Here is a 144,179-nt window from a genome sequence, read left to right as displayed (position 1 = left end):
TATCACCAACTTTGGTTCACAAGACCCAGAGACATATGCCCCTCCCCCAAATCACGGAAAGGCCAGGTAGTCAGTTTCAAATTAATTCCCTATTGTATTCCTTCAGGTTCTCGAGGGTTTGTGTAAAGGGCGTTGGACGGCCCAGTTCCCTTCTTGGCTTCCTGGACCTTGCCCTTGTAGCGTTTTCTGCTTCACCCGGACATGTTTGTACGCCCACCCTGTGCTCGCTCGCCTTTCTGGGGTGATCGCGGCCAGCCCCTCCCTGGGGTTCGAGGGCTGTGACCCAGGAGGCTTCAGCGCCAGTTGGGGCGCCCGCAGAAGCCAGACGCATGGGTAGAGAAGACGCTAACCGAGGGCTCCAAAGTTCAAAGACCCACAAGCAAACTGTGCTCCTTCAATTCAGCAGCAAGTGGTCCGGGCCGCCACAGACAGAGGGCCGATTATGCAAGCCCCCATAATCTCCCTGCAGATCTGTGAGGGCACAGATGTGTCTGGTTTCTTTTACAAATAGACTTAAGTTCTTGGCCAAGAGAAAAAAAAAGATCGTTCCCTTCTGCAGGAAATCCAGAGACACTGAACGGAGCGAAGACATCCTACCCCTAGGGCCTTTCTTAAAGTTTAACAAGAGTCACACATTGAAAAGGAATCCGTATTTTCGTAGGAAGGGGGCGGCAGATCAGGACGAATTTCTCAACATCCTGGTTGTAAACGGGAAGAGGTCTTTCTGCCTGCGTGTTTGACAAAGGTGCCCTGAGGCCACAAGTCCCCTTTCCCACTTTATCAGAAGTGCCCATCTCTGGAAGGGGCGGAGAACCTCCCGTGTGTGTGTGTGTGTGTGTGTGTGTGTGTGGCCGCTCCTGGGAGAGGAAGGGTGGAGGATGAGGGCTGTGGTCTGGACTCTGCCAGAGCAGGGGATGCTAATATTAGCAGGATTATTAATGTGCTGGTGGGAAGAGATCAAACCCGACAAGCAAAACCCCACCAGGGAGACCTCATCCCTCCCTCTCACCACCCGAGCTCACTAACCTCCTAAACCCTCCACCTAAGTTTCAAGACAGCCAAAAAAGGAGGAGGTAGGGAGGATGGGGGTAAATTTTAGGCACTTACAGAGAGAGAGAGAGAAAAAAAAAGAATTCGTTCCAATAACGTGAAGCCTCAGCAACCCTCCTTCACCTTTAAACGGCTTTTTGTTTTTTGGCAATGCCTCGGATAAACCGCGAGGCTCTCGGTGCTCTCCTCCGCGGGCGGATTCCAGCTCCCCAGCCCCCCCCACCCCACCTCGAGCGTTTCCGGACTCCGACGGGACACTGGCTCGCGTCTGCACGCAGACTGATCCCGACGGAGCCTTTGAGGCAGCCTTCCACTCCCACTCGCACCAACCAAGCACGCTTACCAAAAATTCCGACAACTAGCCTCCCCTTAATTACGCAAACGCCACTAGGGCTTCTAGATTCTTTCTTCTCTCCACCCCTGCCCCCTTTTCCAGCCTAGCTGGCTTCCTGACCAGGCAAATTGGGAATCTGGAGACAGAGCCCCCCAGCCCCACAGTCCCCCACCCCCAAAATGCTGGAGGGAAGAGACGCTGATCCGAACTCCCCGAAGGCTGCTCCTACTAAGAAGTCTTGAAGTGCTGGCCCGGGAACCTCTCCTGGGTGTAGAGTCCAGGCCTCCACTCCCTTCTGCCAGATGTACCCCCGTTGCAGTGGATGCGGGGCCCCAAATCTCCCACCCCACCTCGCCGCTCCAGAACCCCGGCTCCCCCTGCATCCGGCTTCCACCCTGGTACCTGGCTGGCTGGTCGCGTTCGGGACGCGGTTGTAGGCTCCGCCGTACTGGTGGTAGGGGCTGGCGTAGCTGTAGTCGGTGTAAGCTTTGGCGGGGTAACTGCCGGCAGAGCCGTTCACGCCATGGTACTGGTACTGGTAGGGGTTGAGCGCTTTGCCATAGGAAGCCGAGGTAGGAGAGCAGTAGCCGTGAGGGGCTGCCCCCGTGGGGCTGTAGTAGTCGGAATCGGTGGCCGAGGACTCGGGCAAAGTTGGCGATTCCTGAGACGGATGGTGCATGGCTGCGGACGTCTGGAAAGGAGCTTGGAAGTCGCCGGATCGGATGCTGGGAACCCTTCTGTCAAACACTCCTGTCATCGCTCCCAGGCGGCGGCGGCTGTCCTTGCTCTTGTGGCGGCGACTGCTGCCCGAGTTGGCTGTGGAGCTGCTCTGGTCTAAGCAGACATGGCTGTGGGAGCGAGGGAGGAGGAGGAGGAAGAGGAGGAGGAGGAGAGAAGGAGGAGGCGGCGGCGGCGGCGGCGGCGAGGAGGAGGCTGGGAGTCTTGGAGGCTCGGTCTCCGGCAGGCTGACTGCTGACTGAGGCGCAGCACAGCCTTGGTTAAATCCTTAATTGCGCGCTTACGCACAGCGGGGTGGATCGGGTTCCATTGGCCAGGGCCTCCAGAGCAGCAGCAACACCCTAACTCGTCCAACTAGTTTTAACACAACAAAGCATTGCTTTAAAAAAAAAAAAAAGAGGGAGAAAAAAATGGAGGGAGGGGAAGTGTGTGTGTGTGTGTGTGTGTGTGTGTGTGTACGCGCGCGTGTGTGTTGTTCCTTGTTGGGGAAGACGGGGGAGGTCCAAGTTAGTCTGTTTTCAGCGAATACCGAAGAAAACGCAGAAGCCCCAACACCAGCTTTGCAATGTTTAGAGACAATGTGTTCCAATCAGCAGCCTTGGAAAGTGCACACGTTTTGGGAGGTGAGGTCGGCGACGGTCTTTCCGTGCTCCCCACCTCCCCGCCCCTGTGGGCTTCAGCAGGGGCGAATGTGGAATTGAACAGCGATATTGAAACGCGGAATCAGGAATGTGGACTGATGGCGAGAAGGGACTGAGAACACTATTTTTATTGGGGTGCTGGGAATCAAGTTATAATTTACATGTGTTGAAAATCTGCAATTTGGGGAAAGAGACAAATTTGCCACAAGCACTTCCTTTGTATGAGATGAATATTTCTCAGAAAAGGGCTGGGTTAAGAATGCCCCAGAATGCATGCTGTTCATTCAGCGGTTGATGGCAAAGAGAGTCCCTGCAACCTTGAATCCTTACAATGAATTTTAAATATTACTGTATCAAGCACAAATAACTTAATGACACCCAAATTGCTGGCCCCAAAGAAGAGTGAGTGGGCAGTGTTCTAATCTCTTTGGATGCCATTGGAATGGAGGGTCTGTAGCTGTGTTCAGTAGCCAAAGACTTCAGCAAAAGTGAGTGGTTCGCGTATGACCTGTGACTCCAACAGACTGAATGGGAGTCCCAAGAAGACAGGGAAGCATACAGGGATAAAAGCCCTTTGGGAAGTTGGGTGAAGCCCATGGATTTCCCCCTCCCAGCTTTATGGACATGGCACGCCAGGGCCTGCCTTTCCATTTCTCAGGTCTGGGTTCCTGTACCTTACGTCCTTTTATTTCCTGCCTTGAGGACATCTTAGCTCCCATGCAAAGGGACAAAATGTTCAGGAACCAGACAGTGGGTGTTCATGGTCCAGAGCCTGCTTTCATGATGCGTCACTCTTGCTCTAGTGGTGATCCAGTTGGGAGTGTAGAAATTTAGCATCAGTCAAGCTACTGCTCCCCATTTCCACTCTCCTAAAATCAGCAGCTCCAGGAGCTGGGTCTTGATTCCGACCTCTTCAGCATCTTCTTCCAGAGTGCCTGAGACCGGGAATCTGGGAGCTCCACCAAACATCCTGGCTAGGACTGTCTGGCCTCTCCTCATTCCCTCCACTCCAACTGAAAAAGGAGGAGTCTCCATTAGTTGTGTCTAGGGTTAGGTTAGCCTTACTTTGGCTATGGAGCTACTGTGGCCCAAAATAGGCTGGCAGGGAGAGCTGGGGATCTGGCACATGCGGCAGGGTGCCAGCCTTGCTCCAGAACATCAAAGCCTCTAGACAGCAGCCACATGTGCATCAGCTCCCTGTCTCTGCTGTCTGGGCTCTGTAAAACCACAGCTATTGTTGCATTGCCTTTGGGAACAACTTCAGCACGGATGCACACAAAGCAAGGAAGGGGTATGTCACACTTGAGGTCTCTCAGTGCCCTCCCCTGCCTGACAGAGTCTCTGCTTGAGGCCTGAGTGGCCCTTGACTTCTCTGAGACTGAGCCAGGGAAAACCTCAGCTGCCATCCTTAACTTCATGCTGTCGATTTTGACACTGCTGTTCACCCCCTCTAGATAGAGCTACAGGGCGTGGGGAAACACTGCCAACCCCTTCGGGCTTGCAGTCCTGGCTTCTGCTCTGGCCAAGTTTTCAGGGCCCATAGAGTCGCCTTAAGCACATCCTGCTGTTTAATTACACCAATCGCACCCCAAAGCAATGCCAGGGAGGGTTCAAAGCAGCTACTGTCAAAGGCCAGTGGCAAGGGAAACTGGGTGGCTTTCCACTGGTCCCTTCAGTCCCTGCACTTTTTATTTCTTACAGATTTAAGTGACTACATGAAGGGAAATAAGGTCAATAAGGTGATGTTAACAAGGGAGTTCTAGCAATGGTTTTAGACCTTGCCGAGAAGGCAGATTCCAACCAGGGTGGAATTGGAAGCTGCAGACTTTGGGCAAAATTCAGAAGTTTGGGGTCTGGCGGAGAACACAGTGTGACAACGTTCAGTTAGTCCCGACTTTGCTAAATTTCACTTTTCCCCCTGTCAGAAAAAGATAATCTCTCTCTCCCACGTTTTGCACAGGACAAAAAGGAGTGGGGCAGAAGGGAAGGATTTGGTCTGTTTCTTTGTTTCAGTTCTTAGTGTTGGCCCTCAAGCCAGACTCCAGCCCCGCGTGCGAAGGCCGTTTGCTGCTGGGTGAAACTTCCCAATCTGGGTGTGTCTCTGAAGGTCCAGAGCCTCGACTTTTTCCACTTTGTTTGCTTCTTTACTAAGTCGACCCCACTTTCCCCGGCCGTTTCCTTAAAGGAGACTGCTAAGTTTAAAGGAGCTGGAGTCTTATCACTATACAGTCCCACTTCATCTCACGTTATAGTCACTGGGGCTCTACCCACTGCCGCAGTCAGGCCCGGCCGCCGCTGCGGTCCCCCGCTCTAGGCGCACGCGCGCTGGGTTCCGGCTCTCAAGGTAGTAAATTTTGCTGATACTGTGGGTGGTTCTGACACCAAGGCCTGGAACTTTATCTTAAGGCCTGTGACCGAAGCTGCTGCCCCTTTCAAAACCCACCGACGGGCTCAGCCGGGGAACTGTCCCACGACATCAAACTTCTCCAGAAGTGTGCTCCCCACTACGACACGTAGGAAGAATGTGAGCAATGTCTTCTAGTAGCCGAAATTTGCAAGGGCTGGGGGTAGGGTGTGTGGTGGGAGGTGGTGCAAGAAAAAAAAAAAAAAAAAAAACAAACCTGACCGTAAAAGCAGTGCAAGTGTTTACCACGAGCGCCACCCAGTGTCCTAGAGGAACAGCGCGCAAACGGCAAACGTTTCTCAAGCTCAGAGTTACAGGTCAGACGACGCTGGCTGGCCCTCGGGGTGTGAGTCCACTATTGCGTGGCTTTCCTTCTCTCTTCTTTCTGCAGATACTTCACTCCACTCCAATCCCATGCCATTTTCTTCCTTTCGTTTACTCCTTACATATTTATAATCTTCCTTCCCCCTCCCAGGAGATCACCTCTTTCTGGGTCTCAGCAGAAATCTGGCGATTTGGGGAAATAACTCACTCTGTTCCATCTCTGTGTTGACTGGAAACAGTAGAGGGTGACCCTGGTTTCCTAGCGAGGTCTAAGGAAGCTGACTCCCGCCCCCAGAAAGATGAGGTGCTGGAAAGAGGTTGCAGGGGAGTCACTACTCATATAAATTGTAAAGACTGTGTCACCTGACTTCCCAGGGAAAGTGCCTTGGGAAGTAGGGAGGAGAGATCATTTTAGTAACTGCATTAGCTCAGTATTCTCCCTCTGACCCCACCTGGAAACCTATGTACTTATAGGTGTGCCAAAAGTAGAACAACCTTCCCTTTGGGCTTGAAGCTCAGACAAATCAGTGCACCTGAAAATATTTAATTTATGAACTTAAGATCTTTTTGCTATGGAAACTACTGTTTTGTTTATTTAAAGCATTGTAACACATCAATCGTATGCACATAAGTCAGAAAGATAAAGGATCTCAGAACATCATCCTACCATTGTATATGCAAACTTGATATAAATAATGCTTCTTGGCTTTAGAAGCTTTATCAGTGGTCTACCTTTAAAAAAAAAAGTCCTGTTCTTGGGCTGTAAAAGTCCTTTACTTTTTATTTGCAATGCTTTATCCATTTCTTTACCCCTCCAGTGTGTGTGGGGGGGGAGGGGTATGCTCTTAGAGCAGTTCACTGTTATTATGTCCTTATTGACCAGGATCCGTCTAAAAGCACTTTTTATCTCAGATCTCAGACACAGAGCTGGTTTCATCGGACACTGTGTGGGTATAGATCTGAGTAATCATTTTATTTACAATGGGGCTTCATTGTTCTTTGAGCTAAGGCACTAAGGCCATTTAATAACCTAAGGTAACAGCCCTGAAATATTCAATTTGATGTTTGTCTAAAAGAGACACATTTTCTTGAATTGGGATGAGATGAAAAGACGGGAGTGAGGATCACAAAAGTGGTGAAGGCTTTCAAAAATATCGCAAATTATTGGTTTTGGCAACTCAGCTGGATGGCCTTTGTATCTTCCAACAGAGAACAAGGTTGGAAGTGCACTTCCAGAGCACTAGCTTGGAACTGACATTCAGAGGTGCTTCATTTTCTGAGTTAGCAAAGCTCTTTAACTCCCCACCTAGGTTTAAAGGTCTTCCTATGCACTTGAGGCTGGACTAACTTAGGCCCAAGCCCAGTGCTTCAGAGCCTGTATAAACTGACCATGAGTCCACCCAGGGAGGGAGGAAAGGGAGAGGATAAGAAGAAAGAAAAATTCCTTCCATGTTGAAATGAATAACAGTACCCCCGTGTCCTCAAGAAAAATGTGTTTGGAGTTAAAGAACTCCTCCAATAAAGTAATCTCAAAAGATTCACTAGCAGGCAATTATATAAATATTCTGAATAAATTAAAAATCCCCAGAGGAGGAAACTATTTTCCACTTAATTCTAACCTAATAGGATTTTTCAGTTTATTTCCAAATGATAGTGCAGATCACAGATTTCTGCATGTTTTGTTTTCATAATTAAGACATTAAAATGTGTTTATTGACTTAACTTAAACATAACTGGCTAGGAAAAGGCTTTAAGTATCCACTCAAATCTATTCTCTATGAGATGAGTTTAGTATACCACAGCTGAAAACACTTCAGTTCATCTAAGTAGGAAGTAAATGGGATTATGTTATTATATGTCTTTGCAAACTGAAATTGAGGCGTATTCTTCATCCCAAACTCAGATTTCATCTTCTTGAAAGGAAGGTTTGGCTGTGATACTATTTACAAAACCTTATTCTCCTTAAAGATGTATAAATATTCCAATTTAAAAAAATACCCCCTGTGGAGTTAAAAGAAAAGTAATCGGCAGACAGGAATTCAGAGCAATGATCCAACTCTGGCCAGGAAATAGCAAGAGTGAAGCTTAAATCATCTTTAATAACATCCTAATTACAAGATCAATTTAAAATTTTAAAGTTCATTGATCCTAAGCCACTGTATTTTTATGATCTGACAGCACTGTATGCAAAGATGTAAAACACCACTTCTAAAGTCAAACCCATTCAGGTTATTCAAACACTGGGGGCCGAGTGAAACTCGGCCCACAACATACACATGTACATGGGCAGTTAGTGTACTTTTATAGACATGTTTTGCACTCTGCCTTAATCATATCATTTGAATAGATTAAAACAAACAACAAGAAAATATAAAACCTTTTCTACAGCTGTGTTTATTACCTTACACCTTTCATAAAGAAAAAGATTCTTAAACAGGCAACTGCAGCCTGAGATAAGAGTCTTCCCCGCTGTGTCACACCGTGTAATCAGTCAAAGGCACAGTGCCCACCTGGACCTGTGTCCCTCTGTGCTCCCGCAGGAGAAAATTAAGGCAACAGAAAAGAAAAGTCGATAGCTTTCCAAGTGAAGTATAGCTCACATGGCAATGTAGTGACTTTTTAAAATTGTGGGCAGAAAAGATTCATCACCCTCTGCTTGCACCCAGGTCTCAGTATTAGACAACTTATATAGCCCATACACGGGCAGTTACGACAAATACCGCTTTTGCAACATGAAGTCTTCCATTTTATTTCACGGTCTCAACATAGGAGGCTCCTGGATGGTGCATTTAACAAAGAATTATGAACATTTAAATTTATATAATTTACTACTGCATCCTGGTTTACAGTTTTGGGTATTGACTCCATGTCCCTAATGGTTTGGGTACATTTTCACAGTGTTACCCCCAACTGATGTACACATTTTGATTGGTTACTTAGGATATCAGGAAACACTAATCGCCGTTGGAACTTTTCGGCAGACCTCCCTTAGCAAGCCGGATGTCTACATGCACTGATGTTAATCTAAAATCAGGTCTGGGGGTGTGGGTGTGGGTAAAATGGTGAAGGGGATCAAAAGGTACAAAGTTCCAGTTTTTAAAAAAAGTAAGTTATGGGGATCTACTATACAGGGTGCAGCAGAAGTAACGCCTGCTCAGGTATGGCTGGTAGGGCAATAATATGGGTATAGTAAGTTATAGTTTTAATTTGAACATTTCACCTAAAATGTCATTTGGTGTGCTTGAGTGTGATATTATTATGTTACTGAACTACAAGCTTATAATTTGGTAATAAAAGATTTTGTAATAAAAAGGGGCATTATTTGTGCTGCACCCTGTACAGCATGGTGACTATAGTTAATAATGCTGTATTTCATATTTAAAAGTTGCTAAGAGGGTAGATCTTAAAAGTTCTCATGACAAGAAAAAAATCTGTAGCTCCTAGTGGCAATGGGTGTTAGACTTGTGGTGGGTTAACTAGACTTGTGGTGAATGGTCATTGTGCCCTGCATACAAATATCAAATCATTATGTTGTACACATGAAACTAATATAATGCTGTATATCAATTATACCTCAATAGAAAAAAATCAAATAAAATGGGGTTTGTGGATATCTGGAATTTTTCTTACAAGTTTTAGGAATCTTGTAAGAAAAGATACTCGTCTTCATGAAACTCTGGCCTGCAGCTAGCCACAAAATATATACAGACATTGCATTAAATCCTCCAAAGGGAAAAAAAAAAGCAAAAGTGGAAATCAACAAACTAAATAAATAACAGATAGAGGTGAGAGTAGTTGTATTCGTACATGGAAAAATTCAGAATGTGCTATGGGTGTACTATCCTTTCCCTACACTTCTCCATTGCCTCTTTTGTTACTTGAGTCTCTCGCTGCTTCAGGGGTGCACTGTTTTACAACTTTTTCACACTTGTGGTTTAAGACCTTCAGACATTTTCAGAGTCATATTACAGAGTAACTGCTAGGTCGCTGGTAGTTAACCTGCATAGTAAACTTGGGGTTGGAGGGCTAGGGGAATTTTTTTAGCATTGGGAAAAATACGAACCAAAAAGATCCCTTTTGCTACAATGCTAATATTTGTAATAGAATTATTTCTGAAGTCAGTCAATTAGGTGTAGAACTTGGGAGGAAAATTATTTAGTAATTAAAGTCACCTGGTAATTTTCCCCTAACTTATAAGAACAATGAAGAAGACTAGAAGAGAAACAGAAGAATGGAAAGCAAAAAGAAACATCCAGGCATTAGTAGCCACCCTGCTCTCTCGGCTTTAGAATAATCATGGCATGGCAGTTAGGAAAAAGCACCTGCCCACCAAGGATTGTCTTTCTGGGAGCACTTCCCAGAGAAGTTGGAACGAATGGAGTACAAGGTGCTAATGACAGTTCTCTTTGCAACCATCTTTACTAGGGTCATTAAAATCCGACATGGCCCTAAATATCACAGTTTAGGAAAAAAGGTTCTCTAAGTTTTTCCAATACGTTGTTGGACTCTATTCCACTTCATAGTCTCATGGAGAACATTTGGCATGTCTTTTGCAAATTTTATAGACCTTTAAATGGTTTTTCCCAAAGGGATTTCATATATAATTCCCTTCTACTTTCACAGTAGCCTTGAGAAGTAGCTATGTCAGGCTGTCACGGGTGGTCTTCAACTTTTATATATTTGCCTTTCATTTAACTTGAACTTGTTCATATTCCATATTGGCAATCCTACCCTATCCGCTCTTGGAGGGTGTGAGCCGTTATGGGTTGGCACTGCCTGCCAGCCTCTGCTGTTGGGAGTCGACCACCTCGTCTTTGAGCGCTGGTGTGAACGGTGCCCCGTGAGTGCCCCTTTCACCCTGCACTACGCCTAGGAATATCCAGGCGTGGAATTGCTGGCTGTGGTGGGGCTGCCACCTCCTCTAACCTGGCTGGCTCTCTCTCCCCTACAGACATTCTCACAACCCTTACCCTCTCCGTGGGCATGGAAGGCTGACCACTGGACTTGCCTAAGCCTCTGTCCAAGTCCCTGCAGGTGAGTGGGCACCTGAGAAAGGGAGATGCCTGGCTCCGCTCTCCCACGCCCATGGAGACCAGCTGCCACCTCCTCTGCACTCCGGGTGGTTGGACCGGAGGGAGGTAGCAAAGGTAGGAAGCACAGCTAGTGATTTTGTTTCCACCTTTAGAAATACTATCCACTTGCAAATACATTTGTTTTGAATAAAAGCTACTCCTTGAGTGCCTATAAACTGAGGCCCAGAGAGTCCATTTCCATAATAATATTTGAGTCTGCTTAGAGTTTTAAACTTTTTAAAAAATCCCAAAGGGTCCTCACATAACTTAATACTTACCCTAGAAATATTCTTGAGGTGTAGGTATGAGAACCCTGACTTCTTACCTTCCTATTGGACACATACTGCACCAAACAGCACTGTTACCTAAGATCCGTCAAAATTTCCCATGGTTAGAATGCTATCTGTGTGCACCCACACCAAATTTGGTCAAGGACTGAAGCAAATTTCTACTCTTTTAAGGTAAAAACAATAACAACATTTATTAGGCATTTACTACGTGCTAATTGTTTTATGTATATGACTTCATTTCATCTTTACAACAGCCTGTAAGGAGGTGCCATGGTTATCCCACTTACACAGAGGAATGTGAGAACCTTAATTGTGCTCCCGTGGCTAGCAGGTTTATCGCATGGGGATTCTCCGAAACTGGAAATCCTATACTCTGTGGAAAATGAAAGCAAAGAATTGTGGCTCTGCAGATACCAGAATAACATTTCTTTTTTATTTATTTATTTTTTAAATTTATTTTTATTGTTGTTCCAGTACAGTTTTCTGCCTTTCCCCCCCGCCCCTCCCCACTACCCCAGCCCTCCCCCAGAATAACCTCTCTTCCTCCTCTAGTTTTCTTTGTATTCAGAGACCCGAGGACACGTGCAATAAACCTTTTAGTGGTAAGGTTTGTTTACATCAGCAACCTCCTTTCACTGTAATTAATCTTACTTTTCTTTGGGATCCAGTTGCTGGGTATTAGCATCCACAACTCAGGAAAGTGAATTGAGATATGACGTATATCTAGTGGATCCTTAGCATCAGAGCCAAAAAAAATTCAAAAGAAGTTTCTCTAATGAAAAGCTTAATTTCATAACTGATGTTAAATGTCAAAGAGCAATTGGTCCCTGGAACTAATGACCAACCCACATAAAACTGAACCAGAGATGCTATTCTGCCATTTGCCTCCATTCCCCTCACCACTCACACCACCCCACCTGCTTTCACATTCACATATGTATCTCATACATCTATCTATAGGCCTTTCTGGCAACATTTTCAGTTCCTTTCCAAAGGTATGTGTAAGATGACTATATATTGTATATTTCAAACCAGGACAGTTTTGAAAGTGAATGTTAATAGTTACCCTAGGACAGTAGGCAGAAGCGGGAACAGTCCTAGCCAAACCATGATTTTATTATGTATTTCCAACCTAGGTATTTGCTCTGACTGGGAATTGAACCCATAATCTTTTGGTGCAAGGGCTGACGCTCCAACCATCTGAGCCACCTTGCCAGGGCCCTCATTCCATTTTGATTATTATCTTTTAAATAGGCTCGGCAGAAGTCACACCTCTATATTTTTAAAATCATTTAATTCAAATTCCCCGTATAATAGAAAACTTTAGAGAACTGATACCTGAGGGTCCCAAGTGCACAAAAGTATGCTGAGAGGTTTGTTTTCTTTGTGGCTTGGACCTTCTAAGACTTTGCAAAATCTGGTATGAAGAGGACAAATGCTTGTGCCTAAACTAACCATGCATTAAATAAAGGGATGTATTTCTTTTCTTTTTCTTTCTTTGATTCTTCATATTCTTTGCACCATATTTATTTGTGTTGGTTGATAACACCTACAACCATAAGAGAGACACGAGAGAAAGTGAGAAGAAGATATGAGCAAACAATATTCGGGTGTTTATTACGTACCAGGCACATTACATATGGCCTTCCACTTAATCCTCACAACTTGATGAAATTGTTTCATTAATACTCCCATCTTATTGATGAAGTAACTGAGGCTCAGACAAAGTTGTCTAAGATTACCCAGCAGTAAGTGGTGGAACTAGACACAGACATCCAAATGCACAAAGCCACACACTCTGGCAACATTGCCATTGGTTAAAGTGCTTCTGACTGCTTTTTTCAGAACGTATTCAGAATCCAAAAATATTTAATAATGGTAAAACTTCATTCTCTATTGATAAGTATGACCCCATGAAGCAAACAAAAGTCACTCAAAGTCGTAAGGTCTGTGATGATCCCAGAGGATCGCTGACTTTGGGAACAAAGCTGCTGGTGTGACGATCACGTCATGTGACCAGTTTGCTCTGGTGAGTCACAGCCCACGTGGAAAGACTCTACTCTCCAGACTCCAGGCGAGAAGTAACTTGGAAGAGTGAAGCAGAGCGCTGGACTGGGAGAAGGCTGTATTCCTTTCCTTCCATAAGATATGCCACGCATAACAAAGATATCACTCTAACTGCCAAGGTTTCTTCCAAGAGTGGAACATTGAGGACTATTACTTTTCACAAAACTTTAAAAGGTATTCCCCTCCCTTGCGAAAGAAATGAGTATTGGGCACAATTAATGTTGGACCATAGACCCGAAGAACAATGAACATTTCAAAGACAAATTGCTTTTGAGGATCATAGTCCTATTCTGGGCTTGAAGACATTCAAGTAGGATATTAACAGAGAATTTTAATAAAAAGCCTCTGGATAAAGAAAATTAGGTGAGCAATGCCAGTTTGTCTTTTAAGTTGCTTGAGCACATCTGTCATAACAGACATTGCCCCGGATTGTGGAACCCTTTCCTTCTAACATCTTTTAATGGTAGTAGAACTTACAATGCCATCATTTCCTTTCATTTTTGACAGTGTTATACTATCTTTATAGACTTACACTGACAGCATTTCATCTCGACATCATTAGATCATCTCACCTGACTTTTGCATGGTGCACATCATTACATTACAATGATGGTGCTATACAATTACCAGTGAAATGAATAGGGTATTAACATGAGTACTGGAAAAGAAAGTTAGCATATACAGATATAGCCTTCTGCATTTGAAAGCATTTTATAGCTATTAATTAGTCTGCCCAAGACTCCTGGGACCCAGTGAAACTTAGTAGTTTTTTTTTTTTTTTTTTTTTTTAAAGATTTTATTTATTTATTTTTAGAGAGAGAAGGGAGGGAGGGGGAGAGAGAGAGAGAGAGCGAGAGAGAGAGAGAGAGAGAAACATTAATGTGCGGTTGCTGGGGGTTATGGCCCGCAACCCAGGAATGTACCCTGGCTGGGAATCGAACCTGGGACACTTTGGTTCCTAGCCCGTGCTCAATCCACTGAGCTACGCCAGCCAGGGGCAGTAGTCTTTTTTTTACCAAGTAGGATAATAAAAGAGTAACTTAGACAATGTTATAGGACCAGGCAATGGCTGAAATTTTCTTAAGTTCTTTGACTTTTTTGGGCTTAAAAAATTGGATATAAAGATTAATAGTAACTAATCACTGTTTTGAAAGGCCAGACATATAAGAAAATTCCAATTCATTTAGAAATTCTACTTTTTCTCCTCTCCATTTACACACACACACACACACACACATATTAGCAATTAATAAGAATCATTTCTTCTAGGTTTTTGTGAATGTTGGCTGATACATAATCTGGAGTTATTGAAAGATTTCCTCTTTAGAAAAATGGAATTGATTTGGTCTGAGGATAATTACCTAATTTTTAATCAGGAAATCATGTAATCAAAGGATGATAATTGAAGAGCTTCGATATTTTCCCCATATATTTTTCTAAAATATCTCACAAAGATAATGCCTTACCAATGACATCCCTATCTTGGAAGATTCCCTGCTGTCTGGGTAGGAGAGGATGAGCTGGTTGTCTTCCCGTAAATCTCATACTTGACCCTGACTTCCAGTTTTAAGGGAGGAAATTAATTGGTTGTATGAATAGGTCAAAATTTTTGTAAGCTTTCTGAGCCTCAGTTTCCTCATTTGTGTAATTATGAAGAAAACATTGGTTATAAAGATGATCACAACAGTAAAATGAGATGACAGACATACTATCTTGGCTCAGTGCTCGGGCATAAAAGACACTCGGCAGAGAGGGACGATGCCTAGAACTTGAGAGATGTCGACAGGCCTGGGAACTAGGGCAGGAACTGCGGTGGCTTGGGAGCGGGACTTCTCAGGGGACATTTCTTCACTCTTGGCCTTCCTTCTGTTAGGTCTGCACTGCCAGGATAGGGCAGCATTCCAGAATCTCAGGGATTAATATTTTACTTGGACACTGTCAGCAGTGATTCAGCGGTGAGAGGGAGCAGTGTCAGCAGACAGAGACTGGATGGATCAAAACCAGTTTGTCTAACTTTGACTAATATTATTTTACCCGATCTTCCCCTACCCGCCTATGAGAGGAAGAAACCAAAGGAGAATACCGATTTTTATTTTCATTGAATAAAGTCATAAGTCGTAGAATTATATTTCATGTTCATGTATATTGACCTATTTTCAGCCATACCTGTTTTGTGACAAAGTAGTACTTTTTTTAAAACAATCTCTCTTTTTTTAGATTTTATTGATTTATTTTTAGAGAGGGAAGGGAGGGAGAAAGAGAGAGAGAGAGAAACATCAATGTGCTGTTCCTAGGGGCCGTGGCCTGCAACACAAGCGCATGCTCTGACTGGGAATCGAACCTGCGATGCTTTGGTTCGCAGCCCGCGCTCAATCCACTGAGCTACGCCAGCCAGTGCAACAAAGTAGTACTTTTAATCAAATGAGCTTTGGAGGTCAGGAATATCACATTTTTTATATCTGACAACTCTCAATCTTTCCTCATATCTTTGTATTTAATATTTCCTTCTCACCCACAGCCTCTCTACCTTACCCGAGGCCCTCCCCACTGGAAGCCCTCTAGTCAGTCTTCCTATTTCCAGTCTCCCCATCAGCCTCACCCTGCTCTGCCTCACCAGTGAGGAGGTCAGTCTGAACTCCACACTGCGTGAAAGGCTTCCAGAATCTGTCTCTGGCCCACCAATCCAGTCCATTTCCATCTTTTTGAGCTCCCAAAATAATCCCATTTCTTCAGTCAAGCTAAATCCCTCTTCTTTCCCTGATCATACCAACACTTTTCCACCTCTGCAGCTTTGACCATTCTGCCCTCAGTTTGGGGTTCAGTGTAGAAAGCAGAAGTCATTCTAGATGTATTAGACAGCAAGGGATTTAATCCAGGCAATTGGGTGTTTACAATAGTGTCAGAAGGGCTGAATGAAGCATCTAGGCTGGACCTCCAAGGACAACTCCTAGGGTACCATGGAGGCTGTCACCAGATAGGTTTAATTCAAAAACATATTGCAGCAACCCAGGGATCAGAAGCTGCTGCCATCAGTAATGCTGCAATTAATTGCCTTTCAACCAAAGAAGCTGGAGGAAAAACACTAGAACATGACTGTGGGGGGAGCCCCCAAATCACTTCCATATCCTGTAGCTAGCAGTAAAGAACCAAAGAGGGTATAAAAATGGCCATTCCTTCACGTCTGATTTCTGCATGGAACACAGCGGATGTCATTGCAGTCAGAATCCCAGTGGAAAGACCTCTCGGTGTCCATGAAGACAAGTAGGAAGAAGGCGAATGGAGGCTGAGAGAGCCAGTCCACAGCTTTAACACCAGTCCTTGCTCACCTCCCCATACATATGATGATATATATGTGGTATAACACCACAATCTGCCCTCTTCCTCTTTACCAAAATTTGCCCATTTCAAGGCTCAAAACATTTCAGTTCAAATGTTTTCTCCTCCAGGAAATAGCGAGCAATGTCAGTGGTAAATTTTTATACTTCGTAGTCATCCATACCCCACACTGCAGAGATGGTACCTAGCCACATCCTGCCTCCTTACACCCCTGCAGTCGTACGTGGATGGGGATATTGAAACACAAGATTTAGTTAGCCTGGGATTGGCCTCAGGATCCTTCTTATCACAGTACTCCAGGCAGCAGCCTCAATCAGCTGACAGTGACAACCAGTGATAGACAATGCTGCTTCCAGGGAACCCTGTTTGCTATCCCTAGTGTCCATGCTGCAGGCATCTGGACAGCCTTTGATTATATTGGACTGCAATTCTGACTTGATTGTTGCCTAATCTCAGAGTAGCATGGTCTGCAATAAGGTCCCTCTGGACGTGTTGGGAAAAGTAACAGCCTCCGAGTCAGAGCTTTTTGGCCTGGGAAAGGGCTTCAAGAAATATCCGGGTATAGCTCTTTGTCTGTGAGGAGGGAAGGTATTATAGTTTTTAATAATGAGTAAACTGAGGCCCAGAGAAATGAAGTTTCTAAGATTACACAGATAAATTATATAGTTTATGTGGTAACAAAATGTCGTGCTTCAATATGGAATTTAAATTAATCACTACTCCTAATTTTTGTACATTTTATTATTTATAATTAACCACTATATATGAAATATAACCTTAGTAACTGAAGTAACACAGTTTATTTCACAGCTCTGTAGGGTACAAGTCTGGTATCACTTCCATCAGACTAGAATTAAGGGGACTGAAGACTGAGTTCTTTCTGGGAGGCTCTAGGGAGGAATTTGCTGCCTGCTTGTGGGGTTGGTTGTTGCTTGGCCAACAAACAGTTTCTGGTAACTGAAGGGCTGAGGTCCAAGGCTTCCTGCTGACTATCAGTTGAAAGCTGGTCTCAGCTTCTAGAGACCACTGTGTTCCTCAGCTTATTTCTCTTTCTTTTTCATTGTTGTTGAAGTACAATGGTCTCCACTTTCCCCCTACAACTCCCCCCCACCCCACCCACCCCACCCTTGATCCTACCCCTTTTTGGTTTTGTCCACGTTCCTGACAACCCTTTCCTCTCCCCCCCGCCCATTATCTCCTTTTACCTCCCCTCTGGTTGCTGTCAGATTGTTCTTAATTTCCCTGTCTCTGATTGTATTTTGCTTGCCTGTTTGTTTTTTTTTTTAATTAGGCTCTACTTACAGGTGAGATTATATGGTATTTGTCTTTCACCACCTGGCTTATTTCACTTAGCATAATGCTCTCCAGTGCCATCCATGCTGTTGCAAAGGGTAGGAGCTCTGTCTTTCTTTCTGCTGTGTAGCATTCCATTGTGTAAATGTACCACAGTTTTTTGATCCATTCATTTACTGATGGGCATCTAGGTTGCTTCTAGCATCTAGCTATTGTAAATTGTGCTGCTATGAGCACTGGGGTGCATAGCATCTTTTGAATTGGAGTTTTGGTGTTCTTAGGGTGAGAAAAGATGCTTAGCATCACTAGCTATCAGAGAGATGCAAATTAAAACCACAGTGAGATACAACTTTACACCAGTGAGAATGGCCATCATTAACAAATCAACAAAGAACAAGTGTTGGAGAGGATGTGGAGAAAAGGAACCTTAGTGCACTGTTGGTGGGAATGCAGACTGGTACAGCCACTGTGGAAAACAGTATGGAATTCCCTCAGAAAACTAAAAAGGGAACCGCCTTTTGACCCAGCAATTCCACTGTTGGGACTATACCCTAGGAACCCTGAAACTCCTCAGCTTATTTCTTAGCCCCATCTGCTAAACCAGCCACGGCAAATGGAGTCCGTCTCATGTCGAATCTCTCTGACCCACTCTTCTGCTCTTAAGGGCTTATGTGATTAGATTGTGCTCCCTCAGGTAACCCAGGGTAATCTCTGCATCTCTGATCTGTAACCTTAGTCTCCTTTCCCACACGAGGTAACATGTTTACAGGTTCCAGGGACTGAGACACAGGCATCTTCGGGTGGCCATTGTCCTGTCTGCCACACTTGGCTTTCCTGGCACTACCCTATCCTGGTCCAGTCTTTCCTCTTTCTTTTTTGCCTTCCTTCCTTGTTTCCATTAATTCTCTCTTCTAAAGACAGTATTGAGTGTCTACTTCAATGGTAGGTACTGATATGCATTGGTGAAACAATGTTACATTTTGGTGGTTCCTCTCTTACTCTTCTGATTGCTTCTTTTTTTAAAAAAAAAGATTTTATTTTTTTATTTTTAGTCAGAGGGGAAGGGTGGGAGGAAGAGAGGGATAGAAACATCCATATATGCTTGCCTCTTGAGTGCCCCCTACTGGGGACCTGGCTGGCAACCTAGGCATGGGCCCTAGATTTGAAATTGAAACAGTGACCCTTTGGTTTGCAGTCCCGCGCTCAATCCATGAGCCACACCAGCCAGGGATGATTGCTCCTTTTTAAAGATCACCTCTCTGACCTCCCCACACACGAAGCCTGTCAGTGTCCTATTCCTGGGACATCTCATTCAGCTGAATTTTTGGTGTATGAGCTTATTAATGCACATGAGCCTTGAGTCTACTTCTCCTTTCAGACCTCTCCCCTGAATTCCAGTTATACACCTTCATGTAGGCATTTCAAAGGATTTAATGATTATTTCCAACTCAGGCATGAAGGACTCCAAAGTTATCCCAGTCACAAAGGTGGAAAACTTTGCAATCACCCTTGATTACCCCTTTTTTCTTATTTTTTTATGTTTTCTTTAAGGGGGAGCACATTAAACTGGTGTATTTTTTATTCCTGGCCATGCCTAATTTCTAGTTGCCCTATAGCTTTTATATCCAAGTTTGGCCAACTTATACACAGACTTTTCTCCACAGTGTAAGGAAGATTTATCTTCTGCCTGTGATGGGTAAGCTTTGAAATTCTTCCCTAGGTAAAAAAGAAATATAATATAGAAGAGTTTGAACTGAGAGAAAGGGGAAAGTCCTTTTTAAGGGCAGAATAAAATTCCATTTTTATACACATATATACCTACTTATATATATACATATATGTGTGTATATATGTGTCTATATATATTTTTTCCTTTACTTTTCTGTCAATGAACATTTAGGTCATTTTTGCATCCTGACCCCAAGTCTTTTCCACCCCATTGCCATGATGTTCCCTGGGCCTTGCTAACAATGAGATGCCATCTTGGGGAGGAACAAGGGGAGAGAGAAAATTTGACTGATAGAGCAGCTTTCAAAAGGAGACTAAGCTCTGACTCGCATGGCTCAGTGGGTTGGGCACCATTCCACAAACCAAAAGGTTGCTGGTTCAATCCCCCATCGGGACACATGCCTGGATGGCAGGCCAGGTCCCTGGTCAGGGGCATGCAGGAGGCAGCTGGTGACAGTTTCTATCTCACACTGATGTTTCCTTCCCTCTTATTCTCCCTCCCTCCCACTCTCTCTAAAAATAAATAAATCTTAAAAAAAAAAAACTCACACAAAAAGAGACTGAGTTACTGCAAAGTGACTTTAAAACAGGGAGACTAAGACACTTGAAGTTTAAGTTTTCTTAACCCAAGATTTATACTTAGAGCAAAAGTCTCATGGGGAAGATAAGCTTGGTCATAAAAAAAATGAAGAAAGAGGATTTTTTTCTTGTACATATAATTTGCAAATTTGAAGCCTTACTATTCAATAAATTTTTTCCTTCTATGGATAATAGCTTGCAAAGATGGCTCAGTTTTCCCATCCCTCTCTGTATTCACTTCCTTTGTAACAAAAAGTTGCAGCCCCTTCCATCAGGATTTTGAGTGTGTTTTTTGAATCTGGGCTGGACTTGTGACTTTCTTTGTCCAAGAGAACATGGCAGAAATCGTGACATGTCAGTTTCAAGCCTAGGCCTCGAGAAGTGTTCCATTGCTTGTGTCCACTCTCCCAGACCTCCACCTTCGCCATGAGAAGAGCCCCGACTGGCTTCCTGGGGAGGAAAACCACACGTAGACTCAAGTCCTCTCAGGAGATGTCATCCTACACCGGCCAGTCCCCAGCTAACACAACAGATGACTCATCAGTAAGCCCAGCGGAGATCAGCCAAGCCTGGCCCAGCTGAGCAGAATCCTCTGGGCAGCTCACAGATTCACAAGAAATAATATATTGCTATTTTATGCCACTAAATGTTGGGTTAGTTTTCTGTGCAGCAGTAGTTATCTGATATACCCATAGAAGTAATCTTATGTCCTATTTCCTCTTTTCTTTCTGTCGCCATGTCACAATAATCACCGTATCCTCTTATCTTTTAGCTTTTTTTCTAACCCATCTTGTAAGTCTGAGTTGGATCAAGCCTTTGGCATGCTTCCTTTTTCCCCCCTGAGTCCTGGGTGTCAAAATAACAGTTGCATTTGACCGGGACACTCCCTGGTTTTATTCCCAGGGATACAGTTTCTTCTCCTTGGCTAAATCCCCAGCACTGCCCGGCCTCCCTCAGTCACTGTGGTAGCTGCCGCCCTGCAGCTCTCCTGGGAGGGCCTCCCCATCTGAAGCCAGGGATGCAGGTTGCTGGTCTGCATGCTCTGTGAGCTCGGCTCTGCAGCGCTCTCCCCCTCTGAAGCAGAGTTTCCTTTATTTTTCTTTTTTAAAGACTTTATTTATTTTTTTTTAGAGAGATAGGCAGGGAGGGAAAATGAAAGCGAGAGAAACATCGACGTGAGAGAGAAACACTGATCGTTTGCTTCTCATACATGCCCCGACCAGGACCAAACTCAACCCAGGCCTGTGCCCTGACAAGGGAGCAAACTGGTGACCTTTTGCTTTGCAGGATGATGACACCGAACCAACTGAGCCACACCAGTCAGGGATGAAGGGGTGTTTTCTTGAGAGCCTTTATACTTACCCTTGTTTAGAGGGTCTTCTCAGTGATGATAGGTCAACCTGGAGTAACCTGGCCTCCCCGAGACTGTAGTGTTGTATAGAATTTGAGAGGATGCCTGCACTTTCAGTCTCCCAGTGTCAGTTATCAAGAGTAGGAACAGGAAGGAAGGGTGTGATACAATGGGGTATTATTCAGCCTTAAGAAGCAATGGATTTCTGACACAAGCTACCACTTGGATGAACCTTGAAGACTATACTGAATGAAATAAGCTAGACACAAAAGGATAAATGTATGATTCCACTTATACGAAGTACCTAAAAAATCACATACATAGAGACAATGAAGAACAGTGGTTAGCAGCGATTGGGCAAAGAGATAAGTTACTTAATGCAAAGAGAGTTACGGCGTGGGATGGTGAGAAAGTTCTGGAAATTGATGAGTCTGATGGTGGTACGTATGGAATGCCACTGAACTGTACACTTAAAAATGATTAAAATGGTAAATTTTATATTATATATATTTTACTTAATAAAAATGTAAAGTTAAAAAAATACAAGATGCCACTTCACGTGCACTAAGATTGCTACAGTGAAAAATTTTTTAATGGAAAAGAAAGAGAAGAAGAAGGTCCCAGTGCAATCATCAAACTGCCCAAAATTTGGCTCAGGTCTCTAAGCTCTCTCCTCAATCCTTTGAGACTTTATTTTCCTTCTGGGCTTGAAAGTCTTACTCTGTGTTCTGATGCAAGTCCCCAAAGCTACTTTCTTTTTTTCTTTTTAAAGACTTTATTTATTTATTTTAGGTAGGAGGAAGGGATGGAAAAAGAGGAGAGAAATATCAATGTGTGGTTGCTTCTCGAGTGCCCCCTACTGGGCGACCTGGCTCGAAACCCAGGCATGTGCCTCCTGACTGGGACTAGAACTGGTAACACTTTGGTTTGCAAGCCAGCGTTTAGTCCACCGGACCACACCAGCCAGGGCACAAAGCTACTTTCTTGAATGGGTATTTTTTCCATCTCTTCTCTATTGAGTCAAACCCCTGCTCTTTTTTAGGGTCCAGTTCAAATCCCATTTGCTGTATGAAACCCTCCCTGATCACCACCCTAATCTTTCTTGCCTTTGAACTACCCTTGACCTTACTGTTGTACAATTATTTACCCCTTTTCATAAATTGTTTCACACTATTAAAATACAGGGTAGAGCAAAGGTAGGTTTACAGTTGTGAGCACAAAAAACACTGAGTTTATTCTTCTGTTCTTATTTATTAACTATTGTATCATTTTCTGTAGGAATAACTGTAAGCCTACTTTTGCCCCACCCTATATTTTAAATAGTTTTATACACTCAGATGTTGCTATCGATATCAGCAACTATTTATCCTGTGTTACATTCTCTTTATCCAACTAATCTATACACATACTAATACTTTAAAAAAAGGGAAGCACATTTTGTATCTCTTTGGCTCTCTTCATGGTACCCCCCTTCCCCCACGAGACTTTGGAAACAACTTTTCCTGATCTCTTTCCCCATCAAATTTCAGTACTACCATCAGCAGAATATCCTTTCATGGAATATCTGTTATATATAATTTTTTTCTGCCCCCAACAACCAATCTTTGCCTGCTTGGGGGCAATGACACTTCCATTGAGAATACGCCCCTTAGCCCAGACAGGAGATGGACTTCCAGGGTTCTGTAGCGAGGTGGAGAAGATGTTCACTGGGTGGTATTCAGGCATTTCAGGTTCCTCAAGGCACAGCTTCATGAAGTTTTTCTACCCCAGCCCCTGAGTAGCACTTAAAAAGCCTGGCTCTCTCTGGCCTCTGTGGTTACTAGCCACCTACACTCACAGTTGAGGACAGAACCTGAAAGTATCCTCTCTAAAATGTACTGATTTCTGTAAATCTCAAGAGTTGTTTAGTAACTAGCTTACTCACTTATTTACAAAGTTATTATTTAATAAGTTATTAACTTATTTTGCTAAATGTGTGATTTGCTGAGGAGTAGGGGATAAATTGTTGGGGTTTACGGAAGGGAAGACTGGTATACAATGTTGCCTCTTCTCTTGTGGTGCATGGGTTGAATTAGAGGGAAGGGAGAAAGGACTGGGCACAGTGTAAATGACGGAAGGCTGCCGCCAGCATGTATGGTTGCCTTGTTTGAACTGGAGCAAGGAGCCCCTTCCTTCAGGTCCCACAGCCCGGGCCAGAGCTCAGCCTACTCACACCTGAGCACCCTGGTCTGGGTATCTTTATGGAGGGAACCACCTGCACACCCTCCAACAGTAACACCTGAAAGGATAAACAGATGTAAATGTAGCAGTTAATATATTTAAAATTTGTTTTAAATGCCGTGAAACAGTTTATGAGATGTGCTTTGTGCAGCCACAAGCTCCGTCCCCCCTCTTATTGACCGTGCAGAGTTTGGATTTGGGAAAGCCAAGTCAAGCTCTGGATTCCACATCCCTCCTCTGTGCTCGGATGTGGTGTGCAACTGGCAGGGGGCCCACGTGGAGTGTGGGAGCATCCGGACAGAGAGCGTTTCCAAAGAGAACTCCAGACAAGTTGCCATGTAGAGCACATGTCTCCTGGGACGCCTTGCATACAGCTTTAATGGCTTTGTTCCCTCTAATCTGGGCTCTCCATCTGAACTATTAAATTTTAGTTTAGAGTAAGACATTCCATCAACTTCACTACCAATAATGAATTGTTAATTTGCAAAGATACTTTCATATAGCTAAATGCAAAGTTTTGGTTGTTTTTTTTTTCAAGATACCAGTGATCAAAAAGTTCTTCTGTTTCTTTAAGCTTAAAACCTGGGATTTCTGCCAAATGTCTAATTTTCTATTGTTACCACATTTTGACCTCAAGTGGAAATAACCATCTACATTAGAAATATCACTGCATCATATAAACTAGGAAAACTTTGCATGGCTTGTGATAGAATGGGGGACTACAAGTAGTTTCTTTCGTGGCTCTGAAGCAGCCTACAATGGAATCAACAAACTCCTGAAAATATTATTAATGGAAAATATGTAAACTCTCTTTGTGGGTCAACATTGTACCTCATAAAATACAGACTCCACAATATCAGTGGGTAAACAGTCTACTTTATAAAATGGAGACTCCATAATATCAGTGGGTAGATACTTTACTTTTTAAAATATGGATCCCACAATACCAGTTTTTTCAGATTGCTTAAGGCTTCTGGTTTGTTGCTACAGAAGAAATGATGATGATAACTGAGTGATTATAAACTTGTTTTGAGATTTATAAACATTTGATTTATATATAATTCATGGCAAACAGAACCCCATTTTTGTTCTGTATCAAAAGTATTTTTAAGTTATTTATATTGTTTCAAAGTCTCATTTTATTTTGCCAATATAAATATTTCTTTCTTTTTGTATCTTCATTTTTATTTACAAAAAGGAATATACTCATTCTTTTAAATTAAATCAGTGTATAAAATCTAAATATAAAAATCAACACAAAAACTCATCACATTGTACTAGGAGGGACCTAAGAAAAAAAACGGAATTATCTTCTGGAGGGCAGGTCCCTTGTAGTACAGGCTTCCCCCACTAGGTGAGTGTTCTAGGAACCCATCTGTATCAGTGTACCAGCTGGCGTTGTTGTGAGAGGCTGTGTTTAGCTTCAGTGAATTTTTCTGAAGACTTTTTCAATGCATTTGCCCATTTTGTGATGGGTGATTTATGGGCACACCTGCCCACACCACACTGTGTTCAGCAGTTTTTGACCCCCATACCCCACCCTCCCTATTCCCCTGATCTTGCCCAAGAGACTTTTGTTTCCCCGGAATTTTTGAGGAAAAAAAAATTCCTCAAAGGGAAACATTTTGCTGATGTGGAAGAAGGGAAACAAAAAGCGACAGGAGCACCAAAAGGCAAAATCAATGAGTTCCAAAACTGTTTTGAGCAGTAGCAAAAAGTTCTCTGTATCGCATCAAATGGAGAGTACTTTGAAGGTGACTAAAATTTAAACATGTAAGCATAACTACACAATTTTTATAAATAAATTCTGGGTATTTGGGTCTCCCCTCATATATGTAGTATTTCAGAGAAGTAAGTTCCTGTAGGGCATTTAAAATATAGACTGATGTACTTTTTCACACCGTCTTCACACACCAGAGAGAGGTCAGCTTTTCTGGTCATTCAGCCCCATGTTGCACGGAGAGCATTCAAGGAATTTGTCAGCCTATATCTGCCCTCATGGTGAGTTAGGCTAAATGGAAAGAAATGAAAGTCCTCGGAGGGCAGAGGCAGGGAGAAAGAACAGCTTTCTCTCATGCATCCCAGTGCCCTCCAAGAGCTGGCTGCTTGCACAGTCTGGGCCGGCTCGTCACATCTGGGGCCTCGAAGGTCTTCGCCCTTGGAATCCTCTGAATTCTCGGCATTGCCCTGAGCCTGGAATGTCTGGCGGGCTGAAATCACAGTGCGAGATGAATTAGAACACGCTGTGAGATGAGCCTCTCATTTTGTGCAATTAGGGGTCCAGCTGAGGAGGTGACCAAGTAGCTCTCCAGGGATGCACACACCTGGAAAAAAAGACAGTATTTTCTAGAAGGCACAGAGACCTGGCTCCATATGCCTCCCAATGTTCCCGTAAAACAATACTCAGGCTTGGAAGCATCAAAAAACAAAGAAACAAACAAAAAAAAACCAACACAACAACTTTCTGATAAAAAAAAATGTACACCCATTCTTATGAATTTGAAGAACAAATACATCTTCATCTTTAATCGCTTTAATTCAGTGAAACTATTTTATGATATTCCAACTTTGGCTGTTTTACGGAATTATAATCAGCAATAGGAACAAGAGCTGAGTCACCCATATCTGTTACCCCCACGAAAACAGGAGACGGCAAAACAGCCAGACACGGAAGATGGCATCCACTCCAGTGTGCGGCTGGCTTCCCAGCACCTTGATTTAAATAGTATCGTTGAAGAGTAGAAAAAGGTCCCAAGAATTTGGGTTAAAAACAATTTGGTTGCCATAGGGCATGGTCATTAAATAGTTCATAAGGTATTTAATAGAGTGTCTATTTACAAAAAAATGCATGCAGTGCTACTTGAGAGCCTTTACTGGACACACAAAACATGTTGTTGTATGATGTTATGTTCAGAACATAGGCTATAGCCTAAACATGTAGAACAATTTAAATATCCGAAATATCATTAAAGCTCAGCAATGAGGACTGTGTAAACCATGAGCAAGTGTGCTCTGAGCTTCCAAACTGCCTGCCGTATTAAATAAATATACCTTGTGAAATGGGAACGCAGAGAACTCTGGGATTCTGTAGCAATGGACCTGGGACACGTGCGACGAAATCGAGCACTCCACGCCGGATACTAAGTGATTAAATTTTAAAAAATCTCTTGAAAAAGCACTAACCCACTAAATCAATATGACTGGATATGCTGCTTGAAGAGTGACAGCCCAGCCCTGCACACAGCCTGCGCAGTGCCCGGTGCTCAGGAAGGAAGCTGGACTGAAAGCAAGACTGCAACAACCACAGCCAGCCTACTTTAGAAATTACAATATGCCCTCAGATGGATAACCTGAATGTGCCTTTTGGGCAGAGATTTGATGTGGGGGAGAGCTGGGTTGGGGAGTATTTTGTCTGTAAATACTATGGATTTTAAAATCTTCTCTTGCACTGAAAACTCAGTTTATTTTAAGCCCACTGAGGTAGCCTAGCAAGAGTGACATCTAGTGGTCACCTCTCTCTTCCCCCACCGCATCCCACTCTTCAGGCCCTTTTCTCTCTCTCTCTCTCCTCCTCACCCCAGCCCCTTTCCTCTCTCTTTCCAAAGAAAGAGTGTTATCAGATTTAAGCATTTAAAGTTGAATCTCTATTAATATCCACAATTAAATGGTCTTTCTGGGTCTCTAAGCTGCTTCAAATACATGTGTTGATGGATTAAGACTGAAATGTTTAGCTGACTATTTTTCTGACTTGAATGGAAGTCACCTAGCTGTATAGCAAAGGGAGAATAATTGGGCTCAAATATTTAAAAGGACAAGTTTGACAGCCCAAAGCACTTGGTGATGGATAGAATGCTCACAGGTGCTCCCTTTGCTTTAGCACAGCGCCCCCCCGCCCGCCCCCTTCTTTCCATCCATACGGGAGGCTGCCACCAGACTGATGTTCCCGAATAGTAACTCTCATCAATCCTTCAGTTGCCCCCAGTTGTCCGCCACATTGAATTTAAATGCCCATCAGATTGGCCCACTTTCCTCGTTTCTCACAGCTCCCCAACTCACGTCTTTATGCCAGTCAAGTCAGTTTCCTCTCTGTCCTCTGGAGACCCATCATGTTATTTTCTCCTCGCCTGCCCTTGTTTCTCCTTTTCTCTCTCGCTTTCTTTTCTGCTGCCTGTTTCCTGAGGCTCCCTGTCAGCCCATCTCTTCTATAAAGCCATCTCTCTCTTCTTTATTCTGTCCTCTGAACCATTATTTTATTTATACTTAGCCCCACACCGTGAAGCATTAAACTGCTTTTCTGGTAGAGTCGTGCCTCGGTGTGCGTTGGCTTCAGACCTCGTCAAACCTGGTACTTGTCACGTTTGGATGAGAAAAGAATGTTTCAGCACTCAGCACTTGCCGGGGGCCTGTCGCACTTGCTAGAACCTGTATGAGTCATGACGCTGCCCTGCAGGAGAACATTTCTTTTTTACGGGGCGATGCATTCAGTACTGGTCGGTTTCAGCACTCCTGACGAGTTCTGGAACAAATTCACCACGAGTACTGAAGTACCACCGTATTTCGTGCTTCTTTATCTTGTCTCATCTGCTAGAGGGCAGACCCTGCAAAAGCAAAGGTTGATGCTTTCTATGTCTTTTTGTATGTCCCTTAGGTTTGGGGGAGTGGGGGTTTACTAAATTACTTAATTTGAAGGAATAGCACAAATGAAAGGACTGAAGTAGATTATTTTGGTACAACCTTAGCTTTTTAATGGTGTAAAAATGTAAAACCTATCTTCTTCTAAATGGTTCCTTAATCTTGTCTCATGTTTGGGTGGAAAAGCCCTGTCTCCTTTTGTCCAGCCAGTGGATGGGCTACGGTTTTTGGTAACTACTAGTGTAATGTGAAGTTGTGATGCAAATCAACAAAATAAGCCTTAGATCAAGCTGGGTTTGTGTGAAAGTTTGCTGACTCCCAGGAGATTCTCAAAGCAGTGTAAACATAGAATACAGTCTTTTACAAACATTCGAGCCTACACAGCAGAGCAGAATGACAGAATTTTGTGGAAACCTTCCTCAGTATTTGAAAAGCTCTATTTATTTTTCTTCAGGAAGCTCACCTACTCTAAAAATATTCTTGTATCTCTAATTCAAGTTTTGTTCACTATTGTTTGATATCTCACAGTGTCTCATATATTGTGGTTTCCTATCGTGCAGCTTAAAGAACACAGAGTGTTAAATTAAAATTTCTATTTCTTTAAGTAAAGGGAAATTTCATACTAGAATTTGGATAAATAATATTTCAGATTCTATTACACATTCATGAAGCCTTGGTCAGGTTAATATCACATCAGTTAAGATTCGAATGAAGGACTGAATTCTCTCCTGGCCACCACCTTTTGAAAGAGACAGACAAATTGGAGAGAGTTCAGAGGGGAAGAACAAAAATGATCAAAGGTTTGCAAAATCAGCCCTGGGAGGAGAGGTTAAGAGAATCAGGCCTGTTCTGCCTGGAGAAGAGAGGGCTGAAAAGGGCCATAATAACTCTCCCAAATACATAAAAGGATGTTTTCAGGAGGAAAGGGACCAATTATCCTCATTAGTCAACAAGGACAGGACCAGGAGTAATGGGACTTAAGCTACAGCAAAGGAAGAAAAAAAGATTAAATATTATGAAAACCTTCATTTCAAGGCTAGCCCTAATGCCTTTTCTGAGTTAGGGATGAAGAAATCAGTGCTGCTGTGACGGTAGGGGGAATATTAGAAAATTGCTGGAGAAACCTTGACAACTCAATAATGGGGGGAGGGAATTTTGATGTTACTTTTTACATTTATATAATGTCCAACAGAGCAGCCCAATGAGGGAGTTATTTTCCCTCAAAAGTCATACAAACATACATATACACACAAAGATGTATAGAAACATAAATCGCAAAAGAGAACAATTTATTGCCCATTCTTTTACCTTTTTGGTTCATTCTCTCACAGAATTAACACATAAAAATAGGTTCTATCTTAAAATAATATATTTCAATGCCCTTTGTTCTGGGGTATTGTTCCTGTATTATATATTATAATGACTGATAGTACAGATAAGTCACGCATGAATACAATGATAATAGATTGAAAGGAAACATAATAGATCTGAAAAGAACCCAAAGTTGTTTGTATATGAGCTGTTTTTATTGTTTGCCATTCACTCCCTGTGCTCTGAACCCCCTACTTCCCTGAGCAGGGAAGGGCTCCCAGCTTGCGTGCTTTATATACGTTCCTCTCCACTCAGCACGGACCTGCCTTTCCTTTCTAAACAACTCTGCTTCTAAATCCCTATTTCTTCACCTCCCTTCTTTCAACACATAGGTATCATATCTGCTTTAAAGGAACTAAGAACTAGGATAGTGCTTTCACCCAGTGTCATTCCATCAACTCAATCATTTATTCAACAAATGCTTATTGAATGCCTTCCATGTCCTGGGCACTATGCTAACTACTCTGGCTATAGCCCAGGGTGAGTCATATTTTGTCCCTGCCCTCACAGACTGTACAATCTAGGCATAAACACAAATGTGTGATGTGCAGTGAGTGCTGAGAAGGAGAAGGAAAGGTAGCTGTGAGAGCACAGAGCAGGAGAACCTAAGTTGGTCTGGGAAAGACTGCCTTCCAGAGAAAGCGAGACCTGAAATACAGCTCAAGTCAGCACGGAAAGGTGGGGGGAAGAGACCAGGCAAGTGTTCCAGGTGAAAGGAATAGAATATGCAGAATTTTAGAAAGAGGAGGGAGAGCAGGAATGTTTATGAGTTTATGTCTTTTATGGAACTACCTTAACAAGCTTTTTCAGTAAGTGGGATTGGAAGTACCTGCTTCTACACAACTTGTTACCATTTGTAAGAGCTGCCCCACAGATACCTTCCGACAGAAAAAACCTCCTCTGTACATTTCACCCACAAGTGGTATTTGCTTGTCTTTAAAAAACTTTTTATCATTGTATTACATTGATAAATGTAGAAAGATTAGCATTATGAAGTTATTAACTAGCTTCGATGATTACCAACACATGCCAATCCCCTCCATCTGTGCACCCCACTTACCCCCAACTCCCCTCAGCCATGCCATAATTGTTCTGAAGTACATATATGGCTTTATATTCTAATATGAAATAATATTGCGAATCCGTTCTGGAGTGGACGTTATTCTGCATAACATACCTTAGAAATACTGAGTTTCCTCCAGCAACTAGAAAGAGAGGTTCTAAGGTGCGTTCCCAGACCTGAACGAGGAGGAACGTGGGAAAAGATGTATGCATCAAGGAGAGACAGATCCTCCAAAATATCATGGGAAGTGCAGCCCAGGGAGAAAACTGCCATTGAGACACTCCCTAGGGCTGGGATGGATAAGAATAATTAATATTTATAAAATTCTGTTTAATGTTACTTACCATTTTGTGCTGGCCTGTAATGTGTCCCTGTTTTCCTCATATTCCAGTAGAAGTGTGAATTTCCATGCAGTTTTGTGTTCATGATGCTTGGGAAATGAAGACAGTGCCAAAGTACCTGAAGAAGTTCAGAAACACAAGGTGAAATGATGAGCGTGGGTCAAAAAGGGCCGTAGCTAAGTGTCCACTGACAGATGAGTGGATACAGAAGATGCGGCACTGTCTACAATGGGTAAAACAGAACCACTCATGACAGTGTGGATGGACCTGGAGGGTTTTCTGCTAAGGGAAATAAGTCATAGAAAGACAAATACCATATGATTTTACTTACATATGGATTCTAAAAAACAAAACAAACTCACAGATACAGAGGACGAATTGGTGCTCCCCAGATAGGCGGGGAGTTGGGTGAAAAAAGGTGAGATGGATTAAGAAGTACAAACTGCCAGTTATAAAATAGTCACAGAGATGTGAAGTACTGCATAGGGACTATAGTCAATAATATTGTAAAAAACGATGCATGGAGTCAGATGGGCACTAGATTTAATCAGCATAATTGCTTCATAAGGTATATAAATGTTTAATCAGTATGTTGTGCACCTGAAACAAAGATAATATTATGTGCCAACTGTAATTGAAAAGTATATTTTTAAAAATAGCTGGAGCAGCTCTTTGGACCAAAAGATGATGATAGGGCTCTAAGAAATCCTTGGGGATGAGTGTGGATGCTGCAGACATGGGACAGAAATTTGAGACACTTGAATTGGATATTAATAGTGAGGAATATTAAAGTAGGATGAAATCCTTGGGGACATTGGGATTCTCTATAATATTTTTTATTTCTCAGATACTAATAATTATATGATGAACCATTATTTTAATAATACCTGTTTAGAAATAAAAGATGCCACACTAAAATGGGAAAAAAATGTGTCTTGAACATATTTGTGTTTGATTTTACAAAATGAGATCCTACTATACACATTGTTCAGCAACATTGACTATTATTTAGAAAATGACCATATTTTCATTCTTTGGGGATAAACTTGATTTTTCAGACACAAAATAATAGTCATTTGGCACTATGTATTGTGATGGTCAAAAAAATAATGAGACTAACTCTAACACAGGTTTTACAAAAATATTTTTTGCTCTATTCACAAATTGGATAGCATCTTAAAATATCTACTTTAAATAATATTCTTTTGGATCTATACATTTGCCATTGTTTGCTTTCCAAAGTCTCATTATTTTATGGTTAAAGTTTGATATTACAAATATACTAGAAAATGAAATATTTACTTGAAAGTCTCCAGTGAAACTAGAGGAATTTTGTCTCTCAGAAGATCAATCATGAAATGAAAAGAGAATTGATTGGATAGCAACTGAGCTAAAAATGGCCACTGTCTTATTAACCCCAAGTCTCCCCTGCCCCCCTCCATCTGGAGGCCATGGGGTAACTTGGCAGAAGGCACTCAGACCTTCACTTATGGTAAGAGTTGTAAGAAGAAATCCTAGCACAGAGTACCCAAGTGCTTGCTCCCTGTGTTTGTTCCAAGAATCTTCAGTTGTAGATACTCTTAACATCAATGAGAAATATGTGTTTGAGCTGCATCGCTTTAGACTAATAGCAAGTTCAAAGGCTATTCAAATGGTGTGTATGTGTATGTATTCGAAAAAAACTTGGGGTAGTCTAAGCACCATCTTCTATCTAAACTACACAATCTTATTAGCCAGCGTCACCACACAATACATTTAATAAAATTTTAAAAAACAAAAAGATATACAAAGAAAGGAATGACCAAGACTGCATATGTTACAGATTTTCTCCTTTTTAATTATATTATTTTACAACTTTGTTGTGAAATTAAGGTTACAGTACTCTTTAGGGTTTTTTTAAAGGTAAATTAGCTTAGTATTGAGACTAAAAAGTGTGACAACTGTATTAAGTAGAGTTCTATTTCCTTCACAAAATTAAGAAAGTTTTTTCATTATCTATTTTCAAATAAGTTTTCAATTTCTTGCTTTTCCTCTTCTCCTTCTGGCACCCCTATGATTCAGATATTGGTATGTTTAAAGATGTCCCAGAGGTTCCTAAGCCTCTCCTCATTTTCTTTTTAAATTCTTTTTTCTTCCTGCTGTTCTGAATGAATGCTTTTCCATCCTTGTGTTCCAAATCGCTGATTTGATTCTTGGTTTCATTCCTCCACTATTGGTTCTCTAGATTTTTCTTTATTTCACTTAATGTAACCTTCATGTCTGCCTGGGTCTTTTTTATGCCATTGAAGTACCCAATGAGTTCCTGGAGCATCCTGATAACCAGTGTTTTGAACTCTGTATCTAATAGGTTGCTTATCTCCATTTCATTTAGTTCTTTTTTGGGAGTTTTGTTCTGTTCTTTCGTGTGGGCCATATTTCTTTGTCTCCTCATTTTGGCAGCCTCCCTGTGTTTGTTTCTGTGTATTGGGTAGAGCTGCTTTAACTCCCTGTCTTAGTGCATCTGTTAAGTTTTATGGGGCACAGCCTTAGGTTATTGCCAGGGCAGGGCAACCCATGCCATTGCTCTGATGCTCTGTGTGGGGCAGGGCTTGCAGAGGGGACAATACCACTGCCTGGCCTGTGGAGTTTTGCCCAGGAGGATGCTGTCTCCCCACTTGCACTTCACTTTCTTCCCATATGCCACTGGTGCTGTTCCAGCTGTTGCCCTCATGCTGAATCCTGGTGTGTGTGGGAGGTCTGTGTGAGTCCTAAGTCTGTTGCGGGACCTTTAAGAGGATGTAGCTTTTTCCACTGCCCTGACCCCTACTGATTTTTATAGCCAGAAGTTATGGGGACTTATCTTCCTTGCTCTGGGACCCTCAGCTGGGCAGTCTGGTCTGGGCCTGGGATCCCTCAAACCCAAGGTCTCTCTCCCATTATTTTAAAAGTATGTTTTATTAACTATGTTATTACAGTTGTCCCAAGTATTCCCCCTTTGCTACTCTCCACCTGGTACCCCCTTCCCTCCAGCAATCCCCCTCCTTAGTTCATGTCCATAGGCTGTGCATACAAGTTCTTTGGCTTCTCCATTTCCCATACTATTTTTAACATCACTCTGCCTATTTTGTACTTACCAGTTATGCTTTTTAATTCCTGAACTTTTCTCCCCATTCTTCCTTTTTCTCCTTCCAGCTGATAACCCTTCAAATGATCTCTATACCTATGATTCTGTTCCTGCTTAAGTTGTTTGCTTAGTTTGTTGGGGGTTTTTTTCTTTGTTTGTTTGTAGAATCAATTATTGATAGTTATGAATTTGCTTTTTTAATGTTCATAGTTTTGATCTTTTTTTCTCTTGCTACTTTTAAGATTCTCTTTTTATCTTTATCTTTAATTTTAGCATTTTAATTATAGTGTGTCTTAGTGTGGACCTCTTTGGGTCCAACTTGTTTGGGATTCTCTGTGCTTCTTGGACTTATATGTCTATTTACTTCACCAAATTAGGGAATGTAGGAGACCGTTCTGCATGGTGTGGGCCCAGCTCCCACTCAGAGATGTACAGGACCCACACCCATGGATAGGTTCTCCCGTGCGGAATCAGGCCTGCAATGTGCCTAGGCCGCTTTGAGTCTTGCTCTTGCTAAAAAAATCCCTCACCCAGAATTGAGGACATTTACTGCAAAGTAACTTCCTAAAATCTATGCTAAACCTTCCAAGGATGAGTGTAACCAGTTCAACCACTTTTACCTTTTCATTTGCAAATATCCCTCTTCTGTGATGTGATTAGCGGCATTAGCTCCTTTGTTTTCTGTGAAATGTAACCACCTAAAAGCAAACCTGTGCATAGTAAATGAGGACCATCATGTAATGTGCAGGGAAGAGAAATAAAGGCATGTCGTGGCGGGAGCCGCAGCTTCTGCTCCCCTTGAGTGAAAAGCCATGCTGTCCCTTTTCCTCCACCAAACTCAGTAGTCCGTGTGAATGTCTCATTTCATCCATAATGATGTGGACACTTTGGGCCAGTGTCTGCATCAAGGGAAGTTTTCTCTATTTTTTCACATAGGTTTTGGATTTCTTGTTCTTCCTTTTCTTCTTCTGGCATCCCTATGATTCAGATGTTGACATGTTTGGAGATGTGCAAGATTTCCTTATATTATCCTTGATTTTTTTAATTCTGTGCTGTTCTGGTTGAATGTTTATTTCTTCCTTATGCTCCAAATTATTGATTTGAATCCTGGCTTCCTTCCCTTCACTGTTGGTTCCTTGCAGATTTTCCTTTATTTCACTTAGTGTAACCTTTATTTCTTCTTTTATGTTGTTGCCGTACTCAATGAGTTCTTTGAGCATCCTGATCCCCAGTGTTTTGGACTCTGCATCTGAGAGGTTGGTTATCTCCATTTTGTTTAGTTCTTTTTCTGGGGTTTTGTTCTGGTTTTTCATTTGGGCCATATTTCTTTGTCTCCTCAATTTGGCAGCATCACTGTGTTTGTTTCTGTGTATTAGGTAGAGCTGCTTTGCCTCCCTGTCTTGGTAGTGTGGTCTATTGTTGAATAGGTACCTAAAAATTGTGTGGGGCAGACCCTTAAGTAATTGCCAAGGTGGGGGCAATCCACTTCATCACTTCGTGAATCCGTGTGTGGGGAGGACTCAGAGTGGGAACTGTGCTGCTGCCTGGCTTCTGGAGGTTCAGCTGGCACTTGCCCCATTTCCAGTCACTTCACCCACTCACCATATACAACTGGCACCTTTCCAGCTGTTGTCCTGGTGTTGAAATCCAGAGTGGGTGTGTTTGTGTCCATTTTAAGACTGTACAGGCCCTTTAAGTGGAGTTCCTGAAAATCTAGCAGTTTTTTCTGCTGCGCCACCCCCGCTGTTTTTTACAGCCTGAAGTTATTGGGATTTATCTTCCTGGTACTGGAACCCTGGGCCGTGTGGTCTGGCCTGGGGATGGGATTGCTTACTCCCAAGGTATCCCTCCCAGTTTTTACCCTCCACATGTGAATGTGGGACTGCCTCTCTGCACCACACCATGCCTCTCCGCCTGTCTCCACATCTCCACCCCTCCTGCCTGTCTGGATGAAAGTGGCTTCTTTAAATCCTCAGCTATCAGGCTTTCATGTAGTTTGATTTTCTGACAGTTCTGGGTGCTATTTATTTTGAGATTTATTTGTAATTCTTTTTGTGGTTGTGCAAAGAGGTGAAACATGTCTACTTACACCTCCATCTTGACCAGAAGTCCTTCCCTCCTGTTTTTTTATCCACCACACGTGGATGTGGGACCACGCATTCCCATCTCTGCATGTCTCTGTGCAGCTCTGTATCTCCATGCCTCTCCCTGTTTCTGTGACTCCACCCTGCCTATCCATCTGGATGAATGTGGCTTCCTAAATCCTTGGTTGTTGCACTTCCACACAGCTTGATTTTCTGACAATTCTGGGTGAATTTTTTTTGTGGTACAGTTGTATTTTTTGCTGTTGCTGTGCTCAGAGGTGAGGTGTATTTACCTGCTTATCCTTCTTGACCAGAAGTTGTATTAAGTAGAGTTCTCTGTTTGCAAGTAGCAAACTAAAATCAACTCTGGCTAATTTAAACAAAGAAGGAAATTAGTAGAAGGGTATTGTTGCCAGAATTCAAAAAGCCTGGTCTCCAAAGGATGGGAATTAGAGTAGCCCCACAGATATGGGTAGCAAGAATCAATGGACAGTTCTTAAGATCACTGCCATCAGGATGAATAAATTTGCTCAGGATTCAGATTCTAGGAAGAGAGCTTCTGATTGGTCTAGCCTGGATCTCATGTTCATTTCCTTGATTTAAGTCCTCTCAAGGGCATACCCAGTGGGTGAGGCTTGGTCCCCCAAAGAACAGCCAGTAGGGGCTAAGTGGGCAAAAACAATAAATGTATGCTTCTCAAAAGCATTTTCTCTTGCAAAAATATAAATTGCCACATAAGTTTCATTTCCATTGTATTGTGCGTAGTGATTCTTGAGCTTAAAATTTTGATTAAGATTTACAAATGAGCCCTGGCTGCTGGTGTGGCTCAGTGGATTGAGTGCAGCCTGCAAAGGTCACTGGTTTGGTTCCCAGTTGGGGCACAGGTCTGGGTTGCCAGCCAAGTCTCCAGTTGGGGGTGTGAGTGAGGCAACGGATCAAGGTATCTCTTGTACATCCATGTTTCTCTCCCTTTCTTTCACCCTCCTTTCCCCTCTAAATATAAATAAATAAAATCTTAAAAAAATTTTGAAACATTTTTTCAAAAAGATTTATGAATGAGAAAGTATGATCTTCATGGCTTTTTTTTTATCCATCAGAATGTAGTTCTGGGTTCTAGTTAATAAGGTCCAGAATTCAGACACCCAAACAGAGAGACACTTTTGTATCAAACGATATTCTTATACAAATGTAAGTCACATTCTTGCCTTTAAGGCCAGAAAAAAAAAGCAAACAGTGTTCCAGAGTCATATGTTAAAATCTTTTTAAAAGATAAAGCAGTTTTATTCAAATTACATATGGGGTTGCGAGAGGGAACCACAATCTTTTTGGGACTTGGAGCCAGCCTTAGCAAGAACAGGGGCAGAGATACAGCTGCGCTGAAACAGTCTTCATACGAGATCATGTCATTTTAGACTGGGGTAATAATGACAGAAATAAAAACAAATATGTAAATTCAAGAGATTTTATGGAAGTGGGATTTAGATGATTCTACATCGTAAATAATTTTAGAAGTGAGAATCTAAAATGTGAGTAATAATCCTAGTAAGTATTTGCTTTTAAAATCCTCCTTCCTGGTAACCATAAAATGTCCCTCTGAGTCTGACTAGCATTATTACTATTCCAACTCTGCAAATACAAGAAGACTACCTGCACATATTTCATAAGTCATCCAAGATGAAAAGCAAATCCTGTCACCTTGTTATTCTTAACGTGTTTTATATTGTATCATAACACAGGTGGCACCTAATTTTTCTGCGTTTTTCTTAACTATAGGTTTTCAAGGCACATCCAGGGACCCTGCTATCTTCAGAATCAAGCGACATGTGTTCATCCATCTGTCTAAAAGCCCCCGTTTTCCCACGTTGTTCATGTCGGAATGGACGACAACCGTATAAGCGTTTTAAATGAGGAAATGGACAGCCTATCACAGACATCAGGACCTTTTCAGAAACCTACTTGGAAATTCTACTCCTTTTTATCCATTTTGCTCATTGTGACAGTAGTTAAGATAATGACAATTTCCATGAAAAATGTTTGTTAGGGAAGAAAACAATCATGATTCCTTTTTACCACATCTATTCTGTGGAGACTGCAGTTGCAGAAAGACAGATGGCAAAAACCACGTCTGCTCCACTGAAAACATGAGGTTTCTTAGCATTTGTTTAATTAAATACGGCTGCTTCCACAGCTTCTGAACCGATGTTTTGGAGAAATAAACTCTCTTAAAAGAAAAACTTATTCATTTCATTTTATTTGCACAGTTGCTGCCAAGTTTTCCAACCAACTCTCTTTCCAGAGCTATAATAATATCCAAGAGAACTCAGGAAAATATGTGAAAAATGGATTGACTACAGAGTGTTCAGAGCAAGGAGTTGGGTTCAGCTCTGGGTGCTCACTAATTCATGTTTAGCCCTTGCTGGTGGCATTTACAGTTTGCCTGATCTCTAGCCATTGGAACGCACACTCTGAATATCCGATTGATGAGGGTTATGATGCTTCTTGGAGGGATTTAGTGGATTAGAGTAGAGGAAACAGGATTTGGGTTTCTGGCTCTGTTAGTAATTGTGTGACTTCAGAGAACTTAGCTTCTTTGTGCATCCCCTGTCCCCACAGGTTTTTTTTTTTTTTTCAGCAATGAAAGGGAACAGTGAAAAATGCAATATTCACATACACTTCAGGGCTGACACAAGTAAATATGAATTAATGTTTTATGACATGTAGTCTCTTTGTGATCAAAATATAAGTGGAAAGGAGTGTGATTAAGAAGACTGAATAACTAAGAAGGAGTCTTATGTAATGTGGTCCTTCTGTTTACACTTTCAGAGAAGGCTTTCAGTGTATACTTCTCTGCAGTGTTGAGCTTTAAGATTTCAAAATTCATTTCACTCAGCTTCTCATGGGTTATATCCATCTGAACCCCCTCATAAACTGAAAATACATCTCTTAAAAGAGATATTTTTCTATTATTATTATTTTAAAGACTTTAATATTTATTTATTTTAGAGAGGGGAAGGGAAGGAGAAAGAAAAGGAGAGAAACATCAATGTGTGGTTGCCTCTTGGGCGCCCCCTACCAGGGCCCTGGTCCACAACCCAGGCATGTGCCCTAGACTGGGAATCGAACCAGTGACCCCTTGGTTCACAGGGCAGCACTCAATCCACTGAGTCACACCAGCTAGGGCTCCATTATTATTTTTTACAAAGATTTTTATATTCTATTTCACTCACTCCAGACAAACTTCACCCAGAGGAAACGATCATGGTGACTGATTTGTCAAGAGAAGTTTTGTTTGGACATGTATTAAGGATATAACTTGATGTTTTCATAAAATATTGTGTACAATAGATCTTGTTCAATACTTGCTTTCAGCAGATGCTTAGTTCTAAAAGGGAGCATTAGTTTTTGTCTATGGAAAGTTAAGCACTTGATAACTGATCACTTGCAAGTATATTCTGCTTTTCACTTTGTGATAACTTGTTCCTCAATTCTCTGTAGTCTGGAAGCACACACTGAACTGAAGGTGTGGAAATACCTTATACTATATGTTGTGATGTCTATGGCTAGGCACTGTGTAGTTTTCCTTGGTCCAGGTCAGCAACTTGTACTGAACCATGATGTTTGTTGCTCCCAGCTCAATGGGGCTGACTCCATGTCCCAGTGTCACAGTTGGCACATGACCCAGGCCTCACGGATGGAGGTACAGCTCTATCCTTCACTTGTGGAGACTGGCTCAGAGTGTGTGTGTGATCCTACCCAGGCCACGTATAGTCGGTGTGGGACAGAGAGTTTCTTTGCTGGCACTGCTGTGCTGGTAGAATGTAAGCCCAGAGCTAATATTGCCCATCTCTGCCATCATCGCCTTTCCATTCTTGTAGAAGGACATAAAGACAGTCTCTTAAAAAGGTAAATTGTACTTTGATAATACTTTTTTACACAAGAAAAAAGGTATTAAACTTGACTAATAAATAATCAGTCTTATTAGTAATCAAAGCAATACAAATTAAAATGAGGTATGATTTCCTTTGAAATTGGAAAATGACTAATTAATTGACGCATTAGATGACAAATCTTAAGTGTTGGAAAGAATGCTGTAAAATGCTCAAGTTTATAGGGGTAGGAATTTCTGTCACATTTTTTGGAAAACTATTTGAAAATATTTATCAGTATTATCTTTTTTATCCCAATAATTGGGAATCTATTCTAAAGAAATATCTCTAAATCCAGAAGAGTTTTGGGCACAAAACCAGAAGCAACTAATCCAAAGAGAAGAAAATATCAAGCAAATTAGAGCAGATAGAGGTGACATTTTAAGGTCAAGTGAAGACAGCAGAATACAAAATTGTCAGCTCCTAGTTCCTTAATGCTATCTACATATAGCACCATTATAACTGATTTACTGTAGCAGGATTTGTCTCTATATTACTTTCCTTTAACGTATATTAACAATGACTATCATTCACTTCTAATGTCTTGCCCCCCAAGAATCAAGTGCTGCTGCGCTGTCTCAGCCAGTGAGACCTAGCGGAGGAGACCAGGCTGGGCTCTCCCGCAGTGCAGGCTCCGCATCGTGCGGTGGGGCTGTGTATCCTCCCAGTGGCTCCCCTCCTGCCTCTGAGTGTGTCCTTGCTGAGTGGTTTTGCCTCCCAATGACCGCCAATGTGCATGTAGTACTGGAGGGCTGTTTCCAAGCCTCTGATATTAAAAACTCAGGCTTTCTGAAAGTTTGAGGAGTCTTCAAGAAAATGGCAGAGGCAGTAATAAATAAAAATAAAGTTAAAAAGGGGGCAGAAGACTAGGGGTTGGGGGAAATCCTTTAACCTTCTGAAAGTAATATATAAATGTGATGAAAGTCAGTGAACTTTTTTAGGCTAGAATTTTCTCTTTGTGTTGGTGGGTAAGCAACTCTGTGAGTACACAATTGTAATACGTAATAAAAACAATAACACACCCTACATAATACATTTGTCATACAATACTCTAGTCTACATAATGAAAAACTCTGTCTGAGAGCATAATTTGTAAGGCCCAGTGCTAAGTAGAATGTGGAGGCTCGTTTGAAAAGCAGAGGGAAAGTGCCTTAAAGGTACACTGGAAACTTTTTCCTTTCTGCCATAGTCTTTCTCTCAGCCTTATCATAGGGCTTTTATTTGCTATTTAATGTCATCCTAAGTAAAGTAAAATTGAGATATTAAATATTTAGCATGAATTTTCCCACTTATTTTTATATTGTGCCATGCCAATTTTAAATGCAACTACCAGAGCACCTTGTAAAAATAAAGGGGAAGTTTCCTGCCTCCAGGGGATGAGAAGGGACAAATATAAACCCACTCAGGCAGGGTGGGAGGAGGAAGAGAGGATGCCCCCTACCTCCAACCACCCATGCCGGGCTCCCCCATCCTTGTGCACAGGGGCAGGTGCAGGGCAGGCCCTCCCAGATGCGTGGGGGCCTGCTGCGGGGGCCAGACGGGTACTGTTTCTGCTCCTTCCAGCCAGTGGGCCCAGACCCCCAAGGATCTTTAAACCTCAGGGCCAGAATATGCTCAGGATCTGACGGGGGCAGAGGAGAGGCTCTCCCCCCAACAACCCCCCTCCCCCCGAGAAGAATGCACCACAGGGCTGTCAGCCCTGGGCTAGGCAGTGGCCACCACTCATCCCTCCTCCCCCACACCAGTGCTGGGTCCAGGCTCAGGCCAGCAGGGGAGGGCAGCAGCCATCATGGGGCAGGGGAGGGGGAGACTGGCTGGTATGTGGGGAGCCCGAGAGTGGAGAAGCAGGCTGCTGACAACCCCACCTGGGGAGGTGGAGGGAGATGGAGGAAGACGGATGGGAGCTGAGGGCCAAGATCCTGGCACAGGTCCCATTGCCCCGCTACACTTCACTCACAGCATTTACATTCAAAGATAATATTACTAAGAATTTTAAGACAGCAACCACGGAGCATTAAACCCCAACTGGGGAGCCCTCTGAGCACCCGGCCCTGTGTGACCACACTGGTTTCACTGGCCCTGTCTGCTCGAGGGGGCGCCTGGGCTGGCTAAATTGTAGCTGTCTTCCAGTTTCAGGATATATGGTTCTGGTCTAGGTCACATCTCTCTCTCTCTCGGCATGCAGATGGAGTTTAAGATTATATAACCCAGTTTAGTGCTTATTTAAAAAAAACATTAACCAAAGAAAACCAACTGGACACTATTAGATCCTTAGCATGGAAGAGATTTGTGTGAACATCACTTATCTTATGAGGGGCCTGTCTCCCCTCCTGGTTTGTTAAAGCCTTCCACGTTCATGCTCTTTAATCCCATCTTCACCTTTCTATTGCCCAGCGTGTGACTGCAGTCTTCCATCTGTGATGGTGACAACATGGTATGTGAGGTCTGCTCCCTCCAAATGAGGGTGTCACCTTCTTTAGAACAATAAACATGGCGCTGATCTAAAAGTGTTTGTGAATTCATTAAGAAAGGAATTGAGTCACACGATTTTAAAGCTGGAATGAAGATGGGAATCAGCAGTGGGTTGCAGTACTGGTCCAGAGTCACACAGCTTATTATCAGGGCAGCCCAGGGCTGCACCATGCCTCCACACTCTCACTTCCAGTGCTCTTGATCATACGTGATACTCACTACTAAAATTTTAATTAGCACCTACTTTGAATCCTCACAAGCTCAGAGCTAGTTGTAATACACACAGTGGGGCGATGACTTAAGTTATAGCTGAGAAATAAAAACCAACTGTGCAAGTTCTACATGTTAGAATACCATTCATTAGGAACTTGAGATGGATGATAAAAAGAAAAGACTTATTCACATAATATAAATAATACTGCTATTTGTCTTTTCCTGTTAAGTCTGTATTGCTTCCATGTAGTCTATTCTTTGTGGAACAGACATGGAAAATGTAAATCCAGACCAGCTTCCCCCACCATTCTCCACCTGGCTGGCAGTCTCCCTCCACTGTCCATAATGTGAAGATTAACATCAATCTGCTGCTCCTCGAAAGGGAGACCAATTGCTTTTCCCCACTGATTCAGTGCATTTAACTCAACACCTTTTTTGCTGAAAATCTATATACTGTGTTAAACACTCCAGAGCATAGAAAGCTAATTGAATAAACAACAAAACAAAACAATCTCATTTTCAAGGAGCCCAGGAACAAGGAAAGGGGACACCAAGTTTATTTGCAATTTTGTTTAATCCAGGTCACTGCTGCCTCTTATTATGACTAATCAAAAGTTGGGGTGCAATAGACAAAACAAACACCAGATGGGGAAGCCGGAGACATGGAACCTAGTTCTTACTCAGCTTTTAATTAGCTGTATGACCTTGGGCAGGTCACTTAATCACACTAGATCTTCATTTTTTTTTTCATCTCTAAAATGAGAGGTTTAGATGGGAAATAATTTCAAAGCTCCCCTCAAAGTCCAAAATCCCAATTTATGATTACGATATATTTATGTGAACCAAGTAATCATGTAATTCATTCCAGATTATGCCAAAATTAACTTATAATTAACTGATGTTATCCTCACTTTAATTCAGAGCACTGAATAAAATTGAAATTGCAAATTGAAATAAAAATGAAACAAAGCTTTTCGTGTTGTTGGTGATGTTGGCAAGAAAGTCAGTAGTTAAGGTTCAAATGACTACTATAAATTGTTTCTGTTCAGCTCTTGCCTAATCCATAGTTGCTGAGTGCAAAGGCCCTACCATTTCCCGTCCTTTTATTCTGATTTAAGGTACAAAGCGCGTGCACGCATGCATGCAGGCACACAGGCCTGTGAGCACGCGCGCTCCCACACACGAATTCTATTTTTAGGATGGAGGAAGGTAAAAGAAGGTATTTTGACCCAGGGCTCACAATTCACCTATTCTTTGCACCAAACGAGGGTTTCCTCTTTCAGCTGTGGTTAGCCTCGGTCTCTGTGTGGCACGCTGGGCAGGCTGGTACGTGTGTGTATACAACTTTGCCACAGATCATGCCCAGAAGCCCCAAAGCTAAAACCTGTGCATTGGTGGTCCTGACCCTAAGAACCCGATTTGACAGGGTGCAGTACAGGAGAACTCACATTCTTGTAAGTGTCTTCCAGGTTGGGTTTTTTCCCCTCTTTTTTTTTTTAAACATTTCAGCATATCTTTGCTTTCCTTTGATTCTTCTGAGGTTTAAGGGTGGTCACTGGCAAAATTATACAAATAGAGTGTTCACAGCTCAGCAGTCCTTGAATCCACATTTGGAGTTCTACGTGGGTGGCACAGGAATAAATGCCAATAAGGAGCCAGGACAGATCTGTTAACAGAAATTAAATGACTTAGGATGCAGTTCTGAAAGCTTCCATTAAAAGGCTTGAAGCACTTAAAAATTATAATAGTAAAGTCAATTTCAAAATTGCTAATAGCTCAATTCTATTAATCTTTTCAAAAATATATCTTTTTATATGTCCAACAATTAGTGTTTTTAATACCTTTAAAATTAGAGGCAAGGTAGCCTTTAGAATTGCATTTCCTTTCATTAGATTTTTTAAAAATGAAGCCAGAAACAAAATTCCTTTGTGTTCCTACTCTGGCTTGGGGTTGTGGAAACAGATTGGAAGGTGAGGAAAATATTACCCAAAACATAGCCTATGAAATACCACCTATCCTTCTAAATCTCTATCTTTCTATGGGATGTTATCCCGATGCAATCAAAATTAATTTCACTGAATTCAACATATCGACTTAATTAAATTTCCAGAATCCTAATTAGTGCAGTATCAATGATCTGTGCCCATCTTTCTTTTGTCAAAAATATTGAGCTTGGTTAGCCTTATGATTAATGAACAGCTTCCTTGAGATTTTCACTCAAAACTTACAATGATTGAACAATGCACATTACATATATGTAAAAGTACAGACATAGTTCTTTTCAGAAAATAGTCTCAGTTTTAGCTTGTAGGATAGCAACTGTTTCAGGTTCTGCCTCTGTCTGGTTAGAGGAAGGTTAAATATCTGAATACATAGTAAATAATTAATTTTGAATATTTTCCTTTAGTCCTTGAATCTGAGAAGTAACCGAGGTTGAGAACCATCCTGCCTGGCTGTCAGGCCACCCATGCTGAGCAGCCACAGAACCTGATTTCTCTATCAAAGCAACATTTCTCTTCGGTTGTCGCCATGCCCTGCAAGGACTGGCATTAAATGGTGGCCTCAGACAAGGCTTTCCCGGGACACGGTTATGTGTTCTTTCCCGCCTCGTTGCTAGGGTGATTATTCCCCAGGGAAAAGCTATTTCCAGAGGGATTATAAAAGACTTGCTGGCTGCCAAAGGAGGAATTTTGAAAAGAGGTGTGGTGCTGGAAGAAATGATCCTGACCACATATGTTCCCTGAGATCTCACGGAGAGCAAAGCTCATAAAAGAGGCCCTTTGGAGGGAAGACGTTTTCTGCTGTTTCTGCTACTGAAAAGCAATGGGGCCTGTCCCCGTGAAGTTCCAGACTCTAGTTAAGATGGGAAGCAGCAGTCTCCTCTGCAAATCCTGGAAGGGGGAGGGCCTTTCATCTCTTCTTCAACAAGTCAGGAGGTAACTGACATTTAATGGGAATCAGTTGGCTTTATTCAATCTGTTTCACTAGAAGAAAGTCTACTCATCAAATTTTTATCCGTTTCAAGCAGCTTTGACTTTTTTTAAAGTCTTTCCTGAAGATGAGCTGGGCATGAGGCAATCAAACCACATTGTGACATTTTTTTTAACCTTCACTTGAGGATACATTTATTGATTTTAGAGCGAGAGGAAGAGGGAAGAGGAGAGAGAGGAGAGAGAGACAGAGAAAGAATGAGAGAAATATCGATGTGAGAGAGAAACATGGATTGGTTGCCTCCCATGCGCTCTGACCAGGGATCGAACCTGCAGCCTTTTGGTGTATAGGATGACACTTCAACCAACTGAGCAAGGCCAGGGCAAGCCACAGGTGACATTTACTGAATACTTTCCTTGAGAACTGCTTCTACTACATCCTGTTGACCCTCACAGTCTTCCTGAGAGCCACATGGGCTCTTTTAGTTGTGGAATCTGAAAAACTCAAGTGAATTGCATAAAGGCACCCCTCATAAGCAAGTTGGAGAAAGGGGTAAGTAAAGGCCAAGACTCTTAATTCCAGACCCTGTGGTCTATATGCTAAAATTCTCTGGCAGCAAGGCCTCTCTGGTCAGAAATTCCCCCTTTCCTCAGGGGCCCAGCAAAACTGAGTAGTCGGCTCTATATTTTTGGTAACCTTCCTAGTTATCTATTCTGTGTAATCAACTACCCCAGGGCTAAAGATAACATACAATATTTCATGGTTTCTATGAGGTAGAGATTCAAGAAAGGCTCAGCTGGGTAGTTCTGGCTCAGAATTTCTCATCTAGTTGTAGTCAGGCAATGATTGGCGCTGGAACAGTGGGTGGCAAAAACATCTGGAGGCTGACCACTCATCTCTGTCTATGTATAGTACTGGAGGCCTCTCCCCGTGGCCTCTGTGTGTGGGTTTAACCTGGGCTTCCTCACAGCACGGCCAGCTTCAGGGTGGGACATCGCAGGGCCCCAGCACAGGTGTTTCAGCAAACCAGGTAGAAGCTCTTTATGAGGCAGAGAAGTGAGAGAGAGGCAGCTCCCGGCTCCTCTGATTGGAGTGCTCTTGTTAGGACCCCAGTTCTTAGATGTAATGTTGTTCCGGGAGGACGTGTCATACAGTAGGCCTCTCGCACAAAATTGGTGCCTCGGACTGGTGGGACTTTGGTGAAAAACGTCCCATGTATGCGTTTCTGTATTATAAAGTGACATTTAAGGCTTTGTTGACAAGAGAAAGACAAAATGAAGGAAGGCCAAAATTGGGTGGTACTTATCCCAGAGAAACCATACTCTGTCACTCAAGGTTCCAGTTGGTGAAGGGGACACACCATGTATACTGTTATTGTGTCCTCAAGCAGCATCATACATTGAAATAAGTCCTGACAGAAGCCAGATCCTGTGCAAAAGCTTCTGAAAAGTAAAGTATATGGTACAATTAAGGGAGACGAGCTGCTCTCAACAAATCCTGTTTATTTGGAAAATATATTAATTAGCGTACAGGCTAAGTTACTCTAATAAAGAGACTTGAAAGTACCGTGGTTCACATGAGATAAAATTTTATGTTCTCCACATATATCAGCCCAGAATTCATTGGCAATTTAGTGTGTGTAGGTTGTTCTGCTTCATGAAGTAATTGAGGGACCCAGGCCTTCCATCTTGTTAGGCCTGGTGTTGTCATCTTCAAAACAGGAGCACCAGCTTTGTGCTGTGCATTTGAGCCTGGGCAAGGGAAAGAAAGATAGACTAGATACAAAGGAATTCCAGTAAATTCCTTTTTTAAAGGATTTGACTCAGAACTTGCACACGTCACTTTTGCTTACGTCCCACTGGCCGGAAGTTAGTCCTATGCCTCTGGCCAGATACAAGGAAGGCTAGACAATATGATATGATGTTAGCTTGGCAGCCACATGTTCAGTAAAAATGTGAGATTTCTGTTTCCAAAAAGGGCAAGTGAAGATAATATCATGGGACAATAAACAGTCTGTCACAAAGTTATCATGGAGTTCCAGAATCTTTTTAGAAATGCTATTAGGAGGGATAATGACCCTGAAGACATTATGCTCTCTTCACTCTCACTTTTCTCATCTGAGCCACTGCAATCAATCTAGCTTGAGTATCACTGGAGAATACCCAGACCAGAAAAGGGGTCCAGCTGAGGGTCCAAAGGGAAAGGAGCCAGATAGCCAGATTTATAAGGCACATTTTTACTTTGTGGCGTTTCTATTAGACAACTTTGTCATTGATAGTGTTGAATAAGAAATCAAGAAATGCATATCGGTTGACCACTTAACATAGGTAAAGTATTGCCTGGAGAGCTCTGAGAGATAAAAGGAACATAGAGATGATCCTTGCCTCCTAAGAGCACAAAGTTTGCTTGGTTGGACTCAGTGTTGATAAGTTAAAGAGCAATGAGATCATAAAGTAACAATTACACATTTCTTGGATTACCCATTCTGTGCTCTATAACACAGGAGGACTCTAGGACCCACTGAAGGTCCACCTAAGCTCTTTATTAGATGGGCTGCCTCATGCAGGCAAAAGACAGGAAAGCCAACGTCGTATTGAATGGTAACAAGCTGGAGAGAGAAGATGCTCTAAGAGTGTGTGGACAGGGACTGACAGCCCCACCCAATCCAAACCATCTTCCCCCTGAAACCCACTTCTGGCTTAATGATTTCTGCAGAAACAAGCATGTGAAGTCCAAGGATGCAAGGCATTCTTGGAGTTGAAGTCCTCTTATAGAGTTTCCTAAAGAAGTGTATGTCACTTCTCATTGGAGGATGGATAAAGTGGAGAAAAGAAAGGAGGGATTCAGGATAAAGAGACAAAAACAGGGAAGTGAGAGGCATATTCTAGAACTAGCTACTTAGGGCTATTGACTGGACTGAAAGGTTGTGCAGAAATAAGAGTGGGAAGCACAAGGGCTGGGGCCTGTACTGGAAGGACCTCAACTATGCAGTCAAGAAAGCTCTTTAATGTGCTGTCTATTGTGGAAAGGAGCAGGGTGGGCTTGGCAGCAGATGTTTCCAAATAACATGCTACACCTAGACAATGAAGGAGCACCACTTAGCTACATTAGAATTTCAATGATCACTGGAAGTTGATAATCTCGGTGGTTTCTTCTGGAAGCTGGGGTGTACACAAAAGCTCCATTTTGAAGACCTATATTTAACTAAAAAAGCTAAGCATCTTTTACAGACTGGTCTTTGAATATTTGATCAGTCTTTGTTTATTCCTTGTTCAGTCTTTGTTTGATGAGCCTGATCTCACACAGTTTTCTTTGGGGCTTCCTAAATATGAGTGTCTTCAAGGGGGGCTCACTGACACCTCCCCAGGCCTGCCCCTGCCTCAGAGGAGTGTGGGGACTGTTGTACCATTACCGGTTTTTAACACAAAGCCACAAAGAGATGGACACTAGGCCTGCATCTTTGTGTTTTGATGGCTGAAGGCAGTTATGCCTTGGCACCAGGTGGCATTACTGTTACTAAAGATGGAAAAAGTGATAAAAAGCTTGCGTAGAGTAATTCCACTCTCAGTGACATCAAAAAAAGGTGGAGAATAAGGAGAAATTTAGGAAAGGAGCAGAGATAACAAGGAGCCTGCATTTCCAGCACCTTCCATAGGTCAATGAAGAACATGTAGCTAGATATTTGTTTGATAAAAACATGTATGTATATTAGTGTACTACCAATGCCAAGCACAGGGCCTGGTGCATAGGAGATTCTTCATAAATTATACTGAATATTTGAGTTAAGTAACTTATGTAAAATAGTTGTGGAACACATATCAACAAGAAAAATTATTAATTACATATGCTCTTGCTTGTAGTATAATCTTCTTTGTTTGGTTTTGTTTTAAAAGGCTCAAGTTCTGAGGTGGAGGGAAAAGAAAAAATAAAAAGTAACCTCTAATTTCATTTTTCAGAATAATGACTTCTAACATTTAGGTATATTTCTTACAGTCTTTTTTCTAGGTATACCTTTGTTCATATATAAATTTTAATTTATTTAAACCAACTGTGTAACCTAGAGAACAGAAGCATAAAGTAAAGAAAACTACATGGACTCACTAAGCTTTATTCTCTGGTACACTCCTAAGAGACAAACACGGTATGCAGATGCATGCCTGTATCTGACACGAGTCTCCACCGGCTTAATCACACATACTTGGAGCCTGCTGTATCAGCACACACACTTCATATTATGCTTGTGCTGCTTTTTGCTATTGGTTTTTAGCACAATTTAATTAAGGTCTAATTAATATCAAACTAAAACAAAACAAGAAGGCAGGCAAAAACTCACAAGTTTTTTGTGGCCAGTCAGCTTTCTAATCTCAGTAACTATTCAGCATGTGCCCATCAATCAAACTTGGCCTTCCCCACTGAAGCTATAACGAGAGAGAGAAGTTAGAGGCTCGTGCGTTGATTGCCCCTGCGTTGCTTATTTTGCTAAGACATGATCCCAGCCTCTGAAACAGGCTTTTAGAGCAACCGCCAGTCCAGAGATCTATGGTGAAGATAGCACTTGGGCCAGCAAAATATTTTAATACATTGGCATCATATAACTGGACGCTATCCTTGTTTTCCATGAGCCTTGGAAGGCTGTCCACATACTTGAGGAGTTTTGAGTATCCCTCACTCTGTCAATAGGCTGGAAAAATAATGGGCTTTTCTTAAGCATGCTAAGAGGGGCTTCTATGAAGGGCACTTATTGTGCATTTCGGATATTTCTTTGTCCTTTTTCTTTCCTATCTCCTGCACAGGAGGTAGTACGATCAGGCGCCGGGAGGGGTGAGGGCGGCTGGTATGTGCCCTCCCAAACCCTCACCACAAGCTCGGCTGCCTAAGCTGAAGCAGCCACACAGAGAGCTAAGGAAACTTTAAAAACTTAATTAAGGGAGAAAAAAAAGCAAACAAAAATAATATTATAGTGGATTTACTGAGTGCTGCAGCCTTGCCAGGGAAACCGCAGAGTCTGCATGTATATGTTTCTTATATAAGACATATCTAATTAAAACAGGAGACGGGACTACAAGCTTTCTTCTAAGTTCATTTAAATACATGTTTATGTTGTGTTTAAATTCCCTGTGGGGTAATGTAATGCTGATCCAAAAGCATAGAAGCAACTTGATTAGGCAACTGTAGGCCCTTGTGAATACTTTTAGCCTTAAGTGCTTAAGACTTAACTCCCCACCACACACAACAGCTATCTACCGAGGCCAGGCAAGCCCCAGACCCGAGACAGTACTTCCCCCGATGGACTGATTCGCCTTCACTTGTGTAGTGTTCTTTCATACCTGGGCTCTTCATCTCAAAGTTTATTATACTCCAGCCTTATTTCTGCTCTTCTGTGCACTCAATAATTTATGTTATCTTTTCAGGTGTTATTTGGTAAAAGACTTTATTTATTTATTTTTAGAGAGAGGGGGAGGGAGGGAGAAAGAGAGGGAGAGAAACATCAGTGTGTGGTTGCCTCTCAAGTGGCCCCCACTGGGGACCTGGCCAGCAACCCAGATGTGTGCCCTGACTGGGAATCGAGCCTGCCACCCTTTGGTTTGCAGCCCGAGTTCAATCCTCTGAGTTATGCCAGCCAGGGCTCAGGTGTTATTTTTATTTAAAGAATAGTTATTCTCTTTTCACTTTTCATACCACTTCCTTTTGACAGTAATGAAAATATTTTAAATTAGACTTGAATTTGGAGAAATTTAAAATGTTTACAAGTTGCCCCAAATATCCACTTTATACATATCTGAATAAAAGTTTGGGGAAGGAAAATGTCATTCTGTTAGCTTATGATACAGATTGTGCTTTAGGACCTTGCTTCTTAAACTGTGCTCTGTGACCCGGCAGCCTCAGCATCACCTGGGAGCTCGTCAGAGATGCAGAAAGAAGCTCAGGGCCCTCGCCAGACAACCAGAATCAGAATCTGAATTTTAATAAGATACCCAGATAATGGGTGAGTACATCACAGTTTGAGAAGCACCAATTCAGGGTCAATTTGCTTTCTGGATAAATCATCCTTGGATCTGAGGCCCATCTCTCTTGAGGTGTTATACAGTTTCTCTGGTAGGAAGAACCCTTCCTTCGGCACCTTCGACAGCCTTTTATGGACTCCTTAGGAGCCTGCTACGTAGAATACAAATAAAGAATCACCACATAAGTTTTTAAGTCTCTCCTTTAGTTTGGTCTAAATTTAATTTATAATGATTCTGGACTATAACTAGATAGCTGAAAAATTGATTTATTTTACATTTATAAACATCTTGCAATTGAGTACTTGTAAACAAAAAAAAATGTCTTTAATGTCATACACCTATACATGGCCCAGTAGAGCCTCTGTAGAATGTTTATTCTGCCACAGTTCTTGAGAAAGTGTAGACTGGACTTATGTTACTCTTTTAAAAATATATATTGTTAATATAGATCTAATTTTACTTCACCTTGAAATGAATATTTCATTACTGGTTGCATTTGTTGTGACGTTGTTGAGAAAGGCTGTAATTCCATCATATATCCATTTTAAAATAATCTCATCTGTTTAACAACATTATTAGACTATCCAAAAGGCCATTCCAGGTTCAACTAAATAAAGTAATTAAAATAAATTTATGATTTGTTCTAAAACTTGAGCCTAATTCTAAGACTACTGTGATATTTGCTGTTATGTTTTTAAAGAAATACTAACCATTAATAAATATAACCATTTATTGCCAAAGTCTTATTTTATGAAGGAAGAACAAATGCTCCTTTGTTTAAACACTCTTAAGGCAACCTTGAAAATAATTTTTAAGAAGTTACTGACTCAGAATAATGTAGTTTCCAGAATTATCCAGGCTCCCCCACTCTTCATTCAGTAGATAAATGATCCTCCTTCCACATGGCCATGGTTATAGAATGGTAGGCAGAGACTAAACATTAATTTTTCACTTATTTATCAAAGTCATTCTCTGCCACTATGAGTAATAGCAATTCAAGTGATTTCACAACATAGTCCAAGACTAAAAAGTTATGTCCTATCATAGGTGTTGAGAGTCCAACAGACACTAGGATTTACCTTGACTCAGTAAACTCAGTCCAGACTGACGAGAGATTATCACTTCGAGGACAACTGCTCTGGCTGCCCAAGGAAAACCATCATGCTTGTTTGCATAGAGGCTCAGGTATAGACTCTGGTTAAATTTAGGTAGCCACAGTGTGATTGCCTTACATCATTTCAGTTCATTTAAGTTTCATACACCTAAGATTAATGGCCTATTTTAAAGTGGGAAAAAGTTTTAAAAAAATCTTAAAATAAGAAACGTGGTTTCTACCAGCTATCAATTTACTATATCATTGTCATCATCATTGCTAGCACTAATTAGCACATTAGCACTTCCTATTTGCTGCAGACTAACTAATCTGAATTTTTTAATATATTAAATCATTAAAATGAACAAGAATTTTTTAAAAGATTTTATTCATTTATTTTTACAGAGGAGAAGGGAAGAAGAAAGAGGGAGAGAAACATCAATGTGTAGCTGCCTCTTGTGCTCTCCCACAGGGTATCTGGCCTACAACCCAGGCATGTGCCCTGGCTGGGAATTGAACTGGTGACCCTTTGGTTCACAGGCCAGTACTCAACCACTGAGACATACCAGCCAGAGCTGAACAAGAACTTTTTGAGGTACATAATATTATTCTCATTTTAAGAAGAGGAAGCTTAAACCAGAGAGCTTAAACAACTAGTACAAGGTCATATAGTTGAAAAATAGCAGAGTTGGAATTTAGCTGAATATTAATATGATTTGGTCACCTTAAATTTGTGAGCATAAAGAACACATATTGTGACCTTATTCTAATTTGGGAGGGAAGAGGAATGACTTCCCTTATCAATTATTTATTTGCATTTGTTAACTTTTTTACCTCTCTTTTTTGACTCAAGTATAGACAGTTGAGTTTACTTTCTGTAGGTTAAAAGTATAATGGCATTATGAAGTTGAAATATGTGCCTGAATATATTTTTCAGAATTTTCCTTTCAATTGATAAAGTGCATAATATACAATGGTATATTATAATGAAAAATACTTTCATATATGTTTAATGTAATAAAAAGTGAGTTAATACTAGCTCAGCTGCAAGTTTTGCCTGTAGCTCTGATGTAATTTTTTAATCCAATTTTATATACTGGGGAAACAGACTTTACACTCGAGACAATGGGAAAGCTCTAGAAGGTTTTGAAGAAAGGGAATCCAGTTAGAAGACTATCGTAATCATTTAAATGAGGGAAATGAGTCTAGGCAAGTGGGTCAATGACATCAGAAAAAAATGATTGATTTACAAAAGAAGTCTCAATGGGGATTGCTCAATTACAAGATACATGAAAAGAGTGGAAGATGCTGTAAATGCCTCCTGAATTCTGAGTCCAGGTAAAGTGAAGAATGGTGGAGAGAGAAAGGTCTTTGGAGAAAAATGATGAGTTTAATGTGGACTATAGACTCTGAAGGGGTGAGACATCCAGTTTGAACTTACTCAGTGGTTAGATATGAGGAAGGCTGAAACTTTATAGAGAGGTCCGGAGCATGTGTGAGATTTGGCAAGATTCCTGGCCCTTCTCCAAGTAAAGGCCACTGAGGTGGTTAGAATGGGCTTGGCCAGGTGGGGGCAGCAGAGCATCACCAATTGCTGGGGACAGTGAGACAGCAAAGACGGAACGAGGGCTTTGAAGCTGAAGCTAGGTCTGAGCCTTTGGATGTATTAGCATTTGGTGGCGGGAAGAACTAAAGCCAGCTAAGGACAGAGAGGCAATGGGACCCTAGAGGTGAGATCACCTGCAGAGCACAAATGTATGAAAGCCAAAACATGGCAAGATTTCTAGGAGGTAAGAAGCAAGTGACTGGTGACTTTGAAGAAAGTGATTTTAGAGGAGTAGTGGGGACAATAATAGATTAAAAGAGACAAAGTGGGGAATGAAAATGGAAATAGGGAATTTTTTTCAAGTTGGCCAATGAAAGAAGTGTAGTGTCAGGATGGTAGTTTGAAGGGAGGCATGATAGATGGAGGATTTTTTTTTCACTGTGAATTGGTCTTGTAAATGTTCATGAGCTGAATGGAATAATCTCATGAGGAGGATAATTGGAGGTGCCAGTATAAGAAAATAGAGGATAATAACAAAGCCACCTCTCAGAAGAATTAGGATATAATCAAGTGTTCTGGTGGAAGGCTTGGGTTGGAAGAGGTCAGGGAGGAAGAAGATAAAGATAATAGAGATTTTATAAATTTTTAGTAAGTGCCTACTTTGTATAAGTAAGCTGTGTTCTGAATGAATGTTCATTGGTTATTTGGAAAGCTTAAGCCATTTCCTTAAAGGAACACGGTGCTACAGCGGATGCGACCTGTGGGAAGCGGGATGATTCAGGAGTGAGCTCTTCAGACAGCCCTCAAGTCTCGAGTCACCTCCCGCTTTACAAATGTGGATCTAACCCAGAGTTCTGTCATTCCTCTTTTCACTTTCCCATTCACTTCCTCAGAGATGATTTCTACTTTTATGGTTTAAAATATTGTTAGCTATATAGAAATCTTTATCCTCATGTTATAGGAACTCTTTAGAGTTGAAGTACTGGATATTTAGCAATCAGTTCCTAACACAGTGCCTTGATATCTTACGTACTTTTCCTGGAACCAAGGGCCTCCAAGTTGGAAATGTACTCAATTGGTTCTCAGTCTTGGCTGCACATTAGAATCAGTTGAAGGCACCTCTAAGCAATATTAATGCCTTGCCCCATTCTCAGAGATTTTGATTCAAGTGATTTGGAGTGGAGCCTGATTATCGGTATTTTTTTTTTTTAATTTACCCAGGTGACTGTAATACACAGCCCTGGTTGAGAACCCACTGACTTAGACAATGAGCAAATTATACTACTACTATTAGGAAACTTTAAATTCAACATTTAGTATAGCCTGTCCCTTTAAACTCAATGTGACTAAGGTAAAATGCATTTCCAAAAGCAGCTTTCTCTTCTGGCTTTTCTGTTTTTGTCAATTGCACCTCCATAAGCAAAAGCATGAGCCTTTTTTGATTTGGCATTTGCCCCATTTCCCTGTATCTGGTTAGTCTTTAAATCCAGTGTCCTTCAGGGTCTTATGCCTGTCCCCCACAGCTCTGCCCACCTCAAGGTCATCAACTTTAGGCAATCTCTTGCTCTCTTTTTTGACTCAAGTATAGACAGTTGAGTTAATCATATATTTTTGTGTGCATAGCACATTGTAGTTATGGTTTATCTTTTTTGCAAAATGAAGGAAATATTACATACGTTGTTTTCCCATTCCCCTTTTACACAAAAATTTGCCGATTTTGTCAGATCTTTTCCCATTAACTAAGATGCTGGCTTTTGTGTAAGGAATCCTGATTTCCATTTTGTTACTATTATTTTAAAATCAGTAATGGGTGATGAATTTGTCAAATGATTTTTCAGCATCTGTAGCAATGGTCAGTATTTTTCTCCTTAGAAAACAATTAATATCATTAGTACTTTAAATGATCAAACATAACAATATACCTGGACTTTGGCTGATTTTCCATTTTCATATATCAACAATAGTAAACATTTAAAACATTCCTTAGAGTTGGCTCTTTCCCTCAGATCTTATTTTCAGTTTATGGTTATTTTGACCACAAGAGGAAAACTGGTCAACTTAAATTGAAATGTCAATGGAAAATTTTGACAAAGAAACAGTTTTGTCTGGAAGACATAGCTCACTGTCCAGCCCATTGAAAAAAAAAAGGTCACTTGTTATTATTGTCCCCATTATTGCTTGATTTCTCACCTAACAGCTTAACCACACCACCAGGTCTTGGCTTCTCTCTCACCCGTCCTTTGCCATTTCTGAGCATCGATTGCGCTCCATGCACCTTCAGCTCTTTGGGGCTGAATTACTTCTTTTATTGTTACTTTTTAATTAATTCATTGGCAGAATGTTTTTTCCACATTTTTAGAAGAGCTTTGGTTCTAAAAGAAGTATTTATTATACATGTACTTTAACCCCAAAGGAAACCAGAGAAAAGTAAACTGGAATAAGAAATTAATTTTCAATTTACAGGGATGTGAAGAGATGAAGTCTGGTTAGAAAAAAAGTTCCTGAAGTAAATAACCACACTGGCATTCAATCCTTGCCATTAATGTGGTTTGTCATAACACCAAATTAAATTCATTTTAAAAAACATCCTGTGTTCTTTTAAATAAATATTTTTTCTAAATTTAAGCAAAATGAAAAAGCCCATTCAAAGTAGTAAATACTAGAGTGCTTACTTGTAAGGCATAGTGGTAGGCCCTGAATAGGGTAATAAAATGAGTAAGTCCCTGCCCTTGGTGCAGGGAAAGTGTCTTTGTCTTCTAGAAAGGTTGCATAGACAAGAGTCTGGTGTCTAGGAGGGAGCTTCACAAATTCCCACACTCTTGCCCCTTCTTGACCAACAGGTCATGAGTCACTTGACACCTTTAAAATCACAAAATCCCTGCCCTCATGGATTTTTATTCTAGGGTCATGGTTGTGGGGCAGAGGGTGGGGGCAGGTAATAAACAAATAAGTAAAATAAGCAAGTAAGTGTTACGGAGGAAAAGCCAAGGTTAGGGAGTTCTGGGCATAATGATGTTGCAATTTCAAACGCACTGGCCAGGTAGAGTCTCATTGGTGGGGGGCTGAAGGAAGGAGCTGACTGAAAGAAAGGTGTTAGCCAAGAAGACATGTATGGCAAATACCAAGGCCCTAGCTTGGGACTGTTCCTGGGCTGTTCAAACATGAACTAGGAAGTAGCAGCAGTAGGCCAGTGTGGCTAGAACTGGTCAACTAGGGACAAAGCACAAAGAGAAAATTTAGTGAGTTAAGAAGTGGAGAGATTTCGGGTTTTACTATGATGAGAGAAACCACTGGAGGATTTTGTTGAGTAGAGGAGGGACATCTGATTTACAGCTTAGGTGGATAATGACTGAAGTCAGTCATGGCCAGAAGCAGGAACACAAGAAGCCACCACAATAACCACGTAAAGAGAGGCAGTTGTAGTGAAGTGACAAGAAATGGTTGAATTCTGCATATATTTTGGTAGTGGAGCCAGAAGGATGTGCTGAAGGTGTGACGGGGAAGAACCAGGCCAAGTTGCTGTCAGCTTTGAAAACTGGTCAAAATACTCTCCTCATCGCCTTTGCAAAAGGTGGAGATTTGTACATGTCCAGATTCTACCTATTCATCTCAGTCTATTTAATCAAAATCTCCAGCATCATGGCCCTGGAAACCATACTTTTCAAATGCATCTTCATGATTTTTCTAATTTGACTTGGGCTAACAAAACTGGCTCAGGGCTCGCTTGAATTACGTGGAAGAGGCCATGCCTTCAGGAAACAAATGAGAAGCACATCACTGTGCAAAGTATGTGGGTTAGTAGGCTAATCCCACTCTGATCTCTCTCTCGCAGAACGTAGAACAGTATAAGAAGCCTTAAGGGGGTCGAGCTAAGCATGGGAAGCTTCCTGGAGGAGACTGATTTCTGCGAAGGATTTCTCAGGACTATCAGGAGCGAAGGGCGGGAAATGAAAGTCAAAGATGATGAGGTGTGACTGTGGGGTGGCAACCGGCTCATGCCAATCCTCTCGTTGGAGCCCTCTGTCACCCAGACGCAGTCCTCCAGCAGTCGCGGCTCTGACGCAGCGACTCCACTACAGCTCCGCCCAGGCAGTGACCGGCCCATTTTCCTCCTGTCGCTGCAGCTCTGGTTTCCGGATGGTCCTGATTTTAGAGCGGACCAAACCGGATGAAGGTCGCACGCCGTTTTCCGCTTTCGTGCAGGTTCACTGAAACCCGGCCTTGAGCTGGCACTAGTCGTCCCTTTGCGCAGGCGCCGTCTGCAGTCCACGCGCGGCACTATGCCGGCCGCGCACGCCTCGCGTGTCCGGGCCTTGTATCGCCGCATTTTACTGCTGCACCGCGTTCTGCCCCCAGACCTTAAAGCCCTTGGTGATCAGTACGTGAAGGACGAGTTTAGGAGACATAAGACGGTTGGTTCAGAAGAGGCCCGGCGTTTCTTGCAGGAATGGGAGGCAAGTGACTGCCCCGCCCCCCTTTCCCTGCCCTACATTCTTGGGGGTCCCTCAGAGGTGTCCCCGTTTGTCTCTATGAAAGACCGGCTGGTTTTTCCGGGTCCCACGCCAGCGGTAGCCTGTTCTATTTGAATTAAACAGCGCAAAGCTCTTCAAACAGTACTTCCCAAAGTTACAGCCAGAGCTCGTGGATTTCTCGCACGGGTTCCTCGCTGGAGCAGATCCCGTTCCATCAGCGTCTGCCCGTGCCAGGCGCTGGAGAGGTGAGGATGGGATAAATCACCGTCAGGTGCTCAAAGAGCTTATGTCCCCTCCAGTGCCTTGCACGGAGCAAGTGCCGATTAATAAAGTAATGGTTTTCTCCTTACCTCTAACTTTTCATACTTAGAGTCTTGTTTCCATAATTACTATTTTTAAGACTTAAGTGCTCTTTGTTGGGTCTTAATAATGTTCTTAGTTGACTGATACAGAAAGCAGTTAAGCCTGGGGGACTACAAGCGTTGAAAGAGAAAAATGCTGGTCAGTTTAAGTCAGGTGAAAGTTGGTTTCTCCTGAGTCTCAAGTCACGTTACTTTGTTACATCACCCCGCATTATTACCTTTAAAGCAGACACCTGCACTAGGGATTAGCCCTTTCTCTACCACCCACCCTCCGCCTTTGGGTGGAGGAAAAAGATATTCAGAATATTATATTTCGTGGGGTTGGGAGCCCTGTAGGATTACCTCTAGTTCTGATTTGTAAATATCAAGAAACAAATGCAATTGGAGATTAGAGTGAGATCTCAGGTATTTGAAAACTTGAAGCAGTGTTTGTATAAAAACAGGTAAGCAATCCGTCAACCTAAAATGTTAATGGCTGAAGAGATGACTGAAGTCTGTTGTTAAAGGTCATACAGATTAGAGTGAACACAAAACCTTGTCACTGAATCCCAGAATTCTTGATTGTAGAATTATTGAAGCTTGCAAAATGTTGCAAAAGGGACATTTAGGACAAGGGTGAAATTTAGAACTTTCCTAAATATATTATGTATTAGAGGTACTGGGTTGGCCAAAAAGTTCATATGTTTTATTTTTCCTGTAAAATAAGAGACACATTTTTCATTTTCACCAGTAACTACTGATTTGGGTATTTGAGTATGTCGGCTATCTCCCATGTGGTGTAACATTGATGTTCTCAATTAATGTCTCAATTTGATCGCTATCAACTTCAACTGGTCTGCCAACTATGGAGCATCGTCCAGTGAGAAATCTCCAGCACAAAACTTCACAAACTACTTTCGATACAGCATCTTCTCCATACAATAAACAATTTGTTGTGTGTTTCAGTTGTGTTTTTACCTTTCTTAAAATAATAAAGCATAATATTCTAAAAATGTTGCTTATTTTCTTCCATCTTCAATATTAAAATGGCTGCATAAAAATTCACTGATTTTGACTTTTTAAAAAATGCACGCCTATATGACAGCTATCACAATACAATTTAACAAAATTGTTTTGAATAAAGTTAAAAACAACTAAGCACTATTAGAGCTATCTTTCAGGGGGAAAAAAGGAACTTTTTGGCCAACCCAATTAATTAGCCTTCCTGGAGCTAGGGAATTTGAATATTTTAAAATGATGCCCTTGCTGGTGTAGCTCAGTAGATTGAGCACCTGCTTGAAAACCAGAGAGTTGGTTCACTTCCCAGTCAGGGCACATGCCTGGGTTGTGGGCCAGATTCCCCAGTAGGGGGCGTGTGAGAGGCAACCATTCATTAATGTGTCTCTCCCCCCTTCCCTTCTCTAAAAATAAATAAAAATCTTTAAAAAAATAAAATGAAAACTAGTACCTTTTAATATCGTAACTTGGTCTTGGAGTCAGAACTGGATTCAAATTCAGGTTTTGACATTTATAAAATGTCACATCACTTAATTTTTCTTGTTTTTTTAATCTGTGAAATAACAGTATTTACAATATGCACTTAAAGGTTTTTGTATGTAAATGTATTTAAAAGCACTTGGTAAATTAATTGCAATGAAACTATGTGATATCAAGGTGTTTAAGTGACATCTTTTAAGCCAGGTCAGTTTGTGGCAGGACAGGAGGGAGAGTCTAGCTGTGTGTTGGAAAGAAGTAAAGGCTCTTTGAGAGGTCCTGAAGTATAAGAACTTGGAAGCTTTTAAGGGAAAGAATAGGAACTCATAAATTGATAGTAGACTGGAGGAAAGAGAGGGCATTAAAAAAAAGATGTGAAAATAGTGTTTTGTTCAACCTAGAAGGCTTGGTATTAGGAATTCATCTTTTTTCCCCCCTTAACTCTCAAAATAATTTTAGACATACAGAAGTTAAAAAGACAATGCTGAGTTCCCATACATCCTACGCTCAGCTTCCCCTTATGTTAACATTTTGCATAACCAATTATCAAAAACTAGCAAATTAACATTGCTACAGTACTCTTAACTACAGCCTTTATTCACATTTTGCCTGTATTTCCAGTAATGTTCTTATGTGTCCCAGGGTCCTACATTGTACAATTTTTAGCCATCCTGTCTCCTTAATTTCCTCTGGTCTATGACACTTTCTCAATTTCTTATCTTTCATGTCTTTGACACTATTTTGCAGAGTATTAGTTATTTTGTAGATTGTCTCTCAGTTTGGGTTTGTCTGGTGTGTTCTCCTTATCGGACTGGTGTTAAGCATTTTAGGGAAGGATGCCACGAGGGTGATGTGCCCTTCTCCATACATCCTGTCAGAGGGCACAGGATATTACTGGTGATGTAAACCATGATCACTTGCTTAAGGTGATGTCTCCATTATGAAATTACTCTTTCCCTTTTTGAAATTCACACATATTTTGGGGGAGATACTCTGAGGCTATACAGATACCCTGTTTGTCCTTAAGCTTTTCCAACTAATTTTAGCATTCATTGATGGATCTTCCCTTTGTGTTACAATGCTGACTTTGTCTCCCTTATTCCTTCTGAATTTATTCGTTGGAAATGTTCTGTAGGCAAGCATTGTTTCTTCTTCCCTGCTATTGATCTAGCATTTTTACTTATTTTTTAAAAAAGATTTTATTTATTTATTTCCAGAGAGAGGGGAAGGGAGGGAGAAAGAGAGGAAGAGAAACATCAACGTGTGGTCACCTCTTGCATGCCCCCTAATGGGGAGCTGGCCTGCAACCCAGGCACGTGCCCTGACTGGGAATCGAACCAGTGACCCTTGGGTTTGCAGGCGGGCATTCAGTCCACTGATCCACACCAGCCAAGGCCTAGTTACTTTTTTGGAATGAAGAAAAGTGTGACCAATGAGGCTAGGGCCCTGTACTTAATAATCTGGCAATTGGGTTAAACCCAATGATCTGCTTGGTTAAAATAATAATTCTTGCCGTTGAAAAGCAGCGTAGTCTAAGCCTGGGAATTAGAAGAGGTAGGGTGGATTCTACCAAGAGAACCAGTTTCTTTTTTCCAAGGATGAGGGCTAGGGAAGACTCCAGTGACTAGGCAGGGAGAAAAACCTGGCTAGTGCAGTGATACCAGAGAGTGATATCCCTCATTTGGCCTTCTAAGTCATTTTTCTCCCATGTGTTCTTCAGAACATCTAATTGATGATTGTTATACTTGATGCTACTAGTTATGGCATGAATTTCCATTGTTTTTAGTTTAAAAGTTATTTATTTTAAATATATTGTATTGATTCTGCTATTACACTTGTCCCAACTTTTCTTCCTTCGCCCCTCTCCATCCAGTATCCTCCATTCACTCTGGCAATCCCACCTCGTTTAGTTCATGTCCATGGGTCATGCATATAAGTTCTTTTGACCACTCCATTTCCTATACTGTTCTTAACATGCCCCTGTCTATTCTGTATCTACTGATTTGTACTTCTTAATCTCTGTACCTTTTCCCCCATTCTTTCCCTTCCCCCTCCCAACTGATAGCCCTTCAAATGATCTCCATATCTATGATTCTGTTGCTGTTATGGTTGTTTGCTTAGTTTGTTTTTTAGATTCAATTGTTAATAGTTATAAATTTATTGTCATTTTAATATTCATAGTTTTGATTTTCTTAAATAAGACCCTTTAACAATTCATGTAATAGCTTGGTGATGATGAACTCCTTTAACTTTACCTTGTCTGGGAAGCACTTTATCTACCCACCAATTCTAAACAATAGCTTTGTTGGATAGAGTAATCTAGGTCGTAGGTCCTTCCTTTTCATCACTTTGAATACTTCTTGCCAGTCCCTTCTAGCCTGCAAAGTTTCTTTTGAGAAATCAATTGACAGTATCATGGGAACTCCTTTGTAGGTAACTCTGCTTTTTTCTTGCTGCTTTTAAGATTCTCTCTTTATCTTTAACCTTTAACATTTTAATCATGATGTGTCTTGGTACGGGCCTCTTTGTGTCCATCTTCTTTGGGATTCTCTGTGCTCTGTCCTGGACTTGTATGTCTATATCCTTCACCAAATTAGGGAAGTTTTCCTTCATTACTTTTTCAAATAAGTTTTTAATTTCTTGCTCTTTCTCTTCTCCTTCCGGCACTCCTATGATTCGAATGTTGGCACATTTGAAGTTGTCCCAGAAGCTCCTTAGCCTATTCTTTTTTTATTTGGATTCTTTTTCTTCTTGCTGTTCTGACTGAGTTTTTTTCCTTTCTTGTATTCCAGATCATTGATTTAATTCCAGTGTTGATTCCCTGTAAATTTTTCCTTATTTCACTTAGTGTAAACTTTGTTTTTGCCTGGATCTTTTTTATGCTGTTGAAGTACCCAATGAATTCCTGGAGCATCCTGATAACCAGTGTTTGAACTCCGCAGCTGATAGATTTCTTATCTCCATTTTGTTTGGTTCTTTTTCTGAAGTTTTCTGTTCTTTCATTTAGGCCATATTTCTTTGTCTTCTCATTTTGACAGCCTCCCTGTGTTTGTTTCTATGTATTAAGTAGAGCTGCTTTGACTCCCTGTCTTAGTAGCATGGCCTATTGTAGAAAAGTGCACCAGTAAGTTGGATGGGGTGGAGCCTTAGATAATTGCCAGGGTGGGGCAACCCATTTGAACCAGGTTGATAGAGCCTCAGATATGGTGTCACTGCTCTGTGGCTCTGTGTCGGGAGGGCTTAGAAAGGGGACAATGCTGCTGCCTGGCCTCTGGAGTTTTGTCCCAGAGGAAGTTGTCTCCTGGCTCTGGGACAACTGACTCTGAAGTGAGACACTTCAGTTTCTCCCCCATGCCAATGGCCCCTTTTCAGCTGCTGCCCTGGTGCTGGAGCCCAGAGGGAGTGGGTCTATGTAAGTCCTAAATCTGTTGTAGGCTATTTAAGAATTTAACAGGAGATGCCTGAGATCCCACAGTTTCTTTTGCTGCCCCAACCCCCACTAGTTTTTATAGCCAGAGGTTATGGGGACTTATCTTCCTGGCAGTGGGACTCTGGCCTGGGTGGTCTGGTATGAGGCTGGTGTGAGGCTGGGATCCCTCACTCCTGAGGTATCCCCTCCTGATATTTATCTACCACATGTGGGTATGAGATTCCTGGCTCTGGCGTCTCTACCCCTCCTACTTGTCTGGGTGAATATGACTTCTTTAACTTCTTTGTTGTTGGACTTCCATTCAGTTCTATTTTCTGATGATCTGGGTGATAGTTGTTTTGTATTTTAGTTGTAATTTTTGCTGTGGTTGTGCAAGGAGGTGATCCATGTTTACCTACAGCTCCATCTTGATGTTTATATTGTGCTAGTTGAGAGTGACACAATTGTGCACTTACTGTGCTTTGTGTAGTTTGGTCTCTGGGATTCTCTCACACACTTCTAAAACTACATATGGATTGAATGGATTCTGAATTTGTTTTACTTAATGGGCCAAGTTGGGTACCGCTGGAGAAAAATAAGAAGGAAAGACTGAGAATGTTAGAGGCCTCAGTATTAGGAGAGTTCTCTATTCCCTTCATTTGTGATCACAGATAACTGTGGCAAATATTACTGGGAATTCAGCTGGGAAAGTTTCTGTTCAAGGACCAGTTGGAGTAGATAGGTGGGAAGTATTTCATTTTATCTTTTGGATAAAAATGTAAATGAATATTTACAGAATAAATAGCGATTTTATGTAATTTCCTTACCATAGGAGAAAGATAGTAAATTCTGAATGAGATGTTGGGAATCTGTTAGGGAGAATGTCGGTAACTGGCGATAAAATATCCATTGCAGTCTTACTCTCAAATCTTTTAAGAGGCAACTATTAGAAGTGGAATTGGAGGGTGGTACTCAGGGGTGTTATGGAGGAGCTACCTAAAAGTTTAATAATGGCCATTTTTGAGGTATAGCTGATTTAAGTAGTTCTTTTCATTTTTCTTTCTGTGTCTACCTGTTGTGGAGAGAACTTCTCACTAGTTATTTTTTGGAAGTCAGAATAAGCACTGGAAGTTAAACAGCAAGTAAAACATATTTGTGATAGAATGTGAGATACAGAGTAAAAAACAGTGAGCTCCCAGGAGCTGCTCTGAAGATACTGTGTGTGTGTAATTTTCCTTTTTCTGCCCCACTTGTTTATGTCTATTGCTTTCTTAACTGGATTCTGGTATTTTTCTTAAGTAGCTGCTTTGCTGTATGTCTGTTGGGGGATGTTTATAGTGGAAGTTCTGGTTCTGGAAAAAGCAAAAGCCTTAAACATTCTATAGTTATGGATCACTTATTATTGCCAGGTAAAGTGCTAGGCATGTGGGACACAAAAGTAAATAATAACTGTGGTTTATTTTCATGGTGTCCAAAAAATAGTAGAATACAAATCCATAATTATAATGTAGTATGCAAAGGTGTCTGTTAAATGCTATGGGAACAAGGGGGAGTGGATGAAGTTGAAGTCCACATATGAAGTTGATGTCAGAGCTGAGTCTTGAGCAAGTCAAGGATACTTGAAAGTGTCATGAAAATGACTTTTTAGAAAGAGAATAACATGTGCAGAGGTATTAAAGTATAAGAAACAGTATGTTTTTTTCTAGAATCTGCAGTGATGTGTTTGGAACTTAGTGTATTGTGTGGGAGATTAGGAAAAGATAAAGCTAAAGAGGTATCAAGAGATAGGATATTCTACTAAGGATAAAATTTATATTTTGAATTGTTGAAAGATTTTAAGCAGTGGTGGAAATGATTCAAATTATATTCTAGAAAGATCACTTTAGCAGCAATATAAAGGAATGATTGAAAAATGAGCCAGACTGAAGGTGAGGAGAACTGTTAGGAGAGATGTAGTAATCCAAAATACCTTTGTATCTGAACCAAGACAGAGGGGTCGAGAATGGAGAGTATGGATTTATTTAGGTGTTATCCTTTTTAAGGTAAAATGAGACTTGACTTAGTGACTGATAAAGGATTAGTGAGGGGAGGAAATAGAATGGATAACTCTCAGGTTTTAGAACTTGATACCGATAACCAGAATAGGTATATAGGAGCAGCAGGTGGGGAATGAGTTCAGTGTGGTACATTTTATGTTAAAAATTCTGGTGCGGCAGTCAAGTGGAAATGTTCTGAGATATGTATTGATCTGATACTGAGGAGAAGATTGTGGCTGGAGATTTGGAATTCCTTATCTGTAGTTTGTGGTCCCAAGGTATGGATGGAAGTTCCAGGCTGGGTATAATACAGGAGAAGGTGGTGAAAGATAGCAGTAAACAAGATGCTGGAACTGTCCTGTTATCTTCTTCTGTATTTAGTTGTTCCCAACTACTTCTGCGAAGGAGCATACTTTTTTCCTTCTTGATTATGTTTAATTAGATTCGTGTGATAGTTTAGATCTCATAACAGTTGCCTCTTTGTTTTATTTTGTTGTATTTGTTTTAGAAAGGAGGAAGGGCTTCAGACATAATGTAACCATCTATTTGTAACTCACATGGGACATCTTTTTCTTATTTATCACTTTGAAGTGGATGATCAGATAAAAAAATGTATGATTAAGTTGCATGTCACCTATATTTAGAGTCTTTTTAAACTTGGTATAATTAGGGTTGAATGGGTATTTTGCAGTTCTTATAATTGTATGCCTCTCTTACCTAATTTGAAGACCTCATTTTGTTGCTTTTGAACATCCTGATTTGTAGTTTGTATTTTAGTTTGGGGCAGAAAAGGAATGAAGTACCTCTCTGTTCAGTAGAGGGACAGTGTGTGGGAGATATCTCTACCAAATATGAGTGAGTCATTTGGAGACCTCTCAGTTGTACTCTTTATTCTGAGTGTTAGTCAATGTAGTATTTCTTGTGGTGGTGTATTGAATGATGATGTGTCACACATGTATGTTTTTTACATTAACCTTTACCTTTAAAAAATTTTAGTAATATTGTGGTCTTTAACCAATGGTTGAAAAGGAATAAAGCAGAGGATATGAAATAGTGTATACTTGGAACATAAATTGTTTCTTTTTTTTCCCCCACTTCTGAAACATTTGTATTTTTAGTGAAGCTTTTAAGATGTTTTTATTTAGGAACATTTAACTTTTATTGGTGTCATGAGATGTGTTCTAATAATGATTATGTATAAAATAACTAAAGGATTTTTTAAAACCATCAATATTTGATCAATATTTCATATATTATTGACTTTATAACTATACTACTGGAACCTAGAGGTATGTTCCTTTTGTTTAAATGATTTAAAATTTATTGGATTTTACAGATTTAAAATAATGGATATAGCATAATAATATCAGTATGCTAGTGAATATGGTTCTAAAGCAGATCTGTATGTGTGTGACTGTGTATGTGTACGTAATATGTCTTAAAATTTTGAAGTAAGTTTTTACACATATTTTATGGTAAAGGGTTATATGTATGATGTTAATTTTATTGATTTTCCTTACTATTTTATGAACTAAATACATTTTATGGTTGCATAATAAGAACAACTGTCTGGATCTCCAAAATATATAAAGAACTCACACGACTCTACTTCAGGAAGACAAACAACTCAATTAAAAAATGGACAAAAGACTTGAACAGACATTTCTCTAAGGAGGACATACAGAGGGTCCGGAGGCATATGAAAAGATGCTCAGCATCACTAGCCATCAGAGAGATGGAAATTAAAACCACAATGGGATACCACTTCACACTGGTAAGAATGGTCATAATACACAAATTAATAAACAAGTGATGGAGAGAATGTGGAGAAAAGGGAACCCTGATGCACTGTTGGTGGCAATGCAGACTGGTGCAGCCACTGGAAAATAGTATGAAATTTATTCAGAAACTAAAAATGGAACTGCCTTTGACCCAGCAATTCCACTGCTGGGATTATACCCTAAGAACCCTGAAACACCAGTCCAAAAGAATCTCTGCACCCCAATGTTCATAGCAGCACAGATTTACAATAGCTAAGTGCTGGAAGCAACCCAAGTGCCCATCAGCAAATGAGTGGATCAAAAAACTGTGGTACATTTTACACAATGGGATACTATGCAGCAGAGAGAAAGAAGGAGCTCCTACCCTTTGCAACAGTATGGATGGAACTGGAGAGCATTATGCTAAGTGAAATAAGCCAGGCAGTGAGGGACAAATACCACATGATCTGACCTTTAACAGGAACATAATCAACAAAAGAAAAAAGCAAGCGAAATATAACCAGAGACATTGAAATTAAGAGCAATCTGACAGTAACCAGAGGGGAGGTGGAAGGGGATAAGAGGAGGGAAAGGTTTTCAGAAACAACTATAAAGGACACATGGACAAAACCAAGGAGAGGGGTGGAAGCAGGGGAGGAAGGTGGTTTGGCTGGGGTGGGAGGGAGTGGGGGGGGAATGCAGACAACTGTAATTGAACAACAATAAAATATTTTAAAAGAAATCTTTGAAAAAATTGTAAAAAATCTTATGCCTGTGGAGAAGACAATGCAGATGACTATTAGGATATTTTTTTTACATGCTTGGTTCATGTTTTTTTAAAAAGAGGTACATGATGGGGGGTTGGTTGGGTGGGGGAATGTGGTGGCGGGGGAATGGAGACAACTGTACTTGAACAACAATAAAAAAAATAGAAGTACATGAGAATTAGAATTGACTGAAAGGGAGCTTCACATTACTTTTAATGCACTTAAACTTTTTTTAAAAAGCAAAGTAATGTATGCATGTGGTTAAAAGTTAATTAGTATAGGAGAGCTTATGATAAAGAGCAATATACAAGGTCTGTCCAGAAGGTATCCAGCCATGTAATGTGAAAAGTAGAGACATTCATTGAAGAAGATACAAGATACGAGAAACATTGTACATAAGACAATGACGCCTCAGTCCCCTTCAAAGTAGGCACCTTGGGACCTCACATAACTCTCCCAGCACCCCTTCCACTGTTCAAAACACTCTGCAAAATCCTTTGCTGGAATTGCCATGAGCCACCTCCTAGTATTTTCCTGAATCTCATCAATGGTCTGAAATCTGTTCCCTTTCAAAGGTGATTTTAGTTTTGGGAAAAGCCAGAAATTGCAGGGCACCTAATCTGGGCTATATGGGGGCTGAGTCACCTGGGTGATTTGATGTTTCCCCCCAAAAACTGCACAAGACATGATGTATGAGCAGGTGTGTTGTTGTGATAAAGTGGCTGATCACCAGTTGCCCATAGCTGCAGCCTTCTTAATTATCCCAGTAGGTTCTGTGGAGGAATATTCAAGCTTAAAGCAAAATTTGATGCAGGTTCAATGCTCTACTTGCTCAGTCATTTTTGAATGTGACGGCCACACAGTGCACATGCTCACTCTGTAGTATCTACTGCCCTCCCTGACTAGTACAGTGAAGTCATCATTGTTCATGCATGTATATTCCAGTCCACTCTCCTTGGCTGCCAGGTTACATCAATGTTGTGTAAACCATTTTTGTTATGTTAACTATGGCTGGACTTTTCCTGGACAGATCTCACATTTTTATTTATTTAGAGAGGGGGAAGGGAAGGAGAGAAACATCTATGTGAGAGAGAAACATGTATTGGTTGCCTCTTGCACTCACCTCAACCAGGGACAGAACCCGCAACCCAAGCATGAGCTTTGACCAGGAATCTAACCAGCAATCTTTCGCTTTGTGGGATGATGCCCAACCAACCAAGCCACATCGGTCAGGACAAGAGCAATATATTCTTTATTTCTTAAGTTATCTCGTCTTCTGGAGACACTGAAACTTTTATTCTGATCTCTTTCATATTTCAAATATCTTGTGAATCTGGTTGTCTGTCCATTTATAAGTTGAGCAATAAAAGCTGACTGAGAACTGTATATATGTAGGTTTGTTCACTGGAAAATTACTCTTAGGGTTACAGAGTTTCAATTAATCTTTCGTGGATTTGTTTTTCACTTCTGATTTCCTTACCTACCTGGTGTTTGTGTTCAGTTGGTTCTGGCAGTTTTGGCTTTATCTTCAGCTATATTATCTTGTTTCGTATTCTAAACTGTGGCTTCCTCTTTTTCTGAGCTGTTTTGTTGCATTTCTCATTGATCTTGAAAAATCTGTTGCAATTTCTTAGCCAGCTAATGGCTCCTCTATTCTTGTTCTCTTAGTCATTATGTATCACTCCTTTAACAAATTTCATCAGTATCATTCAGTGGGATTTCAGAAGGGAAAGGAAATAAGAAGTTCCTGTGATTTCCCCAGTCTGCCATCTTGGACTGGAATCTGTAGTTTTTTCATTTTAAGTATGAAAAAACTAAGGCCTATAAAAATAGAATGACTTGCTTTGTATCACACAGCTAGACAGACAAATATCTTGTGCTTTAACCTCATGAAAATCTAGTTAAAGTTTTGGAAATTAATGTTTCCAAAAGATATTAAGCTTTTGCAGTATAAAATGATTATAGATTTTTTCTTTGAAATTTGCTTGTTTGCTACAGTTTATTTGTACATTTAATTTTTTCTCCATTTTTTAAAATGTTTCCTAAGGGAAAGGAGAGCTTCTTAATCAAGTTTTTATCTTCTACACCTCTAGCATAATTGTTTAAATTATGTTTAAGTTATGATTTATTTTGGGCTAATGTTTATTAGCCCAAGATGCTAACTGCCACACATTTCTCTCTAAGAGATTTGTTTCCCAATAATGAAGTAAGAATTGAAGTTACAGTGCTGTAACTGTTAAACTGGTGTACCAGTCAGGCACATACATGTTTTCTGTGTGATTTTTGGAAGGTTTCCTTGGGCCTCAGTTGTCTCATTAGGGGAAATGATATTGTACCCTTGAAATTAGGGATGGGCCAAAGTGTTCTCTTTTACCTCCAAGATAGAATTTTATTAGGAGATGAGTTAAAATATATAATGGCTTAGTCCCTTTACACTTTTCATTGGTGCCACTGATTTTTCTCTTTAATATTTTCTGTTGGTTTTAAGGTTATGTGTTACTATAACAATAGAATGGTAATAAAAATACAGTGCATTTTGTCTTTTTAATGTTTATACTTAACATGAAATTTTTTACCTTCTGAATTAAAAAATAGCTAAAATAAAAAGGCAAATAGTATATTTAGGATTAGTATGATATGTGACTGATAGCATTAGTATAAAAAGAGTTTATTTTACTTGGATAGGGAAAGCATTAACAGCTTTAATAAAAGAATGAGCAAAATGACCTCTTGAAAAAGGAAGAGGTCATTCAATGATTTATGTTCAAAGATGTTAATTGCTGTGCTGCATGTTTATGGCAATAGTGAAAAATGTAAAGCAGTGTAGATGTCCAGTGATGGAAGAACAATGACATTATAACATAGCCATGTGATGGGTGGGTTAGTGTGCAGCCATTAGAAATGATATTTCAGAAGAATTCCTGATGTGGAAAACTGCTCATGATACAATTAGACATAAACAGTGTTCATCTTTGGGTGATAGGATTAGGGATGTTGTCATTTTCTTCCTTGTACCTCAAATTTTGCATATGTTCTGCAAAGATCATATGTTCCTTTAGTAATTATAAGAAAGCCTACAGATATTATTTATAAAATGCAGTTGGATATACTCAGTGTTTTGGTTACCAGTCTTCTGTCACAAAGCACTTGAGGCAGACACATCCAATGAGTCAAATACTAGTACCTTATAAATGTATTTTTCAATTTTGCCCTTTAAATTTTGTGGGTTAGACTTATACTTCTTCATGTTCAATAAATTATGTCAGCTATATATTTTATATGATTTCTTGCTGAGTTTTATAAATGAAATGAAAAGACGTCAAAATGTGTAGACTTATATTCAACATTGTACATGGCCACTGAAATAAGACAAGAAAAGCAATAAAAGGCATCCAGATTGGAAAGAGAGAAATAAAACTGTCTTTAGTCATAGAAAATATGATTATGTAGAAAATCTGGTGGAATCTACAAAAAAATCTATAGTTAATAAGTCAATATAGCAAGGTTGTATGATACATGATCAATAAATAAAGATTAACTATTTTTGTGTACTTGTAATGAACATTTGGAAATTAAAAGTTAAAAACACCACTTACCATCAAAAATATGAAATACTTAGGGATAATTCAGACAAAGGATATATGAATCTGTACTTTGAAAACTATAAAGTGTTGCTTAAAACATGTGTAGACTCTAAACCTTTAGTTACTCTTCTTTACCTGACCACTAGAAGACATATTTAGAATTTCTAGAGCTCCAAATTGAGATCAGAAAAGAATCATCTGAGCCATCCGTCTGGTATAGTTTTAAGTCTTTTTAAAGTAACGTGAAGAATCTTCTCATTTTTAACTTTTTTAAAGATTCTATTTATTTAATTTTAGAGAGAGGGAAAAGGAAGGAGAAAGAGTGGGAAAGAAACATCAATATGTGGTTACCTCTCCTGCACCCCCTACTGGGGACCTGACCCACAACCCAGGCATATGCCCTGATGGGGAATCCAACTAGCAACCCTTTGGTTTTCAGGCCAGCACTCAATCCAGTGAGCCACACCAGCCAGATCTCATGTTTACTACCATAATGGACATACTTAAATACTCTTTATTGATTCTCCAAAACTTAATTTTATCAAAATTAATTGCTACTCAATAGCTGTTAATCTGTTGTATTTCAATTTTGCATCTTTTTCTAAGTACTGTAGAAGGTTGCATGAAAGCTGACAGGGAGATAAGATTGGGAGGGGAGATTGGTTCATTGTTCATTTGTCTTCTGCAGGTCAATCAGAGAGGATGGAAGATGGTAAACAGGCTCACTTGGTGGCTTGGAAATTAGTAGGCTTAGGAAAGAAATTCTAGGTAGGTATGTGCCCCTCAGGATTGTGATTATATATCCTGGTAATTGATCTTGGAGGTCTGCAATTAGACTTTATGAATACCCAGAGACAATCAGATACTGGCATCAGATTCACACTAAGTTTATATAATACTAAAGTATAAATTGGAATGCTGATTTACTCATTTCTGTGGGTGGGGGACAGACTGGAGAAAAAGGCTTTCCTTTTCCTGAAGTCAGAATATTTACATTTAGCCCTGGCTGGTGTGGCTCAGTGGATTGAGTGCTGGCCTGCGAACCAGAGGGTCGCCCATTCAATTCCCAGGGCACATGCCTGGGTTGTGGGCCAGGTCCCTGGTGGGGGTGGGGGCACACGAGAGACAACCACACACTGATATGTTTCCCTCTATTTCTCCCTCCCTTCTTCCTTCCCTCCCTCTCTCTCTAAAAATAAGTAAATAAAATCTTTTTGGGGAGCAGCATGTTGCTGAATTCTGCCTCCTAAAATCTTTTTTTAAAAAGAATACTTATATTTAGATCCAGGGAACCCTCTTGCACATGTCTCAAAATTCAGAATTTTTTAGATTTTAGAAAGGTAATAAGACATAGTATTACATTTTAAGAAACATACAATGGAATCTGGGAGTCTGTATTTTATTATATTCTGTAATAAAATACATTAATATTTCTTCAGTAAAATATTAGATTCTTTATATTAAGTACAGTAAATAAAGGCTTCGTGTCTATTTTAGGTCAGGATTTGCTGCCAGATAAGTTCTGAAAGAGGTTTTGTTGTTTTGAAAATTCTTTGACTTCAGAATTGCAAGGAATTGTGGACTACTCTTAAACTTTCTGGGAAACTGAATAGTGCTTAGAAGGTTGCCTGGTAAACATGTAATTAAAATGACAGGAAATGGGTCGGCATGAGAGGTTTTTCATTAGTCCTCACTGTGTCTGCAGTAGGAATCATCGAGGGTCCTCCTGTTTCACTGCCCCTTTTTCCTGGCCAGTGCTGAACATGTATTAGCAAGTCTGCTCGTTTATAATACTTTAAATTTCATTTTAAGCACTTTCTTTCTGTCCAACTGTTATTATTATTACTACTGCGACTGCTACTACTACTACTACTACTGTTGTGTTGATTGATTAAGCTACCTAATTTGACTCCTGGGCCCGAAAGAACTCAGATAGCACTTCTCATTGTGTGTTGATTCAACTACCTTTTGCTCTTTACTCCTAAATCATTGGAACTTGAAGCATTTCTAAAACTTGCATTTTGATTTGCAAGATGAAGAGGTCTTTAGTTTGTTTAAAAACTATCCTATTGAATAAAAAACGTCTATACACTTCTCACAGGAACTCCCTTCCCCCTTCTAAACTAAGAATGGCAGCAGATGGCATGGCAAATACATATATGTGTATATACAAAACCACTACAATAGCGTCAGCCTGCAGCATCGATGTGTCTGGCTTAACAGCACTTAGTCTAAACTGTGACCCTTCCAGAAGACATCTTGTCCACTACCTCACACTTCCCAGATTGGGCCTTGATAGTTTATCTGTTACTTACTCATTTTATAAGCTATAGATTAGTGTGATTATTCAGGATTTCTAACTAATAATCATAGTTAACACCAGTTTTAAAAAATGCCATGAACATCTTTAAATGCCTCTACATCATTAAAAGCAAGATGCACAGAGTGAGAAACTTATTTTAAATACTTAGAAATATGTACAAGTTTAATATAGCTTCAGGGTACTTATAACAGGGTACTTTGGCCAGCTCATGTAAATCACTTCTAATTTCTTGGGCACTTTTGGAAACTCCAATATGATTAATACTCTAATTTTTTAATTAAATCTAATGAAGTCAGAGACACCTCAAAGAGGTATATTATGGTTCTTTTCCCACTCTAGAATTAATGTTGATAGATATTTTGTTTTATTTCTCCATCCTCCTCTCTTTCTTAAACCCTTCCCTCTCCTCTTCCTCCTGTCTGTCATCCTCTTCCCCTTCTTCCTGTTCCTTTTTCAGGCAACAAGCTATCCCCTTTGCACCATCAGATTTTCCTGAGTTAGCTAAATCCTTTTCATGCGCCACCTTTGGCCTCAGTACCTTATATTGTAAGGCTAAATTTTTGCTATCCGATTACTCCACATCTAGTTGGTCTTCAGTGGAGATGCCAGAGTTTGTGAATTCCATCTTAGGTGGAACTCTGACCAGAACAGGAAGATGTCCGCCAGCAGTGGCCACTTGCGGCCCTTGGGATCCTTCCTGCTTCCCTTAGTTGGTCCAAAATGCTCCAGTGTGGACCATTAAATTTGGATTTCCTTGTCCCAGACATTGTCTTCTACATCTCAGAGCACTTCTTAGAAAATTGCAAAACAAGAATAAAACCAAAAAATCCTGCAACAGTCATTGATGGGGCACTCTGGATTTTTCTTCTTTTGTACTGCTTGTCTCCACTGAGACGGCAAAGCAGGCTCTCTGCTCTTTGGTCCTCCAGTTTCATGATTATTATTAGGGGACTTATAAAAGTACATATTTAAGAACAACTATAATACACACTTCTGTGCCATTATATTTAATATATTAGTTTCACCTGCTAGATTTGTCAAGTTTTTGGGACAAAGATTGTATTGTAATAGAAGTTTTTGAAGCTTGATAGTTTTGTAACCACTTTTATACTGAGTATATTTCTGAAAAGTTCATAAATTGATTTTTAAAAACAATTGTATTTTAAGCATACTAGCAAGCTTACCATTTAAAGAAATTATTTAGTGAATCCTTTTGTAAAGTGGATATTCAGCTCATAATTTGTTTCTTTGTATAAACCTGTATTTACATACATCAAATTTGTTTTAAATGGGGTTTTTCTACAAATGTCAGTACACGTGTCTGAAAAGAAGAAAATTTTAGTTTGATGTGAAGAACAAATTCAGATTTGGTACTTTTGATAGATGAGACAGTCCAGATTATTTTAGTTCTGTTCTTTTCAAATAATGCTATCAAAATATGCTGTACACCCTAAATTAAGGGGTGGCAAGAGTTCATTTGTGAAGGTTGAACTACATTATATTTTTTAACTATATTTTCTTAAACAGTAACAGGGCTAATCTGAAGTTGTACGAAGTTTTAAAAGTTATTTAGTTTTATATTCTCTTTACTAAAACCATAACTGGAACCCCAAATCTCAATAATCTGGTTTTCTTTAAAATTTTTACTTCATCCTAGTTTGTAGCTATAGAAGTAGATGTATATGGTGCTTTCAATAATGTATATTTTAGCTTTCTAAGTACTGTTTTCTGATTTTATTTATTTATTTATTTATTCCAGTTTGTTGTATTTTTTCCATTACCATTTAGTCCCCTTATACTTCCCTGCCCCCAGCAGTCACCACACTCTTGTCCATGCCCATGAGTTCTTTTTCCTTTTTGCTCAGTGCCTCTACCACCTAACCATACCCCTGCCACTATCTGTCATCTGTTTTCTATCTATGAGTCTGTCTCCGTTTTGCTCATTAGTTCAGTTTCTTAATTAGAGTTCACACATGAGTGAAATCACATGGTAGTTGTCATTCTCTGACTGGCTTACTTCACTTAGCATAATGTTCTCTAAGTCAATCCATGCTGTCGCAAAGGGTAAATTTTTCTTTTTTTTTTTTTTGTGCCCGAGTAGTATTTCATTGTGTAAATGTCCCATAGTTGTTTTATCCACTCATCTACTGATGAACACTTGAGCTGCTTCCATATCTTGGCAGTTGTAAAGAATGCTACAATGAACACAGGTATGCTTATAATCTTTCAAATTAGTGTTTTGTATTTCTTCAGATATATCTGCGGGAGTGGGAATGCTGGGTCAAAAGGGAGATCCATTTTTAATTTATTGAGGTATCTCCATACTGCTTTTCTACAGTGGCTGTACCAGTCTGCATTCCCACCAACAGTGCAAAAGCGTTCCCCTTTGTCCACATCCTCCCCAACAATTGTTTCTTGATTTATTGATGATAGCCATTCTGACAGGTGTGAGATGATAGCTCATTTGGTTTTAATTTGCATTTCTCTGATGATCAGTGATGTTGAGCATCTTTTCATATGTCTATAGACCACCTGTATGTCCTCTTTGAAGGAGTGTCTATTGAAGTGCTTTGCCCATTTTTAAACTGGGTTGAATGCTTTTTTTGATGTTGAGTTTTGTAAGTTCTTTATAAATTTTGGATATTAACGCCTTATCAGATGTATTGACAAATATGTTCTCCCATTCTGTGGGTTGTCTTTTTATTTTGTTGATGTTTTTCTTTGCTGTGCAAAACCTTGTTAGTTTGATATAGTCCCATTTATTTTTTCTTTTGTTTCCTTGCCTGTTGAGATATAACCAATAAAATATTGTTGTGACCAATGTCTAAGATTTTGCTGCCTGTGGTTTCTTCTAGAATTTTTATGGTGTTAGGTGTAACATTTAAGTCTTTGATCCATTTTGAATTTATTCTTTTGTGTGGTGTACAAAGGTGGCCTAGTTTCATTTTTCTACACATATCTGTCTAATTTCCCCAATACCATTTATTGAATAAACTGTCTTTAGCCCGTTGTGCTTGCTTCCTCTGTTCAATATTAATGGACTATAAAGGTACGAGTTTATTTCTAGGCTCTCTATTCTGTTCCATTGATGTATGTGTCTGTTTTTATGCCAGTACCATGCTATTTTGATTGCTATATCTTTATAGTATAGTTTGATATTAAGCAGTTGATTCCTTCAACTTTGTTCTTCTTTCTCAGGATTGCTGTTGCTATGTGGGACTCTTGGTGGTTCCATACAAATTTTTGAAGTATTTGCTCTAGGTCTGTAAAATACATCATTGGAATCTTGATAGAAATTGCCTTGAATCTACGGATTGCTTTGGGGTAGTATGAACACTTTAATGATGTTAACTCTTTCTATCCATGATCACAGTATGTGCTTCCACTTAATTTGTATCTTCTTCAGTTTCTTCGGTGTCTTAACAACTTCCCAAGTACATGTCTTTTAAATCCTTGGTTAGGTTTATTCCTAGGTATTTTATTCTTTTTGAAGCAATTGTGAATGGGACTGCTTTCTTAATTTTCCTTCCTGTTAGTTCATTATTGGCATATAAAAATGCCACTGATTTCTGGATATTAATTTTGTATCCTGTTACTTTGCTGAATTCATTTATCAGTTCTAGTAATTTCTTGGTGGAATCTATGGGGTTCTTTATGTACAGTATCATGTCATCTGCAAATAAAGACAGTTTACTTCTTCCATCCCAAATTGGATGTCTTTTATTATTCTTATCTGATTGCTACAGCTAGGATTCCAGCACTATTTGAATAAGAGGAGTAAAAGTAGACATCCCTATCTTGTTCCTGATCTTAAGGGGAATGTTTGTCGTTTTTCCCCATTGAGTATGATGCTGGCAGTGGGTTTGTCATATATGGTCTTTATTATGTTTAGGTATGTTCCCTCTAATCCCCATTTGCTGAGCTTTTTTTTTTTTAAAATAAATGAGTGCTGAATTTTATCAAATGCTTTTCTGCATCTATTGATATGATCATGTGGTTTTTATCCTTAATTTTTTTATGTAGTGAATCACATTTATTGATTTGCAAATACTGTACCATCCTTGCATCCATGGGATAAATTCCACTTGACTGTGGTGTGTGATCTTTCTGATGTATTGCTATATTCAATTTGCTAATATTTTGTTCAGGATTTCAGCGTCTGAGTTCATCAGGGATATTGGCCTATAATTTTTTTTTGTAGTGCCTTTATCTGGTTTTGGAATTAGGATAATGCTGGCCTCATAAAATGAGCTTGGGAACCTTTTCTCCTCTTGAATTTTTTGAAGTAGCTTGAGAAGGAGAGGTGTTAGTTCTTGGAATGTTTGGTGAAATTCACCTGTGCAGCCATCTGGTCAAGGGTTCTTGATGGTTGGCAGTGTTTTTATTAGTTTCAATTTCACTAGGTGTAGTCTGTTCAGATTCTCTGATTCTTCCTGATTTAGTTTTGGAAGATTGTATGTTTCTAGGAATTTATCCATTTTGCCCAGTTTGTCCAGTTGGTTGGCTGGCATATAGTTGTTCACAACGTTTTCTTACAATCCTTTCTATTTCTTTGGTGGCAGTTTTTATTTCTCTCCTTTCATTTCAGATTTTATTTATTTGGGTCCCCTCTCTTTTTTTTTCTTAATGGATCTGCTTAAAGGTTTGTCAGTCTCATATATCTTTTCAAAGAACCAGCTCTTGGCTTTATTGATCTTTTGTATCATATTTTTAGACTCCATTTATTTTTGCTCTGATTTTTATTATTTCCTTCCTTCTACTCACTTTGAGCTTTGTTGTTCTTTTTCAAGTTCCTCTAAGTGTAAAGTTAGACTGTTTGTTTGAGTGCTTTCTCGTTTGTTTTTGTTTTTGTTTTTGAGATAGGCCTGTATTGCTATGTATTGTCTTCCTAGAATTGTTTTCCCTGTGTCCCACAGATTTTGGATTGTTGTGTTCTCATTTTCCTTTGTTTCAAGGTGTCTTTTGACTTCTTCCTTGGTCTTATTGACCCATTCATTGTTTATAACATGTTATTTAGCTTCCATGTCTTTGTGTGTTTGTCAGTGTTCTTCTTGTAATTAATTTCTAGTTTATAGCATTGTGGTCAGAGAAAGTGCTTGTTATGATTTCAGTCTTCTTAAATGATTTGAGACTTGTTTTGTGTCCTAACATGTGGTCTGTCCTAGAAAACATTCCATGTACACTTGAAAAGTATGTATATTCTGCTACTTTGGGGTGATATGCTCTGAAGATATCAATTAAATCCAGTTGATCTAGTGTGTCTTTTAAGACCACTGTGTACTTGCTGATTTTCTGCCTGGGAGAGCTATCCATTGAAGTCAATGTGGTGTTAAAATCCCTGATATTGACTGTTTCTGTCAATCTCTTCCTTTATGTCCATCAAGATTTGCTCTACATATGTAGATGTTCCTATGTTGGGTACATACATGTTTATGAGGGTTATATTCTCTTCCTGGATTGTTTCCTTTATCATTATGTAGTGTCATTCTTTGTCTCTTACTTTGTCTTGGTTTCAAAGTCCATTTTGTCAGATATAAGTACTGCTACCCCAACTTTTTTTTCCTTTCCATTTGCATGAAAATTCTTTTACTGTCCCTTTACTTTTAGTCTGTGTGTATCTTTTGATCATAGGTGCGTCTCTTGGAGGCAATATATATGTGTGTATGTGGATATATATGTGTGTATGTATATATATGGCTTTGTTTTCTTATCCATTTAGCTACCCTATGTCCTTTGGTTGGAGTATTTAAGTCATTTACATTTAAGACGATTAATAATAGATACATATTTAGTGCCATTTTATTGTTAGACTATTTTTCTCCCCCTCTTTTTTTTTTTCTTCTTAAAGCAAGCACCTTAAGATTTGTTGTAGTATTGGTTTATGTTAACAAACTTCTTTAGCTTTTTCTTGCCTGGGAAGCTCCTTATTTTTCCTTCAGTTTTAAATGATAGCCTCGCTGGGTAAAGTAGCCTTGGCTGTACGTCCTTGCTTTTCATCGTCTTGACTATTTTACCCTACTCCCTTCTTGCCTGAAATGTTTCTGTTGAGTAACCAGATGACAGTCTAATTAGTGCTCCCTTTTATGTAACTGCCTGCTTTTCTCCTGTGGCTTTTAGGATTCGCTCCTTGTCTTTAAGTTTTATTATTTTAATTATGATGTGTGTGGGTATAGGCCTCTTTGGATCCAACTTGTTTGGGACTCTTTGAGCTTCCTGGACTTGTATGCCTTTTTCCTTCACCAGGTTAGGGAAGTTTTTGGTCATTATTTCTTCAATAGGTTCTTGATCCCTTGCTCACTGTGTTCTCCTTCGGGTATTTCCATGATGTGGATGTTGCTATGCTTCATGTTGTCCAAAATGTTTCTTAAGCTCTCATTTTTTTTAAAGATTGTATTTATTTATTTTTAGAGAGGGAAGGGAGGGAGAGAGAGAGAGAGAAACATCAATGTGCGGTTGCTGGGGGTTGTGGCCTGCAACCCAGGCATGTGCCCTGACTGGGAATCAAACCTGCGATGCTTTGGTTCGCAGTCTGCACTCAATCCACTGAGCTACGCCAGCCAAGGCAAGCTCCCATTTTTTAAAAAAAAATTCTTTTTTCTTTTTGCTGCTCTGCTTGGGTGCTTTTTCCTATGTTGTCTTACAAATCACTGACTCGATCCTTGGCTTCTTCTAACCTACTATTTATCCCTTCCAGTGTATTATTTATTTTAGATTTTGTACTCTCTATTTCTGACTGGTCCTTTTTTTATGGTTTCTATGTCTTTGTTCATGCTATTGAATATCCTTATAATCATTATTCTAAACTCTTTATCTGATAAATTGCTTGCCTCCATTTCATCTAGTTCTTCTTCTGGAGAATTCTTTTGTTCTTTCATTTTGGGTATATTTCTTTGTCTTCCCATTTTGGCTGCTGCTTTGTGTTTGTTTCCGTGTATTCGGTAGATCTACAAAGACTGATGCAAGCCTTCAGACACTGCTTATGACTGGCCCTGGGCGACCTGTTTGGAGCTATCAGTGATGCACAGCATGTGGCTCCCTCTGCTGGGCCTGAGTGTGTGCAGAAAGAACCAGGCTGTGCACCAACACTGGTTGCTACCTGTACCAGGCCCAGGGGAGGGTCTGCTAAAGCCTCAGAGCACTCAGAGATCTGCCTTAGTTGTTTAACTAATTAATGATATAGCCTCAAGGCGGACTCAGCATCTGGCTTAAGCACCACATGGTGGGGCTATTGACTCCTCGCAGACTGATGCCACTTGGAGGGGATTGTTCTGCCTTGAGAAAGAGGCCTTCTGTAGTATGGGGAATGACTTAGTACAGGGATCCTATTGGCTGTTCCCTTCAGTTCTCTTATCAGAGCCACCAGCCCCAGACTCCCCTCACACATCTCTAGTCCACTCTGCTCTCCCTCTGCCCAAGCCCAGGGAAAATGGCAGCAAACAGAATTTTGTGTGTTGACCCTTTAAGAGACTGTCTGCATCTCCAGCCGTCTCTCCCTGGCAGACAGGAATCCCGCTGCCTTTCACAGCTGGATGTTATCTGGGTTCTTTTCCTGGTTCTGGTGCTGTAGGCTGGGGAGCCCATCTTGAGGTTTAGACCCCACACTTCTCAGGGGGAACCCTCCAGCTGCTGAAATATGTCCCTCCAGAACTTCAGCTGCTGCCTGTGGGAGCCCAGACAACCCTCTTGTGCCTCCTCTGCACTTTGTACCAGTCACGTGGTGGTGAAGTGGTTTCTTCCATCTGTCTTTGGTTATAAGGCTTCTCTACAGCTAGTGCTCAGTTTGGTTATTCAGGATGATTTTGCTACAATTTAGTTGTAATTCCAGATTGGCCCTGTGAAGAGGTTAGTATAGCTTCCACTCATTTCTCTGCTGTCCTGAGTCTGAGCTCTCTACTTACTGTACTTTGATGATACCCACCAGGTTATTAAGCTCTGTTTAATACTGGGAAGGTGATAAAGATAATTCCATTTACTGCTGGTAGTTTAGATACTGAAGTGTTGTTAACTAGAATAACCATAACCAGATATTTAATTCATAGAGTAGCATAAATATGGTAGCTCTAAAATGAAAAATAAGATGTAATTGTCATTATATAATATTTTAACTGCACTGTGGTTAAACAGACTTTTTTCTGTAGGGCTGTGTGGGAGCAGATTACTATTTGTTACATTGTTTCTCTTGGAAAGTATATACGAATTAAAGCTGACAGCACTGGGAACTTGACCCCATTTCTCATGCCCTCTGTACAGTCTATTGGGTAGTCAAAGGCGAATCCTCTATGGTTTAACATGGGCACTGTTAGATTCCATGGAAACGAAAGCCTTTCCTTGATAACTGAGGAAGAAGTCAGTGAGTTAGGGAACCCCTGGAAATATACAGGGATCTAGGAGAAACACCTCTTTTAATATATATAGGACCAGCCATTTTTCCATGGCTTTAAGAAGTTGAGTGTCAGGAATAATCTAGCAGATGTCATTAAGTTCAAAAAATGTGAAGGAAGTAAAGACTCAGGAGCAGAGGTTTCAGCTACAAGTTCAAGGTGGGTCATGGAGATACATTCCAAGTGTAGGCTTTGACCTGTGCGAGGATGTTGGGCACACTGTGCCAGGGGGAACTAGACAGAAGCAACCCAGCTGAGTTTATTTGTTCACTCATTCATTTACCTACTGCTTTTCAGACGATGCAGAGACTAATACATGATCAGAGTTGTAAAGGAGTTTATAAGTAGGCTACAAGTCTGTATAACGCAGAATGAGACTCATACCCTGAAGAATAGTAGTTGAGAATGTTGATCATTTGGCAGTGGAGCAAATGATGAGTACTATGACCACAGGAGGAAAACTCTTTCCCTTGGTGCTGAGCCAATGAACTTATGATTGGCAGTTCTCTATCTAATACAATCTACTCTTTCACTTGCCATTCCTTTTTCGAATGTTTTGAGTTTCTATTTACAATATAATTATCTGTATGAGATTCTGTTTAAAACTATTATCAGTTAAGACTCTAATAATTATCTGACATTGTTTAATATCCAGCTATTTACTATGTGACCTTAAGTAATTTGATCAAACACTCCAAGCCTCTTTTTCCTCATCAGTAAAATGGGAGTGAATTCCAGCAGTACGTACCTCTAAGATTAAGGATTAAATAAGATAATATATGCATAATAGTTGCCTTGCACATAGTAAATTCTCAATAAATTTTACCTATTTTGGCTCCAGTGTGGGAGAGGAAGAAGATTGATAGGAAGGAAGCAAGATTTCTAGGAAAGAGCTTTGAGGTTGCTGAAAACAATTTCTGTAATTTCATTATTCTTAATTCTTCACTTATCTTCCGTATCCAAATAGTCGCCAAATTGTGTTGATTCTGTTTCCTTTTACTACATCAGAATTCTGACTTACTGTCTGCATTTTCATTACCTTTGGATGTTTGTAGTAAATTCATAAATAGTCTTGCCTGTAAGTCTCTCTTAACTATCAGCTTATAAAACTCAACTTTGATCATATTTTTTGCCATCAAAAAAAGTCATTGTTTTCCCATTAACTTGTCTTTAACCTGGAGTTCAGAATTGTGCAAAGTATGACTCAAGTATATTTTTCCTACCTTGCATCTTCATGTTCTTTGCCATGTATTTTGTGTTCCAGTCATATTCAGCTGAGCGTCGTTCTCCGAATGTGGCCTTAGATTGCTTTGACTTTCACTGTTTACTTGGCGTAAAAGTTTTCTTGTCTTTTTCTGGATGGCCAAATCCTGAAATGTCTTTCAAAATAGCTCTAATCCTTTACTGCCGAGTCTTTCTTGATTAATTCTTACAATAAAAAGCAGAACTCTGTGTCTTCTAATTTCTTCAAATATTGTTTGTGTGCTTTTGTGCTTAATGCTTTCGACATTATTTTTGGTTATTGTGTGCATCTTCCTTGGCACTAGGAGATGGTAAGTTCCTTGAGGACGAAAACTGTTATATTTATCTCTGTGTACTTTGAAGCTCCTAGGACAGTGTTTTGCTCATAATAGATGCTCAATAAATCTTTTTTTTTTCTACAGAAAAAATGTGTGATTATTTTTCAGATGCAGACTAAACATACTAATGTCCACAGTGGATAAAAAAGTTAACCAAATATGTAAATTATAATCTTTATAAAGATTAATAGTTTAAGCAGAAACCTTTACCCTGACTATGAAAATTCTTAAATTGTATTTTATAAGTATATGAGAAATCAGTATATTTCACAGGGTACTAGGCTTATATCAAACATTTTAATTTATATTTTTATCTAGATAGACTGTCAAGTCACTAGGCATGTGGATGTATAAATAGCTGTTCCAGATTATTATTATTATTATTATTATTATTATACTCTGTAGCTATTAATAAGCATTTGGTCTTTATAAAGCTTATAACAGGCATCAGTGGTTCTTAATTATTTGGGACAAGTTAAAGTAGCTTAATATTGTTGCTTCTTTTTCCATTTAATGAAGTGTTTTAAGTGGCTAAGGTCGGGGAGAGGTAAGGAAAGACTGTTCAGGGAATTTATGGTCGTGAACTGGTAGAGACCCAGAATAGTCGTAACTGCTAAGTCTTGAAAACAAAAAAATAAACTGTCATGAAGTTTTTGTAAGCTGAGATGAATGCCATTTTTCTCTTAGGAAGAAGAGAAAGGCTAGGAGCAACTGTGCACAATCATTTTCACTAAATTCTTCTAAGAATGTTAGCTGTCTTTACAACTGGATTCATCCTTTACAGTACTGGGAAACAAATACTCTAGTGGGGTACAGGAATTTTTTTGTGTAAGTGTAATTTCAAAAATTTCCACATGATGGCAGAAGATCATCACATCTGGAAAGACAAATGGAAGTCAAACTTGTACTTCTGTTCACCTGAAATCATATTTGTCATTTCATAGTTCCACTGGTCATCTTCATGTTTGTGTTGTTTCACATAGACATAGCATTGCCATCTTAAATATTTTAAGTGTTTTCACTAATTTTAAAATGGAATACAATATTTTTCTAGTATATCATTTTAACCCATTTTTAAGGTTTTTATGACTTTCCCCTGAATAGTGCCTTAAATAATTGTTTAGATAATTGTATTATTTTCTAAAGTAAATCAGTTTAGGGGAAACTTGAGTGCAGTTATTTATTATTTATAGATGAATGTATGAAACCCAAAATGTGGACTTTATTTGACTTTATTTTAGAAATTTAGGAATTGATTCAACATACATTCTTTTGTTTTAATTTGCCTAGAATTTTGAATGGCCATCTCATGCTCTCATGACTGTTGCGTCACTGGCCTGCTTTATCACTGTCAGGTCTTCTCTGAAACTTTCTGTCTTAATTTAAGAAATTAATTTACTTTGTAAATATTTATTAAATGCATACCATGTTGCATATACTTCCCCATACACTGATAATTTAAAATAGTAAAAATAATTCACAAGTATGATCTTTGTCTTATGGTGTTCACAGTCTTGCAAGGCAGACAGCTGCCAAATTTGTTAATGCTTGTGGTTTGCACTAAAACTAATATACTTGTCGTAATTTTTTAATGCTCACCTGAGGATATAATTTTGATTTTAGGGAAGGGGTGGGGCAGAGAGAGAAACACATCAGTGTGAGAGAGAAACATTGATCAGTTGCCTCCTGCACACTCCCCAACCAGGGATTGAACCTGCAACCTAGGTATATGCCCTGACTGGGAATTGAATCTGCAGCCTTTTGGTTGGACAGTGCTCCAACCAACTGAGCCACCTGGGCAGTGCTATTTGTCATGAAATTTTAAGGAGTGTGCACCTTTTACAAAGGTACTGTAGATTTATTGTGAAAATACTGAATTATATGAATGATGACCTAGGACCTGTAAGAGATCAAAATAAATATTTTGGAAATTTTGTGAAAACTTAAATGGGCCAAGGTTTTTAAAAAAATATTTTTAAAATTGAATTTATTGGGGTATATTAGGTAATAAAGTTATATAGGCTTAAGATGTACAATTCATATTGTATTGTGTGTTCACCATGCCAAGTCATGTCTCTCTCCGTCATCATTTATGCCCCATTCACACACTTCTACCTCTTCCTACCCCATTTCCCTCTAGTAGTAACCATACTATTGTCTGTCTGTGAGGTTTCTTGGGTTGGTTGGGGTTTTTTGTTTGTTTGTTTTTGCTTAATCTCTTTACCTTTTTCTCTCCTCCCCCTTAACCTCTCCTGACAGTTAGGAGTCTGTTTCTATATTGTTGGTTTATTTTGTTCATTAGATTCCACATATAAGTGCAATCATACGGCATTTGTCTTTCTCTGATTGGCTTATTTCACTTAGCATACATAATTCACTTCCCAGGTCCATCCATGTTGTGGCAAAAGTTTAAGATTTGCTACTTTTTTTACAGCTGGGTAGTATTCCACTGTGCAAACGTATCAAGTTTTGTATCCATTCATCTATTGATGGACATGTGGGCTGCTTCCAAATTGTGGCAATTGTAAATAATGCTGCAGTGAGTATTGGAGTGCATATATTCTTTTAAATTAGTGTTTTGGGTTTCTTTGGATATATTCCCAACAGTGGAATCACTGGGCCATAAGGCAGTTCCATTTTTAATTTTTTGAGGAAACTCCATACTATTTTCCACAGTGTCTGCACCAGTCTGCATTCCCACCAACAGTGTGTGAGGGTTCCCTTTTCTCCACATTCTCGCCAACATTTACTATCTGTTGATTTATTGATGATAGCCATTCTGACAGGCATTAGATGATATCTCATTGTGGTTTTAAGGTGCATTTCACTGATGATTGGTGGGGATGTAGAAGAGGGTAAAGGGGATATAAATTGGTGTCAGAAGGATACTTGACTTTGGGTGGTGAGCACACAATACAATATACAGATGATGTATTATAGAATTAATTGTATACTTTAAACCTATAAAAGTATATTGACCAGTGTCACCCTAATAAATTCAATAAATTTTTTCAAATTATTTTTAATTACAACTGATATATAGTATATTGATTTTAGGTGTGCAGCATAGCAATTGGACATTTATATATCTTATGAAGCGATGGCCTGAGAAGTCTAGTACCCATTTGACACACGCATACATAGTTATTACAGTATTGACTATATTCCCTCTGATGTACTTTATGTCTCTGTGACTATTTTTATAACTGGCAGTTTGTACTTTTTAATCCCTTTCACCTTTTTTTACACATCTACCCAACCCTCCTTGTATCGAGCAACCATTAATTTTTCTGTGTATCTATGAGTTGTTTTTGTTTATTTTGTCCTTTGGATTCCACATATAAGTGAAATCATACAATATTTGTCTTTCTCTGACTGACTTGTTTCACTTAGCATAATGTCCTCTGAGTTGATCTGTGTTGTTGCAAATGACAAGATTTCACTCTGTTTTTATGGCAGAGTAATACTCCATTGTATATAGATGCCATCTCTTCTTTATCCATTTATCTCTCAGTGGACACCTAAGTTACTTCCGTATCTTGACTACTGTGAATAATGCTGCAGTTAATGTGGTACATACATCTTTTCAAGTTAGTGTTTTTGATTTCTTTGGATCAAAGAAAGTGGAATTTCTGGGTCATATGTTAGCTTTATATTTACATTTTTGATGACCCTCCTTACCATTTTTCATAGTGGCTGTACCAATTTACAATCCCACCAACAATGCACATGGTTCCTTTTTCCCCCACATCCTTGGCGATACTTTCCTGTTGATTTATTGATGACAGCCATTCTGAGAGATGTGAGGTGATAATTTATTGTGGTTTTAATTTGCATTTCCCTGATGGTTAGTGAGGTTGAGCATCTTTTCATACATCTCTTGGCCATCTGTATGTCCTTTTTGGTCCTCTGCCCATTTTTTAATTGTATTGTTTTTGGCATTAAGTTATATGAGTTCCTTATATATTTTGGATATTAACCGCTTATCAAGTGTATTATTGGCAAATATTTTCTTTCAGTAGGTTTTCTTTTTTGTTTTGTTGATAGTTTCCTTTGCTGTGCAAAATCTTTTTAGTTTGATGCAGTTCCATTTGTTTATTTTTTTCTTTTGTTTCCTTACCTTTGAAAACATATGATTTGGGGCCTCAAGAAACTTTAGGATGTAGAAGAAGAGTAAGAAAACTACAGCTATGATACAAGGCACTTGTATCTGTCAAGTGTTGGGAGTATCACCACTTCAGGAAAATTAAGTTATGAAAATAGAAGTTCAGAATAATATGTTGAAAAATAAGATATTATTGGAAAGGTATTTTATGGGCAGCTGTTGGATGACTTGATTGAAGATCTTTCACTTTTTGTAAAAATATCTTATTTTTTTCTCACAGCTTTATAACAAAATTTCCATAATTGAAATAAATATTTTTTAACATCTCTCCATCTGAATTTTCTTTTGTGTGCAAGAATCCAATCTCTTTTGTAGTTGGCCAAAGTTACAAGCTCAAAACCTGTTAAAAGTTGTTTAAATTTTGTTTATTACACATGTAATTCTGATTTTCGGTGACTAATTTCATTAGTTCTTTTTCAACTTTTGAGATGAAACTCAGTCAAATTTGCCGTTCACTAAGTGTCTTTTGATACTGTCTATGTCTTTATCTTTAAAATACTTTTTACATGACTGAGTCCAATCAGGAGGGGAAAGCCACAGAGTAATTTGAATAGGAACATTTAATATAAAGAATTGGTAACTATAACATGAAATGGGAATAGCAAGACATTGGCTGGGAAGAAGGGGATAGAACTCTAATGAACAGGAATCACAGATAAAAGGAGCAATCACTTCCATTAGGGCTGAGAGAGAGCACAGCCCTGAATGGAATCTTTTCTATAGTCTCTAGGCTTGCTCAAATTACTGTTCCTTTGTGCACGGCATCCTTGTTGAGGCAGTTCCCTTTTATTTCCTGATAACAAGACTGGATGTACACTGGTTCCTACATCCAGTTAGTGAGAACCTGGGAATCCATGTAGAAATCCAAGCCATTGCTAGATTACTTGTCTTAGAATTTTTCTTTTGGTTAACTGGGAGAGCACTTCTAGGAGGCTGACATTTATATTCTCTTGGAATATAGAATTTTTGAATACTTCCACTCTTTCGTCTTTAAGAAAAATCTGTTCTTTTCATCTTATAAACACCTTCCCAGGTTTCCCTATATTTATGAGTAATTCTTTGAAATGGGAAGATACATGTGCTCTAATGCTAGAAAGAAACAGTTAGAAAATAATATAGACCAAGATTATTTTAAGGAACCTAGTCTACCAAATATGAACTTAAACTGTGATTAATTAGGACTGATTATTTTATTTCCAAAGGGAAATTTAAACATTAACAAACTTTTTAGGAATAAACCCATTCATTCTGTTTATTTACTGTAATTCAAAATTTGATTCATGAAACTTTATAAATATTGTTTGTTATAAGGTGAGGAATATGTATACCTTTGGGCATTCTGACAGTTAATAGAGTCTGTATAAAGCAATACTTGGACAATCTATGCTACCATATATTTTTCAAATGTAATAGTAAATGATGCATTTTTTGTTGGAGTTGAGTGGGTATGTATAATTCTTTTAAAGAAAATATGTACCTTATGCTTTTAGGCTATAATATATTCTATTTTACATTATATAACATTACATATATAATATACATATTATATGCTACACATATATGTAATATATATTTCTATGTTTTTTTTAAAGATTTTATCCACTTTTAGAGAGAGGCGAGGGGAAGGAGAAAGAGAGGGAGAGAGATATCAATGTGTGGTTGCCTCTTTTGCACCCCCTACTAGGGATCTGGCCCACAACCCAGGCATGTGCCCTGACTGGGAATCAAACCTGCAACCCTTTGATTTGCAGCCCATGTTCAATCCACTGAGCTGTACCAACCAGGAAAATATATTTCTATGTTAATTTTACTTATTTCAGCATTTATGGGCTATATATTAATTAGGAAATTGGATGTATATAAATAATGGTAAATGCTAAATCTCTAAATAAGAGTGGTACATTGCAAAATTTAGTAACAGGCATTTTGATGCTACTGAGAGGAATTGAAATAATACTTTGAAGTATGGGATATGGTAACATGTTCAGAGAAGTTAATATTTTATGTCTGTCTGACATTTTTTGAGATGCTGCCTCCTGAATTCTTTTTTGGCTATATATATTTTAGCTCACTTTGTAAAACTTGTTAACTTTTTGTTTAAAAATATGTATCCCTGGCTGGCATAGCTCAGTGGATTGAGTGTGGGCTGTGAACCAAAGTGTTGCAGGTTCGATTCCCAATCAGGGTACATGCCTGGGTTGCAGGCCATGACCCCCAGCAACCACACATTGATGTTTCTCTCTCTCTCTCTCTCTCCCTCTCTCTCTCTCTCTCTCTCTCCCTCTCTCCCTCCCTCCCTGCCTCCCTTCCCTCTCTAAAAATAAATAAAATCTTTAAAAAAATATGTATTCAAGGTGAATTCAGGTTTAGGGCTTTGGTTTTTTCAGGTAAACTGAACACTTGCATGTTTTTCCATTTTGTTATTGTGCCTTCCCATTGTTTCAAATAATCATTGTTTCAAATGATTCTCTTTTTATTCAGATCTTTTATTGTCTTGTCATAGATTCCTTAGATTCCTCATCTGCAGCATTGTAATTCGGGAGAATAACTGCATGGTGTTGAATACAGTTTGAATAGATTTATATTGACTGTGTTACTCTTCTTTTTTCCCTTGAATGTAATCCATATTTATTTTCACAGTTGCTGGTCCCAGATGTTAATGCTAAAACTCTTTGACTCAGGTGTAATTCTTTTATAAGATAGTTGTATTCTAGCAAAATGAAATGTGAGTATATGTAATTCCATTTACCTAATGACTTGTAGCAGGGGTAGCCAACACTCCCTGCTCTAAATAACTTATTGGAATACAGCTACATACACATATGTAAACAGGCTATATTTGTGTTCATAATGTTTTTGTTACTGACTTAATACAAAGAAACTATATTTACTGAGAGTCTAATTGAACAGAACATAATATAAAGAAGTCATTTTTCTTCAGAGAAGTTCTTCATTTTATAGCAAAATACCATGGTTATGTTCTAGGTTCCTTAGATTCTAGGTCTATATTATTCATATAATTAATGCCAACTGTTGTAATAAATAGTCCCAAAGTGTCAGTGGCCTAATATAAAAATTTATATCTTGCTCTTGAAAAGAATGTATAGATTTTCTTGTTCAGGCAGCCTTCCTCAAGGGATCTTCTCTAAGCACTGACTCTTTGAGCATTTTAGGTACGTGGCCATGTGTGTGACCTTTTAAATGCCCAGAAACATGTGGGTGCTTTTCAAAACTCTTACTCCCCAAGGTCACGAAAAAAGGTCTTAGTGTGGTAGCGCCATTTTTTCCGCTTTCAGTTTATGTCCGTTTCACAGGGCTTCCAACAGCAAAATGTTGGGACAGAGCATTCGGAGATTCACAACCTCTGTGGTCCGTAGAAGCCACTATGAGGAAGGTCCAGGGAAGAATTTGCCATTTTCGGTGGAAAACAAGTGGCGGTTACTAGCTATGATGACTTTGTATTTTGGATCTGAATTTGCTGCACCTTTCCTTATTGTAAGACACCAACTGCTTAAAAAATAAGGATGTTTTAGTTAATCCATAAAACAGATATGAAGAAGAGCATTTTAAGAGGTGCAGTCTCTTTGAAAAAATGGATCAAACTATTGAACTCAACATACTAGATATGTTTGTAAATAAACTTAATGGCATGAATCCATAATGCCTCTTCTCTGAAATACAAAATGTGATAATTGGGAAAAAACAAACAAACAAAAAAAACCTCTTACTCCCCAAGCATCGTGTTTACCAGCCTTTCCTTCCAAGTTTTTTGGCTAGTCTGTTTTTTGCCCTCACTTCAACTGTCCTATATGTGAGTGACTTGTACATTTGCCTTACATGTTTTTGACAAATGACTCCAGGCACCCCCTCAATCCTACTGTGCACTGGGAAAGTTCCAAGTCCAATAAGACAAAGGCAAGCCCTTTGGTGACTTCAAACAGGTCACAAAACAAATATTAATTCTTTGAGAATAAAGTCTGTTCTGTTCTCTCTGATACTGGGTACCTGTACTGGGAATGTGAGCTGTTGTCTTAAAACCATCGTCCATGTGACAAGCACGGGACAGGACCAGAGTGAGTTAAAATGCCACAGAGCTTCCTGACTGAAATTCAGCTATTTTTTCTCAACTAAATGTTTGCTGTGTTGCTACAAGCTTTCCATGTTTTTTCCAGAGTTCTGAAAAAGTTGGTCTTGCCAGGTTTTGCCAGTATATTTGTAGTCTGCAGAGAGTTGACGCATTGAGTTCCCTGTTCCACTATTTTTGCTGACATCTGGTCCTCAGATGTTTAAAGTTGGAGAATGATTTTTATCCTGAGGACACCGGGCAAGGAGAGATGATGATGACAAGGACATGTCACCCATTGGATACTAACGGAGGAGTATCCAGATGGGCTGCATGGGAGGCAGTTGAAAGCCTGGGACTGGGGGAAAGGCAGAGGTGTCAGGGTTTGAGATTAGGCTTTAGAGTTGGTGACGTTGAACCGCTGGAATTTAGAATTACATTTGTAGAAAGAATAGCAAAGGGCTGCTGAGGCCTTAGGTTTGGACTATGGTCTACAGTCATTGTGTAAAAGGAAACCTGTGAAGGTAGTACGGTAGAAATTCTATTTTTCTTTTTCAAATGGGAAAAAATTAGTTTTGGAATTTGGCGTAAAGTAACAACATCTACTTGTGCCAATTCCTTTGTCAGCTCTTAAATAAATACTGTACAGTCTGTGGAACTCTACTTCACAATTAGCTGCTCTTGGTTGGGACTAGAGGAAGGAGCCACTACAATAGCAGCCTTCCTCTGCTTAGTTTTTTATCTAGTTTCCATCAAACTAGAGCTTTATTCTCTGCTGAATCGGCCTGAACAATTTCTTCTCATTCTTCTTTCCCTCTCAGTCTTCACTTCTCTCATATTCACCACTGTTTATTACAGGCCTGTAGGCATTAATGAAAAGGCAATGAATGAAATTTATCAAAAATTCCAATGTACTTTGTCAATTTCCAAGGTGGAATACCAGAGACTTCAATTACTTGGAACTTCAAAAAAAACACAACCGCCCCCCCAAAAAACAAACAAAATAACCCCCAACTCCTTGAATTTCAAAAGTGTAATTTATAAATATAATATAGAATAAAGCATAGCCTCTTGGGAGTTTCAAAATAATTTCTCTAGTGATTTACAAGTTACTTGTCTTTCAAAAATCAATCCATAATTAGACTATAAAAGAAAGGATATGATCAGGAAAGTTTTAATTGCTCCCTAAGTGTATTTTACCAAAGTAATATATTTTTTTAATTGGAAAAGGAGGGTACTATACTATAGGCTGTATTATTGAAAGTAGAAATGCCGAAAACATTTCCCCTTGCATACTGGTTTAGGTAATGTTAACAATTTGTCTGTCTACTAATGAAGTACAGAGATTTGAGGAAATTCTATTTAGAGTTAAATATTCAGTTGTGTGAATATGTGTTCTTTAAGACATTCCTGTTCTATTTATTGTATGAGGAAATAGTATAAAACTTATATCATCTATATGTAGTGGCGATTATGTACACGCCTTGAAAACTGGTCTCATTACAAGGCCAGGGCCTAACTCAGTGAAATGGGGAAACTTGTTAAGGGATATAGGAGCATAAACTGTAGGGAGGGCAGCATGCCCACTTCTCTGCGTTTTCTTTTTCCCTCCCTCCCTCCCCTTCCTTCTTTCTTTCTCTCTCTTCCTTTCCTTCCCTTTCCCTCTCTCTCCCTCTTTCCCTCTCTCTCCCTTTTTCCCTCTGAATGTAATTTCAACTCCTTAACAGTTAAGGAGTAGTTACATTTATACAGTCCTAAAATTATTTTGGCCCTTTGAAGGCAACTGCAAGGCTGATGTGGCCCCCTGAGAAAAATGAGTTTGACACCCCTGCAGAGTTACAGGCTTGTGGTTAGACCAGGCAGAAGGTCGCTTTTCAGTGTCTGGGAAGTTTTGTAGATCAGTTAAATTCAGAATTCATAGCTGAAATTTAGAAGTGATTGAAGTATTGGGTTGGCTAAAAAGTTTTAGTTTTTTTCTGTATGATGGTTCTATATGATGTCTTTAACTTCATTTGAAACAATTTTGTTAGATTTTATTGACAGCTGTCATATCAGCATGCATTAAAAATATCAAAATTGGTGAATTTTGGTGCAGCCATTTTAATATTGAAGATGGAAGAAAATATGCAACATTTTCAGTGTATTATGCATTATTATTTCAAGAAAGGTAAAAACACAACTGAAACAAAAAAAGATCATGCAGTGTACGGAGAAGGAGCTGTGACTAATTGAGCATGTCAAAAGTGTTTTGCAAAGTGTCTTGTACTATTAACATTTCAGCCAAATAATTCTTTGCTGTGGGGCTGTCTTATGCATTGGAAGACGTTTAGCAGCACCCCTGGCCTCTCTCACTAGAAGCCAATAGTGGGAGATAGCAGACATACTCAAAGTACCCAAATCAATAAAGTTATTGGTGAGTCTTCATTTCCCGGAAAATGAGTCTTTCATTTTGTGGAAAAAAACATGCAGGCTTTTTGGCCAACCCAGTGGTTTTAGTTGAATGGTTTTGTACATAGTTAATTCTGTTTATTTGACTTTGCTTCTAATTTTATTATTTTTAAAATATATTTTATTGATTATGCTATTACAGTTGTCCCACTTCCCTTCTTCATTCCCCCCACCCTGCACACCCTCTGCCACCCACATTCCCCCCTTTAGTTCATGTCCATGTGTCATAAGTTCTTTAGCTTCTACATTTCCCATACTATTCTTAACCTCCCCCTGTCTATTTTCTACCTACCATCTATGCTATTTATTCCCTGTACCTTTTTCCCCTCTCTCCTCCTCCAATTGCCCTGTTGCTAACCCTCCATGTGATCTCCATTTCTGTGGTTCTGTTCCTGTTCTAGTTGTTTGCTTAGTTTGCTTTTGTTTTTGTTTTAGGTGTGGTTGTTAATAACTGTGAGTTTGCTGTCATTTTACTGTTCATATTTTTTATCTTCTTTTTCTTAGATAAATTCCTTTAACATTTCATATAATGAGGGATTGGTGATGATGAACTCCTTTAACTTGACCTTATCTGGGAAGCACTTGATCTGCCCTTCCATGCTAAATGAAAGCTTTGCTGGATAAAGCAATCTGGAATGTAGGTCCTTGCCTTTCATGACTTGGAATACTTCTTTCCAGCCCTTTCTTGCCTGTAAGGTCTCTTTTGAGAAATCAGCTGATAGTCTTATGGGAACTCTTTTGTAGGTAACTGTCTCCTTTTTTCTGGCTGCTTTTAAGATCCTCTCCTTATCTTTCATCTTGGGTAATGTAATTATGATGTGCCTTGGTGTGTTCCTCCTTGCGTCCAACTTCTTTGGGACTCTCTTAGCTTCCTGGACTTCCTGGAAGTCTATTTCCTTTGCCAGAATGGGCAAGTTCTTCTTTATTATTTGTTCAAATAACTTTTCCACTTGGAATATTGGAATATCCACTTGGATACTAGAATGTTTAAAGATGTCCTGGAGGTTCCTAAACCTCTCCTCATTTTTTTTGAATTATTATTTCTCCATTCTTTTCTGATTGGATGTTTCTTTCTTCCTTCTGGTCCACACCGTTGATTTGAGTCCCAGTTTCCTTCCTATCACTATTGGTTCCCTGTACATTTTCCTTTATTTCACTTAGTGTGGCCTTCATTTTTTCATCTTATTTGCGACCAAATTCAACCAATTCTGTGAGCATCCTGATTACCAGTGTTTTGAACTGTGCATCTGATAGGTTGGCTATCTCTTCATCACTTAGTTGTATTTGTTCTGGTGCTTTGATCTGTTCTTTCATTTGGGCCATTTTTTTTTTGTCTTGATGTGCCTGTTACATAGTGCAGGGCAGAGCCTTAGGTGTTCACCAGGGCAAGGCAATCCAGTGGCTGGGTTGTGAAGCTATATGTGGGAGAGCGGTCCAAGAGGGAGCAGTGATGCTTGTTCTGCTCTCTCTCTGATTTCAGTCCCTTCTGCCTCTCCCCCCAAGCAAACTGGGCCCTTCTGGTGCTGATTTCCATGTGGGTGGGCTTGTGTATCTTCTAGGACCCCGGGGGTCTCTCCAATGAATTTTCATGTGAGGCTGGGAGTCTCTCCCAGCACCTCCACCCCCACAAATATTTTCAGTCTGTGTTTTGAGGCTTTATTTCCCCATGTTGGAACTCTGGGTTGTGTGGTCCGTCTCGCTCCCCAGTCTTGCCTGGTTTATCTGCGTGTGAATGTGGGACCACCCAGTCTGTCAGCCACCTTGCTTGCCATGCCCACCCACAGTCAGCCGCCTCTCTGGGTCCGCCTGCTGCCGCCTTGCCTGTCGGGGGTCTGCCAGCCACCGCTTTGCCACAACCCCTCTCCACCTGGCTAACTGACTCCGCCCCTCCTACCTGTCTGGATGAATTTGTCTACATTAACTCCTTGGTTGTCAGACTTCCAGACAGTTCAATTTTCTGTGGGTATTGGGGTTTTTTGTTTCTAAATTGTTGTCCTTATTTTGGTTGTGGGAGAAGGCACAGTGTGTCTACCTACACTTCCATCTTGGCTGGAAGTCCCTAATTTTATTTTTTAAATTACATGTTTTATATAGGTGTGTGTATATTTTAGTTAATGGAAAAAAGTTCAAACATACACAGATGTAGAGAGAATGTAATGGACCATCACGTACCCATCCCTCGGTTCCAGCATGTATCAATTCACAGTCAGTCTTGTTTCATCTGTGCCCCCGGCTACATCTCCCCTCGCCTCTCGGTTCTTTTTAAGCAAATAGCAAACTTGTACTTTTATTCACAAATATTTCAGTATTTATTTCTAAAAGAGACTCTTTAAAATTATTTCCATAATACAGTACTGTTATTAATTACATCTCCAAAATTAACTATTTCTTAGTATCATCAAACATCCAATCAGTGCTTAAGATTTCCTGATTGTCTCTTTTTAACAGTATTTTTAAGAATCCTCCCAAAAATGATATAATTGTAATTAGTTGCCTGTTAAGTCTTTTTGGAATAATAAAAATTAGCTTTTTACTTTGTGTTAATTTCACACCTACAGAAGAGTGGCAGAAATAGTACATCTTCCCTACATGTTAACATCTTACATAATTATAGTACCATTATCAGAACTAAGAAATTAACATGGTACAATATTACTAACTATTTTGGTATATTCAGTTTTACCATTTTTTACACTAATGTTCTTTTTCTATTCTAGGGCCTGATTCAATACTCCACCTGTCATGTGATTGTCATGTTGCCTTAGTTTCCTCTAATATAGGACAGTTCATTAGTCTTTCTGTATTTTTCATGACATTAAACCTTTTGAAGACTCCTGGTCAGTGATTTTGTAGAGTGTCCTTTAATTGAGGTTTGTCTGATGTTTTTTATGATTAGGCTGAGGTTGAGTGTTGTTGAAAGAACATGCTGAGGTGATATACTATTCTCAGTGCGTGATTATTGGGGTGCATGCCATCAATGTCACTTGGTAGTGGGGATCTTAACCTTGATCATTTGGTTAAGGCAGTGTCTTCTTGGTTTCTGCACTGTGAAGTTGTTCACCTGTGCTTTATTAGCTCTAAGACTGAGGTTGCTTTTGTAGTTTTATAGTCTGGGTTTTGCTGACTGTATTTCCCTAGTGAAATTTAACACATTATAGATGCCCCTTGACCCAGTAAACCCAATGTAAGTTGAAGATACTGTTGTGGAAAGTGCATTTAATACAGGTGTCCTACTGAACATCATAGTGTAGCCTCACCTAGCCTAAATGTACGCAGATCACTTACATTAGCCCACTTACATTAGCCCACAGTTGGGCAAAATCATCTAACACAAAGCCTATTTTATAATGAAGTGTTTAATATAGCATGTAATTTATGTAATTATGACTTGCTGCCTTCATGCTGGGCAATTACTCTTGGAGTAATTACCTTCCTCTTTTCTCCAGAAGCAGGGGACACAGATGGGTGATTTGTACAGTAGACACGATGGGATGGGAAGACACAGAACACAGTATCCAGAAAGCACTGGCGACACAGTACATGGCAGAGCACTGGTTGTTTGCCAGTGAGTGTGTGGCTGATGGGAGCTGTGGCTGCTGCTGCTCAGAATCGTGACAGTGTTGGACTGCACAGCACTAGCCCTGGAAACTGTAAACATTCAAAATTTGAAGTATAGTTTCTACTACATGCATATCGCTTATGCACTATGGTAAAGTCAAAAAATCATAAGTCGGGAACTGTGTTCTGTAAATTGGATTAGATGATGTTATTCCTTTAGTTTAATTAATTCCCAAAGCTGTTAAAGCAAATCTAATGCAGTTCATCTTTAGTCTTTAAAAAAGCCTGTGCCATAGAAAAGTCAGTTTGCTGATACTTTTCTGTAGAGGTAATTTTAATAAACTATTTTTATCTTTTACATACATTAGAATCTGTTAGAATATGACTTTATCTATTTTGTTACCAGCAATTTAGTGGTATCAATTGGATTCAGGCTATAAACAAGTTTAATATATAAATAGAGAATTTGAAAGTGCAGTGAAGGCAGAACCAGTCTTCCAGATATTTCCAGTTCTTCTGTTACTTGTAAATCAGTACTACAGGCCCTCTGCCTTTTCAAAAATTTTAGTGAGAAACAATTAGTTAGCCACACTTAATTTTCCTTTTGGTAACAATGTAAGTTGTTACTGAAGCATGAAGTTTAGTTTTTCCTATTAGAAGACTTTCCTAATATTGTATTTCTATAATTATATTTCTGTAGTTTACTGCCCTTTAGTTTTCTGGAAATGCTGCAACAAATTAGCAACTTGGTAGCTCAAAACAACAGAAACTTAATCTCTGACGTTCTGGAGGCCACAAGTGCAGGTCACAGTGTGGGAGGCTCTTGGGGAGAGCCTGTGCCTAGTTCTTCCAGTTTCTGGTGGCCGCAGCACTCCAAACTTTGTCTCCATCTTCGCATCCCCTTCTCCTCTGGTGGGTCTCATTTCTCCCGACCTCTCCTATATGAACATTGTTGTGGTAGTTAGTGCACACCAGAATAACCTCCTCATCACAAGATCCTTAAATTCACCTGCAAATCCTTTAACATACACAGGATCCAGGAGTTATTAGGGCTTGATACCTCTAGGGGACACCATTCAGACCGCTATCCCCGCTCTCACCACACTCAAAGCCTCGTCTTTGGTGGCTTTCCACTACCTGAAGCTGCTACTTAACCTGAGGCAGCACTGCATTCTTTTTGGTTCAAGAGATCAGTCATCAAAGTCTTCTAACTTGAGGAGAATTCTGGGGCAACTTGATTCTTGAGGCTAGCATGATCAAAGCTTGAAACCAAAGGATGCTGTAGCTCATGTGCTGCATTCTTCTACTCTAAGTCTCCTTCCTCCCTCTAGGTGCATTTCCATGGCAGGGTACCTGATCGGAAGATTCCTATTTTATTGCTGCCAGGGCCTGTGTGTGGACACCCCCAAATTAGAGTCCTGAATATCTTGCCATTAGAGTAATGTTGAAAGTACACGGGGCAGAGGAATAGGCAATGGGAGGGCTGTTCTTTTTTCTGTTTGTGAGTCTTTCCACCCAAATTATTCATTGATCATTCCTCATGGGTTTTCTTTTTTGCATTTCATCAAAACAATGTGATTTGATTCATGAGATTATTAAAAATTGAGATATAAATGACATACGACAATGCATTAGTTTTAGGTGTATGAGGTAATGATTTTATGTATGGATATATTGTGAAATGATTACCAGAATAAGTTAATATTCACCAGAGTAAGTTAATATTCATCATCCCGTGTTTTGCTAATTTTAATGCATTGCCTTTTCTCTTGATTACATGTCACAGTTACTATTTCTTCATGTTTCTAGTAATTATGGATTTCCCCCTGACACTGTGAATGATAGATACTACATTGTAGAGACATTATTCCACTATGTTTTTCCAAAGTGCATTGATTTTCTTTTGTTTTATTAAGCTGTTAGCTTGGCAGAATTTAGATTCCAAACTTTGTGCTCCCTTTGACATGAAGCAGCTGAAATATCTAGTCAGTTATTTTTCCCTTAGCCGGGCTGCCTAAGTCTGTCCTGAGCCACGCCCAGGTGAGTGGTTAGCCAGAGATTTTGGCAGATTTTACTTGCACAATTTAGGGTTCCCTTTCTGTAGCTTTTTTCCCCCTGAAATTTCCAATTCTCATTTTCCAACTGCTGTGGTTTTCCCACACTGTTCTCTGATTCCTCTGCCACCACCCAGCACCAGCTGCAATCTTCCTCTCACAAAAAGCCGTACCAATGGGGTCTGACCCAGTGCTCTCTGCCATTCTCTGAGGAGTCAGCTGCTTTCTACCTTTTGTTTGACTCTGGTTCTCAAGTGCCTCGGGATTGTTTATGTTCTGACCAGAATTTATACCCCAGACTTTTCTTACTAAACAAACTGCGCTCATTAAGCGATAAGTCGTTTCCCCAGCCCCTGGTAACTGTCTATAAACTTGCCTAGTCTACGTATTTTATATAAGTGGAATCCTACAGTATTGTTCTTTTGTGTCTGGCTTATTTCCTTTCGCATAATGATTTTAATTTTTATCCATGCTGTAGAATGTATCAGAACTTCATTCCTTTTTATGGGTGAAGAATTTAACACTGTGTATCTCTACCACATCTTGCTTATCCACTCATCTGTTGATGGACACCGGGTGTTTGCATGTAATTGGCTGTTGTGAATAATGCTGCTGGGAACATGGTGCAAACTATCTGTTTGAGAGCCTCCTTTCCTTTATTTTGGGTAGATACCTGTGACGAAATTGCTGGCTCAATCATACGGTAATTCTTTAACTTTCTGAGGAACTGCCAAACTTGTGTTGCACGTCGGCTGTGTACCACTTTACATCCCATCAGCAGTGTATCAACACGAGGGTTCCCATTACTTCAGTTCTCGCCAACACTGGGTATTTTCCTTTTATTACCTTTGTTGTTATTAGAGCCACCCCAGTGGGTGTGAAGTGGTTCTGATTTGTGTCTCCCTGATGACTAGTGATGTCCACTGTCTTCTCACGTGCTTGTTGGGCATTTGCACACCTTCCTCAGAGCAATGTCTGCTCAAGCCTCTGCCCGCTTTAAAACTGGACTGTTTGTCTTTTTGTCGCTGAGTTGTAGGAGTTCTTTATGTATTCTGGCTATTAAAACTTTGTCAGATACATAGTTTGCATATGTTTTTCCCATTCTGTAGTTTTACTTTCTTAATAGTGTCCTCTGTTACACAAAAGTTTTTAAATTTTGAAGAATCCCAGTTTAGCTTTTTCTTTTGCTGCTCAAGCTTTTAGTGTCATATCTAAGAATCTGTTGTTAAATCCAAGGTCCTCAAAATTTACTCTTCTTTTCTTTTAGGCATTCTATGGTTTTAGGTCTTCCATCCATTTAGTGTTAATTTTTGTCTGCCATGGGAGGGAGGGCTCCAGTTTCTCTCTCTGCACATGGAAACGCAGCTGCCCAGCCCTGTCTGTCACAGGATCTTCTTACCTCGTCAATCTGTGTGGCACATCAGCTGGTCTGTGTGTAAGGGTTCATTTCTGGACTCTCCATTCTATTCCATTTGTCTATGTGTTTCTCCTAAAGCCAGTACCACACTGTTTTTGATTACTTATAGTATTTTTTTGGTACATTTTGAAAGTAGGCACTGTGCATGCTCCAACTTTGTTCTTTTTCAAGGTTGTTTTGGCTATTTAGGGCCTCTCAAAATTCCATATGAATGTAAGTATTGGTTTTCCCATTTCTACAAACGAATAACTGGCAAAACCTACTTTTTGGATTCTGTTTGCTTTGGAGCTTCATCCCTGTCCACATTTAGTTCATTGACTATTAATGGATTATAATTAAATATCTGATTAAACCCCAGTGTAATGGTCCTTTCTCCGATTGAAACGATAGTTTTCAATTTTTTTTTGCTTTAACAAGCAATGCCACAATGAACATTCTTGTGCATGCTACTTGTTTATATGTCTGAAAGTTTCTTTAGGACAATAGTTTTCAGCTCAGGACAGGATCACTTGGCAATGTTTGGAGACATCTTTGATTATCCAGACTGAAGGGGACGGATGCCACAGGCATCTAGTGGATAGAGACAAGCCAAGAGATGCCATTAAACATCCTATAATGCAAGAACAGACTCCCACCACAAAGTGTCCAATTTGTTAATAGTGCCAAGGCTGAGAAACCTCTGGGGCATGCATTTAGAAGTGGGAGTCATAAAACTTTAAGGTATGAGCGGGGTTTTGGTTTTTTTTTGGGGGGGGACAGTATATGGAATGGATTTCTATAAATCATGAAAATATTTCCAATACAAGTAAAGGTTTGGACTGTCTGGAACTAAAGTTTCTTTGGTGATGCTGGCAGTTTTAAGCAATTTAATTATCTTAACCTACATAGAATAGTAACATTAACTAGAGTTAATGAACTCATTCACTTAACCATATAGTCTTTTAACTTCATGAATTGAAACACATTGGTACTTTCTGCCTGATTAAAAGACTAATTTTGAGTGAGAATCTGCTTCAAAAAAGTGTCACTTAAGACAATGATAAGTTGGAATATTAGGCTGAAGATACTGACAGAATGAGAGAAAAAGTACAGAATGAGAAGTGTAGAATTTTTTAAAATCCTCACCCAAAGATACATTTATTGATTTTAGAGAGAGGGTGGGGGAGAGAGAGAGGAAAACGTCGACGTGAGAGAACACCAGTCAGCTGCCTCCCGCACGCACCCCGGCCAGGAGTCAAACCCACAGCCTTTCGGGGTCGATGCTCCAACCAGCTGCACCCCCAGCCAGGGCTAGAATTTTTCCCTGACCAAGATGGTTGTTAAATATGAAGGTTTAATATTGGCCAAGTTTTTTTCTCTAGTGTGATTTAAATTAGTCTTTAAATCGAAGACACAGGTGAACTTAGTAAATTTTGAGACCCACTTTTAAACCTATCAGAATCCTGGTGACCGCTTTTAAAATCTCACGGCATCCATGACCCCAGAACAGCGCCCTGCTTGCGTGCGTACAATTCGAGTCTGATTTCTGGTTGCTTCACACACACTCCTGAAGCCCACCTGTGGACCACTCTCACCCCCCTGCCCAGCTTTCTAGGTTAAGACCTTTTCTAAAAGTCTATTAAAATGCAAAAAAATAAGATACTGAAGTTATCACTGACTAGCAAAGACATGGCTATAGTATCATTTGTATCTGTTTCGTCGAAGGCAGAGGACTCATATTGGAGAAAAATAGGTACTTGGAATTAGAACTGTTCAAGTCCTCCAACATTAAATGAGTGAATACAGATCTTAATTTAATTTTGTATCTGTAATCTTCATTTTTCTCTCTTTTTACTAGGCTTATGCAGCAGTGCTATGGCAACAATCTAAGGAAAACAGACAAAACTCAACCGAGAAACCATGCTTTGGGATCGCCCTGCCAGAAGAAAAACTTAACGACTTTCGGGATGAACAAATAGGACAGCTGCAGGAGCTGATGCGGGAGGCCACTAAACCCAACAGGCAGTTCAGTATCTCTGAGTCTAGAAAACCAGAATTTTAGTCTGTACAATAAAGCTTCACAAAGCAGTTGAAGTTGAGAACCCCTTATTTTAACGATCATTGGTTTTTAAAATTTACTTCTTCAGCTCTTGGGCTTTGAGAGTGCCCGGTGTTAATGAATTACGTTTTGTTATTTGAGGGTGTTATGAATGTTCTCTGTAACGTGTAGATGAAGTTCACCAGTGGACAGAACTTTACATTATTGAGGTAAGTAACAGTACTTTCTGGATGGGATTTGATTTTTGGACTAAATAAGAAAGAATATCTCCAAACAAGAAAAACCTGTGGAATTTTGCCAAAATATTTTTATATATAAATTTGTTTTTAATGCTATCCTTGTTCAAGCATTAGTCTTGTGTTTTTAGCATCATCAGATAACTATATCATGATAATGTGAAATTTTCAAAAGATTTTAAATTACACTATCATCCTGAAAGTTTAATCATTTCTACTTTCATAATACATGTGCTTTTAAATGTCCCTTCTCCCTGAGTCATTGTTTATTTATAATGAAAGGTTAAAAAGAAGCTTTCAGGTTTAGTATTACTCTGTCATTTGTGTAATAGGTTATACAACATATAATGCATTTCTACAGTATTTGTTAATAACTGATGACCCCTTAAAATAATCTATAGTTATCTTGAGAATTTCATTTATTGACTAATGTTTGGGGAGATAAAATGAAAAAAAATCGAATGGTAATTCCATTCACATCCTAAAATATTTATGAATTTAAAAAAATTACAAACTAAAACAGCTTATATTTTTATTTCATGTTACCTTGAGATCTTTGAAGTGATCATTTTTCAGGGGCAACTGCATTTATATCAGGCTTTTCACCCCCAATTTTATTGAGAAATAATCGACACATCACTGCATGTGTTTAAGGTATACAGCATATGTCAGCTCTTTAAAAATTGATTTGTATTTGTTCCCGTGAGGTTTGATAGCATTAAATATTCTTTATTGCTTTTAAACCGCTCCTACTTGGTTTGTGTATTGCCTAACTCTCCTTTAGGTTATAATTTTTCTATTTCCTGTTTTTAAAAAATATGATGTTCTCTGGGATTTCATCCCTAGGAACCTTACTTTGCACATCCATTGCTGCAAATATTAGCTATACTCTTCATCTATAAAATGAACCAAAATCTCATTTCTGAACTTCAGATCTCTGTTTGAAATTCTGTTTGGATTTTCTAGTTCATTTATAATAAAACTTACTTTTCTCCCCTTTTCAGTGAGTGCATAATATTAACATATACCCAGTTCAGAATTCTATAATTTAGCCTAGATCTCACCATTTCCCTAGAGGTCTCCTCATTATTTGGCATTTCCAGCAACTCCATGAGGTTGGTGCTTTGCAAAATGGCCATAGTTCTCTACCACCCCTGGTGCTCATGCTCTTTTGCAATATGAATTCACAGTTCCTTCCATCAAGAATTCTATCCATTTTCCAATTCTTCAAACATGTACTGGCCTTGTTTTTTGATTTGCTCAAAAGAATGTGGGTGGTGACATTATGCAAAATAGGGGGACTAAGCTTCAGAGTTTTGTACACTTACACCTGCACTTGGGAAACTTACCCAGCTGCCTGCCATGTGCACAAGCTTTGGAGGACGCTAGGGTCACAAATAATCTCCCTAGGACACGGATACCTCATGTTTAATAAACTCTGACTGGCATCATAAATGAAAGGCAGCAAAGACCACCAGAAAACAACTTTAGAATTAGCACATACATAATATAAAACAATTGTTTTCTTTAAATATAGAAGTCAAGTTTGAAGATACCTACAGGAAACAAAGCACATGAAAAAACAACCAAAGAGAAGTTATAGAAATGGACAATAGAATGACTAAATCAATAGGCAGGTTTAACAGAAGAGTGGATGGCCCTGAAAAGAGAATTAATGACTGGAAACTGGGACAAGAGAAATTATCCAGAATGGATGTAGCATAGAAAAGGAGCCTGAGAAATAAGAAAGAGTGGAGGATGAAGCAAAAGGGTCTAATATGTACCCAGTAGTAGTTTCTAATAGATAATGGGGCAGAAGCAATATTTGAAGTAATTGCTGAGATTTTTTCAAATCAGTAAAAAATACCAATCTGCACATTTATCCCAAACAGAATCTTCGTGAAACAGTAGAATGCTAAAGACAAAAACTTGTAAAAGCAGCCAAAACAAAAGCCACACCTAACCTTCAAAAGCAGTCTCAGCTAGACTTTTCTTTAGCTGGCTTCTCAACAGCCAGTTGAATGGCTCTCTCTATTATGTGAGAAGGAAATGGCTTCCAACTTCAAGTTCTGTACTTACCAAATATATTTCAAGAATGACGGTGGACTAAAGACAGTTTCAGGCAATAAACATGAGCAGGTTGCCACCTGCAGGTTCTTACTAAAGGAAATTCCAAAGGATGTGCTGGATTTAGTGGAAAGTGATGAAAGAGAACCAAGATGCTTGTACATATCGATTAATCTAAAGGGACATTTACTATATAGAACAATAATTATGTTTCGTGGGCTTAAACAAGTGAGAGGTTTTAAAATAAACAAGAATTATGTAAGTTGGTAGGGCAGTGATTGGAGTAACTGCTCTAAGTGTGGACGGTCTGAGAAGGAAGAAACTGATGACATGTAAATGTGATTTCTAGTGTATGACTCAACAAGTCTGAAAGGGAAATGATGGCAAAAGTTATACCAACCAAAAGTCAGCTGACTTAGGTATATTAATAGCTAAAGAAAATTGTTAAGGCAGAAATATCATTAGAGCCAAAGAAAGTAACTCCACGTAATGAAAGGTTCAGTTCTCTGGGAGGGTCTCTGTAGATTGTTGCTGTGGAAATGAGTGATTAAGCAGCCCCGTATTTCAGGAAGGTAACACAGTTCCAAATAACACATGTGTCGGTCAAGAAATACAAATAACCCGTGAATCTATCAAGAAATGCTAACTCATCCTAGAATATAAGTGGAACTGAACACAGTGAAATAATAAAATTAATGGATTGTAGCCAAAACAGTAGTTGGAAGAAATGGATAGCCCAAAATGTGTCTAGCAGAAAGGCTGCATATTAATAAGAAAAGCATCTATCTCAATAGAAGAACAGCTCAAAATAACCTTAAAGGAAATAGAAGGAAATAAAGATTAGAACAGAAAGTAATAAAAAAATCAAAAGTTTATTCTTGGAAAAAGTCTGCACAGTGACAAACATCTGGCCAAGTTAACTAAGGAAAAGAGGTGTGGAAAAGGGGCAGAGCTGCTTATGTTCTTGCGGTGGATGTGATACCACGAACAATCGAGAGCCTAGAGCTGATAGATTTGTAACATGTATGAGAAATGGACACATTTTTATAAATATATAGCTTACCAAAATAAAAGAATGGTTCTATAGCCATTAAGTTAATTGAATCAATACTCCTGGAAAGAAAATTCCAGGCAAAACAACTTTGGTGAGTACTGCCAAATATTCAAGAAATAAGTAATTCCAAATGTAAGCCCTTCCAGTGAATAGAAAAAGAAGGATACTCCCTAATTCATTTTACGAGACCAGCAAACACCTGATACCAAATGATAATATGTGAAAGGAAAACTACAGGCCAATTTCACTTAGTAACACAGATGCAAAATCCTAAGTTAACAGCCACCCCTCCTTACCTGTGGGAGTTGATTCCAGAAGCCCCTGTGGATACCCAAGTTCATGGATGCCCAAGTCCCTTACATAAAATTGCACAGTATTTGCATATAATCTAAACACATCTCATATTAAGTAATCTCTAGATTATAATACCTAATATACATCATATAAATGTTTATATTGTTTAGAGAATGACAAGAAAAAAAGTGTACCTGTTCAGTACAGACACAACCACTGTAGGCGTAACTACACAGTACACATTGGTAACAACATAACTTTCTTCCCCTGATATTTTTGCTCTGCGGCTGGTTGAATCTGCAGATCCGGAACACACAGATATGAAGGGCTAACTGTATTCCGACCATCTAAAGAACTCCTGTATGTCAGTGAGTAAGATGTAAAATCCAATTCAACAAGAAATTCACAAATAAGGAAATCCATTTGGTCCGTAAACACTAAAAAAATACTTTGTCTCATTTTCAAGAGAGAAACACAAATACAAATCACAATGAGACCACATTGCACAACATCCAGATTGACTAAAATAAGGTGACAATAACAAGTGTTGACAAAGATAGGAAGTCATGGAAACTGCCTATCCTGCTAGTGGGAGTATACATTAGTACAACCTTTTGGAAAATAGTCTGATATTGTCTGATATATTTGAAGATGTTTATATTCTATATATACTATTGCATTATGTTGTGGTAATTGAGTACAAATTCTGCTGCCAACTACAGATTACTTAACATGATTAATAGGTCCTGTGACTAAGCAAAACAAAGTATAAATGAAACCAACTTTATCATAGGCTAATCAATAAAAATAAAAGTTTCTATGGGACAAAACAACACTGAATGAAACAGTTATTCATGGACCTGCTGAACATGGATTTGAATACCATCTTTTTGATTCTATGACCTCGAGCATGTCACTTTATAGATTTAAAAAGAAAATGACTTAGTCCACTCCCCCCTTCCCAAGAAGCAATGTTTGCCCTCAAAGGATTTTTGTGGGGATTGAGTTAATCCATGTGAAGTGCTCAGAGCTGTACGTGGAACTCAATAAACACTATAAAGTACATGTTATTATCATTGTTATTGCTATTATTGTTATTAACATTCACAGCCCACAGAATTACTCCTTCATATGTGCACTAGATGATCTTGTGTACTTGTGGAGAATTAAGGTGCAAGAATGTTCATATAAGAATTACTGTAGCAGCTCCAAACCAGGAACACAGAGCAGACAATAAGTTATGGTGAGTCCTGTAGCAGTAAAACTGAATGATCTGTGGCTTTTCATAACTACAGTACCGATTGAAAGAAAGAAGTCAACTACAAATACAGTATGAATCCATTTGTACGAAGTTCAAAAATACGCAAAATCAAACCATATTGAAAGGGATGCAGATACTAGGGGTAAAACCATAAAGAAAACCAAGGAAACAACAGTCACAAAAATGGGGGATGGTTACCCTCTGGGGAGTGAATAAGGTTGTGATGGGGAATGGGCACTTGGGGGTCTTCTGGGGGCTGGGTGGCAGTGTTCTATACTTTGGGTGGCATTTACATGGATGTTTGTTATTCTTGACAACCCTCCCCTCCATGGCATATTGAACCGTATTAAAGAAGAGTATTTATTGAGTATGATGTTGGATTTTTAAAATTACAATACTGAGTGTCCACTAAAGTAGGAAAATAATTATTTTACTCCAATTAAGGATGAACCACAGCTTTCCTTTTTCATTTAGCTTAATCAGCTCCACTCTTTTAGCACAATCCAATTCTCCACAATTTCTGTCTATTCATAACATTTCGTGAACTCGTTCAATATGTAACATAAGAACACACCTGTGTGAGAGGGAAAATAAAGAGAATGGTTACATTGGTGTTTGCACTTGTTGCTTTATTTTTATAACACCATGTAACACTTTTCTTTCTAGACCTTGGCACCATCTTATGCTGGTACGTTTGTTTGAAAGAAAATTGGTTTTGCCGTGCGCAACACTGAGTGACTTGCCGTTTCCCTCTGGCTTCTTGGTGAGACGCCTGCTCAAGGAAAGACTAGAGGACGGTGGTGATGCCTGTTAGATTCATACAAAATTACTGAATTTGAAGAAGTTTATCTAGTCTAACTATGTTTCATCCTTTCCTTTTCAGAATTTATTTGATGAAGACATGCATCTTGACCCCCAAGATGAGTGAATTTGAAACACAAATGTACTTCTTTCTGCTAATTTTGTGTTCTGTGTATATCTAAATCTGACAGAAATATACAGAAATGCTGGTCTCAGTTGGCAATTACGGGCTTAAATAAATGTCTTATTGTTATACAAATTTAAGATGAACTTGTGCTATTTTAGCAAAGAAATAAGAGTTCAGTGCTAGGTATCTGAAATAGTGCACCCTTTTCAGGGTTCCAAATCATCTCACCACAAAAACTAGTAAGAACTGAATGTTGAATAATTGTTGCCAAGCAACTTCAGAAGAGTAACTATCTGCACAGTAATGACATATGGAGTGAATGCCGGCACGCACAGTGGATGACTGAAAAGAGCACCGAGCACCAGGGTGCAAGAAGAGGAAAATGTTAAATGCAGAGCTCACCGGAGATGTCCACGGGACAGCAGAGACATATGCTCCTGTGTTGCCCGGACTAGAGCTAGTCTGCATTTTCTGGGCCAGCAGAAGCTACCCTCTGGTGGGTGTACTGACATGGGCAGGCAGCAGGCTTGCAGAGGAAGTTGGGGTATTGGGGTCCTGCTCATCTAGAGGGCCGTTTGGAGCCTGGGGAGTGCAGACAGGCTGGGGTGGTGGCAAGCGCAAGAGTTGTGGCATCGGAAACCAAGTTGTAGGCAGGGCGCTGTGGGGTCTGGGATGCCCTGTCCATGTCGGGAGGGCCATGTTAAGTGGCTCGTCCAGGCTACAAGCTTGACGGGAGACTGCACCCTGGCCATACTGCCGGGGAGGGAACCACTGGATACCCTGACACGTGCTGCTGACAGCCGTGCAGCAGGAGCAAGAGGCAGAAATAGCATCACACTGGATTCGGGGCAAGAAATCCCTTCTCCTGTAATAACTCCCTAATGACGAAGCTTAACACTGTGCTCACTGCAAGGGAGGAACAGACCTCCGTTATGGTACAGCTGGCAGTGCAGGACGGCCTGAGGAGGAGTAGCTGCAGCTGACTCGCGGCCCTTGTAACTAACAGAATGCTTCCTCTCTGCCAGGCACTGGGGTTTATTTGGGTCCTCTCACTTAAACCTCAACTTCCCTATGATTTGGGATGCTATTATTTCCTCCATTTTATAGGTGAACAATCTAAAGCTCAGAGAAATTAAATAACTCTCTAGAGGTCAAATAGCTGATGTGCAAGAGCTAGGAAGAACATTTTTAGTTTGCCTAGCACCCGGGCCTTAACCACTGCACCGTTATACTTCCAGAGGGAATGCAGTTGAGCTGGTGAAAGCGACAGGTGGATCCCCTGTTGGGTCAGCACCCATTGGTCCTGTACTCATCAAGTGGCCCCTCAGACGCTGGCTCTCCAGTGGTCTCACCCCGTCACAGGGTCTCCTGTTGCTCAAAGGGTACTCAGTATGCTTTCAGGCACCTCTGTGTCACCTCCTCATAGGTGAGTGCCACGTACTGGACACCTGGAAGTCATGCCAACAATTAGGGCTGTCCCTACTAGCGGCCCCTACGCAGGGAGACACCGAGGTGCGGCAGTGAACGCGACAGCAACTCTCCCAAAAGGCGGAGACTAGCAAACTCCCTAGGTTCTGAGGTCACACAAATGGGCCTGTGTGACCCAGAATCTGAAAACTGATGGTACCTTTCAAATTCAGAACACTGTTTAGTAAGCACACCAAACATCCTCACATTCTGTTCTTAGGATTTTGGCCTCAGACCTCTACTCACTCCGTTCGCTCCCTGGGCGCTCCATCAACTCTTCTGGCTGTCTCTGTGCCGTGCATTTAGAGCATTCCCAACTCTCTCTCCAGTTCAGATCTCTTCCTCTTGAGTCTGCATCTCTGAGTCCAGCCACAGTTCAAAACTGGAATCATTCGATAGCTCAAAAACTGATGACCTTTTAGTGTTTGGACTTCCTTTCATGAATTCAGTCACCCTGGTGTCATCAACAGACTGCGTGTCATCCCTGATGGCTTCCTTTATCTCCCGTCCTCAGTTGGGCTCCCGGACACAATTCCAAAGTGCATGTGTATGGGGTTCCTCCAATGCAATTCTCAGACACCAGCAGGGCTCCAAAAATTCACCTCAGTTCTGAGGCTATCTACCCATAGATAACGCTCCACTCCACATGTTAAGGGCTCAGTCTACAGGATTCCACCCCACCACATACACACTTCAGACGCTGGCCACGGCCCAGCCACTCATGCGTGTCCCTGACCAACCAGATGTAGATGGGAGGTTCCAATGACCCCCTCCTCGGGTTCAATTAATTTGCTAGAATAGGAATACCTATTTGCTCACTAAATCACTGACTTATTACAAAGGCTATAACTCAGGAACAGCTAGATGAACCAGATGCACAGGGCAAGGTATGTAGGAAGGGGTGCGGCACGTCCATGCCCTCTCCAGGCTCACCACTCCCCCCACATCTCTGTGTGGTCACCAGCCTGGAAGCTCTCCCAACCCCCACACACAGGTGCTTCCAAGAGTCACCTCATGCACACAGCCAAAGGTCCTTGATTGTCCTAAACCCTCAGGAAATTCAAAAGTTTGGGGAGCTGAGAACCAGGAACTGTGGACTGAGACCAAACATATATGAAAAATATATTTGGTCATCTGAATGACCAAATACCTATTTCTTATAAATCCCATTATTGCATCTCCACATGAAATAAATTCCTTTCCTTACTTCCGCAGCTTTATGCAATCCATCATCAAGTCCTGTTGATTCTAGCTACTTCTTACATTCATTGTTTTTTCTATCAACCCTTTACTTTCTTCAGTAAGATTTTTTTCTCATCCTCCCAAAAATGGATTTCACTCCCTTATGGGTGATATCACCTTCTCCACCCCACTCTCTTTCCTGATGATGCCTGGTCTGTAGGGACCCCCCACCCCCACCAGGGCAGAAGCTGTGTCTTGTTCCTTGTTGAACTGCCAGAACCTAACGTGGCATGTGGTTTGTAGTAAAGACTCAGTAAATAATCTGTAATGAGTAAATGAATGATACAACCTACAATGGAGACCAAAGGCCATAAATCAAACTAGCTTGGTGTTCTTCCTGTGTTTCAGCTTTGATTCATTCTCAGCCAGCTTGCTAGGCTATAATTTTTACTCCTTTATTATAATTTTTTTACAGATTTTTATTTATTTATTTTTGGAGAGGGAAGGGAGGGAGAAAGAGAGAGAGAGGGAAACATCAATGTGCGGTTGCTGGGGTCTGTGGCCTGCAACCCAGGCATGTGCCCTGACTGGGAATCGAACCTGCAACACTTTGGTTCGTAGCCCATGCTCAATCCACTGAGCTATGCCGGCTAGGGCAATAATTTTTTATATTTCTTTTTTTTCTTCCCAAACTGTAAGCTTCCTGAAGGCCAGGACTGTTCTTGACCCATTTGCCAACACCTTGGAAAAAGATGGAACCCAGTGCTTTGCACATGAAACACTCAGTGACTAGTTGTTGCAGTGTTGGAAGTAAATGAGCCAAGAAATTTCAAACTTGTCAGAAAGCATGGGTTCCCAATTAAACCCTGACGGATGGGTTAGGAAGGAGGCGTGGAGGGTGACTTTCCTGAGACTTTGCTTCACAGACCACGAGAGACCATGAACTGCTGCCTATTAGATGGTTTTTTCCTCGTGTTTCCTTAGCATCATGTACCCGTAGTTATTGTTGGCAGACTCCCAGGTGGAGCGGGGATTCCCCCAGGGCAAGGACTGTTTTCTCCTCGGCCTCGTGTGGACTGTCCCCCACGCGGTATCAGACGCTAAGGGAAGCAGTAGAGGCAGCTCCATGTTTGAGTTCTCCCTTTGCCTCTGGCCAGCTGTGCAATCTCTGGCAAATTATTTAAATTCCTGGGTCTCCATGTTATCATATGATGAATGGGAGTAACAATAGTAACTACATCAAACATGCAAACATCTCCTGCCTTAGGTGGAGTGCACACCCACACTCCTCCTGGGTCTGGCCCATGACAGGCCAGGTTGGTTACAGGGGTCCTCGGGCAAGATGGAGTAAAGGACTAATATTTTTCTTTAACCAAAGAATGCAATAAATTTTACTAAAAGAGGGTCAACAAATAGCTTACTTTGAAGTGTTCTGTTCTCAGTCTGTCCTGCATCCAGCATCTCGGGATACCGCTCCAGCCCTTGGCCCTTGTGTTCGACTTCTGCCGCCTCCTCCGTGTTAACCGTTCCCCTTTGAGCAAGTGGGTGAGCTCACCCACGGCTCCCTTTCTGCTCCTCTCCTCTCTGTACTTTGTGTAGCCCATTTGTCCCTTTGCTTAGAGGTTCTTCACTGGTCTCATTTTGACCCCAACTGGCCCCAACACCTACTTCCTCCTCTCACTCCATTCCAGCTCCTCCAAAGGCCGAGCAGAGAGTACTGATGACTGTCCGTCAGGGCCAGAAAAGAAGTGGAACTCAGTGGGGAGAGGAGACAAGAGATTAAAAGATGGCGAGGACCTGGCTGAAGGAGACAAGAAAAAAGAGGACTTTAGGTTGCTCATAGAAGCAAACTACTATGGACTGACAAGTGACCAATGGAGATGTGCAGACACTTTTTCCTTTTTCCTTGGACTCTGGAAATGAGCTGAACTGTTAGGTAGTAAGGTTTGTGGTGCTTGTCATTTGTGTATCTGTCTGTAATGGTCTCTTCCTTACATACATTGAGACCATGCCATAATGAGCAATAAATGAGATAATGTGTCAGGGATTGAGGTTGGCTTAAACAAGATGAGTAGGCATTTATTTTTATCTGTATAACAAGAAGGGAGGTAGGCAGCCAAGGCCTGACGTGGCTGCCTTGTACTGTCACTGTCATCAGAGACCCAGGCTTCCTGTTCCACCATCCACAGGGCTTAGAAGTTACCCTCTTGCACATGTAATGCAGCAGGAGAGGCCCCACCACAGCATGCATGTTACAGGCAGCAAAAAGGAGGGGCAGGGGCTGAGTCTGCATCCCTTCTAAGGAGCCTTCCGGGAAGTCCTGTATCCAGCTACTTCTGGCCAGAACTGTGTCCACACCCGCATCTGCAGAGGAGCCTGGGAAATATAGAGCCTCTCCACCGGACTCACTGTGACCCCCAGGACAAAAGGGGTTCTGTGAGTGAGAAATGTGGGAGGTAATTGTATCTGTCACAAACATGGATGCATTTAGCAAGACACATGTAAGTGCTATTGTACGAAGCATGTAATTAGTAGCTATTATTATTGGGTACTTAGCGCTTATTAGATAAATGAACAAATGGATGGAAATGCCCTTATATACACAAGTGGCAGGAATAGCCAGTAATCCCGTTCTTCATTTGAGGGCTTACAGCCTGTGCTTATGTATCTGTGGCCACAGAATGTGAGTCCTGAGTACAGAGACACTCAGAAGCCTTAAACTTGCTGCTTTGTTGCCTTTCTCCACTGAGGACAGAGTGATATGGAATTCAACATTTAGGACTCTGTTCAAGCCCCTCCTCCGTATTCTCCAAAAGAACACATTCTTGCTGCGTTGTCCATGTGATCAGCTACTCACGGGCAGTTCCCTCTCTGATCCTATCTCCTCTCGACTTTTTCAGTCCATTTCTTCCCAGCTAGGAAGTGTTCTCCCTTTCTCCTCTTCTCTCAAATGATGCCTCTTCATTTTCAGAGGCCTCCCCCTTCAGGGCCCTGACCTTCCCTGGACCCACCCGTTCCCCTTACTTACTCTGTCTCACCAGCCTCCACACCAATCTCTCTTCCCCTCCTGGGAATTCTTCTCACAGTGCCTAAATGCATCAAGAGAGACTGCCTTTTCATCTTATACATAGCTTCCTGGGAGGAAGAGTTTTGTTTCATTTTTTTCTCTCTGCAGCTTTCAGTGTCTCAGTATTGATCAGATGGCCAATAAACGTATTTTGCCCATTGTTCCAGTGACTACTGAAGCCCAGGCATTGCTGCTGTGATGGGTGGTGGTTGACAAGAGTCAGAGAGAGGCACTTTTATCTGGCAAGGTGGGTGGGAACCACCCCATTGCACTGGTTTCCCGGCTTCCTCTGTTGTGTGAGCAGGGCAAGCTCTTGGTAAAACATCTTGTTCCAGAGTTCCTTGGTTGTTTGTTTGAAGGTTCACAAGGCTAAAGAGGCCTCCCAAATTACCCCAAAGTCATGGCAGTGGCAACTGGAGCAGAATGACCACAGGTCCAGAGTTTCCCTTCCTCTTCAAGTGGCTGTCCATCTAACTGGTGTCAGGGAATCACACCCAGGTCATGAATTTTAGGTAAATGCCTGCAGAAACAAACCTTGTCCCTTAGAGCCTGCAGACGGGATGGCTTTAACTCAGACTGGGGATTTACACAGAAGTTAAAAGCCAAACTGAAATAAAATGCTCAGCACAATCCCTTCAGTGCCAAAGGAAAACACCCTAATTCTATTGATCAAGGTTCTTATGGGCAGAAAAATAATCCACTCTCCACCAAGTAGAAAGATGCATACTGAAGGGTTGGTTGGCCCACAGAAGCTATGCAGCCAGGAGCAATGAGTAGAGAAGCACTTCCTACCATACCCGAGTGAGTTGCAATGGAAAAATCCCTTCTGCTGTAGCTTGCTGCTCGCACCTGTGATGCTACAGGCTGAACAATAGAAGGCACTGGCATTGCTCCAGAAAAAACAGATACTGCCACCGTCATGCCTAATAGAAGCCTTGTGGCCTTGCTGGGGCCACATCACCTGGTGCTTACTCCAGCCTCCAAGGCACATGCAGGTGGGTTGCTTGGCAGAACCCCATGCAAGGTCACCAGAGAGGGTTTCTAGTTTGGACTGTCATTCAGGTTTTCAAGGCACAACAGGGTTAGCCAGCACAATGTTTCCTTAGCTTTAAGAGGATCTGGAAGAGAGAGCATCCAAAGCAAGAGTGGCAGAGGCCTTGGAGTGATGTCCTAACATCCCCAATCACACGCATGGGGTGTGTTCTGGTCACAGGGAAAGAAAAGAAGTTGAACTGAATGTGATTATGTGAGCAGAGGAGAGGCACAGGGCTTAGGATCTCTGGGCCTAAACACTTTGCTAATAACTAGCACCCCAGAGGTCTTGTGCTGAGCTCCCACTCTTTATTGCAGCTATAGCCCATAAGTTACAGGTTATATAACAATCTCAACAAGTACGTAATGCACCCTTGGGGACATCTGTGGATCCCTCATTTAATCACACAGGTATTTCTAAAAATTTGACTGAAGATCAAACTCTAATTGGCACCTTGTCGAGACAGTGGCCTGCCAGAGTTGGAGGCAGACATTCATTCTCTCTCGCCCCGTCCATTCAGTTCACAGCAGACAGCGTTATACCGTTAAAGAATCCTTCTGAGACTGGATCAGCCTCAAGCTCCGGATGTAAAACACTGCTCAAGTAAATGTGAACCGATGCTACTGAAATATTCAGTGATTGATTGCGAGCAACTGTTGTAACGTATGTTGGCTCAAAACTAGCTTTTAAGATTTTTTTCCTGGAGACAAATTCTTTGTGAAACGCTTCAACAATTTAAATACAAAGTTAAAATTTGGTTGGAAAAATGAAAATAAAGATCAAACTCTGCTCAAGCATCCCTGAGGCTGGACTAAGATTTACAGTCCAGCTGTTCACTCTTTCCCTTCCGCGGGCCAAGTGCGGACTCCTGGCTGAAAGGGAGCCCGGGAAGTGCAGGTTTAGCTGCTCCAGCATCTGCGGTCCGGGAAGCCACACAAGGAGGCTGGGACAGCTGCTGTGTGGGCCGCACAGCACCACTACACTGTCTCACTGTGTGAAGGGAGTCTGGTTGTGGCCTGCAGAGCCAGCTGCCCCAAGTTGTGACTTTGGACAAATCACACACTCACTGTGGTTTTCACCTGCTTACCTCCCACAAGAGAGATTTAGACTGTATTGCTTCAGCAATTAGTCTAGCTGTAACATTATATAATTCCATAAATCAGGGCAAATCTATTCCAGATTCACTGAGCTTCAGCACCACAGAGGATGCAGAAAATAGCAGGCGGTGCCTAATTGGTGCCTTTAAATTAAAAACCTTTCCCATGTCAGAACTTTAGCTCTTTTGCATCTTTGTACTATTTTCAGATTTGTGAACAATTTTTTCTGCTCTTATGCTAATGGGACTTAGTATAAAGTCAGTTGACTTTAACTAACATTCATAATAATCACTTTTACAAGCTTAAAATCTCTAAGCACATTTTTAGCAATTTGGATAAAATTTCTGGAAAAATAACAAATTTGATAAAATACTGCCACTTACAAAAAAGTACTGTCTGAGGTGGCATTCATCAACTTCGGAGGCAACAGTGAGACTGGGACCCCAAAGGCACTAGAGGCCCAGTGAGGAGGCTCCGTGGGACCCTTGCCTGCAGGGCATGGCCCACGGAGGGACTTCAGTGTGCCAGCCGGAACACAACGGGCGTGCTGGGACACCGTTCGACCCTTCTTCCTTTTCATTTTTCCAGTTTTATTTTCCCAAACAAATTTTAACTGTGCATTTACTTGGTTGAGTATCAATGATGTCAACATGTAGCCATTCATTTACTACCTTGGGATCTTTCTAACTGGTTCAGCTTTCCTCACAAATGTGTTTCTTGATGCCTTGATTAAATCAATTAGAAATTTTAAAATAATCCTCTCGCTGACAAGTGATCTTCACCTCCCTGCATCGTTTACCGAAAACACCCCAAGTTGGTTAAGCACATTTTTTTATAAACTTCATGAGCCAAAACCGAACTGCATCAAGTCACTTGGTCCAGATTATAGGGATAACTGAGATAAAAAACCATAAACGTAGTTTGACAAATTCTTCTAGCTCTCTCTTGGGGGCAGTTCATTTGCTGCCTTTGAGGGTGAGACGACTTTGGAGGCCAGTCGAGTGTGACCACTCCAGTGGATGAGTGTCAGGGCAGTACGCGTGCTTGTCGTCCAGAATGTTTGTGCCGCACGGACGGGGTCCCCGCGCCGCTGGGACAGCTCTGCTGCGGAGTGGGGCTGTGGGTGACAAAGCTCATGCCCTGCGAGTCTGGGCTCCGGTTTCTGCCTGCGCAGTGCTCGCTGGGCACCCCTGACTGCCAACCCGCCCAGCTTTGAAACTCATAAAACAGGCCGTAAGTCTTGAATTGTCTAGTTCTCAAAATGACTGCTAGTTCTCTTGGCTTTTTCCTCTTAGTTTTATAGCAATGCCATGATGGAACAGACCAGCACATGCTTTTTACCTGAGCAGGTCTGAGAGCCGTTATGGCCTGGGGCACGGAGACAGCGTGGGGTGGCCAGAGGCCCTGACGCTCAGAACAGCCATTTGAAACCTGCGCAACCTCTGGGGGACATCATTACGAAAGGAGTCCCTTCATTTGTTGCCCTCCAAACATAAAAACAAGTCACCACCTTGCCAAGGTCTGCAGGCCATTCCTTCTACACGTGGAAAATGCCCGTAAATCCCACTGTGATGGCTTCATCAAGTCTGGGGCTGAGCAAATAGTTCATATTTTATGACTTGGGCTCTAAAACTGTTACAACAGAAACCACCCTGATACAGGATAGATGTAGAGTTTGTAATTACACAGCATCTTGTCCCTAACAAACTAAAGGAAGGACTGGAAGGGAGTATTTCAAGGTTGCCTAAAATAAAAAGTGGGATGAGGAGCAGCAAACAAATGTGGCAAAATAAATGAAGTGCAGCCCCCAAACAAGAAGTTGCATCTGAGAAGGCAATGGGGCTGAGGGAGGGTCCATGGGAAGAATGCTCAGTTACCGATTTGTTTCTGATGGAGCATTGTCTGATATCTGTCTTGGTGATGTGGGAAGGACAGAAAGAAGTGAAAATTAGCAGCGAGGTTTACTATTACTGTTATGCCAAAAAATAAGTGACGGGACAGTTCATCAGTCAACTGACGCAGACACCGGCCAGCAGTGTCCGCGGCGTTATGGATGAGACACAATACATTCACACAAACTCCCGAGTCCTGTGGAGGAAAAGGGATGGCACAGCTATCCTCTCAAGGGGAAGGCGCCTCGGAGCGGCCCGGCCACTCTCTCAAAGGAGAGTGCCCCGATCCTTCCTTCACAGGGTTTTTATTGGCTTTTAAATTGCATAGGAATACAGGTAAAGTTCATTAATCATTGTCAAGCAAAGTTCATTAATCATTGTCAAGCAGTAAGGATCAAACAATACATAGCATGTAAAGAACTCTGAGGGCCTATTTTGAGTCGGGGTCAGATAGCTAAAGAGCTATAAAACTTTGGGGAACAAACTCACTTCTTGCTTGGACCCTTATTTAATTGAGAGCATTCTAAACAAAGCAGGTTTCACAGGATTTTACATATTCTGTCTTAGGCCTGATCCCCCTAGGGAACCCGCCCTTTCCAGCACAGGCCGGTACCCACCACCAGCATTGTTTCAGGCTTAGGTGGAGCAAGGGTAGTAAGGCAGCCAAGAGACTAGGAGGCTTCTTGCAGACAGAATGAGGACTCAGGCTTTGTCAAAGCCGAGGGGCAAGGGTCCATCACCCCCTTTTGCTGTAGCCCCCCAAGTCCTTCCTTGGGGGCCTTCTATGTGATCATGCCTGTCTTAGATCATTCCCCCCTTTGGGGAATCTTACCCATCATTGGCTAACCGACCAAGCATTGGGGGCCAGTTATGGATAAAGTAAAAGGAGCAGAAGCAGCGCTCCTGCCAGGGAGATAAGCTTTGTCTCCTCAGTGGCTTATGGTCCGAAGGTCGCCCACTCAGCCTTAGCCGCAGTGGGAAGGCGGGGGTGGTTACAACACCTGAAACCAGGCAGGGCAGCTCCCAACAGTCAACTATGGAGTTGGAGTAAAAATAGGGACCCTAACTTGAGGGAGGGGGCTCCCGTGGGAAGGAGCACAGAGCAGGTCCAGCCAGAGCTGAAGCACGGGGTCTCTGGGCAGCATCCGAGCCGCTGGGAAGGCATGCTGGAGATGGGGCTGCCAAATCTAGTGAGAAAACGAAACCTAGGACTGCACCACAAACAGAAACAGTACACTGAGTTAGATCTGAACAAACAAAAGCACTGTAGTATTTTTAGTCAATCTCAGCAGACATATAAATGAATACAATGAGCATATCCAATTCAAATTTAAAGGGGTATCCTGTACGTTACACCAGAGACCAAGACAGTCCCTAGGAGAGCGCTGACCTGTGTGGGAGGAAACTCACACCACGGCGCTGCCGCCTGGGGCAGGGAGGGGGCGGCAGCTGAGAGCGGACAAGAGGGGAATTGGGGGACCTTGGGAAATGCCAGGAAATGCTGTAGGTCCTGCGATGCTGAGGTGCCCTGCTCTCCTGTCAATCAGCTGTCCTACGTGGCTGGGGCACAGAGGACAAAGCTGCAGGAGGAAGATGTTCTGTAACAAGCGTCTCAACTCAACTAGTTGGGACTGGGCAGCCGACAAATGCGAGTGGAACTATGTGATTGCTCTCATCCACTTTTCTGGAAACATGAAGCTTTTTCTGGCCTATCTTTCATTTCTCACTTGTGATAGAGACACGAGTACTCAAAAATGTTTTTCTTTCATAAGAAAAACAACAGAGCACACACGACAATAAACAGAGCTGCTGGAGAGACCGAAGGCCGCGGGGAGTGTGGGAACCACCAGCACATTGGGGCCTGTCAGGAGGGGGCAGGGTCAAAATCCACAGAACACACAACAGACAGCATGAACCCTAACATAGCCAGTGGACTTTGGTTAGTAATTGTGTCAGTACTGGCTCATCAATGATAACAAATGTCCCACACTAATTAATGCAAGAAGTAATAATAGGGAAAACTGTGTGTGGAGAAAAGGTGTATGTGAGAATTATGTACTTTCTGGGAAATTTTTCCCTGAAATGGAAACCATTCTAAAATATAAAGTGTATAAATTTTAAAAATTGTGTTACTGCTCTTAAAACTTTAAAATTCACTGGATTTTTTAAAAAAAAAATTGGTGAAACTAGAAACTATCTGACTATTTTAAATTGAACACATAATTGCACCATTTATTTTTACTTTTCTCATTTGGAGGAATGGGATTCTCAGTTTCCTGGAAGAACTGACCACAGTGCCAGTACATGACCTGACCTCGCTACTCAAAAGGTGGCCCACTGCCCAGCATTGCCTGCAGCTCATTAGAAATGCAGAATCTCAGGCCCCTGCTGCAGTGCGTTGAATCAGAACCTGCATTTTTGCCATCTCCTCCAGCGGTTTCTATGCATGCTAAGTTTTAAGAAGCACCAGTATAGAGGTTAGAAATACGGTTTGCAATATCAGACGCACTTGGTTTTGAGCCCAACCTGTCATACATACCTCTACCTGGGCTCTTGTGGGCAAGTAGCCTAGCCCCTTTAAGCCTCAGTTTTCTGATTTTCAACACAGCGGGAGTGAGAATACCTGTCTCAGAGTTATTGGGAGGATGAACTGAGGTCATGCTGTAAAGCTCTTAGCATGGCACTTGGCAATCAGAAAGCAGTCAACAAAAGTGAAGGATTGATATCTCTAACATCAGTGCTAGCAAACGCCTAGGAAGAATTTGAACTTCTTATGTTAGAGTTTTGCCTTTTTATCTTCCAAGATACTTTCCCGGCCTCCGCTAAGGAAGGAAGGAAAGAAGGAAGAAAGGAGGAAAATATAGGAAAGAAAGAAGAAGGGCTGTGTTTCTTGAATGTATATGCAAGCTAAAGTCACTCCTCAGACAGCTGGACTATTCCTTTCTATTTGAGGCAATGGCTGGCGTTGTTCTCCCGGAGCGCTGCACAAACCCCAGACGAGTCAGTCTGTTGCAGTTATCACCATGAAGAGGGACGCAGTTAGCTCTCATTTAGTCCAGATGACTTTGTGGACTACTTACTCAGTCGGACGTTCCCTTCACACGGAAAGGAACACAGGGTCTTCATTAGTGCTATTGGCACCAAAGGCCCCAGTGTGACTCAGCCCTGGAACCCATTACCTGGCTCTGCTGTGGTTTAGATCCCACTCTTTCTAGAAGACATTTCATGCTAAAATAATTGCTCTGAGGAGGGAAGTTTCAGAAGTAGAATTGTACCTTATCTAAACTGGACTCAATGATAAGAAAGGTGTTTGCATTAATCATGCTTTTTTAATTTTTCATATTGCTGATGCGTTCACAGGTTGAGACCTTCCTGACTCTGGAGAGTTGTTCCTGCCAGGGCTGGCCAACTCCTACACACAGGAAGGGGAGAAGTGTGCCTTTCATATGCAAACTAACAAATGCAGAGGAATGCCTCCCCACACCCCACCCCCAACACTCACCCTTATCTCCTCTGTCTGGCTCTCACTCTCTGGACCCCTAGCCCCTGCTCTCACCACCCCCTGGCCAGGCACCAGACAACTAGGGACAGTGCCTGTGCCCCAGGACCACTGAAATTATTCAGACTGGCCAATGCCCAGCCATCTTACCTTGCCTGGCCGGTTCCTTTCCTCAGAAACCACAACAAAGTTCTTTCTTTGACCGTGTTTTCCCCCTGCTCCCCAAGCCTGGTGCTTCCCCACGTGGCCCCCACGATGTGGTGTGCCTGCTCCTCGTGGGAAATGTAACAGACTGTGTATACAATGGTAACCGTCTCCTGATCTGCTGGCCTCACCATACCTGAATAATAATAACTTCTTAAGAGCAGTGTTTTTAAAGATGTTTTACAGATGACTCTAGTGCTTTAACAAAGAAGTAATCATTTCTGAGCAAACAAATGGATGCCCTTAGAGTATGTTCCTTGATACCAGACGTCAGGGGAAGGCTTATTTTTGAAACTCACAGGCTGCACACGGTGAGGCCTGGCAGAGAGAACGAGCAGCCGAGAGGGCCGGGGGGATTCAGCACGGACTGTGGCAGAGCGTGCTGTGACACTCCCGTCCAGCCAGCCCCCGAGAAAGGTCGTGAGTCTCCTGAAACCGCAGTGAGAGCGGTAAACAGTTCTGCCCAAAGAACAACACAGCGCTGATGGAAGGCCAAACCAGGTCCTGACCATTCTGCTATAGGTTTCTGTCCAAACCTCTTTAAAAATCTTCTGTTCTCTTATGATGTACGAAAAGGGGAAAATTTAGTTCTCTTGACCATGAAATGAGGCTTATCATTTTTTTCTCATAACATTTCTAAAATGCACAAAATAGACTAACTCCCAGACTCTGAGACTAGGCTCTGTCTTCCCCCCAGGGAGGGGCCCGGAGAGGGGGCGGAGCAGGGAGCCGGGGAGGGAAGCGGGGCGCTGCTGTGGGCACCTGGACTCTGTCTGCGGGGGCCACTGACAACACCTGAGAACTGCCTCTGAAGGTGGAGGAAGCAGGAACCTTTTCTCACTGATGTCCTTATTTCATTGTGTGAGGGGCACAGGACCCTTCTAGGCACATCCGTCCTGTCCCTTGTGCAGGCTGAAGGACACAGTTTTGCCACCAGAAAAAGCCCTCCATTAAACGAAAGAAAACACTTGGGGTCCGAAGGTGACTTCCCAAATGGCCCCGGGGTGGGGGGTGGGATGGGGCCAACTTGTCCCAGATAAGTAGGCTCAAGACTCATCTTTAAAATGTAAATTAATGTACAACTACCGTTTTGAATAATTGTGGTACTCCATCTCTTTATTACAACATAAATATTCATCATATATTTACATACAGTTTGGTATATCTTCATGTATTTTTTGAAACCTGATGTGTTGCCATTCAGATCTTGGCCATGGACTTGAACACCTTTGAAAACTGTTGCCTTGAACACTAGCGACCAAACACCCAGCACAGTATTCAAGTTCATCATGATCCATCCCCAGCTTTGTCTCCCCCCTCACGGGCATGTTGGCCGATGGTGACAAAATCCATATAATGTGGTTTCATGCTCCTGGGCCTTGTCACATGCTGGCTCCTTTCCCTAGACTGTTTTTCTGCCTTATCGACTGCATCCTTCAGGGCCCAGTTCCGCCACCTGGCCTTCTCTGCCATCTTCCCTGGCTGTCTGCCCCCAGCGGTCGCTCCCACTGTTCCACTACTGCGTCCCGCGTGCGCTTTTTTTCGCATGTCTCTCATTGTTCTGTAACTATTGATTTATAATGCTGCCCTCACAAGACTGCTGATTGCCCATGTTTTATATAATTTATATCCCCATCATCTACCATGGACTTGACACATGAGAGATACCTAATGAGTATTATTTAACTAAATTGAACTACATTTCCTGGATCTACATTGCCTCAGAGTTGGGTAGGGAAATTCATTCAGGCTTATAAACCCAAGGTCAAAAGAAACAGAAAAGTCAAGCAAATCTTTTCTCCCTCATTGTGGTACAGAGTTTGGCTTTTCTTCTAAAAGTGAAGGAAAGCCATTGAAGGGATTTAAACAGAGGAGTCATGTGATCCAATTTGCATGTTAAATATACCACTCGAGCATGCTTTCTTTCATTTTGACGTTAAAGGAAGCTTTGTTCATGGGTACTGAACTATTTATACCACACACATTATGCAAAAACAAGTCCACATTATTCAAATCGGCAAGGAAGATTAGAAAGAGCAATTATATGTGGCAGGTCAAACGAGGGAACGATCCTGCCACCTTCCTGTTCTCGCCTTTGTGAATTTCCTATTGGGAACTCATCGCCTTTCCAAAACAATATTTCAGCTAATACATAGAAGTATGTCCTCTAAGTCTTTGGCAGAAAACCTAATGGCAGTGGATAAGGTAAAAAGTCTGCAATGTCCCAATGATAAACTTGTTGGAAGTTTAAAAAATGGCCACGGTTCTTTTTTGGTTTTTTAATCCCCACTTGAGGACATTTAGAGAGAGAGGAAGGAGGAGAGAGAAGAAAGAAAGGGAAACACCGACTGGTTGCCTCCCATACATACCCCTGCCGGGGATCCACCGGCTACCTAGGCATGTGCCCTGACTGGGGATCGAACCCACAACCTTTTGACGTAGGGACAATGTTCTAACCAACTGAGCCACACAGCCTGAGTGGTCAGGGTTCTGTTTGTTGTGTGTTATCATCGGGGCCTCTGGCAGGCTCTACCAGATGAGGAGCTAAACAGTGGGATGATGGACTGACCCAAATTTCCCATCCTCATGAAGGTGTATGCCTAAAGCCAGACAGAACCTCGTGACCCTGCACGTCTAAAGTCACCTACCATTCCCCACTCTGTGACCATCTCTGAGCGGACACTTCTCTTACCCTCTTGTTCCCTGGCCTTAGACACTTGGATGACAACTATGCCTGAAACACAAGATGACGACAGGAATTTCAACATGAAAACCATTCCTCAAAGAAAACTGAACATAAATAGTGAAATTTTAATACATTTTACATTATTCATGTGGACGTATTTCCCTAATTGCAGGTGTTTTGTTTGGCAGGGATCTGACAGGAGACTCACAGAGAAGGGCAAGGGATCAGTCAGAGGTGCTGGTGTGCGATGCTGGTCACGTTTCACCCCTCTGACTCCAGTTTTGTCGTTAGTACGTGACAGTAGGAAACCTGTGCAGGGTAACTAGGAAGTCAGAGAGGGTGTATATGCAGTGCTTGGCGCATAACAGATGCTAAACCAATGACGGCTTCTCTTGCCACTACATTTGCTAATCGTGCCTCTCCATGGAGTTAACAATATCTTTGTAATTATGAATGAATAAGTCAGAGTTGCAATCTCGTTTTTCTCGGTGGTTTATTCTATCACACTCTTCATTATACTACCCCTTCCCTTCTCCCACAGCATGTCGTCCCTCCTCAAGGGAGATGTCAGAATGCAGTGCCCAGCTTCCCTTGCAGCTCAGGTTTACTTGAGCGGGGCTTTGGTTTTTGCTGGCACAGGTGAAGGAGCAGCAGTGGCGATGGTGCTCCAGCATGTGCAAGGTTGGGTTTCTGAGGCGGCAGCAGCCCTGGTGATAGAGCTACCAGTGGTTCCAGTAAGTCAGTTTCTTGGTATTAGTGATTTTGGTCCTTAGCCTTAGGAACCCTTCACTTAACATCCTTTACTAAGCCCACTTTTCTGCTTTATCTAGCCAGAGTGGATTCTAGTGGATTCTGGGTTTCTGTTTATTTGTTTGTTTTCAAATAACCTTTTATTTAGAATAATTGTGGATTTACTAAAAACTTGCCAACCAAATCACAAAGTTAGGAAACAGTCCACAAATATCACCCTAAGTCCTTACACCAGTAACAAGTTCAGAGATGCTCAAGGCTACCATCGTGTCTGATAATTCACTAGAAGGACTCACTGAATTCTGTTACACTAACGGCTACAGTTTATTACAGCAAAAGGATACAGATTACAATCAGCCAAGGGAAGGGATGCATGCAGCCGAGTCTTGGAACGTTCAGATCGTGGGGCTCCCAACTGCCCTCTCGCAGTCTTAGACAGCTGTACCTGGACTGGCAACAGTGTGTGACGACACGCACGGAGCACTGTCAGCCGGGCCTTGGGGTCCACAGGTTTAGTTGGGTATGTGGACCTGGCTAGCTGTCCACGTGGCTGACCTCGGTCTCCAGCTCCTCAGGAGGCTGAGCTAGTACTGTGGGACCTAAAGGCTCCACCTGCAATCTCACGGCTAGTGAATCTGTGTGTCCCAAAGCCCCCAAGGAAACAAAGGCCCTTTTATTAGGCGGGATGCTCTCCAGACCTCTTTGGGCAAGGTTAAGTTCTTTGCAACACACAGACCCAAACAAAAGTTTAACTGTCCCTTACATCTGTTCTGACATAAAGCTGCTCTTTGGTTGCAGTAGCTACCATGTCAGTATCTTAAACATTCCAGGCCATGTACAAGCAGCACTTCCAATGGTTACAGCAACATTTTAAACTAGCTGTCAGGGTATTTTATAGATGAAGTAACCGGGATTTTTTATTTTATTTATTTTTTAGTTTTTATTCATTTCTTCATTTTTAAAGATTTTATTTACTTATTTTCAGAGAGAAGGGAATGGAGGGAGAGAGGGAGGAAGATAAACATTGATGGATCCATTGCCCCTTGTAGGTGCCCCAACTGGGGGCCAACCCCAAAACTTTAGGGATGTACCCTGATCAGGAATTGAACTGGCAACCTTTTACTTCGTGGGATGATGCCCAACTAAGTGAGCCATGCTGGTCAGGGCATAACTGGGATATTTTATAGAAAAGAAGTATAAATATTCCCAAGTCACCAAGATAATAAGGCAAAGAGTCACAATTCAGACCCAGCCCTGACACCAAAGGCGATCATCCTCTTTTCATTTCCTGCAAGGACTCCTACAAAGTGCCCGTCTTACTGTGTGGTGGAAGCATTTACCCTGGACTCTGCGGAGTGCAGACAGGGCTACTGCCCATTCCAATAAACACTGATTAGATGGGCACATTTTGCCCTGGCCGGGTGGAGCATCATCCTATACACCAAAAAGTCGTGGGTTTGATTCCTGGTCAGGGCACCTACCTAAGTTGTGGGTTTGATCCCTGGTTGGGGTGTGTACAGGAGGCAACTGATTGATGTTTCTCTCTCTCTCTCTCAAAACAATGAACATGTCCTCAGGTGAGGAGATATATATTCTCCACATTTTTTGGATTAGTGTGCAAATTTGTATCATCTATATAAGCATTTTTAAAAAAGATTTTATTTATTCATTTTTAGAGAGGGAAGGGAAGGAGAAAGAGAGAGGGAGAGAGAGAGAGAGAGAGAGAGAGAGACAGAAAAACATCAATGTGCAGTTGCTGGGGGTCATGGCCTGCAACCCAGGCATGTACCCTGACTGGGAATCGAACCTGCGACACTTTGGGTCGCAGCCCACGCTCAATCCACTGAGTTATGTATATAAGCATTTTTTTTTTTAAAAAAGAAAGAGTAATTGACACATAAATACCAAAAGTATTTTTATATTGCAAAGTTGCTACCCCTGTAATTTTTGCTATAACTTTTCTTAGGCTTATGTATATCTTATGCTTCTCTTCACATATGTAAGTGCTTGCTGTTAGTATTTAAACTGTTTTATGTTCATCTTTTGTCAACAATTAAATCTGATTTTCCACCTTCTTAAGGAAGAACATCAACTTTCTAATGTGCTTGTTTGGGATTTGTGTAAGTTCAGAGTTCATTTTTAGTCCTCATTTTGTTTCAGCGAACACAAAAGGCTGGCTCCCTCCGTCTCAGGAGCTGGAAGCATAACCAAAGCCATCTGCTCAAAGGTGCAGCAGAGGATGGGTGCCAGGCAGGCTGAGCCCCTGGGGCTGGCTGGCGTCTCAGTGTTCGGTGGGTTAATTAATAAGTGCTGAGTGCCGGGCGCTGCAGAGAGCTGGCAATGGAATGGAGCTGATATAGGTCAGACAGCAAGAACTTTATGTTCTCAACAATTAAAGTGGATTTCAATAAACCTAACCCAGGAAGCCTGGCAGAGAAAAATCTACATGCCCACGTCTCGAAGGAGAGGGCAATTAAATGAACTCCTGCTACAGCGATATTAAGATCAGAAAACAGGAGTATGATGATGTTAGTAGCAATGTTGATAACAGCAGTATCAACTGCTACTACTTGTTAGGAGGTTCCCGCGTAGCAGGCGCTGTGTAAATACAGCACATTATTCATTTACTGCTCACGATAATGCCAAGATAGGAATGATTGTAGCCTGTCTGTGTAAATAGAGGCCTGAACTTTACAGAAGTTAAGTAACTTTCCCCAAAGTACACAATTGCTAAAGGATGGAAAGAGGATTTGAGTCAAGGAAGTTTCTGTCCAAACTCATGCCTTGAATCACTAGGTTCTAGTTTGATTAAAAAAAAAACAACCCATTGTGAATAATAGAATCATAAGGACAATTTGTCTTTCCACTGTTACAGCTGGACAGAAATCAACAGGCCTTATGTCTGATTGTTACTTGCCCGAACATTGTGTTAAGAAGAGCCACATTGTCAGGAAAGAGTTGGAATAACTGGCAACCTCCATGGACGCCTTCTTACAAGGGACCAATGGATAGGAAGCATATTTTCTTGACACTTCAGTCAAAATTTCCACCTTCCATTATATGTCTTCTGACAATTCCATGCCCCAAGAAATAATAAAGTAAAACAGATCTTGAACTTTCCTAAGCAAATAAATACCCTCAGACTCATTTTCCTCCCTCCTAAAAGTGAGGTTGAAAAGAGAACAATTTACCAACAGAGGTATTTTCCTCTGCAACCCTATCCCCAACCTCCTGAAGTGTAAATAAGAGAGAACTATGTCTCCAGGCCACACATTTAAAAAATGGAATGAATCATCTGGAAAGATGAAAAGTCTTTGAGTTCCCATATTGATATGCCACCGGAGGGACTTCATTATGGCATTTGGAGCCTCAAGCTTAACAATGGGCTTCCCACACAAGAGCAGTTGTATCAATATCAGAAGGAGTGAGTCATCAGAACAAGTACAGCTTATGAAATGATTTAACGGTGATGAATCGTGTACAGCAAATGATAAAGCAGCTAAGTGTGCAAAAGCACCAGCACGAATGGGACTACATCAAACTAAAAAGCTTCTGCACAGCACAGGAAACATTAAAAAATGTGAAGGCAACATACAGAATGGGAAAGAATATTTGGCAACCATATAGCAGATCAAGCATTAATGTCCAAAATAGATGAAGAACTCATACAACTCAATAACAAACACAAAACAACCCTGTTACGAAATTGGCTGAGAAACTAAACAGACATTTTTCAGAGAAAACACCCATATGGCCAACAGGTACATGAAAAGACGCTCAACACTGTGAATCATCAGGGAGATGCAAAGCCGAACCACGATGCGATGTCCCCTCAAGCTGTTGGGGGGGCTGTCGTCTAGAAGACAAGAGACAGCAAGTGGTCGGGAGGACATGGAGAAAAGGAAACATCATACTGTGTTGGTGAGATTGTAAATCAGTAGAGCCAGTGCGGAAAATGGTATGGAGATTCATCAAAAAAATAAAAAATAGGACTACCACATAATCCAGCAATTGCAGTTCTGGGTAAATATCCAAGAGGAGGAAAACAGCATATTGAAGAGATAGCTGCACTCCCGTGTTCACTGCCCCATTATTCACAACAGCCGAGATATGGAAATAACCTCAATGTCTGTCAATGGATAAAGAAGAGGTGGAGGCCACATGTGCGCACACACACACACACACACACACACGGGAATATTAGTCCGCCAAGAGAAAGAAACCCTGCTATTTGAGGCACATGGGTGGACCTTGAGGGCATTATCTTAAGTGAGATAAATCAGAGAAAGACAAGTACTAGATGACATCACTTATATGTGGAACTGAAAAGCGCCAAACTGGTGAAAACAGAGAGTAGAACGGCGGTTACCAGGGGCTGGGGAAACTTCAGAGGAGCTGTTCCATGTACAAACTTAAAACCAATAGAGAAATAAGTTCCGGGGACCTCATGCACAGCCTGGTGATTGTCGTCAACAATACTGTGTGATAGACGTTAAGTATTCAATATGATACACTTCAAATATTACAAACTTGCTAAGAGACTACATTTAATTCTTCCACCACAAAAAAGAAGTGGTAATTATGTGATGTGACAGAGGTGTTCACTGAGGCCACAGTTGTAACCATAAGCAATATGCAAATGTATCAAATGAACATGCTGTACACCCCAAACTTACACACTATTATGTCAATTGTGTCACAATAGTAAATTAAAAACAAAAAAGGTGCAACAAGTCAGAATACACTTTTTTCAAAAGCAGAAATATAAACTGCTGAAATATACTTAGAAAAAGCATATTTTCTGACATACTAATAATGAATTGGGATAAAGACATACAAGGACTTTTTTTCTAAATCTCTGTTTCACCCCTCCCCGCTACCACACACTAACATATGATGTTACATAGTCCTCATAAGAGATTACAAAGATTCGGAAATCTATAATGTAGACAGTAGGCATGTCCCATAATGTAATTCCTTCAGAATTTTGTAGGCTCTGTTCCATTGTCATTTCTTCTTCTTGCTAATTGAGAAGTCTGAGACCATTGTAATTTCTGATCCTTGGTGGATACTGAGGATGATGAAGATGCTTAAGAGCAACAGCACTCATTGGATGGATGACCACGATTCAGCCTGTTTCCTCTTGGTCCTGCAACACCCTGCCAGGCCCATTGATAGTTTCCTGCGTCGCAATGACAGGAAAATGCAGGAAGAGGTTGGAACCACACTGTCATTTATAACAGACTGGAAAAGAACTGCATTAATGAAATAAGACCCACAGATATAATTCTGATTTTCACAAATTGCTTTCTTTATCACCTCGTGCACATATTGCTCCATCTTTCAAGCCCAGGTCAAATGCCACCAGCCCCGCTCCTCCTCGTAGGCCCTGTGCTCCAAGGGGTCAGCGTGGTCTGTCCTCAGTTCCTGTCTTCAGGAGCTGGAAACAACTATCTTGCCAGTTCTACTGGCTTAAAAGAATATTTATTGTTTTCTTACATATTTGGTTTTTGCAGGCAGAATGCATAGTGATTTCTAGTCTACCTTGTTGCAAGAAGCAAAAGTCTACATTGATTTTATTTTTTTCCTAAACATTCTACCCATCCTGGTTGAGGGTTCATAAGAATAAGTATATTAAAATCAGGAACAAAGCTAAAGCATTTGTGTTTCTACCAAAACCAATTTTTTATTTAAAACTGATTTGGATAAACTCAGTTTTACATTTCAAACCTGGCTAGAATACCTCTTTTTAGTATGGTTAATTGGAGCATATCTCTAATGGCTGACTTAATGGGTAATCTTGATAAACTTGGTGGGTAAGTTATATTTTAAGTGAACATACTTCTTTTATAGTAATATTTTAACCAATTTTCCTATGATAAATGTTCTTAGCTTCAAAGTTACAAGTTGACAGTCTTTGGAAATATTAAAACAGAACTTTCAATATTGCAGAGAAACACTCCCTCTTTTTTAGAAAATAGGTTAAGATGGAAATTCAAATTTTACTAAATGTTCATAGCAACTGGTATGTACATGTTTCTAACCATTTTCTTACCCAAAAAGATACAATACCTGCCTGACGCGCCTTCTCAAAGCACTGGGTCAAGTTTCTCATTCTCCTAAGAGTCCTCACTGGAGCCCCTTGTTGAACACTCGTATTTTTTAGTTAACATTGGGTTAAAGAACATTAGGCCTATAGTTATGTTACTGCAGGAGAAATGGGTACATTAAAACATTGTTTAAAGAAAGTCCTTCCTGAAGGAACCCCCAGCCCCCACAGGTTAAGGAAGCTAGTGGTCCAAACACTGCGGTAGCAATAAACCCGAGTGATAAAGGCTCTGAGACATTACAAGATCTACATACTTGTTTAAATAAATCTTGCCTTCGTTTCTCTCAAAAATTCACCCCATTGAGTTACTAAAAGCAAAGAATAATGCCATCATCATTCTAAAATTTTATTTAATTACAGTTGACAAATAAGATGCTAGTTCCATCCAGTAAATCATTTTTCTCTGAAACTAGAGAAATTTTACTGTCAACTATGGTCCCCAAGTGAGGTCTCTAGGCTCCTTTGACTGCCTCTGGGCAACCTAATACCTAAGGGCACACACACAGGTTGGTGGGCGTATCCGCCCTTCTACTGCTACAGACTCAGAGCAGTGACGGGCGCTGGAGATGGAAATAAACTGATGGGGCTGAAGGCTGCAGAAGACCTGCTCTCTCGATGTTGAAAAATTTGCATCCTTGTTGAGGCAGCGACACAAATGTTCTTAAATAGACTCATAGGTGGTTCTCAAACATTACTGTGCACCGAAATCCTCTATCATGGACCTAAAATACAGATTCCTAGGCTCCTACTACCAGAGATTGACTCAAGAGATTTGATTTTAAGGCTTGAGAATATGCATTTTTAAATATGCTCCAGGTAGTTTATTTTGAGGAACGCTATGATTGGATAGAGGCTATTTTAGGCCCAATATCTATCTGGGAACACTTCAAGGAAGAGGTTGGGTGGGTTTCAAAGCATAATATGGGTTTTTATGTCTGGAAAGAGAGGTGAATTTTTCACATTAAAAACTGTCATGAGCCAGGGCCTGGAGGTGGGGATGCATTCTATGAGAAGCGACAATGAGGAGAAGTTGTCCTGATGTTCAGAAGTCCTGGTCTTCTGCAAGCAGAAGGTTGGAAAGGTCAATGTTCAATAAATACTTGTTGGGTTCAACTTGATCTCTGTGAGCCTGTAATCTGTAGATTCAAAACTTAAGGGACATATTTGCTTCTTTATCCCATTCCCTATTAAAAGCCATAATCTCTCTCCTTGTCTCTATGCCTCTTTTATGGAAGTGTGTACTTTCTATCTTACCGTAGTACATGGGCTCAACTTGTCCTATTAAATTCCAGACTTTTTGAAGGTAGGTCCTTAACATATAAATCTGTTTTTTTGTTTGTTTGTTTTGTATTCCATCATATAATGCTATACACATAAGTGGTACCCAAAACATTTGTTTAAAAAGTCACTTCATGACACTGTCACTTTATGAATAAGTGTACGTTGTGGGCCAGACACTATGCTAGGTACTTTGTATTTAACATCTTAGTTTTTGAAAACCTAGTACAAGTCAGGCATTGTTACTCACATATATCAAGAAAGAATCCTGATGCTTGGAAAGTCAATTACCTGTCTATAGTTACACACTTAATAAAGGGAGAGGCGGAAAAAGATGCAGGACTGGAAACTATCTGACTCAAAATTTGTACTCTTTCACTACTGGATGGAATGAAGAAATGATGAATGAGGGAGCGAATGGTGAGTGTAAAGGTAAGTAGTTCATCTTAAGGAAGGGATAATAAATGAGATCTTAATTATTTATGCATCTTAATCAGTAAGATCTCAATCAATAGCAGGCATTGCAACCTGCTTATTCCAGAAGTGGAAGGAAGGTAGGCAGGGACTCCTCTGTCCAGTTCTGAGCTCTTTGGAAGTATGCTGGCAGGGCACAGACTGTGCAGTTATAAGGTACGTGGAATTCAAGGTGGGGCCAACTGGAGAGTTTATACTCGAGCTGATAAGGAGGTAGACCAAGTATATGACAATGTGAAAGAGGAAGAAAACAAGTCCATATTTTTTATCTCATCCAAGAACATCTTTTCACTGCTTTTAGAGAGAGAGGAAAGGAGAAAGACAAACATCTGTGTGAGGGAGAGAGATCAATTGGTTGCCTCCCTTACGTACCCAGACCAGGAACTAAATCCAGTTTTTCAGTTGTGGGATGACACTCCAACCAACTGAGCCACACTGGCCAGGGCAACAATTCATTTTTAGATCGAAATATCGAAATTGGTCTTGGATGAACAATCACCTGAGTGATTGTTAAAAAAAAAAACAACAATCCACTGACCTCATCTCATCTCCAGAGATGCTGATTACATTGGTCTAGGATGATTCCCAGACATCGAAACTGTTGAAGAATCACTGCCCTAGGATTTTGCTTTAGTTCCAGAAAACCAGTATTTGGTGTCACTGACTTCACAGCTTTGCCTTCCACAGGCGTCCACAGGGCAATCAATCATGACTCCAAGGTCACTGGTCTTCTGATGTGGAATAAAAAAATACGATTTTTGCCAGTGAACTTCTTTGTTCTGATTAGACTGGAGCCATTTTTTTTCCTGAACACTCCAGGTGATTTTGCTGCTGGGACCAAATTATGCAGTCATTGGCAACAGACCTGTTTAGCAAAACTAATGAAAACATAATTAAGCAAGTTTCCCTCTGCTGTGCCTTTTGAAGGGTCCTTATAATTTTTTAAATAATAAAATAGTAGGATAACATAGTAAGAAAATGATTGTTTAAATTTCAAGCTAAGCTTTTCAATTAAACTCAAATTATGCCTCTAATGATATGGGTCATTAGTGATGATTGCAAATGATACAGCAGGATTCAGGGATAACGCACGGGCTTTAAGGTTGGAGAACTAGCTCCACCACCTGACTCTGCAGAAGGAGGTGGGTAGCTCTGCGAAGACGTGCCCCTCGTCTGAGCCTAAGTCTCCCGGTTTACAAGATGAGGACAATAACCCACGCAATGGGATGCTGGTGAACATGTAACTACTGGCTCTCTGGAGGCGAAGCTGATGGGTGGCATTTGCCATTTTCTGACATGTAAACACTCCCATCATGGCAGATTCAAACTGCCAACACAACTGACACAAATTTCCTGAGAATGCACGGTGGGCTGCTGTGAGGACCATGCTCACTGAGATATCATGGTGACAAAATGAGACGTGTGAAAGACCTCAGTCGCTGGCTCAGGCTGACTCCATGTGTAGAATGCTCCCTAATTCTCCAGTTTCCAAAAATTGCAAATGTTTACTGAATAAACAATTATTAGCCATTTGAAAAACAAGATATTTTACTCATGGCTAAAATAAATAAATAAATAAATGCACGATCTTGTTTTGGAAACCTAAGCCTGAAACAGATTCATGTTCTTCCAGGATGGATGGGTCCTACATTCACTGTGTCTCCCAGTATAAGTCCTGGCAAATCTACATTTATGTATTTGAGAATTATTAGATTTGCCCTGGCCAAGTAGCTCAGCTGGTTACAGCATCATTCCACTATGCCAAGGTAGTAGGTTCTATCCTTGGTCAGGGCACGCACCAGAAGCAACCAATGAATGCATCAATAAGTGGATCAACAAATCGATGTTTCTGTCTCTATCTCTCTATCTGAAATAGTCAATCAATAAAACAATTTTCAGAAGAAATATTAGATCTGTGTGGAGATTTGATTCACAAGTATTTATTAAGCGCATTTTGAGATCTCAGCACTATGCTATCTATATATACTATGGACTATGCCAGTAACTTCCTTGCAAGGCAAGATTGGCATGTGTGAAGAAAGCCTTAAGTATCTGGAACATATTTCTACTTACGTTGTCAATGACCTTCTCTCCACTCTTGGCACCCAGGGCCTCTCCTTGCCTCTTCCCTGCTCACCATACAGTCATTCCTTCAGGGGATTTTTTTTTTTTTTTAACTAAAGGCAGCACTAGAAAAATAATGGTCAAATCCGAGACAAGAGGACGAGGATGGAGGAGGTTTGGAGAATGACGGATAACTGGCAGAACCCTAGGGGGGCTGAACATATATACTATCCTGACTTGGCCAGGGGGTTGGTGCCACCAGATGGCATCAGTGAAGGCCTTTTGAAGCTCTTTCCTGCCAAAGCACCCACGTCCCTCCCTATTTCCTGAGTCCTAAGTACGGGAAGGCACGGTTAATGGTAATCACCTTTGCTTCCTTCCTTCTGTAGGCCTCTTACTCTGCACTTACTCCCACCATTCTTGCCATATACTCTGAATTCAACCAGACCCTTACCAAGGTCTGAATTGCCCTGCATGATCTGATACCTGCCCACTGCTCCAATAATAACAGCAACTTGCATTTACTGAGTGCTCACTGTGAGCCAGGCGTTGCTCTATGTGTTGACCAGAAATCAGTCACCTAATTCTCAAAACAAACCTTTGGGATGTTCATCCTGATTTACAGATGAGAAAACGGAGTCCAGTGTGGCAGGGTGGGGCTTCTTCGTTAAAGGGCATGTCCTAAGGACAGAGTTCTGAGCATGGCCAAAGCCGCCATCTAGCAGGGCAGGGAGCACCCTTCTCCCACAAGGAGGGGCCCAGGGAAGAGAAGTCGAGATGGACTCCGTGTCTGTTCTACGGTTGTGAAAGACAACAGTGAACCTGACCACATGTAGTTGTCTCTCACCGTTGCTAGCCATTTGTAAATTAACTTTTTAAAAAAGATTTTATTTATTTATTTTCAGAAAGAGGGGAAGGAGGGGAGAACGCGAGGGAGAGAAACAATGATGTGTGAGAGAAACATCAGTTGGTTGCCTCTCGCCCGCCCCCAACTGGAGACCTGGCCTGCAACCCAGGCATGTGCCCTGATAGAGAATAGAACTGGTGACCTTTTGGTTTGCAGGCTGGTGCTCAATCTGCTGAGCCACATCAGCCAGGGCTATCCTAAATTAACTTTTTAATTGAAATATACATTCAGAAGACTGTTTAGCTCACAACTACCCAGCTTGATTGATGAACTCTTACAACAGAAACAGACCAATATAAGCAGCACCCAGATCAAAAATTGGATAATTACCAGCACCCCAAAAGCCCCCTTGTACTCCCTCTCATTCATTTATACTATTCTCCTCAAAGATTACCGCCCTGACTTTTCTCACTATAGACTATTTTTGCTCTGTTTCTGAACTTTATATGAATGGAACCATACATATTTACTCTTTTCTTTGTCTGGCTTCTGTTGCTTAGCCTTTTGTTTCTGAAATTCATCCATGCTCTTTTAGGTAGCAGTAATTCATTTGTGCTTATTGCTTACTGTTCCACTGTCTAATATATACTATGATGTATTTATAAATATTGATGATATATTTATCTCTTCTGCTGACGGACATTTCGGTTGCTTCTGATTTTGGCTACTGTGAATTAAGCTTCTATGAACATTCCTGCACAGGTCTTTCGGTACCTATACCTATGCATCTTGTTGGGTGTATAGAGAGGAGTGGAACTGATGGGCCATAGCATATGCATGTGTTTAGCTTTAGTTAGAGAATGTCAAATAGTTTTTGAAAGTGGTTATACCAAGTTAGACTCCCACCACAGTTCCAGCTGGTGCATGGCGGTGTTCCAATTCTTCTTCATCTGGTGGGTGTGTTTCGGTATTTTGTGATGGTTTTAATTTGCAATTTCCTCATAAGTAATGAGTTAAGCACAATTATTTATTGGCTATTTGACTATGTACTTTTGTGAAGTGGCTTTTAAGCTCTTTGCCCATTTTTAATTGGATTGTCTGTCTTTTTTCCTATTGATTTGTAGGAATTTTGAAAATTCATCTCAACAGTCTATTTTGCAAAGATTTTAAAACTTGTATGTCATTAGCCAAATACAGCTTCTTCATATTCAAAGTTAAGAATAGCATTTAACCTGGCTGGTGTAGCTCCATGGATTGAGCAAGGGCCTGCAAACCAAAAGGTTGCAGGTTCAATTCCCAGTCAGGGCACATGCCTGGGTTATGGGCCGGGTCCCTGGTAGGGGTGCTTATGAGAGGCAACCATACATTGATGTTTCTCTCCTTTTCTTTCTCCTTCCCTTCCCCTCTAATAAATAAATAAATAAATAAATAAATAAAATCTTTAAAAAAAGAATAGCATTTAATACTTGTCTATTGTTGAAAAAGCAGCTACTTTTTATTTAGCATTTTGGTCTCAGGTATGTCTTTTTTATAAGGTATGGCCTCACTGTACTCAATGATGATAAAGTATTTATTCTAGGAAAAAGCCTACCTACCTTCCTTCTTGCTTTCCCTCCTTTCTTCCTTCATTTCCCCCTTCCCTCTCTCCTCTTATCGCACCCCTCCCTCTCTTCCTTCTTTCATTACCACTCTTTCTTTCTTTCCACTACAATTTACATTTACATCAAAACTTTATACTATTTTTACTGTTACATCAAACTTTTAGAGAGTTTGTTCTTAGTCCATAGTCTCCAACCTCTTTTCTGAGAACACTGTACAAACAACTGGGACCTCAGTTTATGTAAATAACCATATTACAATTACCTTATGATATTGCTTTCTATGTACTGTATTTCCTGAGTCATTTAAAACTGCTTTTAAAACTCATTTGAAAGAGAGAGAAACTCCCAAACATATGCTCACTACGGAATTTCAAATGACTCATGTAGTACAAAAAGAACATCTATAAAAACACATACTAACAAATAATGCCAGCCCTCCTACGCAGGTGTTCTTGGCAAAGCACACGTGACAGGTGAACATTTGGAGCTGCACCAAAGATAAATGCTTTCATCACAAAAGCATCCTCTGGATTACAAAGGGATCCACAATAATTCACATAATGCTCTTTTGCGCCTCTATGTTCTTTTTGCTCATTCTGTTTCATCTGTTTTATTTTTTTACCCAGCTGGCTCCTCAACTAAATGTAAAACATAATTTTATTTACAGAAAATTTATATGTAAACTTTATATAGCAAAGCTCTGCATCAAATAGGCTCTATTTGTAGAAAACGAGCACTTGGCAGACATCGCTAGGAGGAAACCTCCCCGAAGCGCTCCCTCTCCATTGCGGAGTAGCGTCCTGCCGATCTCGCCACACTCCCAGCTCTGGTGTCATGCAAGGTTGGCAAAACGGCAGAGGGTGGCTGAGAAATTGACAGAATTCTACTGTCCCTTCTAAGGCTGAATTCATGACTTTTTACTGCTAAATTACAACTTAATATATTAAAAAAACAGCCACATTTGAAATGAAATTTACAACCAAATGCTCAATCCATGCAAAGAAATGGCCTGAGGTAAAAGGTGTTGAAGGGTCTCCATAATTTAAACCTCAGAATCCAGTAGAGAGTACAGAAGGAACAGCAAGCCACTTGGACTAATGGACGTTACTGAGAATACATGATTCATTTGCTGTAGAGGGGAACAGAGAAATGGCGTGGGAGGGTGAGGAAAATGTGGAGTCAAATAATTGTTTTAAGATGGACGCAATAGCAGCATATTCATTTGTTGAGAGAATTGCTGGAGTAGCATCCTTCGGAGGAGAGAATGTGGGGTCCTGTGTGCAGGAGAGGGACACGGAGCATGTGTTGAACATGTGTTGAGAGAACAAATGACGTAGCATGTGGGGATTTGCTTTCACTTTTATATTCAGTGTTAAATGGGACCTCAGTATGGTCTAATGATTAAAGGGAGAGAACTTAGAGCCTTAGAGAGCCTGCAACGCCTTAGGCAAATCACTTTGACTCTAACACAGCTTATTTGTCTGTAAAGCAGTCACAAGCAGTAGTACCTCCCTCATAGGGTTGCTGGCACTAGTCAACGTGACAAATATGTGACTTGCCTAGCAAAGAGCCTCGAACATACATAGGGCCCTGAGACTGGTAACTTGTATTAACTGCCTCTGTCTTAGAGTTGCAGTTCCCGGTCCCCAGAGCTAGGTGTCCAGGGTGCATGCCACAAAGCCCAGCTGCACCCTGGGAGGAGCACAGAGCTCCCACTTGCTCTCAGGCAGCCCGCAGCACACACGTTCTCTGTTCCAGCATTACAACCATGCAGTACCCTGACAATCTGCAGGAGCTGTTCCTGTGCGTCCTCTCCTTTTGCAGCCTTCCTTAGAGTAGAGCAGACGGCGGGACTGAGGCAAAGTGGGGCAGGACCCATAAAATGGGGACAGGGGAAAGGTGATTTACTCCTCTACAAAGGTGACCCCTACTGCCTCAAACAGCATTACCCCTTCTGAAGGTATCTGAAAGCCTGCAACAAGGGACACTAGACACCTGAAAATTAATTCACAATATTAAGAAATGTGGATCGATTTTAGTCTCATAATAATTGAATACATATTTACAATTTGACAAAGTCTATCTCCTAGACTGTCAATCAGCATTCCTCGTCAATGGTGGTTAGAGACTTTATTTTGACAGTCTGTGCAGGAACATACAAAGCACTAATTTGGCTGTGACTAACCCATCGTGGCTGATCATTTGGGGTGCTTTGGAGGTGGTAGTAAGGAAAAAACACGAGTATGGCAGTTCCAAACCATGTTGAACAAGTTAAGTATAAGGTTTCATATTCTGGGTAAATATTGATGAGAAAAAGGATTCAGGGTAGGATAACTTCAGAAAAGAGAAAATGATGGTATATCTTTCTTGAATTTGGAAAAAAAAGAAAAAAACCCAGCAAATGCAGGAGTCACTGAGAATACAAAGACTTCATAACATTTCCGTGATTCCATCCCACGGGCTAAAGGCCAGTGATATAATTACTTGAGAGTGTGTTAACACTTACATTGTCAGCTAGAATCATATCAAATTCATCATTCCTGGCTTTTGTACTGACTACACTGCCTGCCAGTCAGTGATAATGTCCCTCAATTCAGTAACTGTGACGCATGCCTTGCAAATTAGAGATAGCGATATTTCATTTGTTAAATTTCATGTCTAACATTTACCAGAGGGCTCATTTTCTGTCTTCACCAGTTACTGTCATATTCAAGTTGTAGAATCTTTCTTGCACTAATTAAATTTTTTATATTTGACTTATAATTACCATGCATTTTTTGGTTACTCTTTTCTGGGTTTGGTCTTTAGCTATGATAAAATTGTCTTGTTTTTTTTTTCCTGTACCACTCGTTTTAAGATAATATCTAAAAATAACTTCCAAGGCTAAAGGTCTTCTACCCATTATTAGGTTCACCAGTTCCTGAAGGGTCAAGAAAAAGTCCCAAATAAGGAGAGTGGCATCGCTGATGGCGCCATTGCTTATTACGTCCCCGGACCTAGTTCCTGGACTGCCTTCAGTACGAGACCAGGAGGCGATACGCCACGTGTCAGATCCCCGTCCCGAGTGGACAGACGTGTATTAACTGTGCAGAGTTGGGGGCTTTGCTGTGTGTTACTTAACCCCCTTAGCCACCCCAAAGGTCAGTATGATCATCTCCTTTTTAATGAGTTGACAAGGGAGAAAACAGGCTCAGATAAAGTAAGTGAAAATTTTGCCCACAAAACCTTGGCACAATTCCATACAAACCACTCTTTTCTCACTTTGGGTCCAGTGCTCACAGTATTCTACCACTTTAGCCATAAGACTCACTTTTGCTCTCGGGGAAATAGCACCTACCAGTGCTTCTAGCTCCTGCCCTGACTTTGGCTATTCCTTCCTTCGTTCTTTCCGGCATCAATTCACTTGCTCATTCATTCAGAAATGTATATTGAGCACCAACCAGGTTCTAGGCACCCTGCTGTCCACTGGAAATGCATGGTTCTTGCTTTCATGGAGTTTATGTTCCACTGGGGATCACCCAGCAAATAGAGAGATCTCCTGTGAGCTGAGTGTTGCCACGACACTGGGGAAGGGGTGAGACTCTGTAATGGGGGGCCCTGCCAGGGTCATCTCTGAGATGCAGTTTGAAGGTTCACATCATGACTCTGTCTTATCATGGTGTCCCATTTGCAGGAATGTCAGTCTGGCTTCCAAAAAATCATTTAAAATGAAAATTTTAGTTCAATTTCTTGACAAAGTGCCAAAGAGGGGTTTCCCAGAGAACATGAGTAACATTTACTACGTGTGAGGTATAGCTCCCTTTAAGGGGTAGGGACTACTCACACCCTTGCTTTACAGAGAAGGACCCCGAGCTATAAGGAGATTAAATCACTGCCCAAGGTCACTCAGCTAGTAAGTAGTGGAGATTAGATGTAAACCTAAATATTCTGTCTCTTAACAACTATATTATTTCTTAGAAACAGTTCTTAAAACTCTCTTCTCTGTTTTCTTCCTCTACTTCTCTACATAAAGTACTCCAAACAATATTCTTCAAATTTAGGCTTCTATTTTTCCTGACTCCTCTTCCCTACCTTCTCTAGTGTAGGCCTTTTAAAGTAGAGCAGTTCACTGTCTTTGGTTGGTTGTTGGTTTGGGTTTTTTTTTTTTGGTTTTTTTTTTTTGGCCACTGTGAATTGACCCACTATCCTAGTTTCTACAAGAAAGTGAGGGCCCAGGATTGACTGAGTAAGAGACAGTCCTCTCTGCTTAGAACTTTGTGTGTGAACTGTGTACGAGTGAGTGAGTTCCCTCTCGAACAAGAAGGGCAGATTTTGCTCTTTCTCTGGCAGATGCCTCATGATTTCATTTCCTTTATCCCAGTCAGAGAGGGGTTAGAGGTACCAGCCAGGCCTGGAGGGAGAAGAGTGCTCCATCAGAGTGGGGGAGGGCTTTGGGATTTCCTAAGTGAGAGGAATATCTTGTTATGCTAATGAGGTGACTCACGGTGAGCCTCTCTGTGGCTTCAGGATGGAGGACAGTCACCAGAGAGACCAACCACATGATTAGAGAGTTTGAACTTGGGGCCAGCACAGCCTCCAGGGAAGGAAAGAGGGCTGGGGATTGCATTTCTATCACATACCCTGATAACTTCATCAATCACATCTACATAATGAAAACTGATGAAAGTCCCAGTGAAAGCTCTGGACACCAAGGCTGGGTGGAGCTTCCTGGCTGGTGAACACATGGATATGCCTGGAGGGTTGTGGGTCTTGACTCCATGGGGCGGGGGCACGGAGACGCAGCATCTAGGACCCCCCCAGGACTGGCCCTGTGCACACTCACTATAATCAGATCAGTTGCTTCCCTAAGTTCTAAGAAATATTCCAGTAAATTGTCAAAACTGGGGTGGAGTGGGGTTGTGAGAACCGTCAAATCTGCAGCCAGGCCAGTCAGAAGTGTGGTGGCCTGGGGACTCCTGGAACTGGTGATGGGCACCGGGCAGGCCTGTAGAG

At 40.8% G+C, this 144,179-nt stretch overlaps 3 protein-coding genes across 6 annotated transcripts in view; 2 read left to right on the top strand and 1 right to left on the bottom strand.

The window, feature by feature from the left end:
- The window catches only part of DLX5 (distal-less homeobox 5), a 4,421-nt gene extending 2,017 nt beyond the window's left edge, over positions 1-2,404 (bottom strand). The window contains exon 1 of the mRNA XM_028525531.2: positions 1,787-2,404. Coding sequence (XP_028381332.1) covers positions 1,787-2,141 — 355 coding nt within the window. The 5' untranslated portion in view covers positions 2,142-2,404. The remainder of the gene's footprint in view (positions 1-1,786) is intronic.
- A 56,004-nt stretch (positions 2,405-58,408) lies between these two features.
- SDHAF3 (succinate dehydrogenase complex assembly factor 3) lies at positions 58,409-110,069 on the top strand. 4 transcript variants are annotated; one of them, XM_036010584.1, is made up of 4 exons: positions 58,413-58,661; positions 103,897-104,306; positions 109,676-109,772; positions 109,893-110,069. In XM_036010584.1, exons 1-2 carry the CDS (start codon positions 58,488-58,490, stop codon positions 104,098-104,100), a joined length of 378 nt encoding a protein of 125 aa, XP_035866477.1. In that variant the 5' UTR covers positions 58,413-58,487; the 3' UTR covers positions 104,101-104,306; positions 109,676-109,772; positions 109,893-110,069. The 4 variants fall into 4 exon arrangements, with proteins under 4 accessions (XP_035866479.1, XP_035866477.1, XP_035866478.1 ...); XM_036010585.1 differs by lacking the exon at positions 109,676-109,772; XM_036010583.1 differs by having other exon boundaries at positions 103,897-109,772.
- On the top strand, positions 91,757-92,222 carry LOC114507742 (cytochrome c oxidase subunit 7C, mitochondrial-like). Its single transcript, XM_036010587.1, has one exon. The coding sequence runs from the start codon at positions 91,850-91,852 to the stop codon at positions 92,039-92,041; it is 192 nt and encodes a 63-aa protein (XP_035866480.1). The 5' UTR covers positions 91,757-91,849; the 3' UTR covers positions 92,042-92,222.
- Positions 110,070-144,179: the final 34,110 nt, after the last annotated feature.

This window comes from Phyllostomus discolor, chromosome 10, assembly GCF_004126475.2.
Source record: "Phyllostomus discolor isolate MPI-MPIP mPhyDis1 chromosome 10, mPhyDis1.pri.v3, whole genome shotgun sequence".
NCBI classification, from domain to species: Eukaryota; Metazoa; Chordata; class Mammalia; order Chiroptera; family Phyllostomidae; genus Phyllostomus; species Phyllostomus discolor.
This window is presented reverse-complemented; position numbering and strand designations above follow the sequence as displayed.

Coding starts and splice junctions, on each gene's coding strand:
- SDHAF3 (XM_036010585.1), top strand. CDS start 58,488: ATGCCGGCCGCGCACGCCTCGCGTGTCCGGGCCTTGTATCGCCGCATT. Junction 58,662..103,896: donor GTTTCTTGCAGGAATGGGAG/GCAAGTGACTGC, acceptor TCTTTTTACTAG/GCTTATGCAGCAGTGCTATG.
- LOC114507742 (XM_036010587.1), top strand. CDS start 91,850: ATGTTGGGACAGAGCATTCGGAGATTCACAACCTCTGTGGTCCGTAGA.